Below are 144,179 nucleotides of genomic sequence, written 5' to 3' on the forward strand. Positions count from 1 at the left end.
TCAAAGCTCCGCTCAAAATCACTACAGCCTCTTCCCCTGGTGTTGAAGGTCCTCCGTACTAGGATCTCAATCCCAGCCTAGCTCCTTCTAGTCTGACTCTTCCTTTAGGGCATCTCTTCTTTTCACCCGGTTTGTCTTACTGGAGAAAAGATTTCAATTCCTTGCCCTACTGGCTCATGCAATATTTATTCAGTACCTATTCTGAACCAGGCATGCTGCCAGGCAGGAGAGATTCCAATGTGAGCAAAACCAGCATAGTTCCTGCACTTATGCAAAACTGAAACTCTGATAAGTGTAAGAAAAAAAAAGACACTTGGAGCTACAAGCATATTTAAGAAGGGAACTTGGCTGAGTGTTCAAGAAAGAAAAGCTGAGAACATGGCAGCAGTACACATGCGTGGTCCTGCTGCTAAAATCCTTTTGGCATGGGGGGCCTCCCCAGAGCCCTGTTCTTAATCTCTTCAGGAAATGTGATCACTCTCTCATGGAATCCACTCCAGACTTGGTGTATATCTTTTATATGGCTCGTCTCTTCCTCCACCTCTTATCTGATCTTCCTTTTAGAGACTCAGCAATTAGATGTCAGAAATTCTGGTATCCACGTTTTTTCATTTTTTTGATCTTTTACTAGAATAAGTTGCTCATTAACTATTTATTGAATGACTGGCCTCAATTGTCTCCAAAAATAATATGTTATCTGATTAAATTTTTCATGAGAATAATAAAAACAATACAGGAATCCATAAAATAACCAAGCAATCTTTGGACTATTGAGAACTGGTAAGGCTTCTGTAGGTGAAGGAAAGAGAAGCACATTACCTACTACATGTACCTCTGAGTGTGAGTATCTATATATGCATTGTACACTGGTGAAGATCATATACCTTAGAGTCAGATGATCTGGTTTCAACCCTCACTCTGCCAATTACTAGTTGTGTGACCTTGGTAATATTATCCTTAAAATAGGTGATATGTTTCAATTAAAATTCAAAAAAATAAGTTATGATACTAATAGCATCTCCTTCATAGGTTTGCTGAGAAGATGGAGTGAAGACATATAAAGATCAAAGACATAGGCATATGGACATGTGCCTGAAAACCCAGCCGTAGTCCTCTTTCACCTGGGAAACCTTGCTTCTGCTTTACCAATTCTCTTTTCCAACTTCCCAGAATCAAGCTTCAATAATTATTAGGGTTCAGCATGGACATCTGCCAAGGTCAGGTTCTAAACAGAAGGGCGAGTTGCCATAGAGAAGCCACAGATGGGATAGAAAGCAGAGCATTAGAGGCAGATGGTGGTGGTGGGGGGCTTCACTGCTGCCCAATTACTGTGGCTCTGAGGACCTCAGTGTCCTCACAGTAGAGTGAGGATTTAGAAATGAGTACTGGCTCTCATGGTGTAACTTCCAGGATCTAAGGAAAACCCTTTCCTTCAAAACAGGCTCCTCATTGTCTTCAATCAAGTGAGACACCCTTTATTAGAAACTAAGATTTATGCCAAATACCTTGGTCCAGGATTCCCTTTATACTAAGATATGTAGAAATTCTATTGTTCAGAAAGGAGGCTACTCAGTGACACAAATTCATTACCTGTCTCTCTAAACCAGAAGAATATTTATTGCTTTATACTGGAAGTTTCATTACCTCTAGTGAAACTACTGATTGTTTTGTACTTGTGTTTGCTTTCCATTTTCATAGCCAAATTCTCATGCTAAAAAATTTTAAATTAAAACAAATTTACAAGTCTATTATTGTAGAGAAGCTCCTAGCCATTCTGCTGATTCCAAGAACCATAGTCTTGTTCCAGGCATGTGAATATGACTTCTGAAATGTAGAGTTTAGGGTCACATTTTTTTTCTATGATGTCTCCCACCCTAACAGTGTGTGCTTGTTCAGACTTTTCCTGAGAACCTGTCCATAGTCAGTGTCTGCTTTTTAAACCAAAATCTCCATGGCTTCAATGTGACCCTTTGCATCTATAGAACAGACACAACACAAAACGCTCCAAGTAAGAAAAAAATATGTGGATTTGACCTCATAAGTGAACATTTCCTATGGAGAAATGAGGCAAACCTGGAGTGACAGGAGTATGCGCTGACTTTCACACAGTTACTTGAAATTCTGGAGCAGAAACAACACACTTTCAAAGCTCATCACTTTACGAAATTGAAAAGGCCTGGAGTGAGATCTTGACACCCTCTGTGGTATATGCTGAGTTCAGCTCTTTATTAAGCCTTGGGTATTGATTTTGATCTTTCCATATTTTTAATGTCATCTTGATTTGGATACATGGCCTCTGTTGGGCTGAAATAGATTAGGACTAATGCCAAGAAAACTTATTTAGAACATAAAATTTACTTTCATTGGCCTCCAACTGTTTTTCTATTGGCATCCCATGCCTGTTGCTCACCTGTCAGAATCCCCAGTCTTCGTAATGTTCAGGATCTGCATTACCTGCATCATCCTCCTGGGAAAATGCTTCACATTTCCAGTCTAGTGAAATTTACCTGCCAGATGTGTTCATCTCTCAGCTCTTGCTCAGTGACAACTTAGTCCTATGATTTTCTATAAGCATTTTGATGGATTAGTAAATCCTATTCTCTTGAAGAGTTAACTTTCCCTCTTCCTAGAATATGCTTCACGTCTCTGCTTCTTGACACATTTAATTTAATGCAAATACAATGTCTTTGAATATTTCCTGATGTCTCTCAGAATAGTTTCCCTTTTTCTCTGTGTTCTTACAATAGCTTGTATTGGCAATCTATTCCACTTGTTATGAGACTTTATTATTTGACCTTATTCTATTAATTTGGGGGGAGGAGCTGTGCCCTCTGTCTTCCATTAAACTCTGAGATTTTCAAAGATTGGGAACTCCAAATATTTGTTCTTGTGTTTCTACCACCTAGAAAGAGTCTGGCCCTTGGTAATTTCACAATGAATACAAATCGAATAAATAAATGGCTGCAATTCTGTGAATTTAAAGTCCCCTCCATTCTTTCAAAATATTCAGTCTTTGGCAGGGTAAAGAGAAAACAACATGGTATCAACCACATAAACTCCACTTTTGAGCACGTCTTTCTCTAATACCAACCCAAGGACAACATCTCACTCAGAGTCAGGGCCAGTTGTGTCCCACACACTTTATCATAAACTTTGGAAATTATATGGCGCACACCCATGGATCCACCTTGTTGAGAGTCTGCTTTACAAATCAGAGTGATTCCACACCACTGCTCACTCTCCTGCCAGAGAGAGCTGAGTCGCATAAAGTTCCCATCCAGGACTTGGTGAGTTCCCTGTGAATAAACAATATATTCTTAAAGGAAAATCAAAAGAGATATAGCTTGTGATGAAACCTATTCATTTTCTGAGTCTCTTGTCTTTCTGGAAAGTGATGGTATTTAGAGATTCCAAACCTGAATGAGCAGGTGGGTAAATACTTGGGGTTGGGTGTGCCTCCTTCTGTGCCTCCTCTCAAATCACATCACCCATCCGCCATCTGTACCACCACTGTGTAACCTGGGCTATGACCAGGATGTTTCATAGGCTGAAGACACACTTCAAACATAAATTAGAAGATTCTGTGTACAAGGAGATGACCTCATCTATCATATAGATCTGATTACCCCAATAACAAGCAACAGAAGGATAATACACCCCCACCCCTCATCATCAGGTTCGCTGTGCTTCATGCCTTCATGTGGCAAGGAAAGCATGAGGGGACGTATTTATTGTGGCATTTTACCAGGTGTTCATTCCACTCACTCTAGAAACTATGCGAAATGGCCATTTCTGTTGTTGTTTTGTGATTACATATGTGTGATACATAATCACACATATATAATCAAAAAATACAAGTGCTAGACTTCTCTGAGAAGCTAGACATACGCTGAGCTAGCCATGGGAAACAGATCACGTTGATCAACTTTTAATCTTCTGCGTTGGCACATACATCTGTATGATTCCAACGTATTTCCAGAAGCAAATGTAACACGTTGAACGGTGCACTATTTGGGGTTGTGGCTCAGAAAGACATGATAAAAGTTGTCAGGCACAGTGGTGCACATCTGTAATTGCAGTGGCTCAGGAGGCTGAGGCAGGAGGATCATGAGTGCAAAGCCACCCTCCTCAATGGGAAGGCACTAAGCAACTCAGTGAAAGCCTGTCTCTAAATAAAATACAAAATAGGGCTGGGGATGTGGCTCAGTGATTGAATGTTCCTGAGTTCAATCCCCAGTGCCCCCCACCTCAAAAAAAAAAAAGAAAGAAAAAGAAAAATGAAAAATGTGCTAAATATTAAGAAAAGGAGGACAAAAAAATCTGGCATTATCAACGTTCCCCAGTTTATCACAAACCTACCTTTATTTCCTCTGCTTCTCTGATTTCTCTCCTATTCCAGACGTAACTCATTACTTTCTTTGTTTGCTGATTCAGTTGGCTTTCTCATTATCCAGTTCCATATATTTATAATCTCATGTCTGATATATTTCTGCTTGAGTTTCTCACATCTCATTTACCAAATTTCTTTAATTAATTCCTTCAGCTATAGTCTTAGTTCCTCCTCTCCAAACCTATTCAGGACCTTGCTATCAATTATCTTAGATAACTGTGATCTTTTTCTCTCCTCTGGCATCTTCTCTTTTGCCTCAAATATCAAGATGGCAGCATGAGTTTCCAAAGAAACCCACAATTCACTAGCCATGTATAAAATTCTGTACATTGCTTAACTAACTCCCTGAACCTCAGTTTACCATCAATTTAATCTGTTTTATCTACTATACTTCAGATGAACAACAAATGGAATAGAAATAATCGACATAAGATTGTAACCCTATAGTACACTTTTGACCTTCTTTGTGGCTTCTGAAATTCTCCTCCAGTCATGAAGTGTTTCAAGACCTAATCTTCCCTGTAACACACATAGCTCCATGTTCCCTCTGGTTCATCTACCCCAACAGAGTAGTAGGTGTGTCCTCTGAGGACTCTGGAAGTGGCATCTATGCCAATGTTAACCACTGTTGTCTTCCAAAGGCTGTAAGAATGCCACTGTGTAAGCCTGGAGAGTATCTATATCTGTAGGATGGCCAAAGCTGAAGCCACAGAAGAAATTAACTAAAAGGATGCTTCCATCTGTAATGGCACCATCATCACTGTCACCAACATTATGGCATGAGGGATATTATTGTCCCTACTATTGCTTCTCTTGCAAGGACCATCCATTCTGAATGCTATTAACAATTTGTACATAAGGGTCCCATGGGGAATTACAGAGAAGCAACATTTTAACTTTCATTAGCTCTGTTGTTACACCCCCTACTGTATGAGTTGGCAGGTGTTTTAGTTAGATTTTGCATCTCTGTGACCAAAGTATCAACCAGAAGAATTTAGAGGAGGACAAGTATATTTGGAGCTCATAGTTTCAGAGGTCTCAGTTCAGCTTCTCTGGGCCCAAGGTACGGCAGGTTATCATAGGGAAAATGACCCAGCAGAGGAAAACTGCTCAGTTTATGGCAGGGTCAGGAAGTGGAGAGACAGAGACACTACTAGGAATATGCACCTTTCCATACTACCCCCCAGTAGCCCACCTCCTCCAGCCACCTGCCTACCGTTGCCACTCAGTCAGTCCATTCAAAGAAGGATGGAATTGCATGCAATTTTGATTGCATCAAAATTGACCCAAAGACCATCCAATATACACCAATCTGTCTTCAGAATCATTTCTGTACAGTCTTCAAAAGTTATATTTTCAATCTCCCCTGAAAGGACTCCTCTCCTTGCCTGCTCCCAAATAAAGAGAACTCTCTCACCTGCAGTATCTTCATTCTGCAGATGAATCAAGCATGTACAATCAATCACCAGTGCTAGGCTCCAGACGAGTCACTTTGTTATACACAAATTACCAGTGACTAAATTTGAGGATTAGGTGGCTAGTGCATGAGTAAGGTGCTTTAGACATCTGGGAGAAGCAAGAGTGTTTCAAGGAAAGACACAGGAGCCATGCATGGGACTGGTATCTGAGAGATGTCACACCATATCTTTGATGCACAAAGATCTATAAGATGTAAGAGTGATGCCAAAGAGCAAACCTCAGAAGAGGGTTTACTCCCAGACAAAATGACTGTGTGTTGTAACTATGTAAACTGACCATGCTTGCCTCACAGAATCTCCATTGTTGAGAATAACCCAGGAGAAGCAAGAAAGCTGCCAGGTTGGAAAGATCCTTGAAAATGGGTTCAGAGCTATCTCTTGAATGATTATCCAAACCTACCTGAGCATGGAGTAGGAGGTTATCACATCCCAGAAGAATTAATATAGAGGTAAAACTGTTTATATTTTCTTTTCTTTAGATGAGTAGAAATTTGAAGTAGAAATTACATTAAATTGTAAATAATATTATTTATTGTCCCCCACAAAAGAAAAAATCAATCATCCCTCAATTCCACAGGAGTTGGTACTAAGTGCCCAAAGTATACAGTTGTTCAATTTTCTTGTATAAAACTGCAAAATATTTGCATATAACTGATGTGCATTCTCCTGTATACTTTAAATCATCTCCAGATTGTTTAAAATACTTACTATGATACAAAGCTAAGTCAACAATTGTACACTATATTTCTTAGGAAATAATTACAAGGAAAAAAATTTGTACATGTTTGGTATAGAAGCAATTATTTTCAACCCACACTTGGTTAAAGCTGCAGGCGTGGAAGCTGCAAATACAGAAACCAAAGGTGTTCTCAAAATACAGTATCTGCAGCCTTCTTTCCTTAGTGGTCACTGGCTGAATTATTCTACTCTCATTCAGTTTGTTGAAACTGAGGCCTCAGAGGTCAATGATACTCAACAAATTCACAAGACCAATACCCTTTCCTCTACCTCATTCTCTGCAGATAAACTGGTGCTTTCCCTGAAGCATCCACCACCTCTCCAAACTATTTCTGTTTCTACTGTTATTTCTCTATTCTTCCAAGAACCACCATTTCTTTTTCTCTTCTTTGAGCAATATTGTAATCTCTTTGCAGAGTCTGCAATCATTCTCTTCCACATTTTTATCTGCAATCTCTCCTCCTGCTATACTTTCTCACAGAAAATATTATTTACCACTGAGCATGATCCCCTTCATTAGTGGTTCTCAAAAATTTAATACGTTAAAATAAAAAAAGGAATATTTTTAAAAGGCAGATTCCTGAACACCATTCCCTTCAGGAATTTATTGAGTATATCCAGAATTATTCCCCAGGAATGTTCATTTTTACAAAACACTGCATAGCAGGTATTGATGTTCTCAGATTATCCTTGAGATCTACTAACCTCTATTGTTTGTGACTCCCAAGTCTAAATTACAGTATCTGAATAAGTCTCTTGACTTAATAATCCATATTTCTAAGTAGCTACTTAATATTTTCATAACTTTTAAAATGCAATGTGCTGAGGGCCATTACCAAGTAGGAATGACGCATCGAAATTTCCTTGCCAAGCGTACCCCATGCTGCTTAGAGGACATTTGATGGAACATTGCATGCATGCTTTAATAAGGTGACCTTGCTCAAGGACCAAGGCGGATTCGGGTTTAGAGCTGATCAGGTTTGAGGAAGTAACCGGCTCCTTGAGTTTAAGGCGTTGCCAGTTTAAGATAATGGGTTTTAGGGAAGTTGGAAGTTGAAGATTATTGCTGGGATTAGGGTGTTCCTGCTGCTTGTTCCCATTGAGTTCTCGTGAGATTAAAATGGGATTTGGAGAGAGCCTCGTGGAGTAGGTGAATTGTGCGGGAGACGGTAGAACGCGTTTGCCCCTGGACCTGTGTGGAGGCGGTGTGAGAGCTGGAATAAAGAATTGCTGTTTGAACCTACAAAGCTGTGAGTGCCTTGTGATTCTGGTGCCAAGCCAAGACATTGGCCCTTGGCATTATGGTGGCCCGTACTTGGGATGTCTGAAGCTTGGGGGTAAGTGAATTTGCTCGATCCTGAAGGAGAGCAAAAAAATGGGTGACCATTTCAAAAAACAACGTGTTCTTGTTTTGATTTATTTTGTTTTTATTTCAAGTTGCCTGTTCCTAGAACTTTCTCAGGCAAACTGGGGAAAATGGTTGACTCAAGGTTTGAAGTTGTTCACCTCCGAGGAAGAGAAATTGTTAGAGGAAGGAGGCACCCCAGTAAGACCAAGAACAGCTAGGGCATATGTTGATACAATACAAATATGTAGCCCATGGCTTTTTAAAGACGAGTTATTAAGTATATCAATGGGACCATCATGTTATCCTGTAGAAGGATTTTTCTTTAACAAGAAAGAGATGGCTAATTCTGTTTACTATACTTGTCTAAGATCTTGGTTTTTACAGACATCTGATTAATTTACAAAGCTAAAGTGTTAAAATGTCAACCACTAAATATAAAATCAAGGACTCTTTACTTATTAAGTACCATATATTATAAACATTATGTGTGTTTTCATAAATTGGTGAATGGAAAAAGGTTTAATATTGCTTTGGTCTGTGTCTTTGATGAAACAAGGTTACTAAGTGTTAAGATTCTATCATGTGTAATTTATATACAAATAGTATAAGAAGTTTCAGTTGGGTTTCAATTACAGTATAATAGTACCTTAGAAAACATAAAAGTATTTCATCTTATTAAAGTGGAGTAATTTTATAAGGGTTGTTTCAGAATGTGAATTTATAAAAAGTGTTAATGGTTAAAAAAGGGATATAAAAAGGTTCAAGATGTGGAAATATATTTTAATATAAAAGGTTAAAGGTTAAATAAATGTTTCTAGATGAGATAATCTATGGTAAAGTAAAAAGTTGTAAATGCCATTTAAAAAGATTTTGAGGAAACTAGACTTACTTTATAAGTTTGAGAAAGGAAGAAAGAAGAAAAAAGGTATTTGTACATGGCAGATTGAGACAAAGCTTCTTAATGGAGTAAAAAGGAGCCTTTGGTTGAAGGGCAGCCATGTAAACTAATATTAAAGCTATTTATACAGAATCTAAGCCTCGTTTTAGAGAGAGTAAAGTGGTAGGTGGTGAAAAAGTACATTTGAAAGTACAGTATAGATGATAAATGAAATGCTTTAAAAGGTTAAATTGAAGGTGGTTGAGATACCTTCATGGCGGAAAAAAGATTGCTTTACTCATCAAACTATTACCAAAAAGAGGGAGATGAGATAATCTTTGTGTGGTAAAGTAAAAAGTTGTAAAATGTCTAAGTAAGTTGCAAAAGGCTTTAAAAAGTTAAATTGAAGGTGGTTATGATGCCTTCATGACGGAGAAAAAAAATATAACTCATGAAAATGGGAAGATAATAAGAAAAGATTTAGATAAAGAAGATTAAAAATTTGAAGTGGAAAACTTCAAAAACAGAAGTACAGGAAGGTAAAAAAAAAAGAGAGAAGATGTAGAAAGATATAAAAGATATAGGAAGATAAAAAAGATGTAGAAAGACAAGAATTTTAAACCCACAAAATAGGAAACAAAAGAAAACTAGGAGAGAAAAAAGCTACTAAGGGTAAATATAAAAACCTTAGTAGAAAACTAGAAAATAGAAATAAGATAGAAAAGGTTGAAAATGTCAAGTAAAGGTATTTCAGATAGAAAATGCAAAAGGCTAAGACAACTATGGTTTAAAACCACATCTAAAAATTATAAGGAATAAAATAATTCTAAAAAGTAAGGCAGAATGCTTTTGAAAGACTTAAATTTAAAAGGATCTTAAAGGGGTATATATCCCCCAAAGATAAACTTAAAATAACCCTTTTTACTCTAAACTTTCTAAATTGGGATTCATCAGGACTTGGTGCTGCGGAAAGACATATGTATCCAAAAATGTACATAAGCCTAAGGTACTTTGGAAAGATATTCTAACAGGAAAATGGAAAGCTTCTGACCCAGTTATTGTCTGGAGTCGGGGTTCCGTTTGTGTGTTCCCACAGGGAGAACAGCAGCCGATTTGGATTCCAGAGAGGTTAACCAAAACAATTTCTACAGAAAAAGAAGATGATTTGACTGAAATCCATAACAGCTGAAATCCAGAGCTCCAGCTTGGCTATTCTTACATCTGCGACAGTGATTAACCACGGTGCCTTTTTTTTTCAATATCTATTTTATTATTGCATTTTTCCCACATCGTAAAGTTCTATTTTATTTTTTGAGCTCATACAAACCTAGGTTAATGTTTTTCTGATCAGTTTTGTTTTTTGACTGTTTTTTATTTTTTGACTGTGGAGTTTTTAAACATTGCAATGGAGATTTTACCTAGGTAAAGCTACAAGGCCGTTATTATTGTCTTATATGTTGTATGTTATGTGTGCCCTGTTTTGTGTTGCATGTCAGTATGTGTGTATGTCCATATTTTTATATGAGGAGCGCTCATGAAAAAATGGATCCGAATTTTTTTTTATTCACGTGATTTAAGTGGTTTAATTTAAATTAGTTAAACAGCTGTTAATGATTGCTTTCAAAGGTGATTAACAGATCTGTTTGCTTACTATTGTTTTTAAAGGTGATTAACAGATCTGTTTGTTTACTTTCACTTTTCCTTTTCATCATATTTAATAATTCTGTTCAGGATAATGTCTCTTTAACATCATTGCCAGAATTCCCATCTCCATCCCAGTGCCGGTGAAGACAAAGAAAACCAAACTACAGCTTCTATGATAGCTACCACAGTAAACTGTATAAACTGACGCATCAATGAATATAACTCAACAAGTAATGCTCAATCAAGGACTTGATTTACTTTGGGAGGAAATGGACATATTGATAGACTCCTCCGATTTGAACTGCCTGCAGAACTTGCCTGGACTATATATCAGTTGCATGCATTGTGAACTATCGTCTGGTGCAGCGAATTGTGGTACTGCTGGCATATTTTTGCTGATGGTGTCACCAGTGATGCAATTTCCTTGCCAGCGCACCCCATGTTAATTGTGGTAATGCTGACATCTTTGCTGATGGTGTCACCAGTGATGCAATTTTTCCAAAGGAGCCGTCAATTGGCTTGGTGTCGTGGCATTTCTGTATCTTCCTCCCTTCTACTAGTGATGGTCTAAAATTTGGGGGCCAACAGAGGTGAGGCAAGAACCTCACCCCCCCACTGGCACCAAGGTTAAATTTGGGGGCCAACAGAGGTGAGGCAAGAACCTCACCCCCCCACTGGTGCTTAGGCCTATCCACAAGCATGGCTGAATGCTGGACCGGTAGTCAGCGACGGGTTGATCTGATTGCAGTGGATTCAACCTAAGACAGGGGACTGACGCCTAGAGGTCAGTTCATCCGATGACGGGTAAGAACCATATGTTGAATTGGACAACCTACCAGGCACAGTCCTAAGCCGCATTGCTTGTTGTTTAATTAATCAGAAGGGGGGAGATGCTGAGGGCCATTACCAAGTAGGAATGACGCATCGAAATTTCCTTGCCAAGCGTACCCCATGCTGCTTAGAGGACATTTGATGGAACATTGCATGCATGCTTTAATAAGGTGACCTTGCTCAAGGACCAAGGCGGATTCGGGTTTAGAGCTGATCAGGTTTGAGGAAGTAACCGGCTCCTTGAGTTTAAGGCGTTGCCAGTTTAAGATAATGGGTTTTAGGGAAGTTGGAAGTTGAAGATTATTGCTGGGATTAGGGTGTTCCTGCTGCTTGTTCCCATTGAGTTCTCGTGAGATTAAAATGGGATTTGGAGAGAGCCTCGTGGAGTAGGTGAATTGTGCGGGAGACGGTAGAACGCGTTTGCCCCTGGACCTGTGTGGAGGCGGTGTGAGAGCTGGAATAAAGAATTGCTGTTTGAACCTACAAAGCTGTGAGTGCCTTGTGATTCTGGTGCCAAGCCAAGACATTGGCCCTTGGCAGCAATGCAACCGTTTGGAAAATAAATTTTACTTCTTCCCTCCTTCACAAACACAATTTATGTCCCTGTTTATATTTTCTATTTTGTCAAAATAACACTTTCAACTCAGGCTGCAAACAAGAGATTCTCTCTATTTTTTTAATCACTCAATTCCTTACTTCTTTAGTCAACTTTGCCTCACTGTGGGCAAAAGAACAGTTTAGAGGAGGATAAGTTTCATTTTGGATTATGAGTTCAAAGGTTCAGTCCAAGGTCAGCCAACTTATAGTTCTGGGCCCAAAGTGAAGCAGAATATCATGGTGGAAGAGTGTGGCAGAGAAAAGTACCTCAGGACATGACAGCCAGGAAGCAGGGAGAGTTGTCCTCTCATGCTCTGGTCTCCAAGGACAAAATATAAACCTCAAAGTCATGCCCCCAGAGACTTACTTCCTCCAGCTACACCCTACCTGCCTACAGTCACTGCCCAGTAAATCCATATCAGTGGATTAATCCAAAGTTTAGGTTATAGCTCGTATAATCTAATCATTTAACCTCTGAACATTCTTGTATTATCTCAAACATGAACTTTTGGGACATACCTCATATTTAAACTATAATAGTTACCCTGTCCTTTTCATTTTACTTTCAAAATATTTTCAAGTTTATCCCTTGGTCTGCCAAATTTAAATATCTATTATTTTTCCTAAACAATTAAATAGGCCCATGCCTGACTTGTCTGGCCCCAGTCTCCCTCAGTCTCCCCAGTCTCCAGTCTTCCTCTCCTCCATATTGCCAATACATTACTAAAGCAAAAACCTTATTTAATAAATTCTAATGCCTTAGCATGAACAGCATTCAACGTTTTGTCCAATCTGAAAACAATCTTAATTCTAGATCCCTTCTCTTCAGCCTCCCCATCATGAACGAGGGTCAGCTCACCAGCTCCCCTAGTCCCACCCGTCCACCATACCTTCTAGCATTCTCCTCTCCCACCTAGAATGCCCTTCACCCATCACTATGTGTTGAAGACCCTTCCATGTTTCCAAATTACACCTTTCACTTAAATGTAGCAAAGGCAAAATTTTTAAGATGGCTCTATAAGATTATTCAAATTGTGAAGATTGGTTATTCATTCATTAACCAAATATTATTGAATATATATAACATGGTATATATTGTGTTTGTGTGTGTGTGTGTGTGTGTGTGGATAGATAGATAGATAGATAGATAGATAGATAGATAGATAGATAGATAGATGGATAGATAGATAGATAGATATCATGCAGATGTTGTCTTGATTTGGATACAGACCATTTCAGGGGAGAGGCAGGATAAGGAGTTCCCTGCTGCTTCCCTGTTAGTGTCCACTGTGGTAAAATTATCTGGGGTCTAGAAAACACACGTGAATAATGATGACTTCCTGAATCCACAGGTCATTCTTTTCTTTGTAAGATTCCTGGCAAAGGCTGAGGTATCATTCTGGAAACAGCAGCCACAATAGCATATCCCTGATATCATAATAGTTTCCAACAATGACAAAGAATCCACCTCCCAAACCCACTTCTATTGCTGACAGTTGGAAAAATTTCCTAGAATCTCAGCAGAGTTTCTCTTTAGCCCTCCCAACCTTGCAATATCCCTTAATAACTCTTGTCTGCTTAGCAAGAGGGGATTCTATCCTTGACAATTAAATTCTTAGCAACACACCATCTATGTCTCCAGAAGCAATGATTTTGAAATGAATAAAAAATAATAGAGTAAAATGAGGAATGTCAACAGGTCAGAGGCTGAAAAACCTCTAGCCTATGAGGACTGGCTGGTCACAGCCAGGATGAGGGCAATAAACTTTTCTAATCTTATATTTAATATTATCGGCTCCATTCTCATATTCTCTTTCTGTATTTGTCTGTTAGTCTGTCCGTCTGTCTGTCTCTCTTTCTCCTCTTCTTCCCCTCCCCACAAACAAATTATGGGAGAAGGAGTACTTGGTTACCAAAGGAAATGATTCAGATTATGTAATCATGCCTAATTCCTCTTTAGAAATAAGAATAATGTTGATCATTTTTTAAATGCTTTAAATTTTTCACAATACAATATTAGAAAAACATTGCTGATTATAAATAATGTGTTTCATGTTTACATATATACATATGTATGAGAAACACACACAATATAGCTACATATTGAAAATAACTGGTAATTTCCTCCCTTCCTTTGATTTATCTAGTGCTAATTTGGGATATATTAATCTATAGTTTTTCTTGCTTACTATAAGCATAAACATATGCACTCAAATACAAACATTTACTACCCAATATGATACATATTTTGCCAGTTGTCTGTTCACTTTATAAATGCACCATGGGTATATCTTCAAGCCAAATCACATAAACTATGTCTTTTTCAAAATATACAGCATATTTTAGAATATGAATTGCCTAATTTATCCAACAATAATGTTTTTGGGTTGGCTGTAGTTCTCAGTTGCCAACAAGAAAAATATAATAAATTTATTACACAGCTATCTTTAAATACTGGTATTTTCATATCTAGTAAATAAGGAGCTAAAAGTGGAATTGCTGGTTAGGGGATCATATAGGTCTGAAATTTAATTAGTTCTGCCAGATGACTTTCTAAGAAGGCTGTTAGAGTGGTTATCACTCAGGGTATTCTGATGATGATCTTGATGTTTTAGGATTTGTTCCAGAAGAAACAAGAAGACTGAACAGTGGAGAGAATCCCACAATAAACGACTTATTAAGTCCACATAGTTTATTAATGCCAGAATCGGGAAAGAAACTGTGGACTTCTAATTTGTAATATTTATTTCTTCATTTTAGATCATAACCTGTAGACATTAAGTATAGTGATTCAAGGATGATCATTTTCAGTATTCATTAAAAGTAAAATTGTATCTTTCTGTTACATCTAGTTACTTTTAGAGTCTCAGACTCCCGACCTGATTCAGTTTTATGACCCTCATATCAGGCAGAATGGTGCAAATGTGAGGGGGCACTTCAGTATCCTGTCACGTGGAGAGTGGCAGACCCCTGGCATGCCCTTTCTTCATGCTGTTTCCAGAAAAGCATGGGTCAAAAGAGTGATGCCAGGCCAGAGAATGGGCAGAAATGTGCACCATCCACATGGGGCCAAGATCCTAGGCTCACTCTGCAGCACAGACAAGAACTTCCCTGTTAGGGTTTCCTTACATGTAAACCTTTTACATACCAAGAAACATACCAAGAAGCCTATTCTATATTGAAACAAACAATTGAGTCAAGCTCTGAATATGCAATAAAATCTTATTTAAAAATAACCTATCCTACAAAAGATAAATGAGAAGGAACAAAACCTGAAACAAGACACCTTATGTAGCATATCTTTGTCAGAAGCTGAGATAGATGAGTAATTATGTTGCACTGCTCTGCATTATTCTATTTTGAAAGTATTTTTCCCTAAAGGATGGAAGCAACAATGAAATACTGTAGAGTAAATGGCTGGGTAATTTAAGGTTTACATTCTCTTCAATAACAAAGTTGGTATACAACCTTTTCCCACTCACAAATTAAATCACTGAAAATTGTTAAAAACTTAAAGGGATCTACACTATACCTTCTTTCTTCTCTTTGTTGGTCAAAATTTGTTTGTTTATCAATCTGCTCAGTATACTGTTTCAATTTCAGGAAGCAAAGAAGCAACAGTATATAGTGTGATAAGCCCTAATCTAACCCTGCTAAAGAAAAGTAAAACTAATTGCTGAAGGTTTTGAAAGAATAATTGAAGCAAATAAGTCAAAATTTCAAGGTAACTGAGCACAGTAAGTATTGACTGTGGCATGAGTTAGGTATTAGAAACACCTCACCCTTCTTTGGGCTACTCTTCTAGTTCTCAGGTACGCCAGTGTCTAAGGAGTACTCAGATCCTTCCAGACATTCTAAAGCAAACATTCTCCATTGAAGGGGCAGTAATATAAGGAGGGCCAAAACACTAGGGGATGGAGTTTGTTTATTTAATCACTAACAAAGCTGAAAACCTGTGTTGACAGTGTTAACTCAGTGTACTCATGGTCTCATCTTCTGTGAGATCACGGTCATTTACGGTATTATTTCTACCATGTAAATAAAGCAGGAACAGATGACCTGGAGCTGCTGCCTCTAACTTGGAATAATCCCTATTCCCATCCCCACATCAAAGTACACAGACCAATACACTTCTGGGAAGGTTCAGAAATAGACAGTAAAACTTGGCTATTCTAAGTCATAGGGGAATATATTCACTTTGGTGGGGGCACCTATTCCACATTTTAAGTACAATAACAACTTATTAGCCTATAAAAAGAACCAAGAGGATCACTGTCCAGCTTGTGGACTTCAGCTACAGAGAAGTAATCCTCCCATTATAGTCTTAGTTCAATCTAACTCAGTGGTTCTTAATGGGGGGGGGGATGATTTTATCCCCTCCCCAAGAAAACATTTGTCTGAGTGATGTTTGGTTATCACAACTAGGAGGAGGGGTATCTAGTGGGTAGAGGTTAATAATGCTGCTAAATGTCCTATAATTCAGAGGCTACTCATACACAATGAAGGATTTTTCAGTTCAAAATGTCAATGTTGAGGTACCAAGGTTGAGAAATCTAGCTGGAGCCCATGAGGGCTGGCATATTGCAAGCAAGTTTAGGAGCAATAACTTGCCTAACTTTATCATCTCAGCTCTCATTCTTATCCTCGGTCCCTCCCTCCTTGCCCTCTCCCCCAGCTGAAAATATGGGAGAAAGACTACTTGGTAACCAAATGAAGTGATTCATACGTTGTGATCATGACTAATTTCTCTTTAGAAATATGAATAATAGTGGTCATTTCTTAAATGTGGGTTGTATGATGAACAGCACAGAATTTACTTTGCATCACAAATTATTTGAGTTGGTCATGTTAATATTTCCCTTTGCAATTCCATATGGTCATTAGATTTTAGTTTATTTCAAGTAAAAAAAAATCAAAGAAAATGTTTGAACCAATACTGAAAGTGGAATTTAGTTTCTTTTTACCCTCTTATAAAACACATATAGCCATTTTTTGAATATGAAGAATAATAATATAGGAAGATTTTTTTACTTGGCTCTTGACTGAGACATAGCCAAATGGCAGGTATATTAGTCTAGGTAAATTTGTGCTAAAGGTAGACTGAAGGTATTCCCTAGCCCAAGTAAGATACCACTTACACTGAAAAATCAAAAGCAGAGTTAATGTAGTTGTACTTATTGATAGTAGCCATTTGCTCATTCATGCAATGGGAATTTCCCCTATGGAGAAAATGTATAATCTGAGTTCTGCTGACTTGAACTTTAAAATACTAAAGGAAAATAGAAAACTACTGTATCAACAAACCCTAGCTTTCAAGTCAGTTAGTGAATGTAGAAATTCTCTCTTGGATATCAGAAGTTGAATAGTAATTATTTCTTCCTCTTCAAATTTCTGCAATTACAGTCTTAAACCACTTTCACTTCCATTCAGCACCAGATACATAATTTTAGGTACCCAGTCCAAAATAGAAAGATGGGTTCATTATTCCAAATTACTAAGAATTTCTAGATGGTGACAGCAGAGCATTAAACCAAATATTGGGTCCTTTTAAGTGCAACTGGCATGTTACATCATTAAGCCAGCTCTGCTTCCAGCCCACCCCAAGAGATTCCTGTGAAGTCATGTACTCAGAAATGCAACAAGCCCTTGCCTCAGGGCCCCCACGTACAGGTGAGCAACCACTGCACTGCATAACTCTAAGGAAATTTATGTCAGAGGCTGAGGAAATTGCATACACTGAAATTATGTGTCATACAACCTACATGTTCATGTTTGCTGGCTCTAACACCAGTCACTTCTGTCCATTTCAGCAGAGACTTATATCTACTACCTTTCTCATCCACCAAAAAGAAAAAAAGAAAAATTATTCTTTTGATCTTCAAATTCAGCAACTCTAATCTTTCCCTCTACCATCATTCACTGAAGAAAGCAACTTTCATTTATTAAACTTTCAAAGTCCACAAAAAAATCTTTCTTACATTTTTCTCATAAAAGGAATATTTTTCATGTTTTTCCTAAATATTGGAAGCATTTCTTTTATCAGGTTTCCATGATAATACAACTCACTTATATATCAGAATTTTTTCCTGTATCATGTACTACTTCAGGAAGCCCCAGGGTCTCTGGAAGATCCATTGTTTAGGTAGAAGGAAAGACCATGATCCTTGAGTTAGCACAGAAGATTTACTGAATATCAGAGTTGAAAATGGCCTGAGAAACTTTCTTTCCTCAATTCTTGAGATAAATATATTTAATTTTATACTGAACATGTGTAGACTTTTTTTTTCTTTTGTGGATGCCTCTAAACAATATAGCATAACAACAATCTCCATGGTGTTTGCATAGAATTAGATATTATAGGTAATATAAAAATTATTTAAGTGCACAGGATGACATGTGCAGGCTCTATGCAAATACTATTTGATTTTACATAACGGACTTAAGCATTATGGTGGATTTTAATGTGCCATAAGAGATCCTGGAAACCAATCCCTGAGGACACAGAGGAATAACTGTATGTACTTAAATCAGACTTGTCTGAGAGAAAAGTGATAAATGCTTCTGTCAGCATGAGAAAATTTTTGTGAATAATTATAACTGTGATATAGACTTGACAGAGAGTGTGTTAGCAGCTACCCAGTGAGATCCCAGGCGCCCACAGTGTCGCTGTGGCACTACTACTTGAAACGGATGCCACTCATCATAGCAGCATGTTAGCACCACTGGAAAGATCCCCTGCACGTTGTCATGGTAAACCCTCTCAGGTGTTTATGACAAGTTTATAAGCATTCTGTCCCTGTTTATACATCTGAAGCATAAAAACCCTCAGCAGTAAAAATAATGTAGAAGTACTTACTAAAAATTTAAAAATACCTGAGGCATTTAAAATATTCTAACAAATGAAAAGAGAAATGAGTTAATCAACTTATAAATTTAATTTTGCAATAAATTTACATATGCAACTAATGACAAAATCAAGAAATAAAGCTTTTATTATAACTTTCTCCTTATACATCACAATATCAGAATTATTACCCTCTGCAGTGATATCACTTTGTTATTGCCTTTTAGTTTAGAGGTGAATATTCCTCTCTCCCTATGAAACAGAAAAGACAGTTCTCATCACCAGAATAGAAAGTGCAAGTTCCAAATGTAAGAAGACAATGTTTCTTTGGTGCCCTGTGCTTCCAACCTCTTCTATTATAGATAGATAATTCTGTGTACAAAAATTCACTCTTCTTGATGTTCTTTTCCCCAAATGGGTTATTGAGTAAGTATTAAAACTGAATCTCACATTAAATGTGGCTATTGAATCAGTATTATATATTAAGTAAAAGTCTGTTGCCCCAGAATTTACAAATATTAGTGATTTAAATAAAAACTGGTCCCCCTCTTAAGGATATGTATTTGATAACCTTGACAGCTAATATTATTTCCTTCATCAGAAAGCACAGACATGAAAAAGATGCGGAACAGATACGGTTCCTAAAACATTTTGTTACTTATTTCCTTATGTTAATATATTGGCTCCAATTCTTCAGTCATACTAGGTATATTTTGTCTATTTATTTTAGAGGTGGGATCTTGCCATGTTGCCCAGGCTGACCCTGAACTCATTATCCTCCTCTTCAGACTCCCAAATATCTGGGATTATTGTCCCTAATTCTTCATCATTCCAAGTACTCTTTGCCATGTGATTAGGCAATCTGCCCTTTGACCTTGGACTTAATCATACTTATTTGGGGCAATGTTATATAAGTAGAAATGCAGTTCTCCAATTGCTATTTTATACCCTTACCGTTATCATGAGAAGAGTTGTGTTGGCTAACTCTCAGCACGAAGGAAGCTGAGAGGCTGGTCCAAAAAAAAAAAAAAAGGAAAGCTAAAAAAAAATAACAAGTAAAATTGCCCCGAACGATTTATTTTCTTCAAAAAATAAACAAACAAACAGAAAGAAAAAAAAAAAACAGCATGGCTCCAGTTCCTGCAATCTGGAGATGAACCCAGAAATCCCAGATCAGCCAAACTCCAGAAGTCCTATGGGCACATAAGTGATGTGTTAACCAGCTTTTCATCACTGTAGACAAAACACCTGACAAGAACAACTTACAGGAGGAAAAGTTTATGTTTCAGAGGTTTGAGCTCATGGTTGGACAACCCCAAGGCAGAAACATCATGCAGGAGAAAAGCTGCTCAGTTCATGGCAGCCAGGAAACAGACAGAGAAGGGCCAAAGAAGACAAACCCTTCCAGGACATGTCCCCAGTGACCTATCTCTTCCCACCTACCTCCCAGTAGTACAATCAGTTACCAACAGATCAATTTATTTGTGGATCAACACTGATGAAGTCAGAGCCCCCATGGTTCAATCATTACCTAAGATCCCCACCTCTGAACCTTGCTGCATTGGGGACCACCCATCTGGCACAAGAGCTTTGGAGGATATTCCAGAGCTAAACCCTAACAGGTGACAATAAATGGTACTTTTTTAAACCACTGAATTTTGGAATATTTCGTATTCCATAATATTTAGCTGATCTATTGTGCACTCAATGTCAAAAACCAGAAGCAAGTCATAGCTAAAGATAACAAGTAAAATTTCTTCTGAAGTCCACAATAAAGCCAAACAAACAAAGACTCTGTCTTTAATTACTATGCGTATTATGCTCAGACTTAGAGGCGATTGTTTCCATTTGGAGACAAGAATCGATGAAGATGGTCGACATTTGTTGAGTTAGCTGAGGAAAAAAAAATGTGACTCCACCTTCTCTGAAATCAGTTTCTGAGCTCAGACATTCTGGAGGTGTTTCAATATTTGGAGGATAGAGGTTTTGAAAATATCCCCACTTCGGCTAATCTGCACCTCTCACCGAGAATTGTAGTAATATTTCTCAACCTAGGTTGCTTAATTCTCACCTAACAAGACTCTGCTAGTCAGTGGGCAGCTATTGTTCCCACTTAGTAAATAACAGATATTTTTCATTTTGTTTGACTTAATACTTAGATCTCAAGATAAAGGATTCAAGTTAGATTAACAGAGAATTGAATTCTAAACAATTCTCATGAATATTATAAGCCTTTGACCCAAATATCAAAGCAATTTCAATTGTGCTAACATTCAAACAAATGAAAGAATAAAAATAAATGTTAGACCAGTATCTTCTTACTTTTGTTAGATTCATAAGGCACTTTCTAACAAAAATATAGATGCCCCCACTCACACAAATATAATTTCTCTAATGATTCAGTTGAAGTCTGAAACATGCTTTGAGAATAAACTCAGGATATTTATTCAAAAAGATAATACTGCAAACTAAACAAAAAGCTAATGAAGGGAAAGATATTGTACATAATTTTAAATATTAAATTAATTATCTAAAAATGGATTGTGCCTTTGGAAACAAATAACTTTTTCATTTACTTCCCTGTACAGTAAGCAAAATGGTTTTAGAGTTTAGAAAAAAAATCAATGTTTCATTACCTGAAGATCTTGCTGAGGATTGAGAATATTTTTCTGCTGTTGACATTTCATTAGGATTATTTAACAACTAAGCATTTCATTTGCCTCCTTGGTGCTAAAGTTGATATATTTTTTAAAATAGAGTTGAGGGTTTTCATAGAAAACCCATAGATTTTTTACTCAGTATCAATATCTATCACTGAAACATGTGAAATAGAATGAAACAATAAATGTGTTGAGTCAAGAGGATGAAAAAATATTAAGCAATAAGTAAAATCCTGCCCTCGTAATGCTATTAAAAGTGGCAATACATAGCATGAATATTCTTTTATAATGGGATTATTTTTAAAAGTGCTACTTTGCATTAATTGAATATTGAATAAAATGCATTTTATCATTTTATAACTCTGATTTCAAAAGCATCGTTATTTTGTTTGTTGGTATCTGTTTTTGTATGCAGAGAATAGGGGTATTCTCTTTTAGACCTAAAAACAAGATTCCTCTCATTGTCCATTTTTGACATAAGCTCAGGCTTATGCAAAAATAGTTCCTAGAGTTAGATAGAATTCTCACATAATCTTTGGGTTAGCTTATCATCACTGTGACAAATAACGTGAGAACAACAACCTGGAGGAGGAAAGATTTCTTTTCATTCAAGGTTCTTGAGGTCTAAGTTCGTGGTCAACTGGCTCCATTGCTTTGGGTCTGAGGTAAGGCAGACCATCATGGCAGAAGGGCGTAGTTGGAGGAAAGCTAATCAGTTCATGGAAGCCTGGGGGCAGACAGTGAGAGAGAAAATGTCTGGAGACAAAACAAACCCTTCCAGGACACACTCCCTGTGACCTACTCTTTCCTACCTACCTATAGTTTCCACCTCCTCCAGGTAGTCCATTCAAATTCTAACTGATCAAATGGTTAATCCACTGATGAGGTCAGAGTCTTCATGATCCAATTACTTCCCCAAAGTCCCACCTCTGAACATGCTACAATAGGGACCAAGCCTTTTAGAGAACATTCCAGATCCAAACCACAACACCTTTCATCCAGATCTTCTAAATGTTCATATTTTATAATATTTGCTTTATCACATCTTCCTTTACTATACAGCAGAGCTATGCAAATTTTATTGCATGTATCCTAAAAAGATAATTATGTTGTTATATAGCCAAAGAACAATTACCGATGTCCGGAAATTCACCATCATTTAATACTATCAGATAAACTTGCACCTCACTCACTTTAACCAATTGTGCCTACAATGTCATTTATACTAAAAGAAAGTCTCAGTGTATGCATTACATTGGCTAACAATATTTTCTTTTTGTCTCCTTTAACCTAGAATAGCTTCTCAAAAATGTATTTCTTATTTGAGGGTATTTTGTAGCTTATTTTGTAGTATGCCCCTCAAATTAGTTTTAGTTGATTTTTTTATTAGTTGCTCAAAACATTACAATTATCTTGACATATCATACATTTGATTCAAGGGGGGTATGAATTCTTTTTTTTTCCACGTGTACAAATTGCAGTATCACATTGGTTTGTTTTTTTATGATGAGGTCCAACATAAGCATTTTTCAAGAGAAAAAAAATCATAGAAAGGGTATTTTGTTCTTCTTGGTGAATCATCAAGTGACATTTGTCCCATACTTGGGAATGTTAACTTCGTTCGCTTGTTTAAAGAGGGATCTGTCAGGTTTTTCACCTATAAATTACTGTGGGGTTTTTTTTTTTCCATTTTATTAGTAAAGAGCTTGTGTAAGCACAGTTTGTGACTATGTAAAAACTATTCTGGTACTTGCTTTTTTAAAATCCTGATTTCATTTATTTGAAATGTCCAGGTTATGCACATCTAGACAAAGAAAGTAGTTTCATGATTGTTTAAAGCAGAGAGATATGGGAGGTGACCACTAATGAATATGAAAATTGGGGGAAAGTGATAAAAATGCCATAACATTCAATGTGGTGATCATTGCACAATTCAGTGAATATACTAAAAATCAGTTTTTTGTACATTTTAAATGGATGAGTTGGTTGGTGTGTTGATTATGTCTCAGAAAAGCTGTTGAAAAGGGGAAGGCATGTGGCTGGAGGATATTCCCCTACAGCAGGAAAAGTGAGGAGTTTTTCCCAAATGCCCTGACCCAGCAGGCTTTCCTTCAGTTTCATTGACCTGAACTGGGTCACACGGTTATCCCTAGTGGGTAGCCAGAAGTTGGCAGAAGAAAAGGGAGGTTTTGTAGGAGCACCAGATCAGCAAATCAGTGAGGTCTATGACAGAAAAGGCTCATTACTTCCAGGTCTGTAGCCCTCCTCCCTTTATAAAAGAAAAACAGGTCAATGAAGAAAACTTAAAATCGGAAAAGAATGTAACAGAAACCAAAGATATTTCCCCATCAACTGAGATCATTCAGGAATAGTTACTGTTTACACGTGTATATTTTATGTTTCTCCATGTTTTCTTCCTTCATTTTCTCCTTGCTTCCTTCTCTCTCTCTCTCTCTCTCTCTCTCTCTCTCTCTCTTCCCTCGTCCCTCTCTTCCTTCTCTCATTTTTTTTTTTTTGCCTTTGGTATCATGTCTCTCTTACATAGAGCAGACTATTGGTTCTTAATATGTGAGCCAATTTTAAAATATTGTAGGTGAGTAAAATATTAACAGGTAAGTAGTCCCACAGTGGAAATGGAGAGGTTATATGGTGATCAGTTTTTGCCTTTTTTGCTTTGCCTCTTGCTTTGCAGGATCCTCACCTACCCTCTAGGCAGCATCCTAACCTATTGAGTGATTTTTCCAATGTGGGGTTAACAATCTCTTAAAGGTGACGACTTCAGAATGTGTCACCCTAGAGCAAGCTTCTCTCTTGTCTCTTGAATGTTGTTTTTTTGTTTGTTTGTTTGTTTGTTTTCCCAACTGTGTTCATTCTCTGTGAAGGTTGGCAAGAGCATAGAAGTGCAAGAGATGGCATGCTGGGATTTGATGTTTGTTTTTCTACTTAGAGTAAATTTGAATTTTAATCACTTTCTGCCTTATTATTATGCTGAGAGCATGAGTTGTTTGACTTGATTTCTTCTTGTTGATTCTACTTTTTCCTTTGGAGGAAATGTTGGGCAGTTAAATTTATACTTACACCACTGCCATTGCCTGGGCTATTGGGAAATCTAAGAATCCAAGGTTTTCTAAATTTTCAGAATAACTATGTCTTGCTATATGTTAGGAATGCTTTTACAACTGCAAGTAAAAGAAAATCCGTTCATAGGTAGGAAGTTGTGTTTCCCCTTAGGATGTTAAGATAGAATAAGAACGTGGTAAGCATGCTAACAACAAGGAAAGTTGGATATTTTTACAAAATCAGCTGCTTTCATTAAAATGAGCTTTTTGTATTTCTTACAGATTCTCTCCTTTTGCATGCCTCCTTTCCTGTACATAAAGCCTCAGAGTTAGGATGTGGCAACCATTGCCTCAAGTTCAAGGCAGAAGAGAAGACAATGAGTCTGTTCTAGTAGACTCTATCCTTTCATCACAAAGACAAAAAGGTCTTAAAAAGTGAACATCAGGTCTCCACTAATGTCTCACTGGCCATAAATGTGCCTGATGGCATTTTATACCTGTAATGAAGACTACAAAAGTGAGTGTCTAGCTTTTCTTGGGCTTGACAGTGGAGGTGAGCAAGAGAGAAACAAGTTGGGAATGAGAACTGGGTCAACAACACAGCAAATCTAGCCTCTGCATTTATTTTATGCACTTAATGGGTTTCAAGCCACATGAGTTAAACTAAATTGCCATTATGGCTTGAAATATTTAATATGTATGTGTAGGATATGTATGTACATAAGTTCATGCTTATATTTATTTTTCCCCAGGAAAATCAATAATTGTTCTCATTTAATTACACATTATTTAACAAAAGAACTGTATTATCAGTAGTCCTCATCTTAGGAATCCAGCAATGTTATGGTAGGCAGTGTTATGCTTAGAAAGCACAATGACCCCAAAGGTCAAGATTTATATGCAACACAGTACAGAAATTTTAAGTCATGAACACCTGATCAAAAGCAGAGATTTTAAAGGAGAACATTGACTCTTATCTGACTCAACTGATAAGTCTCTAAACCTATCACTTACACAGCTCTTACAGCATGTTTCTCTTTTCATTATTGTAGAAATCCAATGGTGTGGTATATGTACAGCTCTTTGTGTAGTTCTCAAAAAATGTAAGCTATGACTTCTGTTAATGGTGCCACAGTGTTTTACCAAATCAGGTAGTAACTGCTTTATATATGGTTATGTGTTCCTCAATTCTGGGAGGTAGGCACTGTTATCATTGCTTTATACATGTGAAAACTAAAATTTATTGACATTATATAACTTGCCTATGGTAACAGCTAAAAAAATTGAAAGATTATGACTCCAGCCTATGTCAACATAATTTCAAAGCTTGTAATTTTGGCCTCCCACAGTGGTGACTAATAATCACAAGTTATATATTCCTACAGGAAAGATCAAACAGCTAAAAGCACCCGTTGTCCCCTTTGTGATTTACTTCTGTGCCACCTCTACATCCATACTACTCAATTTTTCCCAAAATAGAGACATTAAAATTAGTACATCTTGCTGGGGATGTAGCTCTGTGGTAGATTGTAATTTTTGTTTTGTCTGCTTCCTTAAAAAACAGAAAATTTCAGACATGCATAGGCCAAATTTGATTTGATCACAATGATCAAAATATTTATCAACTAGAAAAAACTTATTAAGTTCAAGAATTTACCTCTTTATCTGTATTATTCCTGTAATATTTCTTCTATTTGAATTTAATTTTATTTATATTCATTTAGAATTTAGGTGAGATGGACCAGATCTTGAAAAGATGCAAACTGTCAATGTTCATTCCAGAAAAAAATCCACAAAGAAAATTTTAGACTTACTTGTCTTCAAGGTAAAAATCCACCAAATGTGCAAGAAAGTAGTAATATCAATTCTACATAAACTTTCTGAAAATAGAAGTACAATTATATCCCAATTCATTTTATGTGTCTAGTATTATGCTGATATCAAATCCAAACATAATAAATAAAACTATAGATCACATTTAATATGTATGTCAATACAAAACATTTTGAAGCATTACAAAAACAAATCAAACAGTACTTTAGGGTTGTATATCATGACAAAATGGGATGTCATGGAGTAAAATGTAAGCTCAACATTTGAAAATCAATGTATGTCAACATCCACAAAGAAGAAAAACCTATAATCATTTCAATAGATGCAAAATAAACATTGGACAAAATTCTATATCCATTCATGATGTTTAAAAAATGGTTGAGAGTGAACTCAGGAGAAGAGAATTTCTTTTGCCTGATAAGGAGCAATTTGAAAAAACTGACAGCTACCATCATAGTCAAGTTTTGAAATCTGAATGAAAGCCCTTAAGATCAGAAACAAAACAAAGATCTCTTTTTTCAACCCATTTAGTCAACCCTATATGAAGGTATTAGCCTGTAGACTCAGTCAAGAAAAAGAAATGAAAATCATTCAGATTTACCAATATAAATAAAACTGGTTTTATTCCATACAAACTGATTGTCTCAGAAACTCTATAAAAATTTTTACTAGAGTTAACATGTAAGTTTACCAGGATAACATGTTATAAGACTGACATTAAAAGTCAATTATATTTTATACATATCATTTTTGAAGAGTTGGAAATTAAAATTGAAAAAATATTACCATTTATAATAACATTAAATAAAATGAAACTTTTACTTAGAGGTAAAAATGTACATAATTGAAAACTATAACATCTTTCTGAAACAAATGAATTCAAGGAAAAAAATGAACTTTTAAAAATAATCAGATATTTTATATGAACATATTTTTTACTTTGATATAAATTATATTCAATTTAATCCACAGATTCAAAGTGGATTATAATCATACTGATCAAAAATCCCCAAAGTCTTGTTTTTTTAAAATATAAATTGATTCTAAAATTCATATGGAAGTACAAAGAACTTAGAGTAATCAAAACCATTTTTGAAAATAAAGAATAAAGTTAGAGAATTTATTATACCTGATTCTAAGACAATATAAAAGTACACACCATCAAGACAATACAGTATGGGCAAAAAATAGTTATTATCAACAGAGCAGAACAGAGGATCTAAATATAGACTCACATATTAGGCACTTGATTTTCAGTAAAGTTGCAAAGGTAACTCAAAAGGAATAGGTATTTTCTTAAAATAAAGACTCCTGGATAATTAGATATTCATATGCAAAACTGAAACAAAACCAAAACAATGGTTTATTTCCTCAAAGTATACATAATTAGCCAAAAATATATTATTTATCTATAGGTAAGATGTAAAACATTTGGGATGGATCAAACGAGAAAATCTTTGTGCTATGGGTTAGACGAAGATTTTTTTCAATATAACACTGAAAGTATAAAACATAAAATAAAATATTGGTAAATTGTGCTTTATAAAAAGTAATAACTTCTGTTATTTACAGGACATTTTAAGGTTCTGATTAGGAACTATAGATTAAGAATAAATACTTGAAAACATAGATCAGATAAAGGATTTGTACGCACAATATGCATGTATTCAAAGACTTTAAAACTCAATGTTCAGAAAATGAATGAATGAATCTAATACACATCTCACCAAAGAAGATATACTGGTTGGTTATAAATGATTGTCCATAAATATATGAGAAAAGAAATGCTTAACATTATTTGGTAAACAGGGAGATACAAATTAAAACCTCAGTGAGATAATAACATACATTTCCCAGAATTTTTAGAATGAAAAAGTTTTAAAATACTAAGCATTGGTGTGAATACAGAGCAACCGAACCTGTCATGTACTGATGGTGGAAATATCAAATGGTATAACCATTTTAAAAATATTTGGTGTTTTCTTATAAAGCTAACCCTATACTCACTGTCTTGTGGTAGCCCTTGTTGAGGTTGGGTCTATCCATACCATCCATAATTGGCCCAGATATCAAAGCTGATGATGTCACATATGCACTAAGAAGATATGAGGAAGCTTTTTACTCACATAATGAGGCTTTTTGAATAGAGAAGAGCAATCATCCAAGTTGATCCAAAATGGTTTGGGCAAAAGAAAGGGGGAGATTATTGTCTGTTTTTGTAGTTAGGGTATGGGACCAACGTGAGGTTTATGGCATTGTTGAAACTTCGTCAGTGGCACCCAGGAAGGCAGCTCAGGGGTCTTTTTATTGCTTACCCAGATATGGAAAAACATGGGAAAGGAGAAGGGTGGGGCTTTGAAAGATGGCTGTGGTCAAGCACGAAAACTGAAGTCAGATATTTTATTATACTTACCATGAACCAGAAGTCCCACTTCTAGATATTTGCCCAAGAGAAATAGTCACAAATCCACAAAAACTTCAATGAAAATGTTAATAACCAAAATTTTTTTTAAAAAATCTATTAACAGGTAAGGCAATAAACAAATTGTGGAACATGCATTCAATGATATACTACTATGTAATGAAAAGGAGCAATTTATAGCTACATACGCAACAGGAATGAATTTGAAAAACATTATCTTAACTAATAAAAACCAGACTAAATCATTGCATTTATATAAAAATCTAGAGAAGCAAATTATAAAGATAGAAATCAAATAAGTAGTTTCCAGGGGCTAGTGGTTGATAGAATTGATTTCAAAGAGATACCAGAAAAATTTTTGAGGTGCAATCTTGATTTTGATGGCAGTACATGGCTCTTGACATTTCCTCATTGACAACGTACTATGGAAGAGGATTTAAAATTGTACCATCCTGAGGGATCATACCAGGTTCTTCAGGCTGGACAGGTAAAAGTACTAGAAAGTCTGATTTTTATCTTAACATAAAAAAATATTTGGACAATGAAACCTTTTTGATAATGGGTGACTTACTGCTAACATTCAGATAAAAGCCAACAGAAAGTAAGAGCAGGCAAGGTGGCTAAGGATTTAATATGAGGTGTGCAGTTGCAATATCTGGTGTCTAGCCATTGTTCCTGCTCAATCAAGAGGTGAAACACATGTGGCATCTGAAAATGGGAAGTACATTCCTAAGGGCTGTGAGCATCACAAAATGAAAAAAAGATGCAACTGCTAACCTGAAATATATGGTAAAAATGTTAAAAAGTCTATACCTACAGGGACTGATTGATTGCCTATATTATATGTTCTAAATTCAAATCTATAGCACAGTAGAGTTAAGTATATTTCTTTATAAAGCCCACATGAGACAAGACTATTATCTTCTCAACCAATAGCATACAATGCTTTGTGAAAATTGCAATGCACATTAACAAAAATCTATACATAACATCTACTGATTAAAATTAAGCTAATTTAATTAATCAGAGATTAAGTATAATTCCTTTTCCTACCATGTTTGGCTTTACATTTACATTGTGTAAGGGTGGTAGGATTAGGTGATAAGAACATTTTTTTATGATTGTAAAGTATTTTAATTTTAAAGGCTTGAAGATAAAGAAATGCAACTAATTACTGTGTGTATGAGAATAATGTAAACATCTACTAGGCTGGGACTCAATTAGAGCCCCTGAACTCAAGGGCAGAATTTAGTCCAGATCATTTGAAAATAGCAGCATCCTCCCTTATAATTATGAGATCAATGACTGACAAGATAATTAGTATATCTGGTAATCAAGGTAACAGCTTTTGCAGATCTAATTAGAGTATATTCTGTTGCTTAGAATACATGCCAAAGGTGTTAAACTAATTTTCTGTACTTAAGGATGATGGCAGAATCTTAAGAAACTAATATGAATTAACTGCCTTCCTCACTTCATAAACAGTAGGCGACAGTGAGCAGCTCAACATCACTCACACACGTGATTGTAGTTTTAGAGCAGTTTGGACAAAGCAGCCATCCTCTTAGGAAGATCATCTGTTTAAACAAGAAAATCCAACCAACTTTACTATTCTTTTAATCAGCTTGTAGGTGTGTACTGAAGATAAACTCAGGATACTTATCAATCAAAAAATTAGTCTGCCACCAATTCAAGCATCTGCTTGTGGCATTTTGCTCTCAGAATCACATATTCCTGGCTGGAGTCCTTCCTGTGACAGGTGGACCTTTAACAACTTTTGTCCACCTGATGCTTTTGCCAGCACAACTTTTGTCCACCTGATGCTTTTGCCAGCACACCTTTTCTTTGGGTCAGAATACCTTTGTTTATCTTTGGAAAGTTCTCCTACCCTAAGGACATAGAGTCTTGGTGGGGCTATAAATTACTGATTTTAGCCCATTTAACTTTTGTGATGACTCTATGAAGTAGGTGTGGATTTTATATCCACTTTATAGAAACTGGAAAGGAAACTGAAGTTTAGAGATGTTAGGAAATCTGTCCAAGCATGAGCAGCCTCTTTAGGTCTGAAGAGAGAAGAGCAATCATCCAAGTTGATCCAAAATGGTTTGGGCAAAAGAAAGGGGGAGATTTTTGTCTGCTTTTGTGGTTAGGGTATTGGACCAAGGTGAGGTCTAAAATTGTACCATCCTGAGGGATCATACAAAATTATGCCTCAAAATTTCAGTAGCTTTATGAAACAAAGGTGAGTTTCTTTCTTGTACAAAGTCTAGAAGTCATACAACTTTTAAGCCACTCTCCCAGGCAGCTCTTCTCTACCTGATGTTGCGAGGACCCAGCCCCCAACCCCCATAGTTGTGGTGCATCGTACCTTTGATATCACACTAAGGTCAACAGCCAGCAATTAGAGATGGAGTCCAGGGGTACAGATATGAGAAAGACACACTAGAAACACAGCCACCCCAAATCAATAGTGATAGACGTAAATTTTGCTCTCATTTAGTTGACTAAAATTAGTCACAAATGCAAAGGGGGTTAAGACATGTTGACTTTATTTTTTGCTCCAAATAAAGTTCACGTAAGCACTGTCGATTTCATAATTAACATTGGTTGATAATGGTAGATGCTAGATTTCAATCCAGTCCAACTGAATGCTAAGTTCAGGTCCTTAGGCATTATGCTCTTATATTGGCACATGGTCAGCACTTATGAAGTTATATGAAAGTTGGGCTGGGGATAAAGCTCAATTGGTAGAGTGCTTGCCTCGAGTGCGCAAGGCCCTGGGTTGGAATCCCCAGCACCACAAAAATAAATAAATAAATAACATGAAGGTTCTGGTTGTTAAGTAAATGTAAGGCTTCTTCTAAGGAGAATAAAAAGAGTGAAGATGAGAGAGCAAATAATAGAGGGAAGGAGGAAAGAAAAGAGGAAAAGAGAGAAGGAGGGAGTCAAAAAAAGAAAATAAAGATTAGTAACAAACACTTTGATTAAGTTTCGTTCATTTGGTGTTCCTTTTTGTTTTTTTCTTAATATCTTTAATTTTGTAATTGGGGGGTTTCAAGGAAACAATCACTTTTTTAAAGTATAATACTTTAGGAAAAGGAAGAAAATGGCAGCAGGAATGACAGGGTGATACGCAGATGAAGCCATCTCCCCCCACTCAGCCCATCCAAGTAACAAATCACTAAACTGGATCCATTCTGATGGTGTTTTGAATATGAATGATACTGAGTTTTGATGCTATTGCTGTTTTCTTGTACTGAGATTAAATCCAGGGCACTTTACCACTGAGCTGCATTCATAGTCCTTTTAATTTTATTTTTTGAAATAAGTCTTGCTAAGTTGCCCAGGCTGGCATCAAACTTGGGATACTCAGTCCTCAGCCTCCAGAGAAACTGGAATTACATACATGTACCACTGTCCCCAGCCTCAGTGGAACTGTTTTGATAAATCCTTAAGATTCTGCATTTGCAAGTATAATACAAATGGTACTCCACAAATCCTATTTTCATTTATGCCTGAAATTATCCTTTTTCAAGTTTTCCCAAGTATTTATTAAAGTTTCAAGAGACTAAATAAATAAATAAATAAATGAACAAGGAGAAAGTGGAAATGATGAATAGGGAATCAATGAAAGAAAAATCGTTAAAGATAAAAGCTATTCCCTTTGAACAGAATCACAATACTGGGAAATTCTTGCAAGTATAAGGGCAATGATGAGAGAGAAAGGAAAATGGAGAGAGAAGGATGAAGAGGAGAAGGGGTTGGAGCACCATTTGTTGAAAAAAAAAAACTACCTTTGTTCCATTGTATTGCCTTGCTCCTTTGTTAAAGATCAATTAACTGTATCTGCATAGGTCTATTCTACTCCCCTAATCTATTTGTCTACTTTTTCATCAATACTGAGGCATATGGATTACTAGTTTATAGTAAGACTTGAAATTAGGTAATGTCAGTCCTCCAACTTTACTTTTCTCCTTCAATAAGTCTGAGGGGTTTGCTTCTGCATATAAACTTTAAGATTAGGTTGTCAATATCTACAAATAACTATTTTGGGGGGAATATTTTGATAGCATCAAATCTACACATCTCATTGCAAAGAACTGATATATTAAAACTACAGAGTCATCTTGTCTGTGAACATGGAATAGTTCTCCATTTATTTTGTTCAATTCTTCAAATTAAACTTCTATTGTACACACCATGCTTTTCTGATCCAGAATATCCATTTGGTTCTCTTGCAAATTTTCTAGTTCTCTCAAAATTCTCATCTCCTTTCCCATTTAGCTACCCTTTCTTGTAAGTTTTTTTAGATATCTTCATCTGCTTTATTTATCATTGCTATAACAAAGTACTGAAAACCAAATGGCTTAAAACATCATAAATTTCTTATAATTCTGAAATTTAAAGGTCTGAAATAGATTTCATTGGATTAACATCAAGGTGCCATCAAGGTTATATTTCATCTAGAGAGGATACTTTAGGGGAGAAATCATATTATATTGTCTTACAGCTGCTACTACCTGCTTCATACCCAGATTTATGGCCCATCCTAATGTTGTCATCCTTGCCTGACTGACTGGATGCAGTCACCTACTCACATTAGAAATCTGAGAAAATTTTACATAAAAAGGAAAAATGAATTGAATAACAGTTTGGCCCGAAGTAGGAAGTGGGGTGTCTAACTGTAAACTGGCTCCAATTCAGTAAGACCCAGCATCATAGTGCCTTCAAGTCTCTCTCTCTCTCTCTCTCTCTCTCTCTCTCTCTCTCTCTCCCCCCAACTCTTCACACTCATTTTTCTGAATTCCTCTCCCACTTATAAAAGACCAGTGTAAGCATAGTAGAGACTCTTCTCATCACAAAATCAGCTGATAAGCAATCTTAATTTCATCTGTAACCTTGATTCTCCCTCATCATGTTATGGAACATATTTATGAGTTCTAAAACTTAGGACTTGGATATCTTTGGTGTTTTTCTGCTTACCACACTTATGCGCTTATTGTAATAGCACATTTGCTATTATCAATAACTAGTTCTACGTGGGTCTACCCTTGTTGACTATTTTTTCTCTTGATTATGGGTAATGTTCTCCTGTTTTCTTACATATTTCAGTTGTCTTAATTGAGTTCCAGGCATTGGGATATAAGAAAGAATAAAGACTGAAATATGAAAATTTTTTGTTTCTTTTTCACAGGATTTAATTATTTTCTTCCTTCCAGAAATTAGAGCAAGTGGCTGATATTTTAGATGTTTAGATGATGCTATGCCATATGAGTTAACTAGAGTAAGCTCCCCTTGTGTTAACGCTGTTTACATGCTTCTACGACACTGTTATTAAGACACTGCTCACTTTGTTTTTGAGGGAATCTGAGTAGGGTGGAGGGAACTGCAGTTTCAAAAACCTTTGGTTCATGTTTGGATTCAGTTCTCAAAAGACCTTTGTGTTAGTCAGCTTTCCATGACTAAGATAAAATACCTGAGATAAACAACCTAAAACGAGGAAAGGATTGTTTTGGTTTGCAGTTTCAGAGGTTTCAGTCAATGGTCTACCAGCTTTTTAACTTTTGAGCCTGTGGCGAGACAGAAAGAACATCACCGTGGGAGCACATGGTGGAATAGAGTGGAGAAAGGGGTCAGGGTCCTAGGCTGCCCTTTCACAGACACACCTCGGATGAGCTACTTTCTCCAACTAGGCCCATCTCCTAAACATCTGGCCACTTCCTAGTAGCACCCTCAGCTGAAACTAAGCCTTCAACACAAAAGATTTTGTGGGACATTTTAGATCTAAACAAAAGTCCTGAAATATTGTTATCTAAAAAAAAAGAAAGAAAGAAAGAAAGAAAAAAGTGTAGAACTGCAGGAATTTACTTTCCTTGCTAGCTTCCCTCAACTGTTACTTTCTCTGCAAAATTTTACCAGGGAGGTTGATAGGAGTATTGCCAGCCAAGTGATTTATTTTCATGTTTAGAATTTACTCATATTCTACTCTGTCATACAGTACCCAGACTGTCTTTAAGGGCATCCCTGCAGTTTCTCCATCTACAGGAGAAAGCTGTAATTACCTCTTCATTCATCTGATGCAAATAAAGTTTTTGACCTCAGGGACTAAAGCCACAGGGTGCCCCTCTGACTTATAAGAGCTCATTCCTCTTTGGAATTTAGTTCATTGAGCTTTGCTGTGTTCTCTGCTATTTGATAACTATCAAGTATGATTTCTAATTGAATTGTTTTTATGTAGTAATAATGGAAGCAAAGTCTTTTATGTAGTTTTGTCTAGTAATTGGAAACAAAATTTTTCCAGTAGAGGTATAATTTTTACCTCTGAAAAAGAAAGGCATAATTTTTAAATGATTAATAAGTACTTTGCTAAAATGATCACTTAAATGAAGTTTTTGACAATTATTAAGACTATAATTTGAAGGTCAGAAATAGTGAGGAAGAGGATCCAGAAGATAATAAGACATTGATTTGATCATAAATGTCCATTAACTAGCAGCCAATTTATTGGTTGGCAGTGCTAAACGGGAAAAATAAAGTATTTATCAACAATTTCTACCTCTTTATGAAATATTTTTCTAAGTATGTAGTAAATTCTTGTAACAGGATGTCAAAATGGGACTCTAGTTGTTTTGGTTTACATCCCACAAATGCCTAAGGAGAAAATAATGGGTTTGAATGACTCCTAAATTTTGATGTGGTGGGAGTGCTGGATCTTGTACATAAGATAAGTAGAAGTAGTAGCCAAATTGATTTTATTTTCCTTTCCAAGCTGAAGTGGTCCAGGGGAGAGACTTTCTGGTGAGAGCAGTCAGTGCCTGAGCTACCATCACCCACTCGAATGGAAATGAAGAGAGTATCTATCCCCCTCCCTCACCTCAAGTCACATGTCAGGCAGGGTCTCAAGAGAACCATGCAGACAGCCTGATATTTGTTCCCTTTTGTTTGAGAGACAACATAAACTCTAAAAGCAGGAGGTTATGGTTTGGCCTAGAATGGCAAAGAAAAGTGAGAAGCCACATTAGAAACCAAAGTTGGTTCCCTTGATGATCGCATGACTTTCTGTGGTAAACATGAAATACAGAAACAGATACAGAAACACAGATCTGCCTCTTAGTAACTGATAATATTGCTGTCACATGATGGTGAGTGATTTTTAAAAACTCAACAGTAACCAGATTTGTTTCCTTAGAGATTAAAAATCTGGTTCTTAGGGACAGAGTGTGACATCTGTTAGTACCTGTGTGTTTTCCACAGATGTCTGTATTGTGCCCTCACCATCTGCCATCACCTTGTTAAACAACCTTTCTAAAGGAGATTGTAGCTAAATTGTTTTAGAAGAGGATACTTATCAAAAACCCAAGAGCACAGTCATTTTTTAAAAAAAAAAATTCCTGAAACCATATTTTCTATTAATGTCAAGCTGGAGCATGGAAGCAGTGTATGGCAAATAATTGCATTCCTCACAGCCTTGTATCAAATATCTCTGTTTACTTAACACTGTTCTTAACTGGCCCCTAGGACAGCCTAGTGGTTAGAGAGCCAACCACAAAGGTTGTGGAGTACAGCAGCAATAGATATGAAATCAACCTTGCCATTCATTAGCTGAGTAACTTACCCCTGAGCCTCAGTTTTCCCGTTTGTGTGAGAATCTCCTTGATGAGGGTGATTGTTTCTTGCAGAGCTATGATCAAAGATACTTAACAAGTCCTGACCTTACCATTGTTGTGACCCAATGTGTAGTGCTTTTTTCTTATAAATATTTATTCTGAATCTAATTGTTTAAATCCTTGGAGTTCAATCCAAATTCCATCCAAAACTTCAATAGTATTTGCTAGAGCTTTTTCTCCTGATGTGATCATTTGTTCAGAGCACAGCTCCTTTTTGCCAAGAGTCCTTTCCTCATCACTGAGGAACTGGTGCTACTAACGTCACCAGTCTGACTTCAGAACATGTATAATGAAGGTTTAGTAACTTACATTAGATCTGGAAAAGGTACATTAAACTCAATCCTTCAACTGTTAATGGGGGATATTTAGCACCTTTATTAGGGGTTATATTAGTTCAGGTCAGAGGGATTATATTATATAATTCTTCTATATTTCAGTCACCATAGGTTTTATGCCAAATTTTGTTCACAGTGATTACCATTAAAATAATACAGTAGTGTTCATTTTCTGGGCTCTACAATGTCTAGGCAATGTCCTTTTGACTCGTGGAAACCATTCTTGTCATGCTGTACTTTATAAGAGTTTCAACTAGGCCATTCAGCATTTTATAAATTCAAAGCAAACTCTATTATTTATTCTAAATGTGACAGCATAGGTTTAGAGGTGAGTAGCTAGCACACAAGTAATCTGCTGATTAGTGCAAGTATGCATATCAGAAACCAGCAAACTCCAATTTGCATTGAATGCCAGCTGCATAACAACTTATCAGAGAAACCCAGATAGGAGGGCAAAGACATATCTTTCCTTAATTACGAGCATGTGTATGCAGGTGCAAACCTGCATTAGTATGAATGAGCATTCTAGGATAATAAATTAATGCTATTATGATTCATTACATATTCCTAATATGCATACCAATACCTCTTAGTAATAATGTGTTAGATCCCAAGCTCCAAGTCTGCGCTGAGAAAGTCCACTGAGAATGAGATAGAAGTCTAGCTGGGAATGCCAGTAGGTCTTTGTGACACTGGGATTATTGCACATCCTAATTCAGTGTTATTCTTAGATAATCTTGATTATTGTTTGGAAACAACAACAACAACAGAAGTTTTCTATTTTGGATGCAGGCATCTAAGTTCCTTGTAATAAGAAAGGAAAAATTAATACTCAAGGAAGAACAAATTGGTGAGACCTCATATTTGTTTTATTTGGTGAAAATTTTAAATTTGAATGACATTAAGTGGTACATGTACTGTCCACAGAATATTGCCTTTATACTTGATTTATTCATTGGCATTATCTGATGGGGGCTTAAGGCATTTAAGCTTGAGACTCCAGTTCTAAAGGAAGATGTGTTTGAGACACCAAATATTTCCTTAAGAGAGATGCAACTGAATATTTTGCCTACGTCAGACCTTAACTAAGCACAAATGTTCATTTGACATAGAAGAAAATAACATAATTAGATATGTCCAGACTGTAATGTGAGACACAGTGTTTCCCATTCATCCATTCATTCAATAATTCAGTCATTTAGATGACGAACATATATTGACTCCACACAGAGCACTGTGGTTAGAATATAACAATGAGAGATAACAATACTACCTCCAAAGACTGTTGTAAGGATTCAATTTGATTATCCATGTGCAATGGGTGAAAACTTCATTCTTCTTTGATTCCCTTGATGACTCCTTTTGTCTCTCTCTGTTAGCAACCCACATGTCCAACAATTTTTGTGTGTGTGACTAGATGAAATGGCATAATATGGGGTATGAGATCTAAATTGCTGAATATGCACCAAAATGCTGGGTGATAGTTCCTGGAGATATGAGGGTAATTTACTTATAAAGTAAATTTCAGCAATGGAAAATGAGAGATGAAATGAACTAGGCATTGCTCTTCTTTTTCTCTCCTAAATTGCTCCAAGGTCTTGTTTTTCTTTGCAAATATTTCAGGAAAGTCCATATGCCAAGCAAATGTACTCACAAGGTGACCCCCCTAATGAAGTGATCAGTACTTCCCTCTTTTCATCTTTACTGCTCTGGGTTTGTCTCTCTCGAATATAAATAGTAATGCAGTCTTTAACTAGATATTTAGACTTCCTAAGCCTCAAGAATGAAATTGAATAATCTGAAGACATCTTCTATCTCTAAATGTTTAATAATTCTATGATAATCAGCAATGATGCCAAAATTATTTACTTGGTAAAACAGTTATGTTCTAGAACTTTGTAAAGCATGCTATAGAAAAGTGGGTTTTTTTAAAATTATAAATTAACCTTATAGGAATTCAGAAATAGTTTTCTCCTTATTTGAAAAACTTCTGTGGTCTTCAATCTCTATTTTGCATGTCCCAAATTTAAAGGAGTTTAAAAGGCAATCTAAGTCAACCACACAGCTCTGAAATTCCATACTTTTTTGGTTCCATTTGGACAATCTCATGTTCAAACAGTTTCTTTACAGAGAAAAAAGAATTACCACTTTTTGTGTCAAAAGTATAATTCCAGGCACTAAGCAAGCTGTTTTATATTAATTTTTCTATCTAGTTTTCATGAAATCTCTGGAAGACAGGAGTTATTTTAAACTTCAGAAAACAAAGGAATGAGACAGTAATAAACTGCCAATAATATACAGAAAATAAGGAGCAAGAAAAGGTGAAAAGCCATCTGCCAAACTGCAAATTCCCTTTTCCCTTGATAAACACATTATCTCACTTTTTAATATTAATCTTCTTCCTTAACCCTTCTTTTAGCCATACAAATCTACTACTTATGAATCATTGTTTACCTATAGCTTCATAAATTTACTGCCCTTTACTTGTTTTGCTTTTTCTTCCCTGAGTGGTTAAAACTAGTGTCACAAAAAAAAAAAAAAACTTATTAAATAGCACATGTCACTATCAAGAATAACTGACAAGTTTAAAGACTCTTTACTTACTAGCATTAAATTCTTCAATACAAGTCACATTAATTAGCTCAATATTTTGTGCTCTGCTGTATTGGGAAACAAGTATAGCACTATAAGTTCACAAGGTAAAAACTCTGTGGAAGTACATCCACAACTCACCCAAGTGAGTGCACCTTGCTCCACATGCAAATTAACTCTGCTCAAGCTTCAGTGATACTTTTAACACATAGAATATAGGAGACAAATCCCCAAGTCAATGACTAGACCCCAAGTAGAAATTACTACAAGGGGATATCTGATTATATTCCTAGACATCTACCTAGAAGAAAGTGGCAAAATCAGAACAAGATTCCAAAATCATGAGTTAAATGAACCCACAGTGATATGATGGCTATCCAAGAGTGAAATAAGTCAATGGTACCACAGTGACAAACTAAGACATTAGCAGTGAAGACTAACAATTGGATTATTCCAAGCCTATGTGTTGAAGCTAGGAGATTCCAACCACACAGAACTCAATAACTATACACCAAAAGGACATAATAACTATACACCAAAGGACATAATCACAAAAGAGAAAAAGTAATCCATCTCAACTAATGTGCATGTCCAATACCTCTGAAAACATGAGGAAAGAAGCAAACAAGTCTTCCCCCAAAAGTTATATCCCTTAATAAACTATCTAACAAATATAAAAGTGGATGAAATTCCAGAGAAAGATGTTAAAAATTGATTACTAAGATGATTAATGAGCTAAAAGAATATCTAAGAAACAAAGAGAGAAAATACATGAGATTAAAGTCCATTTCATTAAAGAGATAGAACTTCTGAAAATAAACCAATCAGAACCCCTGGAAATAAAAGACCCAAATGAATCAAATAAAAAAAAAATTCACTTGAAAGTATCACCAACATATTAGATTACATAGAAAATGGAACTTCAGACTTCAAAGACATGGTGTCTGAAATGGAACTCTCAGTAGAAATTAAAGAAGAAAAAGAATAAAAAAGACCATGATCAGAATATTCAAGAATTCTTGGACAACATTAAGGGACCAAACTTAAGAATAATCAGGATAAAAGATATTATAAAAATACAGACCAACATATTAAGAGCCTTTTCAGTGAAACAAAAATTAGAAAAAATTTTAGAAAAATTTTAGAAAAAATTCTAAACTTTAGGCATGAGATGGACATTCACAAATAGGAGGTATATAGAACACCAAATCAAAAAGATTAAAAAAGACCTCTCCAATACACAGCATAGTCAAAATGCTTAACTAAGACTAAGGATAGAATATAAATGCTGTAACAACAAAACACCAGGTCACATTTAGAGATAAACATTAAGGCTCACTCCTGACTTCTCAACTCAGACTCTACAAGCCTAAAAGCTTGAAATGAGATAATCCAAGCTCTGGGGGAAAAAACCAGTCCATCAAAGCTATTATTCAAATCAAAGAAGAAATAAAAACTTTCCAACATAAGGATAAATAAAAGAATTCACAACCACTAAGCTAACCTACAGAAAATACTTAAAGAAATGCTACACAAAGAAGATTTCAAATATAAACCTCAGAAGTCTCAAATGGATGCAGCTCTTCAGAAGAGCAATTAAGTAAACAAACAAAAATGATTGGAAATAATAAATATCGCTCCATAATAGCTCTGAATGTAAATAAGTTTTTTGAAATACAAAAATCAGAATGGATTTTACAAAAAGACTCAACCATATGTTATTTGTAGGAGACTCATGGTACAGGCAAAGATATCCTCAGGCTAAAAGCAAAAGAATGGAAAAAGATATTTCATCCAAATGGAGTCTGACAAAACATATTTCAAACAAAAATTAATAAGAAGAGACAAGGAATATCACTATATACTATTAAAGGGAACACTCCAATGACAAGATAAACTGATATTTATGCTGCAAATGTCAGAGTACCTAATTACATAAAATAGATACTTCTTAAAACAGTCACAGATAGTTCAAAATACACTAATATTGAGTGACTTAAACACCCCTCTCATCAAAAGACAGGTCATCCAGACAAAAATATCAATAAAATAACTCTGATATAAATAATGCTATAAATAAGTACATCTAAGAGACATCAGTACAATACTTCACCCAACAAGGCTTAGTGCAGCTTCTTCCTAGCAGCTTATTGAAACTTTTCCAAATTAGACCATAGTTTAGGTAACAAAGAAAGTCTTAGTAAATACAAAAGATCAATATTATCCCATGCATCTTATCAGATCATAATGGAATAAAATTACAAATCAACAGCAAGAAAAATTATGGAAATCACATAAACAAACAGAGATTGAACAATATTCTTTTAAATGAGGAATGCAGTTTAGAAGAAATAAGAGGGGAAAACTTAAAAATTCCTAGAATCACACAAAAATAGTTAATACAACATACCAAAATCTCCAGAAAACTATAAATCAGTTCTAAGAGGCAAGTTTATAGCATTAAGTGTCTACATTAAAAAAAGGAAAATCCAAAGTAAACAATCTAATCACACATCTCAATGCTCTAGAAAAGCAGAAACAAACTAATTCCCAAACTAGTAGAAGACAGAAAGTCATTAAAATTAGAGCCAAAATTAATGAACTAAAGAATAAAAAACAATTGCTGGTATATGGATAGAACTGGAGACCATTATTATTATTATTATTATTATTATTATTTCACCATGATAAGTGAAATAAGCCAATCCCCCAAAAACAAAGGTCCAATATTAGGGCCTAATAATTGCCAGTCCATGCTGGAAGACTGCACCCCAGGAGGTCCCCTTGGTTCCACTCATGTGGTGGAAGAGCCAGTTCTTAGTCCTCTGCATCATCTGCAGACCCCAAGTTTCTGGTCTCAGGTTCAGTCTCCAAACTCAGTCTTTCCTGCACCCACCTTTCATATTCCCAGCCAGGAGGGTCTCTCCCAACTAGTATTGCAAGCACTCAGGTTAAAGGGGGAGGGGAAGATCAGGGTGAGTTTCCACAACCAGTTGTCTCCTGTGTAAACCTCTCTTCATTTTTAATTTTCTTCTGGTTATTTAGGCACACTCTGTGTCATGCAGTGTGGGTTTGCCAGGCCTATGTTTTGGGCCAGAATCAGGTTTCCTTGGCTGCTGGTCCCTGCACCACAGCTGCAGAATGGCTCTTTCCTCTGTCCTCCACACACTGCCAGGAGAGATGCACTATTGTGCATTGCACCTTTCAGTTTAGTCAGGCAGTGTCTTTAATCTCTAAACCTATCTGAACCCAGACATGCTCCAATCCTCCTAAAAAATGAGAGTTTCTTTAATTCTCTTATCCCTTGTGCTTATGGAAGAACTACTCTGGCTGGTACCTCTGGCTGTAGCAGTAGCTGTGAAATTGAAGATTTCTTCCTTAATTTATTATATCCAACCTCTGAGGTCCATGATCTGCTTTGAGTGTCTGGTATTAAATTGCAGTAAAGTCCTCCATGACTTTTTGTTGTTGTTCACCCTCCTTGCTGAGAAGCTGCCTCTCTTGCTTTCTTGGTTTCAAGCTATAGAGCAGCCTGTTCTATTCCACCATCTTGAAACCTCCTGACATTGACTTTGTTGATAAAATTCCTAAAGCTCAAGAAGTAAAATAAAGAATCAATAGGAAACAGGAGGATTGTGAGTTCAAAACCAGCCTCAGCAAAATGGAGGCACTAAGCAACTCTGACACCTTGTCTCTAAATAAAATACAAAATAGGACTAGAGATGTGATTCAGTGGTCGAGTGCCTCTGAGTTCAATACCTGGAATCCCCCCCCCAAAAAAAAATTAATTAATTAATTAAAAGACTTATGCACAGCAAAGGGAACAACTAAAAGCCTGAAGAGAAAGCCTATATAACGGGAGAAAATCTTTGCAAGTTATCCTTCCAACAGGGGATTAATAACTAGAATATATAAAAAACTAAAAATTAACATAAAAATTAACTCACTCAATAAATGAGAAAAAGATTTAAACAGGCATTTCTCAAAAGAATTACAGATGGGCAAAAATATATATATAAAAAATTTTTCAACATCCTTTTCAAGCAGAGAGATGCTTATGAAAACTACACTGTGACTTCATATTACAGCAGTCAGAATGTCAATCACTAATAATACAAATAGTAACAATTGCTGGTGAGGGTGTGTGGGGGAAAGTTGCACATATACATTGTTGATGGTCTGCAAATGAGAACAACTACTTTGGAAAGCAGTATGGAGTTTCCTCAGAAACCTAGGAATGGACCAATATACAATCCAGCTATATACAATCCCACTCCTTAGTGTTTATCAAATAGAACCCAAATCAGAATACTATAGTTATATATGCATACCAATGTTTACAGCAGCACAGTTCACAATAGCCAAGTTATGGGACAAGCTAATGGCCCTGTCAATAAACTAATGGATAAAGATAATGTTGTATGTATATAATGGAGTTCCACTTAACCAATAAGAAGAATGAAATTATGACATTTGCTGGAAAATGGATGGAATTGGAGAACATTGTGCTAAGTGAAATAAGCCAGACTCAGGAAGCTAATAATAATTTGTTTTCTCTCATACAGGGAAGCTATAGAGAAAAAGAAGAAATAAAAAAATGGGATCTAGTGAACATAGAAGGAGGATCAGTAGAGCAGAAGCAGGAGACCAAGAGTGATGGAGGAAGGGAGAGAAGAAGGAAGATCTTGGTCAAATTATACTATATGCATATATGAATATATCACAATGCATTCTAATTTTATATATAACTATAATACATCAATTAAAAATATAAATAAGGGCTGTGGCTGTGGCTCAGTGGTATACCACTTGCCTAGCATGTGTGAGGTGCTGGGTTCAATTCTCAGCACCACATATAAATAAATAAAGTCCACTGACAATTAAAAAATATTAAAATAAATAAGTAAATAAATAAAGGAAGACTAATAGAGTAAAGGGATGAGGGGGATGGAAGAGAGAAGTACTGGGGATCAAATATAGAAAACTATGTTACATGCATTTATGCATATGTCAAAGTGAAACCCACCCACTATTATTTACAACTATAATGCACTAATAAAAATTATTTTAAAAGAAAAACTTTGGCCTTTTTCATCTTCAAAGAAAATATTTGTCATATTGGGTGTCACCTTAAGGATAAGTCTATTACATTACATTTGAATAGTTTTAAATTTTTAATGCATAAATGAATAGTCAAAATTTAGTCTAAACTAGCCAAAATATGTAATATACTGAATATATTCCTAACTAGCTTTAAGAGATGAAATAAAAAATTAAATCTTTATTAATGTCACCCACAAAAAATGTTAACTGTTTTGTATCACTAAACTATTGATACAACCAAATATGAAGACTTTTCCATGAATTAATTAAACAATCCATGAAAATACTTTCTCTTTAGAACTTGACCATTTTGAAATCCTATCTTCAGACTGTAGCTTAAATAAATACAGGGAGTCTTTAAAGGAAAACTGTTTTAAATATATCTGCCTGGCTTCTATACATTAATTTTATTCCTGTGCTTCTAATTTTAAATTTGGTCAAAACACTATGAAAGACCCAGTTAAGATATTCAGTTATTAGAAACATTCCTAGTATTGCATTTTTAACTCATTTCAATCATCTGAAAAATCTCAAAGATTGCAAGAGGAAAGGTGACATAGAAGAACAGAAAAGACATAAGAAAAATATAGGTAATATATCTATGGTGCTTTGTATTTAATATAAAGCAGGGGTCCTTAAGCATGAAACCCTGTGTGGTATCTGGAAACTCAGCTGAAATTTATCCTTTTATAATTTACGACAATATACAGGTTTTGCCAAAGTGACTCTCAGATGACTGAATGGCCAACTCTTGCTCAGTTATACACAATTCTACTTTGCTGCATTTGAAAAGCATACAGTAACATGCAGGTTATTAACCCAGAGGACTAGACCTCATACAAAGAATTTCAAGCATAAATATATATATAAAACAGCAATAATTCTCCCAGAACCCTCAATTCCAGGGTGGACCACCTTCCTCTTTGTTCAGAATGTTAGTCTGAGCATGGCATGCAAATTGTTCCACAATGAATTAAATGGAACTTTTAATAAGTTTTTAGTAACTCCTAAAAGGATAAGACACAATAAATAACGTCACAGTCTATAAAGCAGCTGCTAAGTGCATCCCTGTGAATTATTAAGGGTTGACAAAAATCAATCCTCACCTCCAAATACTCCAAAGAGTAAAAAGCAGATTAAAAACCATACAGGGTTATTTGATTTAGAATCACCAGGTCTCAGGCACACTGAAACTTTTCTCCATTAAAAAAGACTCAAATAAAAGAAAAAATGTTTTAGAGACAAATCATAATTTGAAGAGCAAGAAGACAAACACACATTTCTCTTTTGTGTAAGTGATTGCAAGCTACAGCTCAAATGCTATGGTGAGAAAATCCTTGGGAGAACTTTATATGCTTTGCCTTGAGACTGGGGACATCTGGGTCCCTTAAGACTGGTGCCTGCCTCCACCTTCAGAATTCTGAATATGAGAGATTAACCTAAACAGTTGTGCAAAAGAAGAAGAAAGAGAACAGCTGTGAGAGCAACCTGTATCCTGATCATTTGTCCGGTTCAGCCCAAAAGGCTGTCATGCAAAATCCAAGCCAACTCAAAGAAAGATCCATGATTTATTTTCTACTGCTATTATAATAAATTCCTACAAACTTTGTAATCTAAAGCAATGCAAATCTCCTTCCATCCTCAAATCATTCTATGACTTCAACCCTACTGCTTCCCTCCATAAGAACACTTGATTACATTAGTCTCACTCAAATGATTCATGATTATCCCTATATCTTGAGATTCTTAGTTTAACTACATCTACAAAGTCCCATTTCTCATGTAAGGAAATATTTGCAGGTTCTGGGACAGTACCCTATCCAAGAAGCAGACATCTTGGATCATAGAGATCTAGCATTAAGAAGTTATGAGGCGTGATTGCAAGGGAGGGGCACCTCAAGTGAGAAAGGAAAAACATGACTAAGTTGGAATTCTCACAAGGTTCCAAGGCATATCATGGATGTGCTGCTCAAGGAAGCCAACACATGACCTCCACTCTGTAGAGGGCATCATTGTTAAATTTCAGTATTTCCAAGCAATCGGAGACTCCCTTAAGTTATCTATCTCCTTCCCTGGCTCTGGAAGACCTAAATGTTATGTCTGGGGTTAAAGTAAAGAGCAAAGAAAAATGAGAGAGCAAAAAAAGTCCTGCTCTCTATTGTAAAAATGGGTTTCTGAAAGCAAAAAGGGAGAAACTGAATTCATTGTGAGATTGGAATCTTAATTTGGATAATACCAAAGCTTTTACTGCCCTCAGATGAATTTCCATTAGCAAAACATGATGTTTCTAGTATTGAAAAAAGTATGATTCTGCATGCAGGTCAGCCAGGGTATGAGGAGAAGAGATCCAGTGAAGCACGTTTGAAGAGTAAGGCTAGAAAACAACTAAGCCTTTCCTATTTGTATCATACAGGTTTTAGCCTATTCAACAAAGTGGTTGCAATGATTGTGTATTTATGGTGGATACAGCCAGGTCATCAGCTTTTTTTCCTTCATATTTATTTATTTATTTTTATGTGGTGTTAAGCATCAAACCCAGGGCCTCACACATGAGAGAATGCAAGTGCTCTACCACTGAGATACAACCCCAGCCGGTCATCAGCTTTTGATCAGACACTTTTCTGTCTCTGATTTCCTACCTGAAAATTGTGCATGCCAGCCGTTGTGCGACTTCACCACTTCCATACTTCAGAGCAACCTGCTCATTCTGGATTCTTGTGCACTCCTAATTATTCAGAGCCTGCCTAATTCTCTAAATGCATTAACTGGCACTGGATTGACACTTCTATGTTGTTCAGCAGTTGTTACATTGGCTTCTAAATCATTTCAGCTTGGCATTACAGAGATAATCTGTCACTAATGCAAAGTTGTGTATTTACAATATTAGAATCACTGTCTTGTTATTTTTTCATTACTACTGTATTTTCTGAGTCCCCCTCATTACCATGTGTATTGTTTCATTATTTACATTTTGAATGCTATTATCTCTAAGGCTGTCAGCAGAAGCATTCTGAGATAATGACTCTGTGGGAAAAGAATTATCTAAATATGGATCTTTCTGCTCACGCTCAAATAAATTATTGTCTAACTCTTCAGATGCTTCTTCTGGATGCTCATTAAGACACTCATAGCTTAGGGGAATTTCAGAGTATCAACTGCCTTTGTCTAAGGGTATGAAGGTACAGAAACAAAACTAGAGATAGAGAAATGTGAACAAGACAGAAAATAAAGAACTTGCCCATGACAGTGACAGGGGATATAAAAATATTTCATGAAATGCATACTTAACAGCAGCCTTGAAAGAGAATAATGCTTGTTTTAAAGTCTGAAGTTAAAAAAAAATGAACAAAATAAACATGAAATATTTACGGTTATTTTTTATTTTTATTTATTTTTTTAAAGATTGCCTGCTTAAAAGCAGACACTCCCCAAGGGACTTTACCCACTGCCATGGCTTTAAATGCCAACCATATTTTCATGCCATCCATTTCCCACCTGAACTTTGTGTTCAAATACCCAACTTCAAATCTGATATCTGCACTTGGATGTCAACTGGCATCTCAAACTCAACGTAGCCAGTACAGAACTCTTTTAGTTTTCCAAATATCTCTTTGTTCCCTCTACACCATCATCCATTCTCAGTTCATGTTACCACTGTATACTCCACTGCTTAAGCAAAAACTAGTAAATTTTCCTAACTCCTCTCTTACTCCTACCACACATATTTAATCAGTTGTCAAGTTCTGAGGGGTTTATCTCCAAAATCCATCCTGAATCTAATGACTTCTCTTCATCTCCACCGCAACCACCCTCTTATAGGACACTGTCCTCCCTTAGTGGGAACTACCTCCCATGGGAGACCAGCTTCTACTTTTCCCCCATCCTCAGAGCAGCCAGAGAGAAATTTATAAGATATGTATTCTGTCATGACATCATCAGGCTTATAGCCCTAGGATCTTCTCACGACCCCAAAGTCACTCTATAGTATGATGCCCTTACCTACTTGCATCGCATCTCCTCCTCTTGAGCCACACTGTCATTCTAGATTATTCTTGCCTCATGCTCCCTGTACATGCTGATACTTTTATCCAGAATATTCTGCTTCTAGAACCATTTGTGGATGGGATGGCTGCTTCTCCTAATTTAGGTTTCACTCAACTTCTTCAGCAGGCTTGCTAACCCTCTTCATCACATTTAGTGCTTCTTTTGAAACCATCTGGCCCATCCATTTGTTTGCTTAATTATAATCTGTCTTATCCCACAAGACTATGAACTCCAAGAGAACTGGAATCTTGTCTTTCTTGTTCTCCAATGTATGGGTCAAGAATGGTGCTTGGCCCATAGCAGTCTCTCAACAACTAACTATTCATGAATGAATGAATGATTGGAATCCAAATCATTTCTGATTCAGTGTCAGAGGCCAATACAATCTGTCTTCTAAGTTATGCTAAATAGTTTCCTCCCTGGCTATTTTTCTGCATGCCTGAAAATGAAGACTTAAGGTCCGTGGGGTGAAATGTGCTCAGGCTTTTTTTTTAAAACCAGCTCTGCCCGGCTCCTTCATGCTTCACACATTATCATCCTACAGAGAGGCCTATGGCCCTGCTCCTGTTTTACTATGGGAAAGACGCAGGCTCATTCCTCCTTCCAGCTGGACCCCAGATCTCCCACACACCCAGTGTAGAGTACATCTGTGGGCAAAATCATCTCTCCTGACCTCCCTACGGATTTCCCAGCCATGGGCAGATTAGATTCACCCTACCAAGGTCCCATCAGTAATGCTATGTTACTGGAAAGATAGAAATTTCTCAGTTTTGATTCTGAGGTTTCAGTCCTTTCTGACCTGCTATAACTGTACATTGTGGAGATTCAGTGCAGAGTTCAGTTACAGATTTTCATTTTGGAGGAGGCTTATATAAAGTTAGACAAAGTGCGTGGCAGAATTTGCCACACACACACACAAAACAAATGTTTTTTGAAGCCCTGCTTAACATACCTGACCATTTCAATGGGGGAAACAGTGTGGCCTTAGCTTCTAACATTGAAAGAGATAATACCCACACTCAACCCATCCTTGTTGCCATCAGTGAAATAAAGATAAGAGCAGTAAATATCAGTGCTGCTTTCTACAACACGGCCAAGACCCCAGAGAAGAAGAGAGAGTGAAGAGTTATTGAACTAAGTTATTTCTTGGAAAATAATCTAATCCTAAATTATTCTTCTAAAGTATAAAAAGTAGGTAAGAAAATGATTCAGTAACGTCGGGTGAAGAGTTAGTTAATATTAGCATTTGAATAAAACAGGAAGTTATATAAAATCCATGATTACTATTTAAATAAAACTATACAAATAAAACTTAGTTCAACAACTTATACATGTATAAACCATTGAAAGAACTGCTTTACTCAAAAAGCTATATTGAACTAAAAAGTATAATTAATCCTGAGCTTTTCAGGCAAATAATAAAAAAAAAAGTTTGACCATAAAAGTATTCTGCAGTGAGCTCATATTTAATTATCATGTGCCATGGCCAGACCCTCATGTGCTCATGTGAGGTAGATCATGATGCACATGTACTTTTGGCAAGTAAAGGAACATAAGAACTGGAAGGTTCTACCATTGCTCATAGGTAAAACCTGTCAGGGAATAGCTGGGGATTTGAGCCCTTCTCTAGCCATGAAACTACACCATTTACATCCCACTCCTCATGGTGGTAATCAGTGACATATGGAGCCTTCCCATGTTTTGAGCACTGTGTAAAGCACATTGCAGGCGTTGTGTAATCTAATCTTTCCCAAGATCCTGGGGTGGGAGAATTATTCTTATAATCCTCGTTTAAAAGGGATGATGATTTCCTGGAGAATGTCTCCTATACTGCTTACTGCTAGAAACAACTTTGATATTTCATCAAATTTTACAAAGCATAAGTAGCCCATCAGCACTGCTATTTCCTGCATAACCCCACACGAAGGAGCTGGAATGGCCAACTCCGTACTCCACTCTTTTCTTAATGTGACCTTTATTTTTGCATCTAGAAAAACTCAAACTTTTTTTATGAACTGAGGCAAGCATATATTAAAAATGTTACTTCTTAATCTTGTAGCTGTTGCAAGCATGTCTATGAAGTTACTTGTCTCCTCCCAACCCACAGTTCGAGCTGAGCACAGCCTGTCTCCATGAGAGAAAGCGCAAAAGCTTAATCTTCGAGAGCCGCAAATCAGAAAATCTGAGTCCCTTCTTCAGCTAAATTGATTGAACCACATCACAGAAACACTAACAAAGGCCTTTTATAGGCTCCAGTCAGTGAATCCTTTTCAATGTGAAGCCTATTATGTTCTTTTATTAGTCCACAAGCAACAGATGTAATGCAGACATCAATCTTGCAGGAATAGTAGGGAAATCTCTGGAGCCAACAGAAGAGAACTTGGAGTTCTATCAAGTAGCAGTAACTGAGTGATGTAGCAACAATCACCATCAAAGGTAAAACATTCGGGTGTAGTTACAGATGTCAACTACTTAATTCAAAAATTGAGATTATTAATTACAAACATATAGGAGTAACACTGATTACTTAACCGGAGGCAGGCACTGTTCTGAACAGTTTAAATGTATGATTTCGTAATAATACACAGGAGGGGATACTACTATGTTATATTATTATTCTCATTTTACAGACCAGGAAACTGAGTCTAAGGTCAAGTATATTGCCTAGGGTTATGTAGCCAGGAGCAGTGAGTCAAGTTTTGAGCCTAAGCAAGCTGAACTCTATGTAGTTTTAGTCTGCTGTGTTTTGTCTACCCTCAGCTACATAGAAATCCAACATAACAGAGGCCACCCACACTAAGCCCCATGCAGTTCCTACAGTGCCACCAAGGCCAGGCACCTTCTCACCTTGGCATCTCAGCCCAGGCAGTTCTTTCTGCTGGGTCCTCGTATCCTACCTCTGCCAGTTCCTTATTTGCTCTCTAAGATTTAACTAAAATGTCACTTCTAGAAGGTAACTTTATGCCAGCCTTCTGCCACTAGCACAGTTAGATGTCCTGTCTCTGGCTTAAAATGCAGGACCCATCATACGCAATAGAGGAGAATAGAGTTGAGGGGTCAATGTGGGACTGCACACAGTGAGGACACTGATATCTAGAACTACTGGAGTCTCACAGAGACAAAAAAATCAACAGCCACCTGACCATGGTTAAATACCTTTGTTTACTGTGTCCCTGTCTGCCAGATAATGTTCATACTCTTTACCTGTTTCTCATGTCCTTGGGGCTGAACCTGCAGTTAGATAAATACCTATTATCTATTAGATATTTTGGCAGTCTGTGGTTCTTCCTTATTTAAACCTAATTTAATCCCAGCAAACAAACAAACAAAAAATCATAATCTAAAGGTAAGCTGAAAGATTTTTTTTTCTCATCTCTGCTAGAGGAGGAAAGCAACCATATGGAGGTCTCTGGATAATAAATAAGTACTCCACCTTTTGCTTTTCTTGGCAGGCTTGTGAAATATTTATTGCATTTCTTTCCAAAGGCTTAACAGTATCATTCTGCTCCAAAGAATATTATTCTGTGACCCAGTGCATGTCCCATCCTTGCCTCCTTGAGCTGGGCTTCCATTTCCTGCCCTGCACCTGACCCCTGTCTTTCAGTGCTGCCTTTGGGTTAACTTCTTCTGACAACTTCTGTTGCCTTTCGTTTAAGCTGTTACACTCCATATGGTTCCTCTTTCTTTGATGTGACCCAGAACATAATACAAATCACAGAATACAAGTTCTATGACATAATAATTCACTGGAGAATCTCTGCATTATTCTACTTAAAGCAGAGCTTAGCACAAATCTAAAACTGAAGAACCTCTACACAAAGCAGTGGGAAAACTTTCACCTGCACCATACCTCTAAGTGTGACAGAACCTACACATTTGCCTGTGGAACAATGTTAGAGTCATTATGGACAAATCCGAGTGGACAGTCTGACCACTGATAATCAGTGGGTCTGAGTTTGGACGTAAATTTGAGATTCAGTGGTAAATTGGTCCAAAGCAGATTTTTAAAAGAAGACACAAAAGAAAAAATAATCCCCAAACTAAAAACAAATAGAACCAGAAAACTTTTTAAAGAAAAATTTCACCCATCTACATCCAAAGTACAAGTAGTTAAGCAAATTCAAGGGAAAATATCTCTGTGGATTCAAGCAAATCAGGTAAAAACAAGAGGATGGGATAAAAGTTGTTCAGCTCTCTTTGTGATAGACATTAGTAAATGTTGAAAATAAAATGAATGACTCACTCAACATTAAAAGTCCTCCTAGCATTTACAGATTTGATTTTGCATACAGTAAAGTGAAAAACAAGACAAAGAAGGGAACTGAACTAGAGGTTATCCAGAGATCTTGTGCAGTTCAGGCTGAGCTCAGAATAGCCTCAGGCAGGGGTCCTGACCTCTATAACCTAACCTGTTCATCAGTTAGGCAGGGCTAATTAGAACCATCCACCTTCCCTACTAAGAAGCATAGTTCATGTTAATTAACTTAGACATTTGTACAGCTCGTGTTCTATACACAAAAAGGTGAAAGGGTGTTCCATGGTTGTTAGCAATTATCTGTAAAATTATTTAAGTGTCTGAAGGATTCATGCAGATCTTCACCAGGAAACCTCCCACACCATTCCTTGACCCCATGTTTTTCCAGGGAAGCATCTGCTCCTGGATCTCCCCCCACCCTAGCCCCTACACATTTGTTTGTCTATTTTTCTCTTCAGTGTTCTTGTTCTCTTTTATGAGTACCAATGTTCTTGTTGCCAGGCTCTAACCTACTCTTACAAAGATTTTTTTAAAAAAACTATTATAGTAAAATTTGATGTACCTTCCTCCATATTCTCCCCACCAACCCAGAAGGCACCTTATATCTCTTCTCTCTTTTGATATATTAAAAGACATTTTTGATATATTAAACCATATGTTGAATTAGTAAAGAAAAGAATTAATACCTATATTTTCTGATCTTCTCTACTAATCTCAAGCAACAGATGGACATGGATCAACTATTACATAGTATTGACATGTAATTTTGGACAATTGAACACTTGAAAAAAATGTTCAAATAATGTTCTTGCTTTTTTTTTTTTGATGAACACAGATAAAACACTACAAGATTCTTAAAAAGATCAGAAGATTCCACTTCAGTTTATGCTGAAGTAAATGTGTCATGAAGCTGTTTTCTGGCAGGTGTGTCTGATGCCATTATTTTCTTTTTTTTTTTTCAAGACTTTGTGATGAATCCTTTCACTCTGACTTGCAAATGTGCTACCGTCTCTACCTTTTGGATGATATTAAGGTCTTTTTTTCCTGTGGTGTTAGCCTGTAGATCAAAGTTAGATTGATCTTTGAGCCAGAACAGGTTATCTAGGACCTAACTCATAATGTGTCAGAAATATATAAAAAACATTGAGGGGGTAAGGAGGAAAAAAAGAAAGAAAAAGTATAAAAAGCACCACTAAAACATTTTATATAAACTGAAAGTAATAAACTAATATACCTTTGTATAAAAGCCTAAAAACGTTATTAATTAACTGAAGATATTTTAGTTTAGGCCAGTTGCATATGTAACTATGCATAGTATATAGACATAGAGAGTAAATTCAAGGAAATAAATCTGAAAATGGCTTAAGATTTGTATCTACAGACAGATTCCTTTAAAAATGTTATCGTTATCTACTTTACTAGATTTATTTTGTAATCCAGTTTTCTGTTATACAAATAAAAATACATTTATTTACTTGTTAACATTTAATTATGATTTTGGCATTCCAGGCCAGGTATTATAATAGCTCCCTGAGAATAAATCAGTGAGAAGATATAATCTTTTATGAAAGTGCTTATGTTTGGCCAGAATGAAGGATAAGTATCTGAGCAATTTCAAAGGCAAACAGAGAGAGAGAACATAGGAAAGATGCTTACAGCTGAATCTGTGATGATCTACTACTGTATTCTACTTAGAGATGACCCAGGGATAAAAAAAATTCAGGCAAGAGGAATTCAGGGTTAAATAAACAAGCCTGAAGATGCCACGTGTGGGTAGAACTCCGAGTGTTTTAGGACATAAGTGTGCCAGCTCACTAGCACGGAGCTGAGAAGAGAGCTAAGAGCAGAACATGCAGGGTCTTGCCTGACATGAAAGGAACGATGACTACAGGCAGGTTAGGGAGGTCTGAGCTGTAGAAGGGGGAGATTTCATCAGGGTTGCCCTTGAGAAAGACGGCTCCGGCTGCAGTGTGAAGATACATGGGTAGGAGTACCCCTTCAACATCACACATCCAAATACACAGGTTTATATCGGTTCCTTCCTAACCCCACGAAGGTGAATAACGTACTAAACCTTGTATGAAGTCAAAAGTGAGAAAGAGAGGAAGAGAAATAGAACAAGGAAGGAAATAGCATGTTTGAAGGATGGTAAGTCCATAGAAGAGTATTTTAAAATGCAATCTAAAATCTAACTGCCCACAAAGAAGCATGTAAGTGACCAAGAGTCACAGAGATCCAACCCTAGATCCAGGAAAGAGAAATTCCACTTTTCTAAGATGGTGAACAGAATGTGTGGCTTCATTCAAAGGTTTGACTGAAAGATTTTAGGAGCCTGAAGGATTATGGAAAATAATATTCCTATAAGACAGCTTCCAGGGAAAAACAGAGGGACCATGAGTCTCAGGAAGAGGGAGGAGAAATTAGCTAAACGTTAAACCTTTCCCAGTACATCCTTTCTCAGTAACAATGGACCCTGAGGGAAAACACAAACTGTCACCCCTTCCTGGGTTCATCCCCAGCATCTCCGCCAAAACCAAACATTCACCCCTTCCCAATCACAGTGGGTTCTGAAGGGAGGAGGTGGATACTCAAATGCTGGGCCCTGGACTTTTACCTTTTTCCATTGCCAATGAGTCCTGAAGGAGAAAAGCAAATAGTGAAGTTTAGGAAACAATGGGTCCCAGAGGAAGGAAGATAAGCAATGCACACCAAATACTGAGCTTTTCCCAGTGACAATGAGTTTCAAATTTTTACAACTGCCTTCCTGAGTTAAAATTTTAACCTGCACAACTAAGTCCATGACTGTCTGAATAGCACACCTGCAGACCACAGTCTCCAAAGGTTAATTCACTATAAACTACAAAACTCAGACTCCTTCTGTAACACAGGGGCCATTTTCGTACCCAGAATATGAGCTCTCCTGTGCCTGATTGATTGACTCCACTGCAGAATGAAGGAGAGCTTGCTGATCTTTTTGAGATTTGCTTACATCCTGGTTATTTGTATTTTCATTATGGTGCCCAAACCGTGTTGGTTATTTTTAATTACAGAACCATTAGACCTAGTTCTCACTACAATGTGGTTCCCAATCTGGAAAAAAAGAAAAAAAGCCATATGTCCATTCCATGGGAAAATAGATGTGGAAAAGCTCTAGAAATAGCATCACATGATTTCTAAGAAAAGATGGGAGTGAGATGCTGTTCAAAGAACAGGAGGATTAGTGAAGTTCTACATTCTGAACTGTGAGAACTCTCTTGTTTGACTCACATAATTCTGGGAAGCAAGTATTTTCTGGAGAAATTAACTAGACTACAGAAAAAAATAGATATTGGCATTTATGATATTCCACTGACTTGGTTAAATCTCCTCACTCACAAAAGTAACTACAAAACAAGTACTCCCTGAAACACACACAATATTGTTTTCACTTGCCTATTATTGCTTCAGTCTTCAGTAAAGCAATCATGCAAGCAAACTGGACACTCATATACATGAAAGAATCCTCCAACTTAAAAAACAGAAAGCCAGAGAGAAAGAAGAAAGAAGAAAGAAAGAAAGAAAGAAAGAAAGAAAGAAAGAAAGAAAGAAAGAAAGAAAGAAAGAAAGAAAGAAAGGTAAGTCAATTAATTAATGGAGAAAGCATAAAATTACTTCAAAACACTGTTTTATGATTTATATCCTCAGAAAGATGGCACAAAGTCCTAAAGCTCATTCAAATAAATCAAAGAATCCAATATCCACTTAAAAATTAATAAGTACCCTCCCACAGAAAAATTCCAGAGCTGGACATGGTGGGAGACACCCAGCAAATCAGGAAGAGGAGCCAGGGGAATCTCAAGTTCAAGGCTACCTTCAGCAACTTAAGGAGACTCTCAGTGACTTATTGAGACTCTTTTGCAAAAATAAAACAAACAACAACAAAAAAGAGGATAGGGCTGTGGATGTAACTCAATGGTAGAGCACCCTGTGTTCAATTCCCAGTGAGAGACAGACAGACAGACAGACACATACACACAAAAGACAGAAAATTCTAGGACCACATGTTTACACTGGGGAGTTTAACCGAACATTTAAGAAAATAATAATTCTGCAGAAACTCTGTCAGACAACTGAAGAGGAACCATCTCCTTCTAACTCATTCTATGAAGCCAGTAGCACCAAAACCAGATGATGATATTACAAGGAATGAAAATTACCAACAAATACCTCTCAGAACATGAATATGAAATTCTCTTAGCAAGTCTATGCAACAATATGTAAAAAGTATAATAGATCATGTCTGAGTGAAGTTTATCTCAGGAACACAAAGTTGGATTAACACTTAAAAATTTAATTCACTATATTAATAAGCAAAAGAGAAAAACCATGATTATTTCAACAGATAAACACAATTAACAAAAGCCAACATTCTTTCTGAAATTTAATAAAGAAAACGACAGGATTATTTCCAAACAAATGCTACTGGAAAAATTAAAAATTTATATACAAAAACAGAAATGAACTTCAGCTCACACTTTCTATCACATATCAAAATAAACTTCAAGTGGATTGCAGACTTAAATGTAGCACCTAAAACTATAAATCTTCTACAAGACATGAGAAAGTTTTTATGACCTTATGTTGGACAAAATGTTCTTGTGTGTTATATATTAAAGCACAATTCATTCAAATACATACTCACATATATTATACCTCATTGAGTTTCAGAACTACTTTTCCAGAGAAATTATCATTAGCACAATAAGATAATTCACTGTCCCAGAAAAAAAAAAATTGCAGTTTGAATATCTGCTACAATGCTTTTACCCAAAAGATATAAAGAACTTTCAAAACTCAATAATAAAACAAAAACCTAATAAAACATGGGCAAAAAGTTAACATGTTTGCTAAACTTGTACCTATGATAAGTAGGAATATGAAAACATGTTCAACATCATTAATCATTAAGGAAATGCAATCTAAAACCACAAAGTGCTACTACTACATATTATTGTAATGTCTAAAAAGGACTTCTTTTTTTTAATTCTTTTTTTTTTATTGTTGGTCGTTCAAAACATTACATCTAATTTGATATATTTCACAGTTTGATTCAAAAGGGTTATGAACTCCCATTTTTACCCTGTATACAGATTGCTGAATCACATCAGTTACATCAATTACATTTCCATTGATTTACATATTGCCATTCTAGTGTCTGATGAATTCTGCTCTCTATCCTATTCTCTACTATCCCCCCTCCCCTCCCCTCCCCTCTTCTCTCTCAACCCCCTCTACTGTAAAACACTTCTTCCACTTGTATTATTCTTTCCTTACCCCTCACTTCCTCTTGTATGTAATTTTGTATAACCCTGAGGATCACCATCCCTTTCCATACAATTTCCCTTCTCTCTCCCTTTCCCTCCCCCCTCTCATCCCTATTAATGTTGATCTTCTTCTCCTGTTCTTCATCCCTACTCTGTCCTTAGTTACTCCCCTTATATCAAAGAAGTCATTTGGCATTTGTTTTTTAAGGATTGGCTAGCTTCACTTAGCATAATCTGCTCTAATGCCATCCATTTCCCTCCGAATTCTATGATTTTGTCTTTTCTTAATGTAGAGTAATACTCCATTGTGTATAAATGCCACATTTTTTTTATCCATTCATCTATTGAAGGGCATCTAGGTTGGTTCCACAATCTTGCTATCGTGAATTGTGCTGCTATGAACATCGATGTAGCAGTGTCCCTGTAGCATGCTCTTATTAGGTCTTTGGGGAATAGACCGAGAAGGGGTGGTTCCATTCCCAGCTTTCCAAGAAATCTCCATACTGCTTTCCAAATTGGCTGCACCAATTTGCAGTCCCACCAACAATGAACCAGTGTACCCTTTTCCCCACATCCTCGCCAACACTTGTTGTTATTTGACTTCATAATGGCTGCCATTCTTACTGGAGTGAGATGGTATCTTAGGGTGGTTTTGATTTGCATTTCTCTGACTGCTAGCGATGTTGAGCATTTTTTCATGTACTTATTGATTGATTGTATGTCCTCCTCTGAGAAGTGTCTGTTCAGGTCCTTGGCCCATTTGTTGATTGGGTTATTTGTTGTCTTTTTGTCTAATTTTTTGAGTTCCTTGTATACTCTGGATATTAGGGCTCTATCTGAAGTGTGAGGAGTAAAGATTTGTTCCCAGGATGTAGGCTCCCTATTTACCTCTCTTATTGTTTCTTTTGCTGAGAAAAAACTTTTTAGTTTGAGTAAGTCCCATTTGTTAATTTTAGTTGTTATCTCTTGCGCTATGGGTGTCCTATTGAGGAATTTGGAGCCCAACCCCACGGTATGTAGATCATAGCCAACTTTTTCTTCTATCAGACGCCGTGTCTCTGTTTTGATATCAAGCTCCTTGATCCATTTTGAGTTAACTTTTGTGCATGGCGAGAGAAAGAGATTCAGTTTCATTTTGATGCAAATGGATTTCCAGTTTTCCCAGCACCATTTGTTGAAGATGCTATCCTTCCTCCATTGCATGCTTTTAGCCCCTTTATCAAATATAAGATAGTTGTAGTTTTGTGGATTGATTTCTGTGTCCTCTATTCTGTACCATTGGTCCACCCACCTGTTTTGGTACCAGTACCATGCTGTTTTTGTTACTATTGCTCTGTAGTATAGTTTGAAGTCTGGTATCGCTATCCCACCTGATTCACACTTCCTGCTTAGCATTGTTTTTGCTATTCTGGGTCTTTTATTATTCCATATGAACTTCATGATTGTTTTATCTATTTCTACAAGAAATGCTGTTGGGATTTTGATTGACATTGCATTGAACTTATAGAGAACTTTTGGTAATATCGTCATTTTGATGATGTTAGTTCGGCCTATCCATGAACAGGGTATATTATTCCATCTTCTAAGGTCTTCTTCTATATCTTTCTTTAGAATTCTGTAGTTTTCATTGTATAAATCTTTCACCTCTTTTGTTAGGTTGATTCCCAAGTATTTTATTTTTGGGGGGGATATTGTGAATGGAGTAGTTGTCCTCATTTCCATTTCAGAGGATTTGTCGCTGATATACAGGAATGCATTTGATTTATGCGTGTTGATCTTATATCCTGCCACTTTGCTGAATTCATTTATTAGCGCTAATAGTTTCTTTGTAGACCCTTTAGGGTCTGCTAGGTAAAGAATCATGTCATTTGCAAATAGTGATAATTTAAGTTCTTCTTTTCCTATTTTTATGCCTTTAATTTCTTTCGTCTGTCTAATTGCTCTGGCCAGTGTTTCGAGGACTATGTTGAACAGAAGTGGTGAGAGAGGGCATCCCTGTCTTGTACCAGATCTTAGAGGGAATGCCTTCAATTTTTCTCCATTCAGAATGATGCTGGCCTATGGCTTATCATAGATTGCTTTTACAATGTTGAGGTATGATCCTGTTATCCCTAATTTTTCTAGAGTTTTGAACATAAAGGGATGCTGTACTTTGTCGAATGCTTTTTCTGCATCTATCGAGATGATCATATGGTTCTTATTTTTAAGTCTATTGATGTGGTGAATAACATTTATTGATTTCCGTATATTGAACCAGCCTTGCATCCCAGGGATAAATCCTACTTGATCATGGTGTATGATTTTTTTGGTATGTTTTTGAATCCGATTCGCCAAAATTTTATTGAGGATTTTTGCATCTAGGTTCATTAGAGATATTGGTCTGTAGTTTTCTTTCTAAAAAGGACTTCTTATACAAAGTGTTGGTTAGAATGTGAAGCTATCTAATCTTAATTGATTGCTGAGAATTCATTTTGTGATTTCATAAAATGTTAAACATATACCTTCATATAATCCAGTTATTATTCTCTCAGGTGCTTACCAAGAGAGATGAAAACAAATATCTTTTAATATACTTGTATATCAATGTTCCTAGAAGATTTTTTAAATTTTTTTATTTTTTGGTAATAACAAAAAGATAAGGAACAACCCAAATGTCCATCAACAAGTGAGTGAATAAGGAAAACTGATATGTTCATACAATAGAATAGTACCCAGCAATAAAAAAGAGTGAGCTACTGATCTCTGCAGCAGCATGGATGAATCTCAGTGTAATTAGAGCTGTGAACAATGACTCAGACCAAAAAGAATTTATACTGTATGATTTCATTTATTTAAAATTTGAGAAGATGCAAAATAATCTATAGGATGGAAATCAGATAAATGATTGCCTGGGGATTAGTGAGATGGATAGGGGCAAAAGGAAGAATTAAATAGGACTTCAAGAAAAATTTTGTGAATAATAGATATGTTTACTTTCTTGCTTGTAGTGATGAGTTCACCATAAATACATATGTATATAACTTATCAAATTGTACATTCTAAACATTTGAATTTCATTGCATGTCAATTTACCTAACTTTTTAAAACTTAGATGAAATCATGTGAAAAAAAAAAAAAAACTATTAGGAAAGATTAAGTCTCAGAGGGGGAGAACAGGAAGCTATAGGAATACCGAAACACAATATTCTCTCATAACAAGGATTTAACATATAGAATAGTAAAAAGTAGATCAATTTTAATTTATGTACTGAAGTTTAGCAGTCACAACTCCATATTTATTTGGTGGAATAATGTCATGACAAGATTGGTGGAATGGTTAATTTGAATTGTCAACTTGATTGAATTAAGAAATGCTGAAGAGTAAGAGGCTTCTGGGTGTGTCAATGAGGGTGTGTCTAGGAATGACTGGCATGTGGGACAGGAAACTGAAGTGGAGACCCTTCATAAGTGTGGGCAGCACTGTCAGATAAATTATAGTCTTGGATGGAATAAAACTTGGAAGAACAAGGAAGCAGCAGCAATTGCAAGCTCAATTCTTCTTGAATGAGTTCTTGATTGCTGCCATGATTGCCTGAGGACATCAGATTCCAGTTTCTTTACTCTTCTAAATGGACTCTGCCAGTTATTCTCCAGGGCATTTCCAGAAGCCTTTAGTTTTGAACTGGGGTAGCATGGTTGATCCCTGTTGTTCTGAGACTTCAGCCTCTTGGACTGCACAGTTACTGGTTCCTCCAACTCTACAGCTTGCAGACGGCCATTTTTGACTATCCAGCTTCTGGTTGTGTAAGTCAATCTAATAAATTTTGGTTTTATAACCATACCTTCTGTTGGTTCTGTTCTCCCAGAGAATCCTGACTAATACAATCATAAAGAATGATGCTGGGTTTGGGTCCTCAGTTACTGATTGGCTAGAACACTAGTTTTATGGTTTGGATATAAGGTGCCCCTCTTATATCCAATTCAGGAATATTCAGAGGTGAAAAGATTAGATTATGAGAACTGTACCCTAATCTGTGGATTAATCCATCTGATGGATTGATAATTTTAAATGATTGCAATACTAGGTGGTAACTGTAGGCAGGTAGGATGTGATAGGGGGAATAGGTCTCTGAGGTCATGCCCTTAGGGGGTTATATATTGTGTCCCTGGCTCTTCCTCTCTGCTTCCAGGTTGTCAGAAGCTGCGCAGCTTTCCTCTGCCACACACTTCCACCATGATGTTCCACTTCACCTCTGGTGCCCGGAGCAATGAAGTCAGCTGACCTTGAACTGAGACCTCTGAAGCAGTGAGCCTAAAAACACTTTCCTCCTCTAAATTCTTTTTGTCAGGTATCTTGCTCACAGTGACAAAATGCTGACTAACACACCTAGTGAGGGGCAGCCTTGTCAGGAGAACAATGTGAGTTTAGTGTTTTCAACTTCTTAAATTTGCATTAGAAAAAGAGAAATGTCAAAAGGTAGTTGTGTCATGTATCTGAAATTCTGAAGGGTGAATTAGAGCTGAGAATCCTCACCAAATGGCTGATGGCTGATGCAGGTATTCATTGTTTGGACCACCTAAGAGTTAAACTGAGATTTAAAGACGGAGACCTAAACCCCGAGAAAAATTAATATTTTATGTTTGAACAGAGCAGAGGAGCTTATGACATCTGTAAATAGAAATTTATTATGATAATTCACTCTTAAAAACATCTACTTAGAAATTATGATTCATTGGAGTCAGAGAACTTTCACATCATCCAAACCATCAAAGTTAGCAACAGCTCACTGTGGGTTGGCCCACAGCTTTTTCTGCTATCAGTTGAGAGAACTCTATGAAGGGCATTGAGGCCAGCAGACAGCTGGGCCCCCAAATCATATCTGCACTTAGACGACCTCTATAGTGAAAGACCCTCACTCCAGACTTTGCAGTAATTACTCCAGCTACCATCTTGTGGTTAAAGGGAAACACTGGCAGAATTCCACATAGCATTTTCCGCCCCATAAATTTGAAATGAGGGAATTTTTCAATCACGTTGCTGATCATTTTTAACCTACCCACACCTGGCATAATATTTTAATGTTACATTTTAGTAACATACTTGGAGTTATTAATTCCAGCTTTGACATTTACCAATATAATAACTTGAGATTATTTTTCATATTTCTTGAAACGGGAAAATAAAATAAATCTGGTGACAGACGTACAAATGTGCTATTATGTTTTCATAACATGTATTTCCATTGGTCACTTTGTAAATATCGAGCAGGCAAGCTATAATTAATCTTACATATAAAGCTAAATATGAAATCGTAAATTAAAATGCAAATAAATGATTAATAATCCATTATACATTAGCTACCAAAAAAAACATCCATTAAAACTCATACATTTTACTCCTAGAAAAGTCCTAATCAGATTGCATTAACTCCTGTGTTAGAAATTTCCAACAAGCCTGGCTAACTGGTTTGCTTCCCAAGAGCAAATTAGAAGTAATAAGCACATTAATGGAAGAAAATTGTGATGCCGAGTAAAGAGGAATATGAAAAGAAGAAGAAAAATAAGGTTTGGAAAGCAGAAATCAAAATCCCAAATGTAGATGAGTTTATGAACATTCAGTACAGAGTAAATCTCTGATGACTAATGATCACAATCGTTGCCAAAAATTGAATACAGTAATATCATACGAAAATCATTTTAATAAGATTTCAATAAAGCTAAAATTGGCTAATAGTTTTAGAAAAGCATGCTTCCTTCTAAATTGTGTGAATCGGTTTTTTTCTTGCTGTGACCAAAATGCCCAATAAGAACAACTTAGAAGAGGAGAGGTTCATTTTGGGCTCACAGTTTCAGAGGTTCAGTCCATGGTCAGCTGATTTCACTTCTCTGGACCTGAAGTGAGGCAGAACATCCTGGCAGAAGGGTGTGACAAAGGGAAACTTCTCAGCTCTTGTTATCTAGGAAACAGAGCAAGCCAAGAGTCAGGGAGAAAATACAATCAAAGGCCATGCCCCAGGGACCTACTTCCTCCAGCCACATTCCCGTGTTCCTACAATTCAAATTATTAATAATAATTCAAATTATTAATCCACAAAATGGGTTATAGTTCTCATAATCTAATTGTTTTACTTCTAAACATTCTTACATTATAAAACAAGCTTTGGGGGGACATCTTATAGCCAAACCAGTAATATAAATTCTGCCTTTATAAAGTAGTTTACTTTTTAGTAATGCACGTTCTCCCTTAAAAGAAAAATCATTAATGAGAAAATAAGCAGGGACTTCTTTAAAGACCATTCATGACTTCAGTTATAAAGTACATGTTAATTGACCCCCAATAATCTGTGCTATTTATCACTCTTTAATTTCCATCTAGTATCATAATTATTTGTACAGAATTGCTCTTTGTACAGTAATTGTTAGATTACTGGCTACTTTAATAAGAACAGTAAATATCATACACTTAAATTCATCTTTGTATCATATCTTCTCTTCCCAAACTCTGCTATGCCTAATATGTAGAAAGTGCTCAATGAATGAAGGAAAACAACTCATAATACACACACTACCTTCCTTATTCTTTTGGTGACAATAATAATTTTTTAAATTTTCATTTGAATGGCACTGTAAATTTTATATTAATCTAAAAATGCCATAAATATAATTTTATCTCAAGAAATAAAACTGAAAAAAAATCAGTTCAAATTAGTGCATAAATAGAAGTATACATGTATTAATATCCTTAAGGAATTACAGTATATGGAGAAACAAATGTTGCCTATTAGTACATTTTCAGGATGTATAAGTTGAAATTATTTGTTATTATATCAATTTTATACCATAGAATTTTAGGTAGATTACAATTTGCATTTCTGCCAAAGCCAATGTCTCGGCTTGGCACCAGAATCACGAGCCACCACACAGCTTTGTAGATTCAAACAGCAATTCTTTATTCCAGCTCTCACACCACCTCCACACAGGTCCAGCACAATTCACCTACTCCACGAGGCTCTCTCCAAATCCCCTTTTAATCTCACGAGAACTCAACGGGAACAAGCAGCAGGAACACCCTAATCCCAGCAATAATCTTCAACCTCCAACTTCCCTAAAACCCATTATCTTAAACTGGCAACGCCTTAAACTCAAGGAGCCGGTTACTTCCTCAAACCTGATCAGCTCTAAGCCCGGATCCGCCTTGGTCCTTGAGCAAGGTCACCTTATTAAAGCATGCACGCAATGTCCCATCGAATGTCCTCTAAGCAGCATGGGGTACGCTTGGCAAGGAAATTTCGATGCGTCATTCCTACTTGGTAATGGCCCTCAGCACATTTCATATTGAGAAAAGGCTTAAAATTGAAACAGATTTACACTAATGATTCCTTACTAAGTCTTCTTGCATTTTTATTTAAGGAGGGATAAAATAAGAGATTTTATACTATATAAGTTAAAAAACCAATAGTCTTGATTTTTAAAATTATTTAATTAATTAATTTATTTTAATTTTTTATACATGACAACTGCTAAATTTCAATTCCGAGTACACAAATGGAGCACAATTTTTATTTCTCTGGTTGTATACAAAGTAGAATCACACCATTTGTGTCTAGGGTAATGATGTCCTTCTCATTCCACAATCTGTCATACCCCCTGTCCCCTCCCTTCCCCTTTGCCCTATCCAAAGTTCCTCCATTCCTCCTTTGCTGTCCCCTCACCCCATTATGGATCAGCATCAATTTATCAGAGAAAACATTCAGCTTTTGGTCTGGGGGGATTGGCTAACTTCACTTAGCATGATATTCTCCAACTCCATCCATTTACCTGCAAATGCCATAATTTTATTCTCTTTTAATGCTGAGTAATATTCCATTGTGTATATATACCACAGTTTCTTTATCCCCTCATCTATTGAAGGACATCTAGGCTGCTTCCACAGTTTAGCTATTGTGAATTGAGCTACTATGAACATTGATGTGGCTGTGTCTCTGTAGTATGCTGATTTTTAGTCCTTTGGGTATAGATTGAAGAGTGGGACAGCTGGGTCAAATGGTGGTTCCATTCCAAGTTTCCTAAGGAATCTCCATACTGTTTTCCATAGTGGTTGCACCAATTTGCCATCCCACCCAGCAATGTATGAGTATATGAGTATACAATGTATGAGTATACTTTCACTTATTATTGCTTGTATTCTTAATAATGCCATTCTGACTGGAGTGAGATGAAATCTTAGTTTTGATTTGCATTTCTCTAATTGCTAGATGCCAAATGCCAATGTCTCGGCTTGGCACAGAATCACGAGCCACCACACACCTTTGTAGGTTCAAACAGCAATTCTTTATTCCCCCCTCACACCGCCTCCACACAGGTCCAGGAGCAATCATGTTCTGCCGTCTGCCCGCACAATTCACCTACTCCACGAGGCTATCTCCAAATCCCATTTTAATCTCACGAGAACTCAACGGGAACAAGCAACAGGAACACCCTAATCCCAGCAATAATCTTCAACCTCCAACTTCCCTAAAACCCATTGTCTTAAACTGGCAACGCCTTCAACTCAAGGAGCTGGTTACTTCCTCAAGCCTGATCAGCTCTAAACCCGGATCCGCCTTGGTCCTTGAGCAAGGTCACCTTATTAAAGCATGCACGCAATGTCCCATCGAATGTCCTCTAAGCAGCATGGGGAACGCTTGGCAAGGAAATTTCAATGCGTCATTCCTACTTGGTAATGGCCCTCAGCAGCTAGAGATGTTGAACATTTTTCCATATATTTGTTGATAGATTGTATATCATCTTCATGTGTTCATTTCCTTAGCTCATTTATTAACTGGGTTATTTGTTTTTTGGTGTTAAGTTTTTTGAGTTCTTTATATATCCTGGAGATTAGTGCTCTATCTGATGCGCACATGATAAAAATTTATCCCCATTCTGTAGACTCTCTTTTCACCTCACTCATTGTTTCTTTTGCTGAGAAGAAGCTTTTCATTTTGAATCCATCACATGTATTGATTCTTGCTAGTCTTTATTTTTTAAGAAATTTCTATTTTATTTACTTTCATATATTTATTTTCAAGAAAATTTATTAAATGTGATTAAATTTTTAAATTTTTTAACACACTTATATAAATGTGTTTACAATTCCAATACTAAAACCAATTCCAATACTAACACCATTTTTTGTTTTAAAAAATATTTTTATTATCATTATACAATATTCATGCTCAAGTTAGGACTCAATCACAAGATATTTAGCAGGGCTTACGACTTATTCAGAAACAAATCAGCAGCTAAGCATTATTATTTCCACAAAAATACTCAAAATTTTTTCTGATTAATTGTCAAGTATCTGTCATTTTTTTCAATTGAATAAAGAGTAGTTTAGTAAAGACTCTATGGTCTGTAACTTTGACATCTTGGTGCAGGTTTTTGGAAAGAGAAAATGAGAAAAATGTCTGAGTAACAGCAAACACATCCTCAGAATGCAGTCCCACCAGAAGAATATTAGAGGTTTTCTTTGCACAACAGAAAGTTCTTTCATATCTGAAGCAGGAACATTTGATGGATATAATAAGCAGCCTAGTGTAACTCGTGGAGAAAAGCACAAAGTATGCAAAAGTCATAGAGCCAAATCAACTTGATAAACACTTGTTAATATTCTTTTGCTTATTAAATTCATTAAGTTCTTTTACTAATGTAAGAACATGGGTGATCCTGCTTTGAAGAGAGAACTATTTGGTCAGGGCAGAGGACAAACTCATTCACATTCACTCATTCATTTGATATTGAGTGCCTATACTGTGCCAGTCACTGTGACAGAAGCTGGAAATAGATATAGGAATATACTCTTTCCTTCCCTTAAAAACTGTCTCAACATCCATGAAAGAAATAATTGATAAGCTGACTTCATTAAAATTAAAAACTCCTGCTCTGTGAAAGACAATGTCAAGAGACTAAGACAAGCTACAAAATGGGAGAAAACATTTGCAAAGGCAAAAGCTCATCTGACAAAGGACTTTATCCAAAACACATATAGAACTTTTATAACTCAACCATAAGAAAACAAACATTCCAATTTTAAAATGGGCAAAAGATCTGCACAAAAATCTTTCCCAAGAAGGTACACAGATGGCAAAAAAAAAAGCATGTAAAAAGATGCTTTACTTCATATGTCATTAGGGAAATACAAATTAAAAGAATAATGAACTACCACCATGCACCTCCTGTACTGGCCAAAAATCCAAAACACGGAAACACCAAATGGGGTTTTGGGGGCACCAGGAGCTTTCAGTCACTGCTCATGGGAACACAAAATAGTCCAGTCACTTTGGAACAGTTTGGCAGCTTCTTACAAGGCATATTCTTACTATGTGATTCAGCAACTGTGCTCCTTGGTATTTATTCAAATGTGTTGAAAACTAATGTCCCCACAAATATCTGCACATGAATGTATAGAGCAGCAAATAAATTTGACAATTTATTCATAATTGTCAAAACTTGGATGTAACCAAGATTCAGTACATGAATAAAATAAATAAAGTGTGGCTTATCCAGATTATGGAATATGAGTCAGCATGAAATGGGTTACCAAGTGAAAAGACACGGAGGAAACTGAAATCAGTACATTAACTGAAAGAAGCCAATCTGAAAGGCTTCATATTATACCATCCCAACTATATGAGGCCTTGGAAAAGATAAAACCAGAGACAGTAAAATCAGTGATCTCCAGGGGTCAAGGAAGGAAGGGAAGGACAGATAGTTGGAGCACAGAGGATTTCTAGGCAATGAAACTACTCTGTAAAATACTTTAATGGGAGACACATACCTTATGCATTTCTCCAAATCCATAAAAGGTACAGCACCAAGCATTCTAATGTATACCAATGCACTTTGGGTCATTTCATATTAATGTAGGTTCATCAACTGTAAGAAACACACCTCCATGGTGAATGATACTGATCAAGGAGGAGAAGTTGTATATGTGTGTGGGGCATGTATACTTTACACTCAATTTTGCCATGAACCTAAAAACTCCTCTAAAAAACAAATCTTCAATGTATTACCTACTAAGAAATGCAGATGAGTAATCAAATGGTGAATTATGGTATCTTAAATGTTATGAAGGGGACATGTCTCCATGGGAAGGTACCATATAAACACAGGTAAGAGTGAAAGAACATCCAAACTGAAGGGGGGAAGAAAGGGATGTCAAGGATGCAGAGCTCTGCTTATCTCCAAACTCCTTCTAAAGGAAAGCATTCAAATGAATCCTAAGACTGTGCAGGAAAAAAAAGAAGGAGAAAGACTGGTCAAATATGCGTCTAATTTAAAAATGAGGTAGCTAGGAATCAGTGACACCACACGCAGTTGAGGAGGAAAGAAAAGTGAGGTGGCATGAGAGGAAGGCAGAAAGATATTGCCCAGCTCACTAGCAGCTGGGGGCCCATAACTAAAACTGTAGCTTTCTAAGCATTTTCTCTAAATGGTACTTTTAGAGACTTCATGGTGGGGACATAGAGTCATGGTACAGAATATGAACTAAAGTTATACTGACTTCAAGAAAAAGGAGTCCAGATTCTCTGTCAGCCACCCATGTGATTGGAGATTCTCAGAGGTCATTTTCAGCAGAGTTATGATTAAATTCTGCTTCTGAGCCACCATATTGTTCAACTGCCACAATGAATTTTAAGGATATGCCAATTGACATAGTAAAAACCATGTATTAATATATAACCACTTGCATTAATATATTGGTATTTTCTTGATTTTTCTCTTTTTTTTTAAAGAGAGAGTGAGAGAGGAGAGAGAGAGAGAGAGAGAATTTTTTAATATTTATTTTTTAGTTCTTGGCGGACACAACATCTTTGTTGGTATGTGGTGCTGAGGATCGAACCCGGGCCGCACGCATGCCAGGCGAGCGCACTACCACTTGAGCCACATCTCCAGCCCCTTGATTTTTCTCTTTTAAATTAGTGAATTAGCATTATGAAGCTGAGATAGAAAAATGGTTGAAAGGGTTTATATTCCAAATTATTCTTCAACACTTTTAAGTTAGATTATAAAGCCATAGAAAGATATATATTAAAAATAAGCAAGGTAAAACTTTTTCATAAGTAAACTAGTGTGGGGATATAATAGGAAGCCAGAAATTATTAAGTTAATCAAAGTGTCTGCCATGAAATCATAACAATAGTCTATAAAGATGACAGTTTTTTTCCTAAACAAATGCATTTGATCTCTTATATAATCCATAATGTTATTAAGAAAAAAATCTTCCCAAGGAGAAGCTGAATCCGGAAAGAAAATCTATCCAAGGGCCAAAGTTTCTCCAAGTTTGATTAAAACTATAAATCCAAGAAGCTTGATGCTTCTGAAAAACAAAAAAAAAAAACATAAGAAATCTACACCACAGTATGTCACAATCAATCTGCTGGAACCAGTGATTAAAAATAAAAGCAGTCAGAGAATAAAGACACATCACACACAGAAGAAAGTAAGGATGAAATATTTATTGTCAAAGTGAAAGTAAGAAGACAGTAGACAACCTTATAAAATGCTAAAAAGAAAGTTGCCAACAAAGAATTCTGTACTCAATGAAATTATGTGTCACATAATGACATTTTAGTTATCATCAATTTGGACTACAAATGTGACAGTGGTCCCATAAGATTATTATTAAATATTATTATAGAAGTGTAGTAGGCTATCATGTTGTGTAAGTACATTTATGATGCTCACACTGATCAAATAGCCTAACAGTATCATTCTCAGCATGTGTTCCCATCAATCTGACATATTTTTGCACATATGCATATGCATGCATATGTATGTATGATTTCAAATGGCTATTTAAATAATTTTAAAATATCATGGATTATTTAGACTGAAATAATAACAATAACAATATATAGGATGTATATGTATAGTTGGATTTTATGATAGTGAAGAAGTAAATTGCATAATCAAAAAAAAACATACAGGCAAGGAGCAAAAAATGAAAACATACTAATGTGAGGTGAAGTGGTACAATGCTTCTTGAAAATTGACTATGATGAGTTTAAAATATATATATACTAAATCCAAGAGCAGTAGCTTTAACAGAGGTGTAACTAATGAGCCAAAAAAAGGAGATAATTTTTTTTTAAATTCTGTTAATCTAAAAATAGATAGAAAAGAAAGAGGAAGAGAATAAGAGATGGCAAAGAAAGAAAACAAATATCAAAATGGTAGATTTAAATCCCACCATTTCAGCAATTATATTAAATGTAAATAATAAAAACACCTTAATTATAAGACAGAAATTGTCATATGGAATTAAAATGCAAGACCCAATTACACAATGTCTATAACTATTTTAAAATATAAAGATTCTAATAGATTAAAGTAAATGGATTTTTTAAAGTGTCATTCCAATATTGATCAAGAGTAAAGAGGAGTGATATAATTGATATGAGAAAAAAACAGATTTCAGAGCAAGGAATATTAACAGGTCTACAGAAAGTAATTTCATCATTAAAAAGAGGTCAATTAACAATATACAATAATGTGCATCCAGGAATAGAGCTTCATAACACACGAAGCAAAAACCTGATAAACCTGCAAAGGAAAATAAACAAATCTGACATTTTGGTCAGACATTTCATCTCATTTATTAATTGGTAGAAAAAGTAGACAGACAACAAGGACACCAAAGACTGACAACATGGTCAAACTTAATCCAACAGACAAACATCCTTTTAAAATTGTTTTATATATATATATATGTTTAGGTATACATTACAGTATTTTGACATATTATATATTCATGGAGTATCACTTGCTCTACTTAGGATCCTATTCCTGTGATTGTACATGATGTGAAGTTTCTCTGTTTGTGTATTCATATATGGACATAGGAAAGTTACATGCAATTCATTCTACTGTCTTTCCTATTGCCATTCCCCCTCCCATCCCTTTATTCCCCTTTGTCTAATCCAATGAACTTCTATCCCCCCTCCCTTGTTATGTGTTAGCATCTGCATATCAGAGAGAATATTTGCCCTTCTGTTTTGGGGGGATTGGCTTCTTTCATTTAGTATGATAGTCTCCAGATCCATCCATTTACTGGCAAAAGTCATAAAGTCATGTTTTTATGGCTGACTAATATATACCACATTTTCCTTATCCATTCATCTATCGAAGGGCCAATTGAAATTTTAAAAGCACTCTGCCCAACATGAGCAGAATGCACGTTCTTTTCAAGTATACGTACAACATGTATCATCAGACACCATTTTAGGTTGAAGAGAGCTGCACTTTTCTGCACATTGTTGTTTTTTGATACTTGAGACATAAAATGAGGAAAAGAGAGGAAAAAGCAACATGGAATGAAGTCAGAGTTCAGACCCTGACTTGGAAAAAATAGTTTAGGGAACTTTTTAAGGGTGAAGAAATCTTATATCCAATTTTCAGTTATCTGTACTATTTATACTCCTTCTCTTTGCCAAGTAACCCCAAATTCCAGTGCACACACAGCTGCCTTCTGTGAACATAGATAAAGATGTCAGAGAATAATGAAGGAAATGCTCCCACATTTAATTTGAAGCCATACAGAAGATTCAGCATAATGAGAATTCAAGAAAAGCAAGAATCTGGAGTCAGAGGTGACTAGCACAAGTATATTTTCAGAAATTCTGAGGGCATTGGACTTGACATAAAACATGGTGGCAGGGCTTGATCTGACCTTATCCTGATGCCTGGAGCAGGGTGACCCCAGGGAACATCTGTGTTACATTTTTTTACCCCCACCACCAGTCACAAGAGAAAAGTAGCAGTATAAATTTATTAGTCTGTTGTGTTATGAGTGATGCCAAACCCTTCCAAAGAAAAAGTGGTTGCAAATAGTTTATTCTAAAAACATTTTTCCATTGCACACCTACCACCCATTTAATTTGAGAACAGTGGCTTGAACTATGCAATATAGCTATGCAAGGGTCAGAGTCAGTACCCATACCACCCACCATCAACAATTGCAGCCAGAGGTGAGAATGAAACTCAGACACCAGAGCAAGAGAGATCCTTGAAAGTCTGAGGTCAGCTCATCATGCTGCTTACTGTAACTCTCTATTTGTCTGTATTGACCACATGCTCTTGCGTTAGTGGTGAAGCTATCTACATTATCACCTTTGTGTCTCCAATAGCTGGTGCTGTGCCTACCTAGCACAGGGGCTGACCCAGTTACAGTTGCAGACAGGATTCAAGGAGCATGAGAAAAATATGAAATAGAAAAAATAAAACTGTTTATCATCCTGGCCATGGTAAGTGGTCCAACCATCAAATGGCAATAAGCCAGGTATCCCTCTGTGAGATGGAGGTGTGATGTCAACCAGGATAATAATCCCTTAAACACATCTGACATGGGTCCAAATGAATGTTAATATTATGGCAATATAGGGAAAACATGTAAGTTTTTCTTTTTAATTTCAACATAGTATCTAACAAAATTCAAATTACCAATCTACACTATAAGCAATCTCATAAATGTACTCCTTCCTCTTCTGTGCCTTTGGACCATCCTTTCCCAGCACTGGGCTCCTTTTCCTTGCTTTTACTTACTATCTACCTACCTGCCACTCCTCTGCTGTCATCTGCAAAGTCAGCTCCCAGCAAAACAAGCACTCAAGTAACACTAAACACCTCCTATTTTAGAAAGTAACAATTTGATAAATCCATTCTCAGCAAGGTGTTATGACTGCTGAACACTCTTTGTGTTATACTTCAACATATTTGCATTTGCTTGGAAGAAGTTATGGTTTAATTCAAGAAAATACAATGAGGATGTTCACACAACCAAAGAATCTGGACTTTAAAAAAAAATTGAAGGCTACAGAATAAGAATGTTAATCCAACATGGAGAAAATAATTTGTTTTCATTCAAATTAAATGAAGAGAAAACAGCAAGGACAATTTGATCTGTGGTACTCCTTGCATTGGTCTCCGGACATTTAATCTAGAAAAGTACTTGCAGTATAATAAATTCGAATTAAATATCCAGGTGCACATAACTGCATATTTGTGCTTCTTCACTGGACATTAACAGAAAATGTAAATTATAATGTGACTGAATAACTGAAACAGACACTCAAGAAGATTCTCTATTTTGCCTTTGCCCTTGACTCTGGCCTCTTGTTCCTCTTTTCATTTACACACATTTTTTTTCCTCTGTTTTTTTCTACCTCACCTACCTCTGAACCATGACTAACCAAGAAACCGCAAGGCTTGCAAAAGCAGCTCTCTGAAAATACTTACTCTGATAGTTATTGTATGAGATTGCACCAACAATCTGAGCCACAGGCATGAAAACTAGAACCATCTCCAACTGAAAGTTTCACAGCAATTAAAGACAAACAGTACTACCACAGCCAAACCACAATGATGCATACTTCCTTCTCCTTGCCATATCAGACTTCAGCTCTGCTTCAACTCAATTACCTGGTCTTCAGGTTTTCCCTGGTGTACATCAGCTGAATAAAGTCTTAAAGTTCCATTTGAGTTATTTAGTGTATTTTCTTTTCACAGTCTACCTGCAAATGTTAACATTTAAATGTAAGCCTCTGTTCATTGGCTAATATAAAGTTTTATATGTATATATATTTATATACATGCACACGCATACATAATGTATTAGTTGGTTTTCTGTTACCATAACAAAATACTTGAGGCTAGGTACTTTATAAAGAAAAGAAACTTATTTAGCACATCATCTTGGAGGTTTATGAGTATAGTGCCAGTGTGTGTTCAGACTCTGGTGAGGATTCCCTGTGTTGTTTCACAACATTAATAACATCATAGCAGGTACATGTGCCACAAGGAGAGATATAAGACATGTTAAAAAGCCAGAGAGATTCAGGAGTCTTCTATAACAACTTTCTCTCAGATGATCTAACTGGAGTCTCATGAGAACTACATTAATTCCTCCTAAGGGCACACCTCCAATGACCTAATCACCTTTCACTAGCCTCACCTCTTAAGGGTTCTACCACCTCTTACATTGCCACATTACAGACCAAGCAAAAGAGCTCTTGAGGAACACACTCAAACCTTACCCAGACAATAATACATATATCAGCATGTGCATAAATGTATATATACATGAAGTCATGCATATAAGCCTACAGTAGCTTTGACCATGGACATCCTCTTCTTCATTACTAATTGAGGTCAAGATGTAAAGTTGGGCTACAAAAGGGTTTCACTAAAGTTGTGTGTCTTTTCATGGGCAAGTAGTAGATGAATTTCTCCCCTGTTCAATTTCTCCCCTACATCTGATTCATCTTTCCTCATTTCCTTATCTCTGCTGTTGAAAATTGTATCAAAAAGTAATTTGCCACAAGTTCCTTAAAATCATTTGTTAAAGATCCATAAAACCATCTGTTTAGGGAGATCAAACATCAATCTGCTTATTCTTGAGCTACTACTAGTTGTCAAAACTGCTTGCATGACATAATTTTTCTCTAACTTTATTGAAGTAAAACTGACAAATAAAATTGTATAAATTTAAGATGTAAAATATGATGATAGTTTTGCACACATATAATGTGTTCTGTTGTATGAAACTGTTACTAAGATCAAGTAAATTAACAAACCTATCAACTCATATAGTTACCTGTGTGTGTGCACAAAGGGCATGTGTGCATGAGAACTTGTAATCCCAGAACCTCAAAGAATGAAACAAAACCAAAATCAAATTTAAATATATTGTTATATATTCTCATCATGCTAAACATTAAATCCCCAGAACTTATAGCTTGTGTAACTGAAAGTTTATACCTTCAACCAACATCTCCTCAGTGCGATGTAATTTTTGTTTGATAAAACTGCCTATTTCACTTGGATAAATCCATCGATTGAGTTTAAAAGGAAACTTTGGAAGTCACCATTCATGTTCATGGTGGTGTCTGCCACATAATATCTGCATTGCAGATCTTCTCACAGTTTATAAGACATGCACCTATGCAGGCTTTCTAGAGTGTGAACACACAGAGCCATGCAGGCATTGAGTGTCTCCTTCAATACCACTCATAATGGTAGTCAGTACCCCAGGGAAGTCCCCTTGTTCTATTAATGCTAGAAATTCTAACAGAAATCACACCAGTCAGTGGAAACAAGTGTAGCACTTTGATACTGAGCACTGAATCTCAGTGCTTCCAATGTCTTTTCTATATAACTGCAAGAAATCCAGTTTTCACAGGAAATTCTTGAGAATCTTCCAAAGTGCTTTTGTGCCATGGTCCTTACTCCCCACGGTAACCACCCTGCCTGGGATGTTTCCATAGCAACTCCAGACACTTCTACTTCAATACCAAACTGTGCCCCATCACTGTTTCCACTGGAATTGAAAACCCTTCCTGAAAATTCAGCCTGGAAACATGGGTCTTGCTTGCAGAAAATAATCCTGTGTTACTCGCAGTTTCTCAGAAATTCTGGAGCAAGACTGCTTGGGCCCAGAATTTTCAAAGCAAGATGGTTCTTCTAATTCACACACACATTCACTTTCTCCAGAGGACAAAATACACATCCAGAATGGCTGGGTCAAGATGAGACACAAGATCGGCCACAACCAGGGAACTAGAAATACCACTGTCTTCAAGTTCACACCCTGTCCTTGGGTCTGGGCTACACTTTACTCTTTCACGCCCACCTTATCTTTTTCTGCAATCTGACTTTGACATGGTCTCTCCTGCCTGTAATACTTTAAAAAATATATTTGAAGCCAATGTTTGGACTTTACTGATCTCTCTCTCATCCCCCTCACAAGAGTCTCCACCCACTAGCCAAAGGCTCCTAAACTCCTCTTGAAAGTCATCACTTATTTATGCAGTAAGTGAAAAATCAATGAACAATTAAATATTCTGTGGAATTGCTCTTTGGCTTACTCAGAAATGACAACTTCTAGCAGACCCAGATTCCTTTTTTCTATTTCTTCCAAGAAAAATGAATTCCACATCTTATTTATTCCCACCCCTACATTCAAGTTTTGTCCTTGGAAAAAGACTTCCTTTTCATGAAAGTCCATTGACACACCAGATCCCTGTGGACATACTCCTTCCCAGGCTGGATGCCAATCTCCTCCCTCTCTCACACAGAACAACTGACACACCATCTATCAGTCTGGCCACCACCCCAGCATCATTGAAGTCAATGGGCAAACCCCTGAACCTAGAAAGAAAAAGTGACTGCAAATATAAAATTGTCTCAGCTACAGTCCCACTTCAACAGGATATAGTTGGATGGGTCCTTCCCTTATTCTAGGTACCATATTCCTATCAAAAATTCCTAAAATTTATGATATTCGTCCTATCTTATAATGCCAGGCAGATATTGAGCTATGTAATTTCCAAGTTAATGAAGCTAAGTTAGCTGTCATTAATCACATCACACCACTCTATTAGTTAAGGTCACCCACTACCTTCATGCTGCTGAACTTAGTGATCAGACCTAACACTCATCTTCCCAATAGCTCACTGTCTATCTCCATTAACAAACTATGTCAAGTTTAATAGGTCCAAAATGGAACCCTGTAATTCCCTCTGCCAGTGTGGCCCACCTACACTCTACCTCATTAAAGTTTCTCAATTATTATTGGTATCCTCCTTCTGGTTTCTCAGACTAAAAAACTTGATATTATCTTGAATGCTTTCTTCACCCATCCAATTGATTAGTCAATCAGCAAATCTGTTCAGTTTTTCTTTCCTAGTACATCTAACATTTCTATAACACCCCGGACCTACCTCCAGCCCTGCCCTGATTCATACCACTGCCATCTCTTACACGGCTTTCAACAACCACATAACTAGTCTCCCTGCTTGTCAGCACAGCAGTCAATATTATCCTGTTATAGTACATGACAGCTCACGGTCCTCGTCCCAGTGCCCTCTGACAACCTGGCCTCTTTACAATGGCCTGCCAATTCAGCCACCTTCTTCCCTTACTTCTTTGTTCCAGTCATGCTGGTCTCTTTGGATCCTTGGACATACAGGCATGCTTCACGTCCAGGCCCCTGGAATGTTCTTCCCACAAATACCACCATGCAATGCGTCCTCACCTACTTCAAGTTTGCATTCAAATAGCATCTTGTTTAAAAAAAAAAAAAACTGGAGTTAGAATGGACTCTTACTCAAAACTATTTCCATGAAGAGGCAAAAATCTCATGTTGCCTTCTACATTAACTGCCAAAATATTTTTAGCATTTCAGGATGAGAGATATTTTAGAATATTTCAGAATAAAATAACCCAAACCATGTTTGATTTCTTTCAATATTTTAATGATACTATAGTTCACTGGGGTCTAGTATTTTATGTCTTATCTTTTCTAAAATGAATTTGATTGTCCAAGATTCCCTTGTCAGATGCTCACTACACACTCTAGAAGTTGTTCCCCTACTTCAAAGGCTGACTAGTTCTTCCAGACCTTTCTGCTCACCATTATCACTTGAACTCCACACTAACATTGCAGAAATTCCACATGTTCTCTTGGACCCAGATTAGATGCCATCTCTTCCATGAAGTCCTCCTCCCTGATCTTTCCCCCACAGAGGTATGTCTTCTTCTTAGTAATCCAGCTCTTTGATTTCCATTTCTTCTTAGTGCATTTGTTCTTTATGTATAATCTTTTTATATGCCCTTTGTCTCCTAAATAAGTACTGCACATTCCTGGAGATTATAAACTCCATTTTATTTGTCATTTTATTCCCTAGAGTACTAACAAGCACCTCACATGAGAATTCATTAAAGTGTTTATTGAAAAATTAGATGAAAAATAGAATGAATAATAAGAAAATGAAGACATATGCTGATAGTGTTCTATTTTTACTTCTCATTGATTTTGTTAAATGAGAATTTTCCAAGTAAGACTGTGTCAGCTTTGCATCTCTGTGACCAAAATACCCAACAAGAACAACGTGAAAAGGGAAAGTCTATTTTGGCTCACAGTTCCAGAGGTAGAGTCTATGGTGAGCCAATTCCACTGCTCTGGGCTCAAGTAAGGCAGAACATCATGGCAAAAGGGCATGGTAGAGAAGAGCTGCTCCACCTCTGGCAGCCAGGAAGCAGAGAAAAGGGGAGAGGGAAGGGCCTACAGGGAAGATGAACCCTTCCAGGGCACACCCCCTGAGATCAACTTCCAGCTAAGCCTCACCCGACTACATTTTCCATCCAGTCACTCCATTCCAACTAGGTCCCAGCTCTCATAATCCAATCATTCACCTCTGAATATTCCTGCATTAACACAGGAGATTTGGGGCGGGGGGACACTTCACATCTAAACTTCACATTTAATCGTGTCACTATTAAATTAATACTAATGACAGTAGTATTAGAATTATGGCCAATCATTTTGAGGTCATTATTTTTTTAAATTTTTTTTTAGTTGTCAATGGATCTTTTTTTAATTTTATTTATTTATATGTGGTGGAGGTCATTATTTTTAAAAATGTTTTTATTATACAAATATAACTACAAATAATATTTTCCTCTGATTTTTATGCTCAGGTATGGTTGTGTTTGTATAAAATACATAGCACATGCACAGTGCATATCTGTCTGTATATATTTAATATGTGCCCATATGAATAAATACTCAGCATAGTTATCCTCTTATCAAAGGAATATGAATGAACATAGGTGCAAGTTACCTTGTCTATGTAGGCTTGTGTGTGTATGTCTGTGCAAGCTTCACATAACTTTTCAAGTGGGACTATTGATCAAAGATGTAAGTAACTAATATGAAGGCCTTTCTAAGAACTAGAATACTTTGAAGTATGTCAGCAAGAACATATTGACCTCTTTTGGGAAAAGGATTATGTGTAGCAATCAGACATGACTATCTAATGTTGAAGATCAAAGGGTATGGACTGAAATCTGCAGTTGCCATAGCTACTGAGCCCTGTGAATTTACTATAGTTCTCTTATTACAAGCACAAGATTTACAGTTAAGACCTGCTTCATTGACGAGAGGGGTTATCTGTTCACTAAATCTGGGAGTTTACTGGAATGATTTTCAGCCCACGTTGTTTTGCTAAATTGAATCTGATTCAGTGAAATTAAAATATGATGTTCTTCAAGGCACGCATTCATAATTTACTGTAACTCTATCAATCTTTTTAGGATGTGCAAAATATCCTAATAGCAAGCCTAATCTTAGAGGATAAGACATTTATGACCTATTTATGAATAGAGCAGGTTCTCAATTGACTGAAACTCCTGAAACAGACATTCAGAGGTGAGGTTGACAGGGTCAGTCCAAGCCAGTAGGTCTCAAATTGCCTCCCACGAAATAGCTTCATAGCTTTTCCCTAGTGATATCAAGTGGATTTCATAAACCACATTTTGAATCCCCAAATCTTAATCATCAAAGCATGCCTGGTTATCTAAAGCTACTTTTGAAACCTTCCTTCAAATACAGATTTTAAAACATAATCCTACCTTTGGCTGCTTCTCCACAATTCATCTGGTTCTCACTTTCTCATTGTGAAGCAAATTCACCAGGCAACTAGGTACCCTCCGAGTCTGGTGATACAGGACACAGTCACAGGCAACAAGTTATATGAAGTTGTTTTGTTACATACACATAGGCATGCTTACAGGGGACAAAAGCCTAGGGTCTATTGTCCATTGTGAGCCAGTGCCCCCAGGCTCAGGAAAGCTACCTGGGGCAGGTACTAATACTGATTGTGCATACCCCACTTGCACCACCACTGAGAGTCCAAAAAAGGTAGACTTCTCTGGATTATATACACAGAGGCTATTTGGCTCATGGGAATGAAGCTTTGAAGGGAATCTTCCTTCTAGAGAAAAGGCAAAAACATACTGGGCTGTTCAAGGCAGTTCCTCCCTAACTCAAAGCATTATATTCCTTACAGGGGAACAAGGCAGTGTCCAAGATACTTCAGACAGTTCCTTTATATTTCAAATATTGTTTTCCCAGCATGTTCTTCAGTTATTCTTGAAAACCACAAGAAAGGGAAGGATGGGAAAGAACTCAGTTGGTTTACAGCCATCTGGAGAACTATCCTGAACTTATTAGGTCTCTTATTTTTAAAACACTTCTGTAATTCATCAAATTCCAGAATAAACACTTACCTGTGGACCACTGTTACCAACTAGATATTTTCATAACTAAGTGCAAGTACTTGACAGAGAAGAGAAATGGAGAAAAACCATCCAGAAAGTAGCTACTTTATGCTCTCATCTAAAAGGAGGTTGCATGATTAATCAGATTCTTCCTAGCTATTAATTGCTTTATGTTCATGAATGTGCCCTTTTGTTACTTCTTAGGGCCTGAAGGAAAGAATTCCAAACTTGTCTTATTCTTTATTATACTGATAAGTAAAAAAATTAAAAGTGCACCATGATGAACACCATTATGTTACTGACCCAGGTCCATTTGTTCTGACTACACAGAATACCAATCACCAAAACAATGAATTTTGCAAAAGAGTTGATCATGAAATGGCCAAGCATGTGGAGATCAGAGAGCAAGTCTCCAATCCTCTTGGATGGGGTTTAGGGGTGTTTGGGGGATAAAGAAGCAGGGTGAACTAAGGCACAGGGAAATGTGATTAGAAGGAAGGAAGCTAAAATAATTGATGGTCTGCACATGCATAATCAAATTTCATGGCTATTCATAGGATCAGAAAATGGCATTAGCATGATCTGCGGGTGGTGTTTTGTCCTTATGATATCAAAAGGTCACCCATCAGACTCATACACAAGCTAAGTGAGGGGGTCAGGACCTTCAATTGGTTTGAGCTAGACAAGGCTCTCTAAAAATTCCTATAAAACAACTTAAGCAATCAAATTATAGGTGTTATAGCAAAGCTAATGGGACTCTAATACCTCATTGTTTAGCTAAGTGACTTCTAAGATTAGTGATAAAAGCAGTTGATTACAAACAAGGGAAGCTACAGGGTTTATTCAGATCTTCCTTTTGTTTCACATGCACCTATATGGCAGCTCTGAATGATGATCTCAGCAGCCACCCTGCCTCAGTATCAAGTGTTGGTCAAATCACTGAGCCTATTTTCTCAAATGTAAAACAGAAAAAAAATGTTTTCACCTCATAATGCTTCTGTAAGTTTTTAATTGGTTATATATAGCGAGTGCTTAGCTGAGTGTCTAACATAGAATAAATGTTCAATAATGCTAAACTGTTTTATGCTAAGAAGTTTTGTTTGAGAAAAAAAATCCTTGTGAGCGGGGAGAAAAACATGGTGGTGGGAAGGGAGTGAATGAGCCGCCCCGTGCCCCACACCGCTGTACCCACAGATCTCGCCTAGTTAGAGGACCCCTATCCAGCTGCTCTCAGCAGAAGTCACCAGCGCTGTGACCTCATACTGGGCTCCAGGCCTCAGCCTTCGAGTAGGACGCCCATCATTGGAGCAGGACCCAAAGCCTGAAGTTCCAGCTCACGCAAGACTCTGCAAGCGCCTCAGCAGAATCACCTGTCAACACATCTGCAGATTGCCAAGACTTCACTCCCACGCAGGTCACTCAGCTGCTACCTACCCATAGCACAATGGCATCGCCTGGCTCCCCCCACCTCACCAGGCTCCCCCCACCTCACCAGGCTCCTCCCACCTCACCAGGCTCCTCCCACCTCACTAGGCTCCTCCCACCTCACCAGTTACCCAGCACTGAAAGCAGACTGCCGCCATCTTGGCTCTACACTCTCACCATATTAGCTGGGGGCAGTTCCCAGATCCGATTTCTAGAGGCCAGGTACCAGGTTTCCAACCTTCCCCCCTCCCCAGCAGTGGTAACCCAACACAGTAGCTGCCCAACACAGGTGTGCAGTGCGACCAGGGAGTTGCCCACGGGACTCCCAGGGTGAGAGTTTCCTCAGTTGGGAACTGCTAGGGGAGAGGGAGTCGGGGCTAAAGTTTGGAGCCTAACAGAGAGATCAGGAACTGGGAAATCTCCAGGCAAAAGAGAGTGCTCACATCATACGCACAATCCCAAAAAGAGACCCGTGAGGTGTAGTCTTTCTGCAGGGACTGGTGAGTGCCACTCCATGCATCCAGGTGCCCTGTGCCAGGATCAGTCTCCCCCTCACCCCATCAGTTACCTCAACCATCAGGAGGGCAGAGACACCAGCTTACAACAGACGGCGCCACCTGCTGGATGAGAAGAGAAATAGGAAAGATATGGATCTCTAAAGCTAGCCACAACCCTGGCTTCTTCCTTTGAGTTTTTGTTTGTTTATTTGTTAATTGGTTTGTTTGTTTTTCCTCTTCTATCCCTCTATCTTTCAGCCCCCACATCCCCAACATATGTGAAACCAAGAACTCTGCATGAAATAGGACTTTGAGGACTGAGGCATCTGAATAATATAATATAGACGTGTTGTATATGCCCTTTTTTTCTTTTCCTTTTTTTTCTTTCATTTTCTTCACCCCTCCAAATTTTACTGTTTTAACGTTTATATTTTTCTAAATACATGTGTGTTTGTTTTATGTACTCTACTGTCATCCCATGTATTTGCCTACCCTAAATTACTTCCTGTCTATTCTCTTGCTACTAAACATCTTCATTAGATTTCTCCTTCACACTTCCTAAGATATATTAACTCTATATCCTCACATCCTACCTCCTCAGCATATCATTCTAAGCCCCACCCCCAGTTTATTGTCCACTTTCAGAAACTGTAAGCCCTTTTACAAAACTACTGATTATATTTTAGATAATAATTGAACCCAATATTTCTATACATTGAGACTAAACTGTAAACGTTTTAACAACAACAAATTGTTCATAGGTGGTATCTTGTTGATATTGGGATCTGTTAACATTGTCCTTCCTCACAGAGGAGAGGTCTTGGAACCCTACAAGAGCACTGCAAACCTATAGGGTAAAAACAGTAACAATCTAGACCCACAGAGCTGGAAAGGAAGACACATGAGCAACATGAAAAGACAAGGGAAGAAAGTGCCTCAAACAAATGAAGACACCACATCATTAGAATCATTGACAGCCACAGCAGGAGAAATGACAGAGAAGGAGTTTAGGATGTACATGGTTAAAATGTTCTGTGAACTCAAGGAAGATATAAGAGAGCAAATGCAGGCAGTGAAAGATCACTTCAACAAGGAGATACATAAATAAATACAGGAAGCAAAGATCACCTCAACAAGAAGATAGAGATAGAGATACTAAAAAATAAAAAATAAAAAACCCAACAAAAACAAAAATACTACCAGAAATCCTTGAAATGAAAGAAATAATAAATCAAATTAAAAGCTCAAATGAAAGCATTGCCAACAGAGTAGACCACTTGAAAGATTGGACATGTGACAATAAAGACAAAATATATAATCTTGAAAAGAACATAGACCACACAGTGATAAATGTAAGAAACCACAAGGAAAACATTCAAGAAATATGGGATAGCATAAAAAGACCAAATTTAAGAGTTATTTGGGTAGAGGAAGGCATAGAGGTCCAAATCAAAGGAATGAACAATCTATTCAATGAAATAATATGAGACAATTTTCCAAACATGATGAATGAATTGGAAATCCAAATTCAAGAAGCCTACAGGATGCTAAGTATACAAAATCACAATAAATCCTCACCAAGACACATTATAATGAAAATGCCCAAAATAGAATAAGGAGAGAATTTTAAAAGCCACAAGAGAAAGGAATCAGGTTACATATAGGGGGAAATCTATTAGGATAACAGCAGATTTTTCAACACAGACCCTGAAAGCTAGAAGATCCTGGAACAACATATATCAAGCTCTGAAAGAAAATGGGTGCCAACCAAGAATCTTATATCCATCAAAATTAAGCTTTATATTTGAAGATGAAATAAATACCTTCCATGATAAACAAAAGTTAAAAGAATTTATAGCTAGAAAACTGACATTACAAAACATGCTTGGAAAAATATTCCATGAAGAGGAAACAAAAAACAACAATGCAAATCAGCAGAGGGAAGTAGTACCCTAAAGGAAAAACTAATCAAAGAAGAAAATCAAGTCAATTTAAATAACAAAAATAAACAAATATGGCTGGGAATACAAACCATGTCTCAAGAGTAACCCTGAATGTTAATGGCTTAAACTCACCAATCAAAAGACATAGACTAGCAGATTGGATTTTAAAAAGACCTAACAATATGCTGCCTCCAGGAGACTCATCTAATAGGTAAAGACATACACAAACTGAAGGTGCAAGGTTGGGACAAATCATACCACTCACACAGACTATGGAAGCAAGCAGGGGTTTCTATCCTCATATCAAATAAAGTAGACTTCAAGCCAAAGGTAGACAAAAGGGATAAAGATAGACATTACATACTGTTCAAGGGAACAATACACCAAAAAGATGTAACAATCATAAATATATATGCCCCAAACAATGATGCAGCTATGTTCATCGAACAAATTATTCTCAAGTTCAAGAGTCAAATTGATCACAACACAATAATCTTGGGTGACTTTAACACAACTTTCTCACCACTGGATAGATCTTCAAAACAAAAGTGGAATAAAGAATCTATAGAACTCAATAATAAAATCATTAACTTAGACTTAACTGACATATATAGAATATTTCAACCTGCATCAAGTGGATACACTTTCTTCTCAGCATCATGTGGATCCTTCTCTAAAATAGATCACATACTACATCACAAAGCAACTCTTAGCAAATATAAAAAAGTAGAGATAGTCATGTATTTTATCAGATAATAATGAAATGAAATTGGAAATTAATGACAAAATAAAAAATAAAAAATTACCCCAACACCTGGAGACTAAATAATATGCTATTGAATGAACTATGGGTTGCAGAAGACATCAAAGAGGAGATTAAAAAATTCTTAGAGGTAAATGAGAACATAGACACAACATACCAAAATCTCTGGGACACTGTGAAAGCAGTTCTAAGAGGAAAGTTCATTGCACAAAGTTCATTCCTTAAAAGAAGAAAAAAGTTAACAAATAAATGACCTCACTTTACATCTCAAAGCCCTAGATAAAGAAGGACAAATCAACAGCAAAACCAGTAGAAGGCAAGAAATAATTATAATTAGAGCTGAAATCAATGAAATCAAAACAAAAAAAACAATTGAAAAAATTGACAAAACAAAAAGTTGGTTCTTTGAAAAAATAAATAAAATTGACAGATCCTTAGCTACACTAATGAAGAGGAGGAGAGAGAACTCAAATTACCAGCAAACGTGATGAAAAAGGCAATATCACAACAGACACTACAAAAATACAGAGGATAATTAGAAATTATTTTGAAAACTTATACTCCAATAAAATAGAAGATAGTGAAGGCAAGGACAAATTTCTTAAGTCACATGACTTGCCCAGACTGAATCAAGAAGATATACACAATTTAAACAAACCAATATCAAGTGATAAAACAGAAGACACCATCAGAAGCTTACCAACCAAGAAAAGCCCAGGACTGGATGGTTACACAGCTGAGTTCTACAAGACCTTTAAAGTAGACCTTCTACTAAAACCAGTACTCTTCAATTTATTTCAGGAAATAGAAAATAGCACTTCCAAGCTCATTCTATGAGGCCAATATCACCCTGATTCCAAAACCAAGCAAAGACACATCAAAAAAAGAAAACATTAGGCGAATACCTCTAATGAACATAGATGCAAAAATTCTCAATAAAATTCTGGAAAATTGAATACAAAAACATATCAAAAAGATTATGCACCATGATCAAGTGGAATTCATCCCAGGTATGCAAGGTTGATTCAATGCAAGGAAATCAATAAATGTAATTCATAACATCAATAGACTCAAAGATAAGAATCATATGATCATCTCAATAGATGCAGAAAAAGCATTGAAAAAATACATCACTCCTTCATGTTCAAAGCACTAGAAAATCTAGGGATAATAGGAACATATCTCAACATTGTAAAGATTATGTACACTAAGTCCCAGGCCAACATCATTCTAAAAGGAGAAAACTTGAAGACATTCCCTCTAAAAACTGGAACAAGACAGGGATGCCCTCTTTTACCACTTCTATTTAACATAGTCCTTAAACACTGGCCAGAGCAATTAGTCAGATGAAAGAAATTAAAGAGATACGTATAGGAAAAGAAGAACTTAAATTAGCACTATTTGCTGACTATATGATTCTATACCTAGAAGACCAAAAAAGCTCCACCGGAAAATTTCTAGAACTAGCAAATGAATTCAGCAAAGTATCAGGTTATAAAATCTACACCTGGGCTGGGGATGTGGCTCAAGCGGTAGCGCGCTCTCCTGGCATGCGTGCGGCCCGGGTTCGATCCTCAGCACCACATACCAACAAAAGATGTTGTGTCCGCCGAGAACTAAAAAATAAATATTAAAAATTTCTCTCTCTCTCTCTTCTCTCACTCTTTCTTTAAAAAAAAAATCTACACCTATAAATCAAAGGCATTTCTGTATATCAGTGACAAATCCTCTGAGAAGGAAATGAGGAAAACTACCTCATTTACAATAGCCTCAAAGGAAAAAAAAACTTGGGAATCAACTTAACAAAAGAGGTGAAAGATCTATACAATGAAAACTACAGAACCCTAAAGAAAGAAATCAAAGAAGACCTTAGAAGATAGAAAGATCTACCTTGCACTTGGATAGGCAGAATTAATATTATCAAAATGACCATACTTCCAAAAACACTATACAGATTTAGTGCAATTCTGATCAAAATCCCAATGGAATTCCTCATAGAAATAAAAACAGCAATCATGAAATTCATCTGGAAAAACAATAGACCCAGAATAGCTAAAGCAATCCTTACCAGGAAGAGTGAAGCAGGTGGAATCGCTATAGCAGATGTTAAACTATACTACAGAGCAATAGTACCCAATACAGACTGGCAGACCAATGGTACAGAATAGAGGACACAGAGACTGACCCACAAAATTACAATTATCTTATATTAGACAAAGGTACCAAAAACAAGCAATGAAGAAAATATAGCCTCTTCAACAAATGATACTGGGAAAACTGGAAATCCATATGCAACAAAAAGAAATTAAATCCCTAACTCTCACAATGCACAAAATTCAACTCAAAATAGATCAAGAACTTAGGAATACAACCAGAGACGCTGCATCTAATTGACAAAAAAGTAGGCTCTAATCTCCATCATGTGGGATTAGGCCCCAAATTCCTTAATAAGACTCGTATGTTGCAAAAATTAAAACTAAGAATCAATAAATGGATGGAATCAAACTAAAAAGTTTCTTCTCAGCAAAAGAAATAATCTGTGAGGTGAACAGAGAGCCTACATCTTGGGAGCAAATTTTTACCCCTCACACATCAGATAGAGCACTAATCTCTAGGCTATATAAAGAACTCAAAAAGCTAAGCATGGAAAAAACAAATAACCCAATCAGCAAATGGGCCAAGGACCTGAACAGACTCTTCTCAGAAGAGGATATATAACCAATCAAGAAACATATGAAAAAATGCTCATCATCTCTAGCAATCAAAGAAATGCAAATCAAAACTACTCTAAGATATATCTCACTCTAGTCAGAATGGCAGCCATTATGAAGACAAACAACAATAAGTGTTGGTGAGGATGTGGAGGAAAAGGCACACTCATACATTGCTGGTGGGACTGTAAATTGGTGAAGCCAATATGGAAAGTAGTATGGAGATTCCTTGGAAATCTAGGAATGGAACCACCATTTGACCCAGCTATCCCTCTCCTTGGACTATACCTAAAGGACTTAAAAACAACATACTACAAGGACATAGTCACATCAATGTTTATAGCAGCACAATTCACAATAGCTAAACTGTGGAGCCAATCTAGATGCCCTTCAGTGGATGAATGGATAAGAAAAATGTGGCATATATATACAATGGAATTTTACTCAGCAATAAAAGAGAATAAAATCATGGTATTTGCAAATAAATGGATGGCATTGGATAAGATAATGCTAAGTGAAGTTAGCCAATCCAAAAAAAACAAATGCTAAATGTTTTCTCTGATATAAGGAGGCTGACTCATACTGGGGTAGGGAGGGGGAGCATGGGAGGAATAGATGAATTCTAGATAGGGAAGAGGGGTGGGAGGGAAAGGCTTAGGGAAATGACTTCAAGGCTTAGGGCAATGACCATGGTTTCCTTAGTAATAATGATGTAAATTCATGTGTTCTTATCTAGCTTTTTATATAATTGTAACTAGTAAGCAAGAAAGATGCTTTGTTTAATGTACACAAGCATGATGCCTCCCCCTCTCCTTGCTTCTAAGCATTCTCTCTGTTCATCAGCAAATAAGAGATAAGCTAATTATATGTAAAATACTGCAGGGTAAAATCATAAAATAGAAATGAAGCTGAAAAACTGGTACATGGAAATATTTAGTTTCTTCGGGCTACTGCATTCATCAATTGCTTATTCACCCTTAAGTCACAAATTCTTTTCTCTAGTTCAGGTGGTCTGCAGTATGACTTTCAGACAACACATTCTAGAACTTGGAGAACAAATCCCTGTGTCTCTTCCCAAGGTTTTTTTATTTATATTTTTATCTGCACCACTTAGCTCTGCGTTAACCCCTCCCCCCCCCCAAAAAAAACACCAAACTTATATCTTTATTCAAAGTATAGGTATAAAAATCAAAACAATGCATGAAAAAATTAAGTCGATATTGTCATAAATAGAAGTGGAAACAAGCACCATCCTCTACGAAGAATTAATACATTCTCAGCTGCTCTCATTCTGAGGCAGTTTTGTTGTAATTTGGCAAGACTTTGGAATGTGGGAGTTTTTTTTTCAGATGGCCTAAGAATGATTTTTATTTGGGGTAGGACAATAATTGCTGGCCAGAGAATTAAAGCTCACAAGATAATTAAATAATCCAAAGGAACAAAGTGGACTTTGCAGGCTGTGTTATCGCTTCTGGTTATGTTCTTCTGCAGAGAATCCACTTTACTCAATGAATTTATTATACTGTCTTGCTATGAAAAACATTCATGCTAAAATCTATGTGGACTTTTCATCCAAAATATAAAAAATTTCAAGAAGTAAACTATAATACTGTTTCCAAATCTTCCAAATTAGCTATACTGGTAAAAATATTCATTCTCTTAATTGCTATAGATTGAGTCTGTGAATCTAAATTTCAAATAACGTGGGGATGTATTTATGTAATTTCCTATTAGATTAAAAGAAAATGTTATTAGGATTCCAAGATTGTATACATAGATAAAAACTTAGATATTTTCTAACTATTTCAAATATTATGATTTAGTTGTTCTCTTATTAATTCCAACTTTATAAATTTTAATTATTCTTGAATTCTAGAGTCAAGTTTAAGTTATTTTTCTTCCTTGAAAACAGATTTGAAATTGTGGCATAGAAACTCCAGTGACCAATAAATGTCACTGCAGCAACCAAAACAAAAAGCTTTGAAAGTGAAATCTGCTAGCAAAAATCTTTGTTAGAATCCCTAATTGAAAATATCTCTAGAAATAATTTTTCTAGTCATTTAGGTAATCAAACAAGGTCTACAATGGAAAAATGAAAGTGAGATAAGAATCACTACCATTAATGGTTTGAATAAGTCCAACATGATAAAGATTGAAAATAGTTCATCAATATTTTCTGCATTATAATCATCATCCTATTGAAACTGGGTTCACAGATGTGGACAGTAACAACAGACCACTGATATCTATATCTAAAGAGAGAGAGAAAGAGGGAAGGAGAGAGAGAGAGAAAGAAAGAGAAAATGTTTATATTATTTCATTTTTAAGCCACTCGAAAACTATGTATTCAAAGAAATCTCAAAGACATGAATTTTTCATAAGAATGAGTCTTTCCTAGGGCACCTGAAGTCAACTACTACTTTCCTTCATGGGGTAAGTGCCAGGTCTGGGCATACTTAAGTAGAAAGTATCATGCCTGAAATAAGTCAGGGGGAGGATGAGGGTTGCTCTGTCGTGCTAAGGAGAAATTAACAAAGCTTCTAACAGTCACAGAAGTGTGCTGAAAGACTGGTATCTGGACTAGTTGTATATGTAGAAATAGTTTCTTCCCACTGCCATAGATTCTCCCGCATTGATTCTCCACAACAAATCTGTGTTGATCCAGAATACAGAGCTGGGCTGGAGAGCCAAAGACTTCTCACAGTAGTAGTGATTCTCAGAGCCCAAAGTTCCACTGTAGAGACACCTGTAATACACACAGGACAGATCTGATCTCAAGACATTTGGCATAAGAGGTAGACAGAACTTAGTAAGTGGCAATCCAGCCTCAGACCAAGCTCAATTCCTGATTGGATCAAAGGTATCCCTCTAGAGTTATCCAACAGAGGAAATGATAGCATCTCTATGGGAGAAAGCAGATTTATTCTACTCAGTGTCCTTTAAATATAGTATTTGCCATAAAATAGAGGATAATAAGACCATATGCAAATAAATTGGAGAAGACCTATAATCAAGATTTTAAAATAATAGCCAAAAGTAGCAAATTTCACAATGGGATTTACAAGGGCTTTAAGGAAATCATAACATTATAAATAATTTAAAGGAAAATATGGGAAATTTCAGCATAGAAAAACTCTAAATAAAAAAACCAAGTGAATATTCTAGAAATGATAACTATAATTGCTAGGAGCCACAGCAAAGTATATTGATGCATGGCACCTTTGGTTAAGGTGACTGCCAGCTAGCCATTGAGATGATATGATTATGTTAAGATTTACATTCATATGGAAATTGGAATCCTGCTGTTCACCTCAGCCTGCTATGGGACTCATGTTACAGGACTCCCGGAGAGTTCCCATTGGTTGGGGAAGGATAGTAGGCGGGAATTCGGGGGTAGGTCCGGGCCCCTGGTTCCGGTAGAGACACACATGTGTGGACCAGCTTGCTAGCCGGGCACCCACGCATTGGCAGCCTTTTTAAAAATAAAGTTTTGTTTCCTGCTTGAATGGCTTGTGATTCTGTGCCCAGCCGGGTTGCGGCATATAATATCTGATATAAGTATTTCTTGCACACTCTTAAGTTACTCAATTCAAGGAAGAATCAGAGAACTCACAGGTCAATAGAAGTAGTGAAGCTGGGTTTAAAAATGAAAAGAAAGCTTTAGAGCTATGTGAGACAATAGCAAATGGTCTAATATATACATATTCAGAATCAGAGGCAGAGAAAAGAGAGGATCAGGTCATTTTATTGAGAATCTAATAATGTGCTTTTCTTCATTTGTTTTTGATTTACTTCCACAACAATAGTTAACTAGACCAAGGGAATCCATACTTTTTAAACTTACCCTAATAGCAAATAATTCAAATGCACATGGGTGTGTGTGTTTTTAAAAAATTTATTCATGAGGTACAGTACTAAATATTATCTACATGGTTAATCATACAAAAAGTCAATACTTTAAAAAAAGTTGAGGGAAGAATGAATAGAACTTCTAATACATTCTTCCTACATATTATAGAGAGTTATCCTACTATGAATCTTCCACATTAGGGGAAAGTTTATAAACTTGGTGCCCAACAGAATTCACCTGAAAATATTATTACCAAGTACAAATGCTGAGGTCTCACCTAAATTTTTAAAATTAGAATTTACTACTCACATGTCTTGCTTCCTTTACCTAGATGAGTACTGAACTTTAGAAATAGCTTATACTAGTTCACTAATTACCAAATCTGTAGCCAACAGTGCCAGGCTGGCTGAATAAAAATCATATAAGATGCTTCCCAGTGTCAAGTCTTATTTTCTAGCTCCTGGAGAGTCAAACTCTTTAGGTCACTGAGAGGCCTAGAAATCTGGTTTATTAGTAAACAGCCTAAGTTATTCTGTGCACATTCAGTTAGGAAATACTGAAGATCTGCTGAACTCAAGGTGTGATACCATTAACTCATTAACTTTTGCATGTATTTTATATGACCATCAGAAGGCTCTCTGCAAAAGTGATGATGAAATATTCAATTCCTAGGAGGAACCCTGCAACTACCATCAATTTTGCAGTTATTCAATTCATTTTAACTTATTTTTGCCTTTTTCTCCATGTTCTACATTGCTAGAAGTATTTCTTATTCCTTTTCTATACCCCACAGAACTTTTGCATGAGTCTGGCATGGTGTTCATGAAAAACTGCTCCTCAGATGTCTCTGTGGGAGCATCCTTGATGGATGGCTGCAACTGTGGCCATGACTTGCTCCTCAAGTCCACCACCATGTTTGTTCTGTTGCCATACTTTTATCAGGCTGTGCCAGCCAGTAACTGAGTGTAGCAAAAGCACAAAAGTAGACCCATTCCTGCCAGAGGTTGTCCTTCTCCAGGAAGTGATCTTAGTTCAAGTACTCCCTGTTGGCCAAACTTACCTTGGTAATGTGCTCATCAGAGTTTCTTACTGAGTCCTTCCTTCCCTCTCTCCATTCCCAGTGTCAGACCTTCATCCAAGTCTAAAGTCTCTCCCCTTCTCCTTTATTTCCTTCCTTGCCCTGTAAATAATCTCTTTCATGTGTAACCCCACTTGATGCTATATTTCACAAAATTGGAGATGTTTTCAGTTTACTATATTGTCTCTCTCTGCTGTTCACATAATGCGAATACACCTGTGACCAGCTCTCTGACCATATCCTGTGATGTCTGCTTATCTATATCATTCTTCTACACCATCCTTTAAAAACAAACAAACAAAATTAGACCAGTTCTCCACATTTGAAATACCCTCCATACCTACATATTATTACCAATTGATATACTCACTCAATGTTTCTCTGCAGACAATTTTCAAAATGGTGCTTGGAAGGCAGTTAACTTAATCTTTTTGCTAGCAGTCTCACTATATTCTCTGGAAGACATCCCAAACCTGGCTGATTCCATCCCAGAATCATTAGACTGAACACAAAAATTTTCCAACTTAAAAAATGCTTGCCTGGTGTGGGGGTGCCAGTAATACCAGCTGCTCAAGAGGCTGGGGCAGGAGCATCTCAAATTGAAAGCCAGCTTCCGCAACTTAGTGAGGCCCTAAGCAACTTAGTGAGAACTTGTTTCAAAATAAAAATAAAAGGGGGAAGGGTGCTGGGGATGTGGCTCAGTGGTTAAACACTTCTGGTTCAATCCCTGGAACCAAACAAACAAACAAAAAAAAAAAACGGCTTATTTTACCTAGTATATCAAGAGAATAAGATCTTTAATCTTTCTGGATTTGTAGAATCAGAAGAGACTGCTTCTAGCAGATTGGGTCCTGGTACATTTTCTAGAATAATCCTTCCTCTACGATTCTGAAGTTCTTACCAAATTCCTTGTTTCCAGGTATAAATACACTTTAAAAGAAAATGTGTCTTGAGTTCATTCTAATTGAGTTGATAATGAGTGCCCATCACATGGGGTCCATGATATCAAAGTCTCCACACCAATCTTGGCAGAAAACAATGGTGGTAAAACCTGGACAATCAGAGTTCTTAGTCTTATTCAGATGCCTCAGGCACTCTCATCAGACAAATCCATAGGCTTGTAGCACACAAAAAGTTTTATTACTCTGAAAGTCTTTATTTGATCTGGTTTATCAAAGGAAGAGTCTGAACTTAACTTTGAATTTGACCCAGTTTACCATTCTGAAATTGTAGTCCAGGATCCCCTTAGAGTTCCAACTACCTATTAGAGGGTCTGTGAGGTCAAAATTATTTCCCTGATGGTCCTAAGTTATTACTTTCTCTTTCACTCTTCCCAAAGATTAAATGCTCTGGAGCAGAGATCCCCAAACTTTAGTAGGCTTTTTACCAATTCCTCAAGGTTTCTTTGAAACACAGATTATAAGGCCTTTCTTTCCTCAACAGTTTCCGATTAAGTAGGTCTTCAATTGACTGAGGTTTTAAAAACTCCCCAAGGTATTTAGGCATTCAGCCATGGCTGAGAACCAGTATTTGGTACTCTCTCTGACTTTCAAATGATGGGGCAGTACTTCTAACTATTCTACCTTTCTGTTGTCCTTTACTCTTTTTGAATCTTGAGCTTTGGTGTGAGTCCCTCCATGGGATACGATCCAACTGTATAAGCAGCCTAAAACTCTCCTCCTTCTTCTACCTCCCAACCCCTCCCCTACTGCAGCATCCACCTCATCTCACAATGATTGGTGTGAAGGCATCTGATCCATCAAGTATGGAAACCAAAAATAAGAAATGAAAGAAAACCAAAAATCAAGAATAAGAATCTCTGAAATTAGTAGTTACTGAGCTCAAGTACAAGCTAGGTTTTATTTCTAAGAGAAGTCTCATATCCTTAAAGAAAAAAAATATAATCCATGTGTTTTGAGTTTGTTTTTGTTATATTGATGTTTGGTTTTTCTTATGCTTACTTGACTTTGATACCTATAACTTGCAGTCAAAGGATAAAGATACTTGCCCAAGGCACTCACAGAAAGGTGGGACCAAAGACAGCACTGAAAACTGTTCACTGGTTCCTCCTTTTACTCTGCACAGCCTGTCCCAAGTATGAGTTTGACTTATCTAACACCCAGAGGCACAATAGTAGCTTCTCTGTTCTATGTTGTAAGGCATTTGTAAATGTAACTCTTAAGCCAGACCTTGTAAGAATGAATTGGAATTTCCAGTAATTATTTAGCCACTGCTAACCTATTGAATTAAACAGTATGTTTGGACTTGGCAGGCATACCTCTCTAGGATTTGTCCTTCATGGTTTCCAACCCTCCTTGAGAAAGGTCAAGTGCACTAATGGCTTTCTTTCACTCTTTGTCAGTTAAGCATGAAAGTCTCACTGGAAGAAGAGTCCCTGACCTATTTAATAGTATTCCAATTGCACTATTAATGTCTGTAGAATCCACAAGTTGGCCACAATCCTTGCTGAACCACAGCTCAGGCGCATGCCTTGACTTTTATGGCACTTGACTAATGATGTTGCACTTTAAAGAATATGAGTGGTTTTTTAAAAATTCTGGTCTTGTACTGATTTTTTTCCCCTTCATGTGAAAGGTATTTTTTTCCACCTGTCTACAAGTAGTGGTGCAAGAAGCATGGGGAAAGATAAGGGTAATTCTTTCTGTCTGTACTTTTTTCCTATCTTGAAACATGACCTATTCTTTGAGTAGTTGGACATGCTCGAAGGACCTCGTCACAACTCTCAATTGCAGGAGCTATCTGTCTTCTGGAAACTTGACTCTCACTAGAAAAATGAATGTATCTATAAAGATACCAGTCACCTTCATTAAGTCTTCAGATACAATTTCAACAGTGCTTAGTAACGGGAGTTTAACAAAACCCCATGCAGAGAGATTTGGAAATGAGTAAGATGTACATGGCTCCCCAATTACATACCCCACACACAGAAAGTGCAATAGAGATTTTTTTTTCCAATTTTTTTTTCCTCCAGAATGGTAAACTTTACTAGAGTAACTCAAAATATTGGACATTTTGTGCAGGTTGTAGGTTGTAGGTTATTTAGATAATTAGAGGCTTTGAGGGGGGGACCTTGAATTTCAAAGATGATATTGTAAAATTAACCACAGGAGGTTTTTCTCTTTCTACAGAAGAAAAAAAATTAAGGAGACTCTAGTAGTAAAGGATATGGCTTGGAAACATTAAAAAAAAAAGTTACATACAAAAAATAAATTTACTCTAATGTAAAAGTTTTGCTTGATTAAACTTATTTTCTTTTTAGCTTTATTCTGTTTAAAAACATTAAAAGATTTTGATTATATTCCAGCAAAGAGAACAATAACTGCAACTTCTAGTGATTGTGCTATGTGGCCAGGGTCTCTTCTAGACTTCTTCATATGTCATTGTATTTAATCATCACAACCACCCTTCAAGGTTGTTGTTTTTATTATCCCAGTTTGTATTAGTTATCTATTTCTGTGTATCCAATTAACTCCAAATTTGGCAACTCAAAGCAATAAACATTTATCATCTCCAAGTTTCTGTCTATTAGGAAAGCCAGGCACATTTGAGCTGGGTGTCTCAGGCAGGTGTTCCTGGTTACTAGTCAGCCTCAGGAAATCTGCTTCGTGCTTACTGGTGGGGCTGTTGGCTTGGGACATGGGTTTTTTGCCACATGTGTCTGTTTATAGGGCTTCCTCAGTATGGCATCTTGCTCCCCTCTGCTGCCCGCCACTCAGAGCAAGAGTTTGAGAAGGAATAATAATGGGTCTCCAAGAAGAAAGCTCTGATCCTTGTTTCATCTAACCTTGAGTGTGATTTTCTGTCTCATCTGCCATATTCTGTGTATGAGAAGGAAGTCACTCACTCCATCTCATACTAACGAGAGGGAATTAATTACACAAGTATGTGATCATGGAGCTGACTATCACAGAGTTTTTATTATTTTTAAGATTTGAGAAAACTGAGATTTAGAGAGGATAACTAACTTGCCCCAGGTCATTTGGCTATTCCATGTTGAAATAGGGATTCATTTTCAGGCTGTTGGAGTCCAAAGATCAAGTTCTTAATTGACATACAATAGAAAAAAAAATCATTCTAAGAAATAAACCTCTTTTTTCCTGAACCCTTTTGATGACCATTTCCCCTCTTATAGAGAAAAGCTTAAAACCAACTGGCATCTAGTGTAGTATGCTCAGTGTTGGTTAATTTTTTTTATAAAGTTCAGTATCTAGTTTCTCAAGCCTGTCACTCTTTCATGTTTGTGTAGGGGTCGATAAAATAAGAAATGACTGAAACACATTTTGGAATGTTTTATGGGCTAGAGTTCTCAGAGTGTTTATTTGGTTTAGGGTTAATGTCAAAGAAAAAAATCGCCATTTTGTACAGTCAGCTTTTTAGGAAATGATTACTATGCCCTGTTATTCCACTAAATTGGAAAGTTGAAGTTTCTTCTTTTATCTTGGAAAGAAAGCAGATGCAGGACTTGTTAAGGCCTTGGAACTGTAGTCAGTTATTCCCTACAGAGAACTGATATCCTGTTATTTCTTACTTAGGTTGAAATCCTTGCCACAGTTGAATGGTAAATGACTCCAAAAAGTAAGTAAAGAAAAAAATGGACATAGCTCAGTGCTAGAGATTTGCCTAGCCTGTGTGAGGCCCTGGTTTAATCCCCAGCACATTTTTAAAAAGAAGAAGAAGGGGGTAGGAAAGAGAACCATGACTAGGTTTCTGTAGAGGCAAGTTCTATCACAATGCAGAAACTGGAACAATGTATACCAACGAGGGGAAAATACAAGAGGCTTTCTAACAACTGCATTATCAGTTCAATCGGCCCCTCCACAAAACGATATGGCCTGTGTCCCAGCAGGCACAGAAGGATTATCCAACTGTCACCCCTCTCCCAGCTGAACATCATGTGGTTGAACTACTACATCACGGTTTTTGTTTTTATGGATTGTTCCTGAGAAGAAAACCTTGGCCTAACCTACACTCTTAAGATACTCACCTCCATTTCTTTAACACCTAACCCATGACCAGTTCATAATCAATGTTTGTGAATTTCCTGCATATTTATGAACACATGGATGGTTTGTGCTTTGGATTTTCATCTTTACATTGATTGGAACCACCTGGTAATGTAAGTGACAAAATTCTCAGAGACCGGTTGCTTGTTCACAATATACTTCGTTTAGCAAAAGCAGAAAAGGGTATAAATTTTCTAGACAGTTATTTCTTATGGGATTTCCAGATTCCTGGCATCTAAACTTTGAGAGTTATTTTCAAAACTGGATTTTTGCTTTTCATTCATCTAAGAGGCTATTTGAAAAAAAGTAATTTGTTGTGCTGGACAACAGTTTCACCATACCAGTTAGATAAAAACATTGCGTACTTGTGAATATCAGCATCTAATAGTCCTCATGTAGTATGGAAATGGCAAAGGAGGAAAAATTTACTTTTCTTTAGAGGCTGATATTAATATTAGTGAAGAGTCATGTGCAGTGGTGCATGCCTCAATTCTCAGAAACTCAGGAGGCTAGGGCAGGGGGATTGCAAGTCTGAGGCAGGCCTTAAATTGAGAGAGCCTCAGCAAATTAGCAAGACTCTGTCTTGAAATATAAAACAAAAAGAACTGGAGATAAGCTTAGTGGTAGAGTACCCTGTGTTTAACACCCATACAAAATGTACATATATATATATATATATATATATATATATATATATATATATACATACATATATATATATAGAGAGAGAGAGAGAGAGAGAGAGATCAGAAAAAAGTTTTACATAGTTGTACCTCATTATAATCTTCATTTCTGATTCCAACAAATTGCTATACCTAATACACTAAGTATAATTCCTTGAAAAAATTATCATTTATACTCAGTACATTTCCAAGTAACCATTTGTCATTATTCTATGGAAAAATGAAAAATGACATTTTGTATGGATTGCATAGCAAATGATTACCATGTAAAAATAAACAAAAAACTGAATAGTTCCACTGGCTGCAAACATTTTTAATATAAATAGACATGTCTTCACATAATCATTTAATTTTAAATTAAAGGGAAGATCATATTGAATTTGTACAATATAATTAGATTGGACCTGGTACCACCAGGGGTTGGAGCCAAAGTTTGTCTCTTCTCAATGTAGCCTTGTTCTATTTTTGTTTTGTTTGTTTTGAGCTCCTTGGGAGGAGAGGAAGTTGAGACAGCTGAGATTTGAACCAGCAGGAAGACAATGGCGGGGTGTGAAACACAGGGGAGGCAGAGGTCAGGTTTGCTCACCCCTAACCTTGGCTGTGCCTCTGCTTGGCTCACCATCCATCAATGTGTGGACAGTGCCCCCAAACGCATGCCCCTTCACTGACTTTGATTTCAAACACCCAGTCTCACCACAGTGACCAAAAATAACTAGCATTATGAAGTTGTGAATGCTTGTCTCATTTCTAATTTAATCTTTCTTATTTTTAAAAATTTTTTTAGTTGTACATGACAGTAGAGTATATTTTGACATATTTATACAAATATGGAGTACATCTAATTCCAATTAGGATCCAAGTCTTGTGGTTCTACATGTTGGTGAGAGTCACTGTGGTGTATTCATATATGTACATAGAAAAGTTATGTCAGATTCATTCACTCATTCCACTCTCTTTCCTATTCCTGTCCCCACCTCCCTTCCCTTCATTCCTTTTGTCTAATCCAGTGAACTTCTATTCTTCCCCTCCCACTGCCTCATTGTGTGTTAGCATCCACATATCAGACAGATCATTCGACCTTTGATTTCTGGGATTGGCTTATTTTGCTTAGTTTAACAGTCTCCAGATCTATCCATTTACCAGCAAAAGCCATAAAGTCATTCTTTCTTATGGCTGGGTAATATTTTATTGTGAGTTTAGACTACATTTTCTTTATCCATTCATCTGTTGAAGGGCATCCAGGTTGGTTCCATAGCTTAGCTATTGTGAATTGAGCTGCCCTAAACATTGATGTGGCTGCATCACCATAATATGCTGATTTTAAGACCTTTGGGTGTATTCTACCAAAGAGTAGAATAACTGAGTCAAAAGGTGGTTCCATTTCAAGTTTCATGAGGAATCTCCATACTGCTTTCTAGAGTGGTTTTATCAATTTGCATTCCCACCAGCAATGTATGAATGTACCCTTTTCCCCACATCCTCGCCAACATTTATTGTTACTTGTATTCTTAATAATTGCCATTCTGACTGGAATGAGATGAAATATCAGTGTAGCTTTAATTTACAATCCCAGAATATATGTGGTAGTATTTTCCCATTTTTCAAAGAAGAATAGTGAGACTTTAGGGTCAAGTAATATGCCTAATTTTGTGGTCATAGTATGTGATTCAGCTGAAACTAACACTTGAGTCTTTCTGACTCCACATCTATCTTCTATACCATTGGTCACTTAATTTTTGAGCTGATCAATAGGGGCTTTGGATGTCATTTATGGATCACAGTGACTATAACTTGTCAAAGCAGAATCAAAGATGTGATTTTGGGTTTATTAGCAATATGCTTCAGTCAAACCACACATTTTTATTTACCTAATCATGCAATGTAAAAGAAGTACAGGGCTTTCAAGGGAATTAACTAAATGACATGCCACCTACAGAAGTGTTTCAACATTCTTTCAGAGTGACATAAACCAGAAAAAAAAAGTTGCTTTTGTTCACATTTTAATTTTACTCATGAACATTTACAACTAGATTCTTTCAGATTTAAATGAAGTAATTTTAATTATATCATCATATTTCCTAATCAAATATCCTTAAAAATAGCATTTCTGTCATAAATAAAATCTTACCATCAACTGTTTCGTGAAATTTACAAAAGAAACAGTATACTTTAAATCCCCCGAATAAATTTTATTGTTTCTTACTTTTTGGGTTAAATAGAACAGGTAACATTTCCATAAGTACAAAGTTTTTTTAGATTCATTCTGTTTTGTTTTAAGCATTTGCTCCATGGGTCTGATCATTAAGCCGTGAATGAAACCAGAAACCCTGCCTTATGGCTTTAGTTACTGTTGAAAGTGCAACAGTATTTCCTACTTTACAAAATCTGTCACATGGTTGAACACACGCAGCAGAACTCCCATGACTTCACACGGCAACACGGCATGTTCCTTTCATTCATTAAACTGATTTCACATTGTTTTGAAGAACAAGCTTAGACATGAAAGACAAATGTTATATTTCTATATGTAGATATTGTTTTAACCCTCTGACGCTTCCGGCCAAGATTCAAACTCTTGGTGCTGGTGTCCAGGCTGCTCTCCTATAAACTTGTTTCAGAACATGTGCTCTGCATTTGTTTCCTGGGATGAAAATGGCTTGGGCATGTGCCGACTAACACTCTTAACACCAGGGGGATTTAGTTAGATTCATGCAGTTTGGCAAGCACGTTGCTATGATATTTGGGTAAAGATCATAAAATAATGCCTTTTTTTTTTATCCTTCTTAACTTCTCAGAATTGGACGGCTTTTTCAGAGGTGGAAAACAATTTTATTAAGATACTGAACCAGCCTTTGCATTAGAATGAACATTTATAAATTAATCGAGCTCAGGTAATATCTTTATGATTGATCTGAGGGCAAATTTTCACATCTAAGTTAGTATATTAATTGAAGGGGACCAGCCTTGTGCCCGTAAGGGGAACTCTGACACCAGCAGACAAGGCAGCAACTACAGTCAAAATAGGTGAGTAGAAGCTTTTCTTTCAGGGACACTAGATCTGAGAATAAACACTTACCTGGAGAGGAAAGCTCTAATATTTCCTCATACTAATACCCCAGCTACTACTTTACAAAGTCCTTTCGTGCAATATCAGCAGGTTTGATTGGGAAACCCAAAGATAAACGAAAACTGGAAAATGCTTCATTTTCAGTACCGAAATTTAGTTTTTCTGAGAATGTTCAGTGGGCCACAGGTTAAAGTGACGTTTACAATGTCCAAATGTTAGAATTTGAAATTATCAGTCAGAAACACATTCAAATGAAAAAGGGCTGGAAGAATATAACATACAACTCTAAAGAAAAGACAAATCAATCAACTTTGTCTTGATTTTAAATAAAACTCTGAGAATGGAATAGAGATTTTTATTTTCCTGTTCCTAATGACATTTATCGTATTGCGTGTATCTATTAGAATTTGAGTCACCTGTTCTTTAGGTTTTGGGGTATTTTGTAAATAATTGGGTGTATTTAAATTCACTTTTTGAATTCTTATTTGTTTACTATATTTGATATGTTATATATATTATATGCATATAGTTTATATGCACAATTAAATATAAATACCCCTGAAAAGTAGTTCCATTGCTGCTATTTACCACTACTGAATAAAAACACTGTTTCTGTTATTGGCCTTGGAAGGCATGAGCACTTACAGATAGAAAAGTGTTTATTCATAAGTTTGTGCAACAAATGATATTACTACTATGTATCAAGATTAATAACAACTAGAAAAACTCATTGATATTTACCCTATGGTCTCTCAATTAATGGTGAGTTTGTTGAAGACAACAGAAGATAATTATTATATTTGAAGCCTTGATGTATATTAGTCAGAAGCACTATCAGACACAACCCATTTAAAAAATATTTTTTGAAAGGATTAGGTGAAAAAAGAAGAAATCCAGCCAGTCACGTGTTAGACACCTATAATTCCAATGACTTGGGAGGCTGAGGCAGGAGGCTCACAAGTTCAAGACCAGTCTCAGCAACCTAGCGAAACCCTCTCTAAATAAATAAATAAATAAAATAGACTGGGGATGTAGCTCAGTGATAAAGTGCCCCTGGGTTCAATCAGTAATTTAAAAAAATAAGATAAAATGAGAATAACAGAATCAGACTCACCTCAGATACCTTCACATCTTTCTTGAGATATACTACTTTGGTCTCTATTTCACCTGGAAGTCCCATTCTGTTTCTTGTGTGAACAATGGCATCAGCCTTTAATAGAAACAGATGACTTGCCCCTCATCTCTCAAAGAGAAGTTAATTTGAGGAACAGCGCCCAGACAGAGAACATAACACCTTCTGAGCACACAGACTCAGCCTGGTAAAGCCCTCAGCTCCAGGGCCTGTGAAGGGATGGACCCTCTGGAATGCTAGAAGCTAAGGAGACTGAGAAAGAATCAAGGATGAAGAGCAATCCAAGAGGAATCGGGAGCTAGGTATGTTGCAGGCCCTGCCTGAGGCATTTCTTCTGCAGACACATACCTCTCCTTCTGACATTAGTCACATCAGCATCTCTCTTCTTAGTACCCCTGAACCAACCACCAATACAGAGCACACAGGCAGACAGAAAGTGCACACACAGAAACACACTTTTTATGTTTCTTTTTTTTCTCTCCAATAATAATATCAATGTTTATTTAATGCTTGTTCTCTTTTTAAATTTATTTATTTTTTATTAGTTACACATGACAGTACAGTGATCTTGACATTTCATACATTTGAATCAAATGGGGTATAATTTCTCATTTTTCTGAGTGTACAGGTTGCAGAATCAAATTGTTTCATGTAGTCACACATATATATACAGCAATAATAATGTCTATTTTATTCTGCTGCCCTTCCTATCCCCCCTTCCCCTCCCCTCCCCTCCCATCACATCTCTACCCAATCTAATGTGACACACTTCTTTATTTTTTCTCCTCACAGCATCATACATGTATTCTGTATAGTGATGAGGGTCTCCTTCCATCTTCCGTGCAATTCCCCTTCTCCCTCCTTTTCCCTCCCACCTCTCTTCCCTATTTACTGGTAATCTTCTTTTCACGCTCTTCCTCTCTATCCCATTTTGAGTCGCCCCCCCCCCATATCAGAGAAGACATTTGGCATTTGTTTTTTAGGGATTGGCTAACTTCACTTAGCATAATCTGCTCTAATGCCATCCATTTCCCTGCAAATGCCATGATCCTGTTATTTTTTAGTGCTGAGTAATATTCCATTGTGTATAAATGCCACATTTTTTTATCCATTCATCTATTGAAGGGCATCTAGGTTGGTTCCACAGTCTATCTATTATGAATTGTGCTGTTATAAACATTGATGTGGCCATGTCCCTGTAGTATGCTCTTTTTAGATCGTTTGGGTATGGTCCAAGAAGGGGAATAGCTGGGTCAAATGGTGATTCCATTCCCAGCTTTCCAAGGAATCTCCATACTGCTTTCCAAATTGGCTGCATCAATTTGCAGTCCCACCAGCAATGTATGAGTGTATCTTTTTCCTGGCATCCTCACCAGCACTTATTACTATTTAACTTCATAATGGCTGCCATTCTTATTGGAGTGAGATGGTATCTTAGAGTAGTTTTAATTTGCATTTCTCTGATTGGTAGAGATGGTGAGCATCTCTTCATGTATTTGTTGATTGATTGTATATCCTCTTCTAAGAAGTGTCTGTTCAGGTCCTTGGCCCATTTGTTGATTGGATTATTTATTTTCTTGTTGTTTGACTTTTTGAGTTCTTGGTATACTCTAGAGATTAGAGCTCTATCTGATGTGTGAGGGGTAAAAATTTGTTCCCAGGATGTAGGCTCCCTATTCACCTCACATATTATTTCTCTTGCTGAGAAAAGACTTTTTAGTTTGAATTAATCCCATTTGTTGATTCTTGAGTTTAACTCTTGTGCTATAGGTGTCTTAAGAAATTTGGGGCCTGCCCCCATGTGATGGAGATTAGGGCCAACTTTATCTTCTATTAGACGTAGAGTCTCTGGTTTGATTCCTAGCTCCTTGATCCATTTTGAGTTAACTTTTATGCATTTTTTATGTTTCTAAATTATTTTGAGTACTCACAAGTTACCTAATTGTTATGCTTTTTAAAAAGGATTTTGAGCTAAATTTAGCATTGCAGGTCTTTACAAATAAAAAATAATAATAATAATTTCATGACTTTGGATAATAACCTGGACTATTTATATATACAGCAGGTATTCAATAAGTTAATTACTTAATTTAAATATAGCAGGTAAAATATATTAAAAAATCCATTAACTCTGAGTAGTAAAGACCCAATACAAAATAGTTTCAGATAGTGGCTTTGCTAATCTTCTAACATTAGCATTGTAAAATAATGTATTACATTGAGAAGTCTCCATTAATTTTATAAAAACAAACAACAACCATAAAAAGAAATATTTGTGAGATGATGGTCTCTATATTTTTTTTTTTTTTAAGAAACCAAGGCTCCGGAGCTTGGGACATAGATCATGATCTAGCTCAATTAAATATTTAAGAAATAAGGCCTGAATATGGTCGGTCCTCAGATGTTCATGTCCTTTTTCCTTAACATCAAGGAATAATTTCACTGTCAAGTGGCGCATAGTGTTTTTCTCGAGAATTTAAATGTGCATGATCACTTTTTCTTTACCTTTTCAGATATTTGATGAGAACCTAGCCAAAATTTTATTTTGAGCCAAGCATCTAATGAGTATTATGTAAGTCGAACTTAATACTTAATACAGCTGAAGTTAAACCAGAATATTTTTAAAACCCAGAATATCTATCTTCCCAAAGTAGTATCTGTAAAACTGATATATATATATTAAAGTTCATTCTTTATACCAGATATATTTTGTTTCAAAGTCAATGTACTTAAGTCAATCTATGGAATGCTTCTCTGGGTCACTTTCTTATGTTCTAATCCAGGCATATTATTTAAATGATATTTGATTGCTGCCTTTGTGGATGCAAGAGAATTGAAAAAAAAATTAGACTGTTTTGCAAATTAAAAGTGTTCTGACTCAGCCAGGTTAAGCACTTCATAAAAATAGAAATATGTGCATGCACACAAATAATAAAACTACTTATACATCCCATTTTATCCCATAATAAAACATATAAACTAAACAATTTATTGAAAACTAAATAAAGAGGAAGAGGCACAAAACAGCTCTTTAGACTTCCCAGAAAAGCTGATGATCTAACCTTGTTTTTCTTCCTTTCTTTTCAATCTCTAGTTCCTATTATCATCTGAGTAGTTCTCAAAAGTTTAAAAAGGGGGAAAATGTAAAAGGTTTTTACAGTTTTTTTATTCCTTAAGACAGTGGGTATACATGTCTTACTGTAGAACAATTAAAATAAACTCAAAGAGAAATCATAACCTCTATAATTTATTATATGCCTTGAATATAAAGGGCCATAGAATTGATCTTAGGCTCTTTGTCCTGTTCCATCTGAATCTCCCCACAGCCTTTCAAGGTAAATAGCTCTTTTTATGGATGATCAAGTTGAGTACTATAGTTTGGATCTTAAATACCCTCCAAAGGCTAGTTATGCTAAAGGCTTGGTCACTAGCCTGTGACACAATAAAAAGGTGGAGGTACATTTAGGAGGTGGAGCCTAATGGAAGGAAGGAAGGTCATGTGGGCCATAGAATGGAAGTTTCATCAGTAACAACTGTTCACCACAAAACCAGCACACCCCAAGTCTTAACATCACAGAAGTTGCCAGAGCTCAACCTTGGGTGGCAAGATGAGCAAAGAGAGGTAATACCTGAGTTTTCACACCAAGATCATACTCACAGTGGTCCTCAAAACAATGCCAGGTTGCTAAAAGAATATTTATGTGCTTTTCTTACATATGATTAAATTCTGATTTAAACAACTAGTTCCATACAGCAAGTAAAAAGCAGACCTAACCCTGAGGCGTCCACGTTTATTTATATTTTATCCACTTTCTGAAAAATAGCTTTATACTTGTTTAAAGTTAAACTGAGTTCACCATGCAAAGTTCCAAACAATATGAAAAAAATACTTGGAGATATGAATAAAAGCCATTTGATCTCATCTAATTAACTATTCTTCCAGACTATGCATTTTTAATTTATGGATTATGGACATAGATTTATATGGGTGAAACAGTCTTCTAAATGTTTGAAAACCTATTTTTCCCCATCACAGAGCATGGCAAAATAACTTTTGTTTACACTAGATTAGGTAAAAACAAATATTTCTGCAGGAAATGAATTTCCAGTTGCATTTTGAAATAATCAATAGACACAAATAAGAAAGATAAACACAAAGGAATGGAGTTGAAAATGTACAATTTATGGCAAATTGGGTGTGTAAACTAGTCTTCTAAAAAGTATCCAGCCATTCTTTTGTTCAACAGACATACACTTAACAAAGGATATACCAGGAACTGTATATATAACAGCACGGAGAATATAAATTCAAGCAATAGAGCACTCTTGTCTTCAAGCTTACAGTTGCATGGAGGAGATAGGCAAGTAAAAAATATGTATCACACACAGTAAGATCAACAAATTCCACTCATTTCTCTGGAGCCTCAGAACACAGATTAGAAACAGAGCCATTTCTTTAGGAAATGGGGTTTGAAGTGTCTGTAAGGATCAGCTAGTAATAACCTTCCCTTCCTTTCTTCATTAAGCTTTTCAAAAGAGAGGTCTGCTTTACTGCCTGTATTCCACACAAGTCTTAATTCTTTGCCATCTGGATTCCATGTCTGCAGCTCTGTTATTCTACACAATCAGAGGTCCTTAATGACTCCTCAATTGCCCAATCCCTGGGTTTTTGCTCAGGTCCCACTCTGTGGAGCAATCCCTCTTTCTTCCTGCCAAATCACTTTCTCTCCCTGTTCTCCTGTCACTTCTGACAACTGTCCCCACCCGCCAAGTCTTCCTACTCTACTTGTACCATTTCTACTCTGCTTCGTTTCTGTCTCCCAGCTGCAGGCATTCCTGAGTTTTGTGCTCATCTATCTTCCCCTCTCTCTTTAGATGCTTTCTCTCTCTTCTAGCGATGCCATCTAGTTGTATGAGCTCAGATTTATATGGATCATTCCAAATTCAGTTCTTAGAATCCTAACTTTTCTTCACAGTCCAATTTTTTTTTCTGAGCTCTACCTTAATATATTGCCTAGGTAACTTTTATTAATCATGATTTTTATGCTCTGACATCTCAGACCTTGATGAATAGGGAGAGAACTGCCTTCTCGGGTAGCTAATTCCTAAAGACATCAAAGAACTTGCCTGTGAGCATGCCTTTGATAAGCAAACCAACCAATGCTAAGGCCACAGCCCCCACCTGCCTCCTACCATCCAGGACACTATTCTTCTGCCTTGAATCACCTCAGAGCCAGGTCCGGAACTAGTAGACCATGTCTACACCCAGAGCCTGCCAAAATCATTCAAGCTTTCCAACTCTAAACCTGCTCAACTCCTTTCCCTCCCATAAAAACTTCCCATAAAAACTTCAGTGAAGACTTTGCCCATGTTTTCCCCTTGCTGCTTCTGCTCCTGACCAACCCAGGACTTGCTCATGTGACCTCATGGTATTCTCTGTGCTACCTGTTTCTAGGGCTCTGTTATAAGGACTTCCTTCTTCATGATAGTCATTTCCAACTGAGCTATATCCCCAGCCAAGGGAAGGTTTTAAAAGTTAAAAGAACACAATAATGAATTTAATATCACTAATATCCATTGCCATGCTACATGTTGTTAAAATATTGGCTATTCAATAGTCTACATATTAAAATCTAATTTGTCTAAATCTTAAACATTAGATTAATTTAAAAGTTGGTCATTTTAAATTTTGCAACCCCAAATGTTAATAATTAAATTACATCTATTAATTATACTTTGAATTATTATTCATTGTTGTATAAAAAATCCTGTTGATTCAAATTTGTCCAAAACCTTCCCCCAGTCACCAATCATATCACCTAAGTTTTCACTTTAGCTTTCAATCAATTGTTCAAAACATATGCATGCTTCAAGGAATAAGACACTGAAGAAAACTCAAATAATTATTATTTCTGGAGCTGGGGTTGTGGCTCAGTAGTAGAGTGCTCACCTAGCATGCCTGAGGCACTGAGTTCAATCCTCAGCACCATATAAATGTAAGTTTTTCCACTTAAAAAACTAAAAAATAAATATTAAAAAAGATAAAGTACAAGAAAGGAAAAAAATAAATATTATTTCTCAAAATTATTTATGTCAATATAAAATTAAATGTGTCACTTAGACCTAAACTATTACATAGTGCTTTTTGTTTAATAAATAAGAATAGTTATCATGTTAAAATTTAAAATGCTAGTTAAATTAGTAGAATAAAAATCAACTAGTCAACATTCATTTATTAAGTTATAACCATGTGCCTGCACTTAGCTGAGTACTCAAACCATAACCTAAAGAAATAATTCTGGCCTTAGAAAAGCTCATGACATCTGAGCATGGTGGAGGACACATGTAGTTCCAGCTACTCTGGAGGCAGAGGCACAACAATCACCTGAGCTCCCAAATTTGAAACTAGCCTTGACAACACAGTTAGACTCTGTCTCAAAAAATAAATAAAATGAACTGAAACCTCATGACAACATGCATTTAATGTCAGAAGTGCTAAAAAAGAAGTAGTGTAGACAAAAACAAAGGAAAGACCATTTCCATTGTAATTGCACAGCTTAAGTCAGATTTTATCCAAGTACTGGTAAAGAAATACCAGCAAAGAATTTGATAAGAGAATCTCACAGAGAGGGCACCAAAATAAGAAATTGTGTGTGTGTGTGTGTGTGTGTGTGTGTGTGTGTTAAGAAGATTATTATTTGAGAAACATTGAACTAAAGGAATAATTGGCTATTTTCAATATTTATGTTTTAACATAATTGAACCATGTGTAAGAATGGCTGGTATTTGTGATTCTATTATTGGGCAAAAAAAAATAAGAAATTTTTAACAAACTTTATAGGTAAGTAGTTTACAAACTCTTTGAACTTGACTCACAATAAGAAAAAAATATTTACTTTGAAATCCAAAATACATATATACATATACATAAAATTCACATACACTATGGAAAAGTTTTATCATTTGCTTCTAGAGAAGTACTATGATATTTCCTTTTCCTCTATTTTATGAATTGCTGGTTTTTTACCTAAACAATTTCTTGACTCATGAGTGAATGGAAATTGGTGATTCTTGATATTAGTGAAAATTCAAAATCCCTAGTTTAAAATATACATGATTTTCAGAATCAGAAATCTGAAAGATTAAAACCTACTATTATCTCTTAGTAACTGCAAAGTGTTAGAAAATATATGAAATTTCTTTGTCTCATTTCTTTTAATTAATGGAGATAATGATAATACCTACATCACAGTACATTTAGTGGGAGATCATCAATAAAATCACATACCATAGAGCTTGACATAGGATAAACATACAATAAATTTTAGCAATTCATATTAAAACCATACGATCTACCTAAGCCCTGAAAATATCTGGCAACATAACTGCAGAAGATGCCAGAAAAAAAAAGAGGGAAATGTTCCCTTTGAATGTCACAGGAGGTGCAGTCATCCAACACAACTGTGTCCACAAGTAGGCCAAACCTTGGGTCTGAATGAGACAAATCAACTTCACAGAATGTTCTGAAACACACCTCCCCTGGAGTCAGGCTGAGGTTTTTCTCTTAACGTATATTGGTATATTCAATCTGGATAGAAACTCTGAACATAGATCTAAAATGAGGTGCTTACTTAAAATGAGCTGCTCTCTTTAACTCTCCATTTCCCAGTGGAAATGTAGCAGGATGACATAGATTCTCAAATCAGTGGATTTAGAATTTAGTGGATTTAGAAACTGAGCATAGCTAGATTCCCAGCCATGCTTCAATTTTTTAGAAGGAAGGAAGAAAGAACACAGTATAAGAAATAGAAAAGGAACATCAGAAGATAACCTCAAAACTAAAAATTAGATGTCATAACTTTACATATTGGGCCTTACAAAATAACATTTTGAAGTGAACAGTGCAATTGTCACTGAATTATTTTCTTCTGACTCCTATTTGGTTAGAAAAGGAGACTTACTTTTTACATTTTTATTTGTTCTTTTTAGTTATACATGACCATAGAATGTATTTTGACATATCATACATACATGGAGTATAACTTCCCATTCTTGTGGCTGTACATCATGTGGAGTTCCACTGGTTGTACATTCATATAGGAACATAGGAAAGATATGTCCAATTCATTCTACTGTCAGGATACTTAAAATGTTATACAAGCAATCAGATATACTAGAGACACCAGAAACCAAAATTGAATTAGAGACACTGTGGGTCTAGACAAGACTTTGTCAAAGACCCTCAGATGGTGACAAGCATCAGAGGTAGTTCAAAAGCACCTCCTAACTTTTCTGACTGAGACACTCTATTCTCAGAGTAATTTTCAGGTTTCCCCGATGTTATGGTCTGGATGTGAGATGTTTCCCAAAAGCTCATGTGTGAGACAATGCAAGAAGACTTTGAGGTGAAATGATTGGGTTATGAGAGTCTTAACCCAATCAGTGAAATAATCCCCTGGTGGGATTAACTGAGTGGTAGCTGAGGGCGGGTAGGGTATGGCTGGAGGAGGTGGGTCATTGGGGGGAGGTGCCTTTGGATTATATATTCAGTATCTGGTGAGTGAAGTCTCTCTCTCAATTCTGATCATCATGTGAACCGCTTCCCTCCACCAAACTCTTCTGCCATGATATTCTGCCTTACTTTGAGCCCCGAAGATTGGAGCCGGCTGTCTATGAACTGGAAGCCCCCAAATAAACTTTTCCTTTTTAAAATTATTCTTGTCAGGTCTGTTAGTCACTGCAGTGAAAAAAATGACTAAAACACCCATGATTGCTCATTTTATTTTTCTAGGAAAAGCATTTTTCTTCCCGAATAGAAACATATCTATCTCAAGAGTCCAAAGATAATTTTGCATTCAAACTGGACACCAGACCTAAGCTAGGATGCTTAGTATAATCCCCAAAACATATGAGCATCTGTTCACATGCAAATTGAATAATGGCCCCTCGGAGTCTTTCAAAGGAACATAGATTGACAACAGATTTTAGTCAAACAATTCATGTGTTGGCATGACAATAAAACTATATATAGTAATAAGGCAATTCTTAAGTCCATTAAAGCTGGAAAGGACAAACGCTTAAATAGTATATGGCATTAGAAACTCACTAGAACTAAGCAAGACATTTGTTTTCCTTTTTCTGAGGTATTCTTTTTTTTTTTAACCTAGCCAGACACAGGGTAGTATTTGTTATAAATAATCTGTATAAAACATTGCCTTTTATAACAGAAAGAGAAATATGTAACAAACTACACAGATGCTGTGATATACACAAAGCACATTTCAGAGCCTAAAGAAAAATAAACAAAGCACGTCGCACCACATCTCCCATTCCAAGCTCAATGAGTTTGTACTTTTACTGTCACAAACTATTGTTGCCCAGCATCACGTTACCAAGCAAGACAGCGTCATGCTGTGATAAACTAAGTTGGCAGTCTGTCCCATGTAATTGTTCTGAAGTCTGGTGATGTCTGCAGTTTGTCCGGAGGTGTTGGATATTCCAAGTATTTTCAAAGGGACCCACAGCATCAGTAAAGATTTCTGCCTGCCACTTTGGTATTTTGGGATCTCTCCTCAGGGTGTGCTAAGGAATTTCACACAGTTAAAGCAAGAATTGTTTAAACATATGGTTACTATTTCAGAAAATACGAACTAAACTTTCAGGAAAAAATTAATCGAAAAGTTTTAAAGCAGTTGGCGTTCAAGTATAGCACATTTTAAAAGAATTACACATTTGTAAGTGATATTGGCCAAATTATATTCTTATATCGTGTGCATGTATGAATAGGTAACAACAAATGTCACCATTATGTGCAACTATAAAGACCAATTAAAAATGTGAAAAGAGAAAAAGAATTATATATTCACAATGGCTTCATGTCTAGAGCAGATCTCACTTGGATAAAGAAAACAATGAGACTGTTTTTATTATTAATATAGGGCATTTCTCTCAGTAAGCTGTCTTATCCTAACCCAGAAAGCCATGTTTTTTTTCCTATTTTTAAGGAGAAAATATTAGTCCAAAAAGAAAAAAAAATATTTTTCCCTTATTTGTAGGATTTAATTAATATCAATCCATTTAATTTCATTGAGCATCATGAATTGTGTTGGGGCTCAAAGAAGGATTCCCCAAAGGATGGTGCTGTGGTGTGTTGAACTAAAGCATCAGCCTCCAGGTCTCTCTGACCTTCTTGACGCACCTCTTGATCCTCTCTCTGCCCTGAAGCACAGGGAGGGGCTTTCTCTGAAGTTTGCCTAGTGACTCTGGGAAGTGCCTCTAGGAGGAACACAGGTGCCTTCAATCCCTTCCCTGCAGCTTAACTGATCTGGAAAGATTAACTCTTAAGAAGACAGAAGTCAAACACCACCTCCAGAGCACAGGAAGACTTTGTCCCAAGCCTTGGTCTGTTCTTGGGGCTATTCATCACACACTAAAATCATTTACTTCTCCTCTAAAAGTGCCTATGACCCCAACTTCTTTTGCTCCTGTGAAAAAAGCATTTAAACCTCAAGTATCTGGACCCTCTTTAAGTTCCATACTCTGTATATATATATCCCCTTCCCATGCCCTTAATAAATTTGTATACTCTTTTTCCTGCTAATTTGTCTATTGTCAGTTTGTTGCAGCATACTCAATTATGGAATCTTTAGCAGTTGCAGAGAAAGTTTCTTTGCCTTTTTATATTCAGTAAGGATAAATTAAAACTGAAACTATTATTCCTTCCTTCAGAGTTTAGCCCCTCAATGGGAAAGACGTACAGAAAAGTGGAAAGGGCAGGGGGTGAGGTGCACACCTGGAATCCCAGCTACTTGAGAGGCTAAGGTAAGAGGATATTAAATTTGAGTTCAACCTTGGCAACTTGAGCCTTGTCTCAAAATAAAAGGGCTGGGATGTAGCTCAGTGGTAGAGCATCCCTGAGTTCAAGCCTCAGTATTGTAAAAAGAGAGAAAAGTAGAAACAAACTCCACCTCATGTTCAGTAGTAAGGCACTGGAGAATAGAAGGTCCAGGAAGTGAAAGAGGAATCTAAAGGTTTGGGGGCAAGTGGTTCCCTGAGGTCAGTGTCCAAGGACATGAAGGAGTTAACCATGAGTTCAGGGTTGGAGCATGATGGCAAGTCAGGAATTGTGAGAGTGAGTGCCTTTAGAGGCTCGGCATAGTGGTGATAAGCATTTGAGGAGGGTTTGGCTATCAAACCAAAGCATTGCTTCTTACATTGCATGAAGAGTGCCTGGCCACTTTTTCCAGTATATACCTGCAGTCACTAACATTGAAAGGAAAGTGAGGAATGGAGAGTCAGGCAAGTGAGAAGTGAAAGACAGAGACCAAACAGAGATACACATGAGAGGATTTTTTTTGTTTTGTTTTGTTTGTCAGAGCTGAGAAACAAAGGCACATCTCTCCATAGACGGAGAGAGGACTCCAGATGTTTGGGTGATGAGTTTTTATGGGGTGGGGGTTTGGAGCTGTGGCTGTGGTGCTATTGGAGAGGCTGGGGGTGCTTGCTTCAGAGTTATGCAGGTGGGGAATAGCACAGAATTGGCTTAGGTCAATGGCACCCTGGGACTTTCCAGAGTCAAGAGGTCCTCTCCTTCTGGGATTGGCTTAGGGTTATGGTACCATGGGGTAGGTCACTAACAGGGGTCGGGGAGCTCGGGTAAGAGGAAGTACAGGAAAGGGAAACTTATAAGATGGTAGTTAACACTTAAGATGGCTGCTCAGATGTTAAATCAATACCCTATAAATATGCTTTTAGAAACTGATCCACAGTGGAAGTGATGTTTAAAAATAGCCCCAGCCTTGACTCATCTGGTCTGTGGTGGTTCATGCATGGCATCTCCTGGATGACTCAGCTGTGAAACTCGTCAAGAAGCAATGGTGAAGGGAGTTCAAGATGGCAAATTAGAGGAAGACTGCATTCCTACTTGCTCCATGGCTTGGAATTCATGTATCAAGAGCACTGTTTCTCATCGAGGTGAGTGAGAGAAGGATTCACTAAAATTTAATGTTGGACAGTCAGGGTCTTGGAGATTCAGAAATTTGGGAACACTGAGCAAAGAAGAATGAGTACATTGGAGCTGAGCCAATAGCAGCAGCAGCATTGGTCCACCACAGAGGGGAAGGATAACAATATAGAGAAACACGACAGATTTGGTACAGGAAAACCTGGGATCAAAAAGCAGTCTGAACTTAGCTAATCCAGAGACTGCACTGGTAATTGGGGTTTAAAAAGTGCTTTGTTTCTCGGCTGGACATGGAAAGTGGAGGTGGCAACTATCTTTTTTTACATTATTTTTTAGTTGTTGATAGACTTTATTATTTATTTACTTAGATGTGGTGCTGAGAATCAAACCCAGTGCCTCACACATGCCAGGCAAGTGCACTACTGCTGAGCCACAGCCTCAGCCCCCAGAGGTGGCAACCATCTTGAGGTGACCACCCTGTGGCTACCACTGCAGAGCCAGGAGATCACAGCAAACACTGCCACACTATCCTGACAAGTGCCTACCATGTGGCTTAGGTTATACCTAGCAGAACCTGTGAAACAGGCACAGAGAGGATTGTACCCAGGGGGATTTAAGATAGAAAATGAAGGGGAATGCTACTAGGTTTCCCTTTAAATATGGTGGCTCATGTGACCAGCTAAAGTGGGTTAGGAATCAGAACATGCAGTGTAAATACACTCAGGGACAAAGACTGGGAAGGCTGTGTTCATGGGCAGAAAATTTTGAGGAAGATTGGCTTTCCTGACCCAGGAGTAGAATTTTTTGAAGACTCCCAAGATCCAGACTCCTGACAGAGCTCGGCCACTACCAGGCCTTAGGGGTGCGTTGATCTAATCTCTCCAGAGTGGACACCACCAACAAAGCCCTTTAGGCCTGACTAGACCTAAGCCCAGTCACTGGAATTCCCTTCATAAACCTCTGCAGTAGCCCCACTCTGGAAGTGCATCGATCTGGTCTGTACAGACGAAAACTCCAACTGACAGCACTTCCCATTCCAGCCACCTTAAACTGGTGAGAAGGGAAGCTGAGAATTATTTCCACCAGCTTCATTCTTAGATCACTACAACTGCAGACAGATGAGAAACCCAAAAAGAGAAAAGGGTTAGCAACTCCCAGTCCTTACTTTTTCTCAGTACATAGCCCAAGAAGAAACAGAAAAAAGACCAGTTGGGCATAAGCAATGAGCATCCATCCATTCTGGTCAACTATTTTTACTGCCTCAGTTCAGATGATGCCTTCATTTTTCATTAAAAATCTTTTTTTCTTTTCTTTTTATTTTTTTTGGCATTGTTAATGACCTGATTGGTTCATGAAAACATATGGATGCATACTTGTGAACTTTTTTCTCATTTTTAATATATTTAGTGTAATATTGTTGTTGTTGTTTTCTTTGAGGGCTAGGAGATTGGGGGGGTTTCTTGGGTTTTTTTCTTTTTAGTTTTGGTTTTATTTGTTTATCTTATTTCTCTTTCTCTCCGTTCTCTAACAGCCAAATTCTCTTATTTTCTCTTTATCTGTCCTGTTACCTTGTTTATTTTTTTCTATTTTTTATCCTCCTTCCTTATACTCATCACCTGCTATATCTCTTCTGCATTCTCTCAGTTCACTTTTTAAAATTATAAACTCTCCTCTATCTTCTCCTTCTCTCAATGATCTGTATTTTTATCATATTTTAGAACTATGTGGTTTATGTAACTCCTTCCCCCACAATTAATGCTGCTGCAATTATTACTGCTATGGATGACATAGTTGACACCTGTTGCTCAGGTGTCCATATTAACAAGTGACATTGCTTTATGTCAGGTCTAGTTCATGGTTACTTGTTTCTGCTGTTGGAAATTGCTGACCCCACCATTCTGTTTTTTGGTGGTAATTAACATTGTAGATATCATAGTAGGAACCAGGTATTTATTTTAATGCTATGTATTGTCTGTATCATTTGTTGTTATTGTTTGTTTCCCTCTATTCTGTGAGGTGCTGGGAACTTACAGGGACATTATAAGTTCACTAGAAACTGTTGAACTAAACGCAGCCAAAAGATAGCACAAATTAATGACTCTGAAACTTCAGCTACGTTTTAGTTCAAAGAATAAAAGAGACAAGGACCTAAACTAATGACCAGGCCCCAAGTAAGAATGGTTAGGGGTGGGCCTACACATGGACATCTAGTGCTATAGAAAAAAAAAATAGAAAATTTACACAAAGTCTGTGGATACGACACCTATGAGGGGAGGGTCTTAATCTAATCACCATAGGACTTGTTGGCAAGTGATGTCTGTGCCCCAAAAAATCCCACATATAAAAACATAAGAGAAATCCTTCTCAACAGATACATAAAATACAACACAGGAATACAAAAAATATTAGAAAAAAAAGGTAACACGACAGTTTCTAAAATTCATAATACACCAGCAACTAATTCTATTGAACTGGATGAAAAAACAGATAAATAATTTAAAAAATTATAAAAATAACAATGAATTCCAAGAGAACATAGAAAAACAACTAAATGAATTAAGGAATCAGTACAGAAATAAGAAATGTAATAAGAAAATAAAAGAAAAAATTAAAATTTGGAAATAAAAGAAAAAAATTAAACAAATAAAATGATCAGTTGAATGTCTGTTTCTCTAACAGAGTAGAGTATATTGAAGACATAATATTAGGGCTGGAAGACAAAGTAGCCAACCTTGAACATTCAAACAGCATTAAAGAAAATAAGTAAACATGATGAGAATATGTAAGAAATCAGGGACAACATTAAGTGACCAAATTTAAGAATCATTGAAATTGAGGAGGATTTTGAGATACAGGCTAGTGGAATGGATAATCTCTTCAGGGAAATAATTACAGGAAACAATTCCAAACCTTGAGAAGGAAATGGACATCCAGATACAGGAGGCATTCAAAACCACAAACAGACAAGAATTGAGTTCTAAAAGCCTCCGGAGAAATTGTCAAGCACATGTAAAGGTAAATCAATCAGAATTACTTCTGATTTCTCAGCACAAACTCACAGCCTCTAAAAGAAAGGAGGCATTGAAATGATGTGTTCCAAGTCCTGAAAGAAAATAACTGACAACCAAAATTGCTATATCCAGCAAAACTATCCTTCAAAATTGAAGACTAAATAAAAACCTTCTAAGCTAAGAATAAACTAAAATAATTCATGACTAACACCACAGATCTTATTAATATTGACCAAGATTTCTGGTATACTTATTTAAATAAATACCCCACAGATAAGAAGTCAAAAAGAAATTCTAGAGCTTGCAAATGAATGAATCTCACTTGAACAATAGCTAAGCAAATGAGAAACAGGACCAAATTAAGCATTATACATAAATCAAAATGTCAGAAATTAATAAACATCTCTCTGTAGTAACACTTAATGTAAATGGTCTCAATTTTCCAATTAAAAAACACAGGTTTGCAAAATGGATTAAAAAATAGGACCCAACTATATGTTGTTTGTGAGAGACTCACCTTACAGGCAAAGATAGCCACAGGCTGAAAGTGAAAGAATGCAAATTGATGTACCATGTGAATAGAGAATAAAGACAAGAAGGCGTAGCCATTCTTATACCTGATAAAAAAGATTTCAAACCAGAATAAATCAGAAGAGACAAAGAACATCAGTTTATACTGGTAAAGGGAACAATCCAACAAGACATAATAAAAATAAATATTTATGCCCCACATGTGGGTGCAACTAATTACATAAAAGAAACATACTCAAATTGAAGCTTTAGGTAGACCCCAGTACAGTAATACTGAGTAATTTTACACACCTCTATCACACTAGATAGGTCATCCAGACATAAACTCAGTACAGACTTCTTGGATGTGAAAAATATTATTAATCAAATGGACTTAATAGACATCTATAGGATATTTCATCCAACAGCTGAATACATTTTCTTCTAATGGCTCATGGAAACTTTTCCAAAATAGATCATATTTCTGGCCACAAAGACTCTTAGCAAATAACAAATTGATACAATTCCTTGTATCCTGTCAGTTCAGAATGAATGAAATTACAAATAAACACAACAAAACCTTCCAGAAGCTATATAAAACCATGGAGATTGAATAATATAATTTTGATTGATGAGTGAGTGATAAAAGAAATCAGGGGAAAAACTAAAGAATTCTTAGAAGAAATTAATGATACCACAAACCAGAGTCTCTGGGACTCTATGAAGGCAGTTCTAAAGAACATTTATAGCTATGAGTGCCTACATAAGAAAATAAAAAAGATCCCAAATAAATAACCTAATGATGTATCTCAAGGCTCTTGAAAAATAAAAACAAAGTATTCTAAGACCAATAGAAGGAGAAAAATAAATAAGATCAATGAAGTTGAGAATTTTTTAAAAAAATTACAAAGATCAATGAAACAGAAAGTATCTTCTTTGAAAAATAAACAAGATTGATAACTCCTTAACCAAACTAAACAAAAGAAAAAGCAAATTAGTAAAATTAGAGACAAAAAAGAAGATATCAACACAGCACAGAAATCCAGTGGATCATCAGGGACTACTTCAGAAATTTACACTCCCATAAATTGGAAAACCTAGAAGAAATAGATACATTTCTAAACACAGACAATCTGCCAAAATTGATCAAGAGGACATTTACAAAGAAAGGAACTTAAACAGACTGTTTAAGTCAGCTTTTGCACTGCTCGGACTGAAATATATGACCAGAACAACTTTAGAGGAGAAACAGTTTATTGGGGAGTAGGAGGGGGGACGGCTGGGGTTTCAGAGGTCTCCATTCATGGACAGCAGACTCCATTCCTCAGGGCAGGTGAGGCAGAGCATAATTGTGGTGGAAGAGTGTGGTGAAGGGAAGTGGATCACATGATGATCAGAAAGCAAAGATAAAGACTGATAAAAGAGACTTCAAACCAGAATAAATCAGAAGAGACAAAGAACATCACTTTATACTGGTAAAGGGAACTCTCCAGATACAAAATATATACCCCATCGCCACACCCCCAATGAACCACTTCCTCCAGTCACACCAAACCTGCCTTCAGTTCTCACTCAGTTAATCCCATCAGGGATTAATTGACTGATTGGGTTCATGCTATAACCCAATCATTTCTTCTCCAAACCTTCTTGCATTGTCTCACAGATGAGCTTTTGGGGAACACCTTGTTATGGGGAGCCCCTCCAGAAAGCACTCTAAGTCCGAATTTCAAATTAAAAGAGCTTTATTTACCTGGCCAGGGACTATCACCACCATAGAGACTCAAGCTCTCTGGGAGGACAGCAGCTTCCTGGTCCATCCAAGGAGAAAAATAAAAGGACAAAAGCCACAACTCAGTGACTTGCTTATCGTCATGTAAGCTAGCCAATCACAGAAATTAAAACATTAATAAGTGGGACCTGTGGGCTCCAGGCAGGACAGGAATTTCCCAGTCAGCAAGCAAGAGATAAATAGAAGCTAAAAAAGCATTAGCTTTGCAGTTCAGTTGACCACAGTCCTGGGTTCAAGCAGGTGCTAAACAGTCGTATCCTGAATTTGGGCAGGGGCAAGAATCTACTTCAAAGTCATGTAGACCCACAAGGGCATTCAAACCCAGGATGTAGCTCACCACGACCACCGCTGCACCCTGAGTAGGGTACAATTTGTGGAGTACAAAGTACAGAAAAACAATTTTTTTTTAAATAAGAAAATGGCTTTAGTTTCTATTTCTTAGAAATGAGTCATGCAGTTCTTTCTTCACAAGGACAGTAACAAAGAAACTAACATGGAGTTTCTATAGTCACATCTTTTTACTCAAATGACTACAGTGGCCCTATTCCCGTAATCCCAGCAAGGTGGGAATTGTTGTAAGCGACTAATGAGTCTCTACCAGAACACAGTACTAGTAAATTATTTGATGCCTACTTAAAACTACAGTTATCTTATGGCCTTCACACACATTTTCATCTGTCATTTTACTAATATCTATAAACCCTATGTCCTTTATCCTATGCAAGGCTACAAGATCAAGTTGCTATGGTAATCTAACCTTACCTATATTAACCTACTTGCTTATATTTATTTAAAATTGTACTGATACACTGACTTATCCTATAGCTTAAATCCTATGCTTTACAGTTACATGATTTTTCTAATATTACTTAGGCTTTTTCCTGAGGAACGTGTGTCTTACTATCACTTATCTATGTTGCCTTACCTTATTCCTATAGTCTTTATGTCTGTTGTTTATTGATTATATTGATTGTTCACACCATAACAACCTTATACCAGAACCATAATAGAGAGTAATACTGGCCAAATTATATTGTGGCATTGTTTGCATATATGAATATGTAAAAACAAGTCCCATTATTAAGTATGACTATAATGCACCAATAAAAAATGTGGAAGGGAGGGAAGGAACCCTCAATAAAAGGTGTCCATGACAGCAATGAAAAAAAAAAAAAGAAAGAAAATCAATGGTAAAATCAATGCATATTTCTGCATGAATTTTAAAGCACACATATACCCAAATTTTTTAAATTACCCTTCTAACTTTCATTTTTCTACCATTTTACCCTTTACTGGCCATCTAGTCTTCCTAAGGCAGCAGTAGTTTTATTATTATTTAATAAGTGCCAGAAAAATGACTAAAATATAAGCTTTTTCAATATAAACTCTTAACAAAATCCTAGGTACATTTTCCACATTCTTGCTCTTTCAAAATGCATTAGATTTGGCACATCACATTTTGTTTCCCCAAGTTTTTGTTTCACATTCAAGCTCACTTCCCATAAAGACAGGGAAGGAGTGCCTGATAGTCTTAAGATATACATTGCCCATAACCACACGTTTGGTTGATGCCAGACATTCTCAAATATCTTCAATTCCATTCACTCTTTAGAAAATTACATCCTTAGCAGAGGATACAAATGGCCCATCAAGTTTCAGGAAAAATTACTTGTAAGTGCTGATATTCTCCTTTATTTTCAGGTTTTCCTTCTTTCCTAGGGAGGGCTGTATTTTGGCAAGAGCATGAGCTTTGATGTTTTGGAGTTTTTATACAAACATGGGATCAAGTCCAAGTGCTGTAGCTAATAGCTTGAGGAATATGGTCCAATTGTGTAATATTTCTGAACCTTTATTTTATTGAAGAGTAGACCTAGAATAATAATTCCTTCTATTTATTTATTTATTTTTATGGATCAGAGATGAGGTTTCCCAAAATACTCTTCTTAATGAAGGAATATTCAGAGATAAAATGATTAGACTACGACAGCTGTAATCTGATCATTTCATCCTGGTTTGAATGAACAAAGTGGGAATGGTAGGCAGGTGGGACATGGATAAAGGAGGTGGATCATAGGGGCGGGGGTGTCCTGAAAGGGTCAATCTTCCCTGCAAAATTATATTGTCAATCCCTTGCAGCTCCTCCCTCATCCCTTGTTTCCTGACCCTGCCATAAACTAGTTGTCCTCCTCTGAGCCCCTTCCCCACAATGTCCTCCTTCCTCACCTAGGGAAATGAGGACTCTGTTGGGAGGAATTAGATTAGAGGTCATTCGTGTTATATTCTGGCAAAGAACTTGACTACATTTTGCCACTGTCTTGAGACTTTGTGTGAGGCTGAATTTAAAAGTGATAAACTAATTAAAAACTCGCAGTTTAACCAAAAAAAAAAAAAAAGTGCATGTAAATCTGGGGCCAAGGAAGTTGTACTTGTTGAAGAGATTACAACTCTTAGAGAGGTGCTAATTAGTTTACACAGACTTCCCTGCAAAATTATAGGGGAAAGATGCCTTGAGAGCATCTTAGATATCTGGAAGGCTATAGCCCTTGCAGGCTGAAAGTTCTAGAAGGAAAAATTTCTTTGAGAAGAGATCCCCGGAGTGCCCTGCTCACACAGAAATTCCTAGGAAGTTGCTTCACTTTATTGAGCCAAACAGGCACTCACAGGTGACTACTGAGATGATTCCAGGGGATCCAGGTATTGTGGAACCTGGAAGTAGACCTTGGCATCATCCACGCTTTTCCATTCTGCAGGAATACAGGATGCTGGAGTTAGGGCTTCTAGAAGCTTCCACTGAGATTTCCGATGAGGCCAGGCAAAGCATTGCCAGTGAGAGTCCCTGCAGGAAAAACTCTGAGAGGGTGATGCTTTAATCTGTGAAGCTGAAGCTGAAGCTGGAATGAAGAATCTAACAATTAAGAGATGCCAGTTAAATTAACTGACAAGGAAAATTGCTAGCTGTGGAGAGAGACATGCTGACAGCCAATGTGCACTACAATCATGTAGGCCAAAGGTGAAGGATAGCCCAAGCCAATGGGAGAGCAATTCACACAGCAATGTATCCTAGATGCTGTGCAGATGTAAAGAACCTGTTTGTCCAGCTGAGTTTTGGTCTTGCTTGCCCCTATTCTTCCAATGCCCTATTCCTCCCTTTTGGAATGGAAATCTTTACTCTGTGCTACTGTCTATTGGATATATGTAACGTGTTTTTGATTTCTTCAGGGGATCACTGAGAGGAGACTTTGGACTTAGATTAGGCTTTTGGGCAATGCTGAAACTGTTAAGATTGATTATAGGATCCTTGGAGATAAACTAAATGCACTTTGCATTGTGAGATGGGCATGTGCTTTTGAAAGCCAGGAGCAGAATGCTATGGTTTGGATAAGAGATATTAATCTCCTGTTAATGCAGGAATGTCAGAGATGAAATGATTAGATTATGAGAACTGTGACATAATAAGTCCATCCTATTTTGAATGGACTGAATGTATGGGATCTATAGGTTGGTGGGTGTGGTTGGAGAAGGTGGGTCACTGGAAGGGTTCATCTTCCTGTGGTCCCTCCCCACCTCTGCTTTCTGATCCTGCATGAACAGAGTAGCTTTCCTCCTACGGGCTCTTCACCTGTGATGTCCTGCCTCACTTTGGGTCCAGAGCAATGGAGTAGGTCATCTATGATTGAGACCTCTCAAACCATGAGCCCAAATAAACTTCACTTTTTCTAACTAGTTCTTGTCAGGTGTTTTGGTTACAGTGATTAAAAAAAAAAAAAAAAAAAAAAAACCACCAACTGTTTTAAGTGTTTTACTTACTTGCTTATTTTGGTTCTAGGAGTTGAGCCTAGGGGTGCTCTACCACTCAGGTACAACCCCAGCCTCTTTCTCTCTTTCTCTCTTTCTCTCTTTCTTTCTTTCTTTCTTTCTTTCTTTCTTTCTTTCTTTCTTTCTTTCTTTCTTTCCTTCCTTCCTTCCTTCCTTTCCTTCCTTCCTTCCTTCCTTCCTTCCTTCCTTCCTTCCTTCCTTCCTTCCTTCCTTCCTTCCTTCCTTCTTTCTTTCTTTCTTTCTTTCTTTCTTTCTTTCTTTCTTTCTTTCTTTCTTTCTTTCGTGTGTATATGTGTGTATCGTGTCTTGAGACAGGGTCTTGCTAAATTGCAGAGGCTGGCTTTGAACTTTTGGACTTGCAATCCTCCTGCTTCAGCCTCACAATAGTTCTTCCTTTAAGTGGTTGTTATTTGTTAGCGTGGGTAAGTGCATATCCCAGTGGAGATGTTCAGTTATGATATTTCTCTTCCCCTTTCTCTTACTAGCCACCTGTTAAATGAACTTCAATGGGTCAGGTTCTCTGTGTTGGAGCTGAATCTTTTTCCTCTTAGTATAAGAAAATGCTTTGTAGTGGATGAGTCATCTCATTAGAACATGGACTATCAAACTCTATTTACAACAGAGAAAAACATGCAAACAAAGATGCAGCATTACATTAGTTGATTGTAACATTAATTCAGTTAATGAAGACCAGGAGCCAATGAACCCTAAATAATTCTCCAAAACCACCCCTTATTTTCTTGTTAGTGCAGCTTCAAAAATATTTATGGAATGCATTTACAGGCTCACCACAGCACCTCAATACACAGACAGAAGTAAGAAAATGTTCGAGAATGAGGCGTCTAGGCCTGGCCTGAATCATATTTAAACCACGCCCATGTCATAAATCCACATTTGCTGTGCATAATCTTCACATTGGTCTGTCTCTTCACCATAAACCTAATGATAACAAAGGACCACAACCTGATACATCTAGGGCTATATTTCAGAATGCATAATTTTTCTGAACATATTTCACAATGCCGGATTTTTCTGATTTTATAGAGGTAATGCTACCTACCCATTGACTTTATATTAACTAACACCCGTGTTGGTGTGGCCAGTATGAATAATCTAACATATCAATATTTCTGCAGCTTAATATATCAATATTCCCTGCTACAGTGTGGATCTTGAACTTTCCCCAAAGGCCCATATGTTATAGCCTTGGTCCTCAGGTTGGCACCATTTGAAGGTGGAATTTTTAAGAGGTGGGCCCTACTGGGAGGTCTTAGCTCACTGGGAATGTGTTCTTGAAGAAGGTTGTGGAATACAATTGCTTTCTTTCTCTTGATGCTTTCTAGTCATCATGAGGTAAGCAACTTGCTCCATCACATACTCCCTGCCACGATGTGCTACTTTGCCCCAAAGCAACAGGGTCTCAAATGACCATGGACTAAACTTTCAGAAACTGTCAGCCAAGATAAACTTGTCATCTTTTCAAGTTGATTATTTCGGGTATTTTGTTTGAGTAAAAAAAAAAAAAAAAAAAAAAAAAAAAAAAAAAAAAAAAACCTGACTAATACATTCTCACTGGTGGATTAAATGAAGACAAAATGGTTAATATTCAGTTCATGTTTTTCCATAAAATAAGTTGAGATCAAATCAAGTACCACAACTAATGAGAAGGAAAAAACAGAGTTTTAAAAATTTTTGACTTTCATAATTATAAATAAACTACTGAAGACCTGCAATATATCTTCCTGTATTAAATTTTACATCCTATTAGATTTCTATATCTCATGGGTAAGATCCAACATAGCATTTAAGACAACATGTTCAATTGTGAAAGGTCATAAATCATTTTAAATTATGTTATTATATTTTTACTTGTATGATGCCTTTTAGTTTTTTGTGATGACATTATTTTTTGAATAATGGATGGGAAAAACCGCCAAAGAGAAAAAAAAAATTATTTTGCCAATTTGTTTAATGAATGTTTTCAGGGTTTGATTAATAAGATATCTGAGGAAAAAATGTTTACAAATTAGAAAAAAATAAGACATAAAAACATAATAAAATTTATCTTCTAAAAACTGTGCAGATTGATCACTGAGCTCACTCTTCCAGTTTTACATTATATGAAGCAGTGAAAGCTCTTTAGGACCTATCAGGTCCCTACAGTATGAGGACACCTCACTGAGGCACAGCAGACAAATGGCCCTAGGGCAGGGACATCCCAAAGCTCTCATGTGGCCACAGGAAAAGAAACTGTGCTCATATTTCCTGGACATTACTATGGAAAATGCTGTTCCCTGATGACATTTTGGATTTCCCAAATATACCTATGCCCAGAAAATCCTTGAATGTGATATTGTGTAGAATTCTCATGGGCTTTTACTCATTCAATCAATCATTATTTATTGAGGTGCTTATTATGTGCCAGAAAGAGTACTAGGCCCTTGAGATATAATGGTGAATAAGAATCCTTTGTCCTGTTTACAGTGCAGTAGAGAGACATAAACAGTCTCTGAGGAAAATAATTTAAGATAGATATGTGAAAAAAAATAGGAGTTTTTGATTCCATGATCGCCATATTTTCTTAACTTGCTCTGCATGCCTTGAGATAATTTGGGATTTCTACCTTGGGATGAGGTAAAAGCAGAATGCAGCTCATAACAATAACTACCATTTATTGGGCTTTTGTACCTGGCCCTTTGCTAAGCCCAGCTGCATAATTATCTCATTTTAGCCTCACAACAACTCCAATAGGAGGTACAATTATTGTTCCTATTTTACAAATAAGAAAAAGCAAAGATTAGAGGAAACAAAGAACCTTTTCAGGCTCACACAACTAAGTACAGATCCAAAATCCTTTAATTATTTTCCCAAACCTAAAAAGCTATGAAAACCAAATATGTTTTTCATAAAGATTTAACATGAAATCCTGTCCTGTCTTTGTATTTCTTACTTAGGGAAAAAATTCCTGTGTTCATACATTTCTCTAGACAAAATGAGATGCTTGATTAAAGAGTACTGAGCATGCACTGTACTACCTTTTCCCAGTAAGAACAATTCTAATTTGTGAACAACATTAGTTTATTTACCTCTAGGCTATTCCTACAACATGAGTCCTTACAAGCCTTTCAAAGCCTATGATACTTAGAGAAGATGGCCATATAATTTATCATCTAAATATTTCAGAAGAAAAGAGAGCATTACAAATAATTACTCAGGAACAGTGGGTATAAATTCTCCTCTAGCCTGCTCCGTTCCAGTGGCCATGTGGCCTAAGGGAGAGTGAATGTGCCATGATTGTGATGAAGTCCTTCCACCTCATCTGGACTACATTTGCTTCCTCGAGGATGGTGAGGGCCTCTACAACTGTCCTTTAGAAGTTTTAGAAAGACTTTTTGGGTTTTGTTTCTGTTTTGTGAATTCTGGGGATTGCATATGTTAGGCAGGCACTCTGCCACTAAGCTACACTCTCGGTCTTTTCTTTCTTTATTTTTATTTTGAGAGAGGGTCTTGCCAAGTTGCCCAGGCTGTCTTCAACCTTAAGATTCTCCTGCTTCCGCTTTCTGAGTGGCTAGGATTATGAGTATGTGCCACTGCACCTCACTTAGAAAGATTTTAAGTAGTGGAATGGCTCTTGGTTTTGAGAAAGCTCCCTCTAGCCTAGAAAGCTCCATATATAACCTAGAGGTAAATAAACTAATGTGGATGATCCAGGAATAAGAAAATAAGTACAGCTATAAAAAAGGAAGTTATTTTAACAATTTGCATTAGGCAAAACATTATAAAGACTCAACATGCAATATTAATGTAGATAGTTATGGCTTAGATTCAAAGGAATTAAATTGATAGGACTTCAGAAGATAACCCATTGGATATGTAAGGTAGGGAAAGTCAAAGTCTAGGATGCTTAGAAAGTGATTTACTGAGATAAGGAACCTAAGAAATAGTAGCCACTTTGGGGAAAATAGACTTTCAGTTTTAGGGTGTCTTTGAGATACTTTGAATTGTACTAGCAGAAAAATTTAAGGTGCAAATCAGATAACTTTTTTAATGGAAGATTGTTTCTTTCCACCACCCTACTCCTTGCCACCAGTGGATTAACAAACACCTTTACTCATGTTAGATGTGAAATTGAGGTTTTGGTCTGCTGCCTGTAAGCATTCTTGAGGTTTCTGCCTCTCATCTGCAGTATTAAGCCCTAGTTCAAGATTATTCAACTGTTAAATTTAGTATGTTGATAGTAAACTTAGATCAGGAGGTTAGCAAACTATGCCATCCTAAAATATGCCACTTTGGCATGAGGATTATTTTGAACTGAAGGCAACTGAGAAGTAGACATGAGAAAACCTCTCAGCTCTCTGGCATTTGCCTAAAAGCTCTGTATAAATCAACGAGGTGTCCTTCCTCCTTCCTCTACCAGGAAGGACAAAGGCTGATTTTCCAGAATCAGCAAACATCTGTTGAGTAACTGTTGTGGACTAGGCACTGGGCAAGTCAGTGCCCAACACACAATAACGTGTGCAGCACCTGGCCACACTGTGATGTGCACAATGAACACAGGGACAGACAGTATTCACAGTGCTGCTTGGAGGGAATGGGACCATATTCTGTGTCAAATAATCACATCAGAACTGCTGTCTCCAAATAATCATTATTACACCATTTTATATTATTCTATTTTTTAAAATACACTAATATTCAAATTCTCTAATCTCCTTTACTGAATATACTAGATCTGCCTAAGCTGTGGTAAGTAGTTGTCAGATAAACATCATATCATTAACATAGTTTGAAGAGGGCCTCTTAGTCTCGCTTGCCTTAATCGGAAGATATGCAACTGTTAAAGAAAATAGAAATCAAAAACATCCCAATCTCTTAGAAGAAGACCTACTTTACTATCCTAGCCTTCTTTGAATAAGCTCCCTCTAACAAAGTTTAGTCTTTCATTTTAATGATTGTGATATATGTCTTATTATTATAGGCAATGACATCTCAGGAGCACTGAAGGATGCTTGAAGTTCATGGTCCAGGCAGACATTTGACTGTACTATAGGACTGTGTATGTGTAAAAAGAAGAAGAAGAAAAAAAAAAGGTCAAAATATGCCAGGTGTATTGGGTTACACCTGTAATCCCATCCATTCAGGAGGCTGAGGCAGGAGGATTATTAGTTTGAGCCCACTTGAGACAATTTAGCAAGACTATATCTCAAAATCAAAAATCAAAATGGCACAAGATGGGGCTGGGGATGTGGCTCAAGTGTTAGCGCGCTCGTCTGGCATGCGTGCGGCCCGGGTTCGATCCTCAGCACCACATACAAACAAAGATGTTGTGTCAGCCGAAAACTAAAAAAAAAATAAATATTAAAAATTCTCTCTTTCTCTCTCTCACCTCTCTCTTAAAAAAAAAAAAAATGGCACAAGATGCAGTCCGGTGGCACAACACTCCTGGTTATATTCGCCAGTATATGGGGGAAAGAGAAAATTACCCAATAAAAATTCACAGAAGAACTGGTGAAAACAAGCACATATCAATCCATGTAGTGATACCAATTTCTTCTCTTCATTTCTGGTTTAGAAAAATATTCAGGTGGACTCTCTTCTCTATAATAATTTTATTTAAAGAATGTCTTCAATCCACCCAATAGCTTGGAGGCATCAGTGTGGAGTAATACCACAAAACAGGAAATAGAGAGAAAGCATGGAGTTTTACATTTTATCAATTTCATTTTTAATAAACATAGGTTTCCCTTTCAGACTCACAAGCATTTAATGAGTGGCTATTATGATCCTGGTCAAGGAAGGACTCACTCAGTACATGATAATGCATGCATAAAATCTTCACCCACAGTGACCTTTCTGTTGGATTCTTTGTTCATTTTATAAATGCCAAAGCTTCTGGAAATAGGGAAAAGTGATTTTGAGAGTTAATTTAAGCTCCAGCTCTTTGAAGTTATTAATACATGTTTACGTTTTAACAAATCTTTCCTACAAACTCATCTTGCTTCCAACTGTTGCAATTTCCACAAGAACATGTTGTCTCCAGGACACATGGGTTTAAATCATTACTGTACTAGAGGATTTGGCAGTGTCCCAGAGGACCAGTATATTTCGTGCTGAATCCTTATTTATAAACACTTTTATGAAGAGAAAAAGGAGGGTCTGTTCTTTGATGGACCCTATTCTTTCAAGCAATTCCAGGCCACATATTTATATAGAGAACACAATAGAACACATCCATGATGAGGCTTTATCAACACCAAAGCAAAAATCCCTACCTCTTAAATTCCAATCTCTGAACAATATTGAAACACGTGTAAAATGTGAACACATTGAACCAACCATTATCCACTGGGCACATACTGTGCAAGAGAAGTTAACCATTCAAAACTTGGGCCCCAGTGACTTTAGTTATGATGATAGAGCACAGTCATTCGTGTTCACATTTAGTTTTCAAAAGCTATTGATCAGCTGGGCGTGGTGACACACACTTGTAATACCAGCAACTCAAGAGGCTGAGACAAGAGAATCTAGAGTTCAAAGCCAGCCTCAGCAACTGTGAGGTGCTAAGCAACTCAGTGAGACCCTGTCCTTAAATAAAATACAAAATAGGGCTGGGGATGTGGCTCAGTGATCGAGTCCCCCTGAGTTCAATCCCCAGTACCCACCTCCCAAAAAATCTATTGATTAGAGACTTCAAGTTCCTTGAGATGAATATCTTCTTTGAGTATGTTTATAATGATTATTTTCTGCCTAGAATGCAGGAGGCCCTGGGTTCAGTCTCCATTACCAAAAAGCAAAAGTTAGTTTTCAATGTAGTTTTTAGACAAATAAACAAGAAACTTCCCCTTCAAGTTGTTTGCAAAGAGGCTTTTAGAAGCTTATGAAACTTTAATCAAACCACAAACCTTCCTCAAACCCTGATTTGCACTTCCTGCACTTGGAAGTACTCCCATGCATGGGAACAGTCAGTTTGTAAACTTGGGATTCAGCCACGGTGCAGGGCAGATTATGTACAACAAAACATCAGGCTAGCAGAATAAAAGCAGAGGAGCAGTCACCAGTCCCATCGACTAGCAAGGTAAGCTTATAGGCCTGAGAGCTTTTTACAGAATCGGAGCCTGGATCAAAACATGGGTAGGAAGACCTTGGATCCAAAAGCTACATTAAAAAATTGATAATTGTCTGTGAGGGAGTTGTGATATGTTCCAAAAGGATTTATTTCTTAGTGGAATAAATTGGGAGAAGATGGACATTCAATAAAAACTAGGCAAATTACCTGGGACGAGATACTAAATACACACACTCTCTCTCTTTATAGGACGAAAATTTATTTTGAGCTCACAGTTTCAGAGGTTGAGTCCATGGTCAGTTGATTCCATGGCTCTGGGCCAGAGGTGAGGCAGAACATTCTGGAGGAAGGACATGGTGGACAAAAGTCCCAAGAAGCGGAGAGAGAGCACTTATCTCCCAATTTTATTGCACCAACTATAAAATGCAGACATCCATGGCACATTTCTCATAGTATTGATTGTAGAGAATAAACACTATCTAAGTGGCAGTTTATTGTTCAGAAGTCACAATATAAAAGTAGCCTCCACTCAAGTATCTATCTGATGGGAACTCTAACATTACTCATTTAGTTTAAGGCATTGTCCCCCTCAGGGAAAAAAAAACATACAAAAGTGAAACTTCAGAAGGGAAGCTATTTCAACTACCAATAGCTATCTTCAGGCTGGAAAAGTCTCAGGCCTGATAAAATGAAGATGAGATAATCAGAAGAATATGTGTTTGGATGGGGAGATATCAAAAACTCAGAACTCATCTGAAGGATTGAAGAGCAGCCACCTAGAGAGGGCACATTTGTCACAACCACCTCACTCAGTGTCCAAGTTTGCACAGTGCTGGACTTAAGCCCAGATTCAAAATAAATGCAGATGGACTTAGTGAAAATAAGTCAGTGACTCTAAATAGAAACATATGTCACTTTCTTCTCTCACTCAATCTCTCCCTCCCTCTTCTTTGACTTTTCTCCCGTCTTCTCTTCCTTCTTTCTTACCTTTGGTTGAGTTCAGGATATTCCACTCCAAAATATGACTGTAGGAGATTAAAATATGTCTCCTCATATTTGCCTTTTTAGCACAAGAATTATTTTGAGTTTTTTTTTAAAAAATTACTTTTTATTTTAATTGCACAAATTTATGGACTATAATGTGAAAATTCATTAAAAGTATGTGGAATTTCATGATCAAATCAGGGTAGTTAATATTTCTATCTCCTTAAACCTCTCTTAGGGATTTTTTGTTGTTTTATGTTTTGGTTTTGTTTGTTTTGTGATACTGGGGGTGGAATCTGGGGACACTCTACCACTGAGCTACATCCCCAGCCACCTTTTTTAATATTTTGAGACAAGGTCTCCTTAAGTTGCCCAGGCTGGCTTTGAACTTGTAGTCCTCTTGCCTCAGACTCCTGAGTCACTGGGATTACAGACATGTGCCACCATTCCTAGCTTCAAACAATTTTAAACATTTTTTTATTAACATATAATTGTACATATTAATGGGGCATAGAATAACATTTCAATACATGGATGCAATACGTGCTATCCAATTCAAGGTAATTATTATTTCCTGGTTATTTTAAGAAACTGTGGATATATGAGGAGCTCTGAAAAGTTACCCTTTTGTGAAAGAAATATGTATCTGTTATGTAAATCAGCTTCCTGTTGCTGTGACAAAATACTTGAGATAAATAATTTAGAGACAAAAAGATTTATTTTGGCTCATGAATTCAGAGTTTTTAATCCATGGTCACTAGACCCTGTCACTTGGCCGGAGGCAGCATAGTACACCATGGCAGAAGTACTCAGTAGAGGAAACTTCTCAGGTCACGGAAGCCAGGAAGGAAAGATAGAGAGGGGAAGAAGTCAGGGTCTCAATATCCACTTCAAGGACATTCCCCCCAGTGACCTGAATTCCTTCCACTAGGGCCCATTTCCTGAAGGCTCCAGCACCCTCCATGAGCACCATCAGCTAGTGAACCAAATCTTCCATGCATAGTCTTTGGGGTAGGAATTAATATCCAGATAAAAATATCTGTGAAGGAAATCTCCATTTGTAAGGCTGTCTCCCTCTTTGTACCAGGAAGTATGACTAAATCAGTAGAGACTCAGTGGAGAAGGCAGCCACTTACATCTGCATAACAGACTTGGCCCTTATTTTATGATGCATTTCTGGGCATCTCCTTTTAACCAACCCTCTCCCCACACCCTCTTTCTTTGCTTCAGAGAATGACAGTGTTCATTGGTGAAATTTAAGACAATCCTCTAGATGTTTACTCATTTCTTTGGAATATCTCCTGTGTATACAGGAAGCATATCATTAAACTTTCTCTTTTGTTTTTCTCTTGTTACTCTGTTTTTTTGTTACAGGGAGTTCTAGCTAAGAATTCATGATGGATGAAAGAGAAAGTTCTTTTCCCTCTCCTATACCTACTTTCCTTTCTTTCTTCCTTCCTTTCTTCTCTGTACATTCATTAGAGTTCAAAGGAAGCATGCAGTGGCTTCAGGCAAGGAAGTCATGTAGGTCCCAGAAGAGGAAATATTTGCAAGGGCTACTTTAGAACTGTGCACTGTGGCATGGAGATGAATATCTAAGATTTTATAAGGCAAACTGAACGTTGAAAATAAGCATTAAACCTAAATACTGAAAATAAGCATTAAACTATTTCAATGAAGGTAAAAATAATTTATATGCATACATAGCACTCCAATTTATGGTATAATCTGAAACAGTGGGAGCTCACTACAAATTTTGTGTAGACTTCACTGTATCAGTACTTACAGAGAGCTTATCTCCTTTTTACAGATGTGGAATCTAATGGAAATGATGAACTTCTTTTACAGGTTCTGTATTAATACAGGGATGTTTCTTTTACTCTAGGCAAAACATGAAAAAAAATATTCAAATGTGTATGCATACACACACACACACACACATACATACATACATACATATACACATACGTTTATGTGTTTTGACTATCCCCCATTCCCATTTGGAGTTTGTCTTAAGAAAGAAAGAGCTGCCTCCCCCCACCCCCCAGGTTTAGCTATGCCTCCCAAACCTGGCTGTGTTGCTGTTTCTTGGTAAATATTTATCTCTTAAGTAGAAGTTAAATTACATATACTGTTGACAAAAGGGAGCCCACTGGTGAGTGACATTGTTCAAAGGAACAAATGAGTCTCACTAGCACTTATGAAAGACTTTTCAACCACAAATTGTAACTACCTTTCTGGGAGCTGAGCAGCAGATGAGCCTTTACCTGCTTATAAACTAAACCCAGGAGTTTATATGAAACATATCCTTGAACATAGTAGAGATGAAATGGTCCAGGCTTCTGCCAACTTCTCATGTACCTGAGACACCCTCATAGTTACCAAGAAGTGTGCATCTAGATTTTTTCTGATAGGAGGAAAGCATGAGGCAGAGGGGGCAGGAACTATGTGAATCCCACTGGGACCTGGCTCCCTTGTTTATCCAATTCTTGAAACTATACAAGTAATGAAAAGTAGAGCTCTTATTGGTAAGGAACACTGAAGGTCATAGGTAAAAGACTGAGAATTTCAGCTTCTTTTAATTATGATGCATATATTAAGTTAGACATGTAGCCAATATGTCTAACTTCTTCCAGAGCCGCATTCATCTCTCCAGTAGCCAGAAACAACCCCCCTACACACACACACACACACACACACACACACACACATACACACACACAAGTACATACAAACACAGACTCCTTTAGGTGATTGATGATTACTCCAGGAGAGAAGAGTGGCCTCCTACTCATTTCAAATTAGTTTTCAGGAACTTGATGTACATTACCTCTTTTGTGCTCATGACAACAGTGTGAAAAAAGGTAACACCACCTCCATTTTACAGATAGGAAACCTGAGGCTTATGGCCAAAACGACACAGCTAGAAAGCAGTGAAGCCAAAGAACCAGGTTTGTAAGACTTCCAACCAACAGCATCTCTCATTTGTAAGAAAAGCCTTTAAATTTGCCAAAAAAGATGTGAGTAAAAGTACTATATAATATCATTTCCAACTGCCTACATCTGGTTTAGTAGATTAATCAAGCTGAAAGAAAAGGAAAACTAAGCAAAAGTTTTATAGAAACCATAGGAATTAAGATTCTCTTCAACTATATCATGAAAATGACTCATCACAGGATATTTCTATACCGAGTTCTCCGACTCTTGAGTCCAGTTTCCATGTGCTGAGGTTACACTTCATTACATAGAATTCCTTGAAAATAAAGACATCAAACATCAAAGCAGAGCTTGTTTTCTGACCTATTTTTGATGATCATTGGAAACAATGAGGATTCTGTGCATCCCCCTCTCCTCCATGCTCTTTCTTTGTGATCACCCCCATCTTTTGTAACTCATTACACCCCAAGGCAATTACTGCATTTTGTGAAATGCGCAGCTTTAAAAGGAATTTCCATGCAGTTACAGAAACTGAATGCCACATTTCTGAGCAAAGCACCCTTCCTTAGGGCATTGGGGATTAGTCTTTCCATGCTAACGGTTATGGATAGAGACAATTTCTTTAGCAGTCCCCCAGTGCACTGAAAATTCCCTGAACATAATTGTTCTTTTTAAACCAGTCCTTGGGCGACTGCCTAAGACATGTTCGGTTTCTTGCCCCCTGAACTCATTTGTTGCTCACTTAGCCCCTTCAGCTGAGGAGGACTGCCTCTTTGTGGAGACAAATTAAAATAGAACAATCTGAAAGCTTTCTGTCTTGTGACATGGGACCTCACCTCTGACCCAAACAGAGCAGAGCTCTGGACTAAAGCTTTGGATTTTCAGGCCAAGTGGGTCAGCTGCTGTTTGCCGGAAACCCAGGCTAACCATGAAGAGTTGCCCAGATTCTTCCCAACTAATACTGTACCTCAACATACACAGCCCAAATTTCACAGGCTTTATTGGAATGGTGAAACTTAAGGGTTTTAGTTTTTCTTTTGTCTTGTTTTATTGAACTGAATTAATATTTCCAAGAATTGGATCAAAATGGAATTTCCATGACTTTTATTTTACAAATTCTTAATAAGCCAAAGAGCAAAAGATGTGTGGCATTGACCAGAATATTACATTAGTTCTGTAATAAGTAATTCATATAAGTGAAGATAAAAGGGATCTTTAACAGCATTTCATTGCTTTTCTAAAGAGAAGTAATAAAAAGAGGGTAGGGGAGGCACTGGATAATAATCACCCAGAGGAGGATTCTAATTTCAAGTGAACCACTTTAAGTATAGATATATTGAAGTCATATGTAAGTATTCAGGAGTCTAAATATTTTCTACTGTCTCACAACAAACCAGGCACTGACTCTACCAGAGCCTTCGTTTTCTCATCAGTAATACAAGGCTCACCGTGCCTTCTTCAGAGAGCTGTTGCGGTTATTCAAGGTCATGTATGTGAAAGTGCTCTGTAAATAATACAACTGCTACAGCAGGAGTTCCTTCTGTCAGACAGGACATAATGCAACCGTTTGGCCAACTGATTAGAGAAAACTATGCCTTTCTTTCTTCTCTCCTGCTTCTTGTCTCCTCAAAACCCACCTCTATGTATGTGCCTTGTCCTGGTCCTCAACCAAGTACCAAATAATAATAGTAATGAGAATATTAAGAACAGCAGCCAACATTGAAAGTATACTAAAGGGCACTGTCTGCACGTGTTATCTCACTTAAGCAGTGAAAGAGTTGTCTTTGCCCACTGTCCACATCTCCAGGAGCCCTTCTCCTTTGAAATGCCATCATTCAGCCCTTTAATCCCACCATTCATTGAAATCACTGTGGCCCCATTCATCCACTCTCTCTAAGTTGCCAAATCTAATTGAACCATTCTCAGTCTTCATCTTGCTCAAGTTTCAGGTGAATCTGACAAACTTGATCCCCTCCATCTTTCTTGAACTATTCCCTTCCCTTGCCTTCCTGAATACAACTTTTCTTTTCTTTTACAGCCTGCTCTGCTTCCATCTCCTTTTCTGGCTCCTCTTAGTTGCCCTGAAATTTCCTTTAACAGGCTCATTTCTCTTCTCTCCTCCAGCCTCCCAACTCCCTAGGTGATTCCTCCCCTTAGTAGACCTAAACGCCTTTTTCCAGCTTCCATGTGTCCCCTAAATACTAGATTGCTGCTATGGTCATATAGGCTGATGAAGTAACAGGAAATGAACTAATCCAACTACCTACTCAGTTATTCAACCACGTTGATTTGCTGGAACTGCCAAAACAAAATACCACAAACTGGGCAGCTTCAACCACAGAAATGTATTCTCAGGTCTTCAGGCTAGAATCCTGACATCAGGGTTGCTTTCTTATGAGCCTCCTTCCTTGCCTTATACCTGGCTGTCTTCTCCCTGTGTCTCCACATAGTCTTCCTTCCATAAGTGTCTGTGTCTTCATGTCCTTTTCTTACAAAAACACCAAGCATGTTGCATTAGGGCTCACCTACACAATTGCATTTTACCTTAATTGTCTTTTTAAAATGAGCTTTCTCTATATATAGTCACACTTAAAAAAAAAACCAAAAAACTTCAACATGTGGATTGGACTGGGAGGAGGGGATACACAATTTAGTCTATAACACAAGTAGATATTCAGCTTCTCCACTTGACTGAATAATGGAAACCTCAAAGGTTGCATGACCCAAACTGGCCTAGTCCATCTCTGTCTTCCCTTCTGATTTTTTCCCTCTGTATTCTCATCTTCATTCAGTCTCTCTCCACTGTCTCCTCCTGACACAGTCCTCTCAATTACTCTCTGGCCATGTATCATGTTATATATTTATCCATTTATTGTCTATCTCCCACTATAATGTAAGCAGAGCCGTAATTTTTTTCTGTTCATTGTCAACTTGGAATAGTTGAGGACTACATAATGGTTACTCAGTAACAACTTGCTGAATATATAAATACTATTATCCCAACAACTATATTAGGTAGGTATGTTATTGTGTCCATTTAAGGATGAGGAGAATGAAACTGAGACAAAAATAAACAATTTTCTTTAGGTCACAAAACTGGTTAGGAATGAAGCTCTGACTTGGACTCTGGCAATCTGAATTCAGGCTGATTGATAATTAATAACATTCTAGAAAGGAAAATGCTACTTCTAGAGGGGATAAAGAGTATTGGAGCTCTTGGGAGGGGTACTTAAGAGTTATAATAAAAACAACTAGGTTTAAAAAAGATAGAAGAAAGCCCCAAGTCAAGCAACCTCACATATACAGGGAAGGTAACATCCTAAACTAGGCTGGTGCTCAGTAATTAGGCAAATGAATGGATGAATGCATATACCACTACTGTATTATTTAAACCTACAGGAATCAGAGCACATTATCATAGAAGGGGACTTTAGCATTCAGCACTATATTTATTCATGGAACCATTAAATTTAAAGAGAAAAAGGAAGAATTGACTGCATATCAACCAACCACAGCTCCCAGGCCTATAATGAAGCTGTCAGAATTAACCACTCCTTGTCAAATATATTATGGTACCAGTTTTGGTCAACAAGGTCACAACGATAATTAAGATCTATTTCTAACTTCATTAGTGCCTTAGGAAGTAGTAAACTTAGCTGAAACTTCCAGCATGTTGCAGACCTTTAAGATTCTACAAAGAGGTTTATAACTCCCTAGTGGAGGCAATCAAAACCCAAGTCCTTCACAATTCACAGCAGAAAAGCAACAGAAATAATGATCTGCATCCATAAAGAGAGAAATGTTTCACTAAAACCAAAATAAAACCTGGGTTGTTTAAACCTGCATGGCTTTTTATTTCACCCAGGAGAACTCATCTTACTATCCATCATGGTAATTTGACAATAAAAATCCATTTCTGACATTAAGTGTAATAATTGGTAAAATTCTGAAAGTTAAGGAAAATATGCATGGCTGAAAGAGTGGAGAAATTAACTCCTGAGGTGTGTTCCCATTTGAAATAATTCTACCTAGACTTGGGCTCTCTCATTTAGGGCCACTGACTGCCCCTGGAGTTAAAGCCACCTGGCATATATACATTCTATGTGGAAGTGGTATAAAGTTGATTATAAGCATCATGGTCTATTCAAGCTGGAAAGGCTGCAAGAGCTATGTTCAAGTTCAGGTGCATACTTTAAGAAAAGAAAGCATGCCACAACGTGGACCTAATGAGGTCACCCAAATCCAGCCTAAGGAAAATTCTGTATTGAAAAGTTTACTACTTAAAAAAAAAGAAGAAGAAAGAGGATGGTCATTAGATTCCCTTTACATATTCCATATTTGTCGATTTGAACCATCAGCAGTGTGCATTAGATCCATTTATAGTACTAGGGAGGACTAAAATATGTCAATGGAAAATGTTTATCAGACTCCCTGTAAAACCCTGTGAGGATAATGACTGGAACCAGACTAAATCTGTAGATGATTCTGCAAGGAACCATTATCTCCAGGGTATTAAATCCATCATTCGTGGTCATGGTGTGTCTCTCTTTGGTTCCCTAGAACAGAGTTTCCCAACTTTGACACTATTGATATTTGGTGCCAGAAAACTCTTTATTGTCCTGTACATTGTAGAATGTTTATCATTGTCCCTGGTTCCTATCCCTCTATTACTAGTAGCACATTTACCCAGATATGACAGGCACAAACATGTCCCCAGACATTATCACATGTCTCCATCTTCTGTTGAACATCATTGCTCTGAAGAAACTCTTGCACACACTATCAGCATTTGTTGCAGACTTGTTAGTAACACCAAGTATTTAAAACAGCATGATCATCTGTTAGTTAAGAGTGTGAGTGTATAAACCTGAACTCTATCCTATAGCAGAACTTTACCCAGCAGTGTAAGATAAAATTGAAGAAAGTAGATCTAACCTCTACAAACATAATAAACATGTGACAACACAAAGTCATGCTGGAAAAGTCAGTTGCATCAGACTAGTGTTATGTAGAACCACATACATACAGGCTCAGTACTTAAAACAATATTCTGAATACTCAATGCCTCAGTCCATTTTGTGTTGCTTTAACAAAGACCAGGAAGTTTATGAAAAATAAATTTATTTCTCACAGTTCTAGAAGCTGGAAAATCCAAGATCAAGGGGCCGGCATCTGCCAAGAGCCTCGGTGCTGCGTGACCCCACTGCTGAAAGCATCAGAGGGCAAGAGAGGGAATGAGAGAGGGCAGGGCTGGCTTTCTAAGGACCCACTCCTGCAATCATCACATTAATGCAGTCGTGAAGGCTCGTCCTCACCTCTTACAGGTTCTGCTTCTCAACCCTGTTGTGTTGCGGATTAAGTTTCCAGCTCAGGAACTTTAGGGCACACATTCAAACCTAAGCACTCAAGCAGTACTTTAAATGTAGAAAAAATTTAACAATGGTAGGGGACTGGTACCTGTAAATTTCAAAATAGTTGAAGAGAAAAAGAAAGAAAATGTAGGGACATTTTATCTTTCTTTCTTTATAAATTTTTTTATTTTTAGTTTTTATTTTGTGGTACCAGAGATGGAACCCAGGGACACTCTACCACTGAGCTACACTACACTCCCAGCCCTTTTTTTAAATTTTTATTTTGAGATACAGTCTCATTAAGTTGCCCAGGCTGACCTTGGATTTACAGCTCTGCCACAGCTTCCTGAGGAACTGGGATTATAGTCATGCATCACCCTGACTGGATTTATCTTCAGTTTTACCAATTTTATTTCTTAACAAAAAATAATCTGAAAAAATGTATGACAAAATGTATTTTAAGTCTGAATGGTAGATTTATGGATATCTGTTATATTATTATTTGAACATTTCTGTACATGAAGGATTTCATAATAAAATATATTTTGGAATAAATCCGTGAACTCTCTTTTGGATGACGACTGAAATTGGAAAGTGTGATGGTCAATTTTAGGTGTCAGTTTAAATAGGTTAAGGGAGCCTAGATAGCTGGTGTCTGTGAGGGTGTTTCCAGAGGAGATTGGCCTGTGAGTCGGGAGGCTGAATGGGGAAGGCTTGGCTTCAATGTGACTGGGCTTTGTCCAGTTGTCCTGGCCTGTAAACAACTAAGAGGGAGAGGGAAGGGAAGTCCAGTCTTTCTCTTATGGAGCTGAGGCAACCTTCTGTCCTTCCACTGTTTCACAAACCTTCAGCCTTGAACTGAGAGTTACACTGTCAGCTTCTCCGGTTCTGATGCCTTTGGACTTGGACTGAACTTCACTACAAAATTCTCTGATTCCCCGGTGTGTTCACAGACAGCCTGTTGTAGGAATTTTCAGCTTCCCCTATCACATGAGGAAATCCCCTCAATGAGTAAACCCCATTCAAATATATTTACTGAATATATGCCCTATTATAAGGATGACTTGTTTCTAAATATTTCAACAAATTTTTAAGCTTTTTTTTTTTTTTAAATTTCCCTCAATACTCATTTGTACCTAAGAACTAAACATTTGGTCTGAGTCACTATTATTCAGTCAATAATGCAAATACTACAACATTTACTCAGAGTAAATGCTAGATCTGCCAAAAGAGGCTTTAAATTATTCGAATAAAACACATACTTAATTTACCTTAGTGGCATTTAAACATCCCGACTTTAATAGAATGTTCAGTATTAAACTTATGCCCAATTGTGTGTTGGGAGTCCTTATTTTGGAAGGCTTATGTTGGTACTGAAAAACATCTCTATCCCTGGGATGAAGAGAACAATACACATTCATTGACTTATAGTCAGCTCTATATTACTCTTTTTTTTCCCTTTTACAAATTGTTCTAATTGGTTTTACATGACAGTAGAATGCATTTCGACACATTGTACACAAATGAAGCACAATTTCTCCTTCCTCTGTCTGATCATGGTGCAAAATCACACCAGTAGTGTAATCATACATGTATATAGGGTAATAATGTCCATCTCATTCCACAATCCTTCCCATCCCCACACCCCCTCCCTTCCCCTCATTCCCCTCTGTCCAATCCAAAGTTCATTCATTCTCCTCACCCCACCCCATTATGGATCAGCATTCTCTTATCAGAGAAAACATGCAACCTTTGGTTTGGGGGGTTTTGGCATATTTTTCTTAGCATAATATTCTCCAGCTTCATCCATTTACCAGCAAATGCCATAATTTCATTCTTCTTTAAAGCTAAGTAATATTCCATTGTGTAAATGTCCCACATTTTCTTTATCCATTCATCTGTTGAAGGGCATGTAGGTAATAAGTTCCATAGTTTAGATATTGTGAATTGAGCTGCTATAAACATGGATGTGGCTGCATCACTATAGTATGCTGATTTGAAGTTCTTTGGGTATAAACTGAGTAGTGGGATACTGAGTCAAATGATAGCTCCAGTCCAAATTTTCTGAGGAATCTCCATACTGCTTTCCATAGTGGCTGCACCAATTTTTAGTCCTACCAGCAATGTATGAGTATATATTTTCCCCCACATTCTCATCAACAGTTATTGTTGCTTATATTCTTGATAATTGCCATTCTGACTGGAGTGAGATGAAATCTTAGAGAAGTTTTGATCTGCTTTTCTCTAATCACTAGAGATGATGACTATTTTTTCATGTTTGTTGATCAATTATATTTCTTTTGTGAAGTATCTGTTCAGTTCCTTATCCCATTTATTGATTGGGTTATTCATTTTTTAGTGTTAAGTTTTTTGAGTTCTTTATAAACCCTGGAGATTAGTGCTCTGTCTGAGGTGCGGGTGGTAAAGATTTTATCCCATTCTGTAGATTCTCTCTTCATGTTATTGATTGTTTTCTTTGCTGAAAGAAGTTTTTAGTTTGAGTCTTCTTTACAAGATATATAGTTTTACAAATGCCATTGACAACCACAATGAACTCACAGCTGTAATTAAAACTTGGCCTTTGTAGTGAATACTTGTAATTTTATGTTGCCTCCACATCCATTTTGTGTGGTTAACTGTCATGCTAGAAGCAGAGATTGATCACCTTTGACAGCTTATTCCTAGTTATCCTTCCTCCCAGTTCCTCCACATTATGGATTCAGATATTTCTCCTATATCTATGCCTCCTTGTTGGGCATATAGACATAACCTTCCAGACTTGCCACAGTCCACATGGGCTATGTAGATATGCCACCGTCACCACTCCTTAACCATAGCATGGTTCCGTAGGCTCTAATCTCCTTGCTCTAGACTGGCCAATTAGAAGTTCCCTGTGGGAAACTGGGTGGGCAACACCATGGACCCCAGGAAGGGTCTTGAACTACAGATCTGTCTCTGTGGCTCTGCAGCTGGTGGTTTAGCATGGTGCCCTGCAACTTTCCCATGGGCCCTTCTCCGTCCCCCTCTCTTCTCGTGAATCTGTAACAATACACTGCTTCTGTGGCTTTATGTTTTTGTTTGTTTGTTTGTTTGCTGCCTTCTCTATGTCTCCCTTGACTGACATACCTCCATCTAACTTCTGTCCTGGTCAGGGCTTGCTAGAAGGAGGCTGTCTTGATAGGAACAAAATAGGCTTTGCTTAAACAAGAGCCGCAAGGGTGCCAGTATGAAGTTTTCTGTGAGAAGGACACCTGGTCATGAGTCTTAAACTAGACATTTGGCCATCCACCAGGACAAAGAAGTATCCTGTGAATACCACACAGTGACATCCATGGCCAACTCTATTAGAGTCCAGTCAGGGCAGGACTAGCATTTATGGCCACTCTCAGGAGAAACCTAAAGACCAAGAAAGGAAGAAAAAGAAAAGAAAAGAAAGTTGGGAGAGGAGGGGAGGGGAGGGGGAAGGGACCAGAAAGAGAAA

Source organism: Ictidomys tridecemlineatus, chromosome 7 (assembly GCF_052094955.1).
Source record: "Ictidomys tridecemlineatus isolate mIctTri1 chromosome 7, mIctTri1.hap1, whole genome shotgun sequence".
In the NCBI taxonomy this organism is placed as follows: domain Eukaryota; kingdom Metazoa; phylum Chordata; class Mammalia; order Rodentia; family Sciuridae; genus Ictidomys; species Ictidomys tridecemlineatus.